Raw genomic sequence first — 108,638 nt, forward strand, 5'->3', positions numbered from 1 at the left:
CCGCTTGAGCAGATGCTTCCTTGGATCCCAGCTATCAGGTACGTCAGGCGTTATGGTATAGCGTTCCCATACGTGGTGACGTCACCGCAGCATCGAAGTGACCTATGAAAGGGAACATCTCAGTTACGTATGTAACCATGGTTCCCTGAATAGGGAACGAGATGCTGAGGTCCTGGCCGTGCCATACCTTGATAGCATTCTTCTTCTTCAGTCATGAAATCTGAGTTAAATGGCGCGCGGCACCAGGTATATATGCGTACGCATGCGTGGGGCGGTGCCAAGCATTATTTGGCCAATTGGCGGGATGGTATAGGGCTTCAGACATTAGTCACACCGAAGGTGTTCCCATACGTGGTGACATCACCACAGCATCTCGTTCCCTATTCAGGGAACCATGGTTACATACCTAACCGAGATGTTTTCTGTGGTGGATGAGTCACAGTGATTGAAGTCTGCACGCTCTGCTGCGAATTACTCAGTTCTGATAATTTCTTCTCCAAAGCAGGTTCCGAGAATGCAAAAAATAAGCAGAATAAATATTTTCTACATTGATAATGATAAACGTTTTTAGAAATAAACGTCAGCAGTAATGGCTGTTTCTACTTTATTTTTGATTAAATTAATCAAGTATTGGTATAAGACTTAAAAATCGTTTTTGTTTTTTTTTTTGCTCTGTTTAAATTGTTTATTGTCTATTCTTATGTAGTGTTTAAAATGTACACACTGGTCACTGTGGTTTAAAACTGATCATTCATCTAGTGCCAAAACCTCTTTAAAACTAACCAAAACCAGTCTAACTGGAACATCAACCATGTAACATAATAAAAATAATAATAAAGTAAATATATAAATAAATAAAGTTCAGTTCATTTTAAAAAAGTTACAAATGTGTATAACTTTTGTTGTTGTTATTAATATTATTATTTTAAATTTAAAGCAGGGTGAAATTTTTTAACAGGCCTGTTAGATTATTTGTTTAAATGTTTAATTTCTGTCCAGTCTGGCCTGTACCCTTCTAAATTATAATTGCTTTTAAAAAGTGATCAGTTTTTTATTATTATTATTATTATTATCATTATCTTTTAATTTTCAGGCACAGGAGAAGAGTTTGGGAAACTTGTTAGGAAACAGTCAGTATTTAATATGGAGCCACTAGTGTTGATGTATTTACTGCTTCTCTCCTGAGCTGCTCATTTAGTTCAGAATTCTCAGCTCACTGTTGTGACATCATAATGGAGATTCCGTTCTGGCAGCTCTAAACTGCTGTTCTGACTAACTGTCTTCTGTTGGTGTGTTAGGAGAGAAAAGATCGAGAGCTACTTTCGTGACTTTCTGCAGATATTGACGACAAATACTGAATTCACTTGCAGCATCTAGTGTCCACAATGGCACTGTTCAGCAGTGTATTTAGACCACTTTTTGAGTGTTTTGCTCACTTCTTTCGTAAAAGGGAGACACCTTTGAGGGCACAACAGTGTGCAGCACAAAAACGGGTGGCACTAGAGAAACTCCCAGAAGCATCAATGATGAAGGCAGATGAGAGTGAGGCCTTCGACTTCACTGCCAAAAACAAGAAGTGCAAAAAGAGACGCCGCCAGGTAACTTAACTGAGAAGTACAAGCTTGCACTGAAAATTGTTTAGAATCACTTTTCACTCAGTAATTGCTAGTAGATTTACATTGATTACAAAGAAACATCAACACATTCAATTAAATGTGACATTTTGGAAATAGAAAGACTGAAATATTATTGTCTTGTATCATTTACTACAATAATCTTTACTGACTAAAATTTACGATTTTACAGTATAGTGAGAAAGAGAAGAAAAGACAGGTGAAGAGAAAGGTGAAGAAGGAGAGAGAGATGAATGAGGGAGGAAGTCATAAAGACAAGGCTGAAAAAGAAAGAGATACATTTAGCCTTGAAAAGATAAAGGATAGAGGACATGTGCCACAGAAAAAAAGAGAGTCTGCCAAATTCAGAAAGACGCAGAGTCTAGAAAATGTGATGGAGGGAGGAAGTAAGCATAGAGAGGCTGGAGAAAAGAAAGAGAAGAGGAGAAACCAGAAGGAAAGAAGGACCACTGAGCCTACTCCACTTCTTGCGGAGGTCAAACCTCAGCGAACTCTACTCAGTCCTCCAGTGAGATCTTCCTTCTTGAAGCCAATAGAAGGAGAATTTCCAGTGCTTCCAAGTGTCTCTGAAGACCTTCCTTTACCAGCTGCTCGCTTCAAGCCCCTGCCGCCAGTGACCAGACCGCCCGTGCATCCTCAGAAGCCAGATACTGCACCAGAGGAAGTGTCCTTGCAATGTTCTCCTCTTCAAGTGGATCCTCCCAAACCGTTGGCAGCACCAGAGGAAGTGTCCTGGCCATGTTCTCCTCTTCAGGTGGATCCTCCCAAACCGTTGGCAGTCCCTCCACGTCCCACTCCAGCACCTGACAAACTGTTTTGCCTCCGACGCATCCAAGTCAGTCCTCCCAAACAACTGGTGGTTTCTCCGAGCTCCTCTCCTGTATCTGATGAAGTTGTTGATCTGCAGCGTTCTTCAACTCAAGTGTGTCCTCCCAGCCTGATGAAGGCTCAGCCGTCCACTTCTTCCCTGTTTGAGCCGCCTCCACAACTCATGCTCATCGACATAGAGGATGAGGAGACCGAGTATGTGGAGTACACGGGGAAGACCATTCGGGTCTGTGACTTACCCAAGTATGAACTCCCCCGACCTCTGGAGGCTGAAATGAAACCAAGACGGATGGTTGCTTGGTTGGAGAGTGACTGCGACATGCTGGAGGAAGTGTGGGCGAGTGAAGTGGTGGAGGTCCAGGGATTTGAAGATGTGAAAGATAACACTGATGAAATGGGAGACTCCAATGCCATAGAAGGGACTTTGGATGACTCCTCTCAGAAAAAGGAGTTGGATAAACACATGATGAAGCTGTTTGGTGTAGCCTCTCCTGAAGGTCCCAAGAATGAGACCCAGCACAATGTGAATGTCCAGCAAGAGCCAAAGAGCAAAAGAAAATTGCCACTTTTTCTCTTCAACTGGGCAGAAGAGAAGGCCAAGAAAAAGGAGAAGAAAATGCAGAAGGAGAAGGAGCGAAGAGAAAAGGAGTTGCTGCTTGAACGCTACAGGAACGATCCAAAACTGAAGCACTTGTTGATCAACAAGCACAACTGCAACTACTGCTCCTCTGAGTGAAGATCATTGTCCCTTCCCAAAACATCCTCTTCACCTTAACCTACAGCACAATTCTGTGTACAAATAAAAAAAACTTTGCAAACTTAAAGTTGAAAGATCCATGCAAATTTCCTCAATATTAACACATAAAACGTGTTTAAAGTTCAAATGTTTAATATGAAAACGTGATTTTCTACCATTTTGAACAACCATTTTTTTTTAACAAAGAACAGCCACAGGAAGTGAATGATTCATCTTAGATCACAACAAAAAAAATTACACTTGATTTGAGTAAAAGGTACATTTCATTGGTAAGTTACAATTAGGTTTATCATATTGTCTATGATTTGGATTCCAATATGAAAGCTGCCACTCTGTCTTTTTATGTTTCTTCCACTAAAGGCCTCCTTTGTGGATTTTTGAAGCCTTGCCTCCCTAAGAATACAAACCATATGCTATTGTTGTTTTTGACCAAAATTGCAGGTGTTTATCTTTTGCAGATGCAGGTTAACAGTCATATAATAACAGTATATGACAGTAAACAACTTCCAATTTTCTAAAAGTTTTGGTAGTAAGGACTGTTAAAATGGAAAAATCTCTGTTTTTTAATTACATAATAAATATGATTAGAACAACAATTGTAATGTTACTCTTCTTTCATGACACCTTAGTTCTTATCTTATTACTTTAGGTCATGATTGAACAACAAATACTAATAAATCACAAATATTAGTCAGCTTTACATATTTTTCCATACACAACACTCCTTTAATACACAACCTCTTCAAAAAGTACACTTTTGTGCCTAAAGAGTCCCTACATATATTAGTATCCAAAAGGTTTTGTGTAAACTTTTTTTTTTTTGGAGATTGAAGAATGGAATGAAACAAGCAGCTGTCTTTGAGTGATTTGCTCAAATGATCAAGATATTGATTCGTTTAAAATTGGTCTAATAACCATTTTCAACAATTCACATCATGATGCCTTTCATGTATGATTTGCAATCTACTCCAGTCACTAAAAGTACAACAAATAACCATTTCAAACAATGTTTTCCTCTAATTTTATTTTTGTAATGAAAAGCAAACAGGCTGCAGAGGAACTTCAGTTTAATGCAAATGTACAGTGCTAAGAGATCTACCAAGCCCAAACACACTCTACACACCTCAATCCACTAGAGCGTTACTAATACAGAAAGAAGTTAGTAATAAAGACAAACATTTGATCAAAATAAACAAAAGAAGGTTTATGCCATCCAAGTCATTATTTTCTTAACCCATGACTTTCACAGCCAGTTCAGTGTTCAATAGCTCCACATGCAAGGTATGAGATTTCAGCTGGGTACATGACATTTCAATGAATGTTACAAGTTAACCATTTAGCTGTGAAACCGTTGTACATTCACATCTGAAACCATCTGGATTGAATTTTCTTTAGTTTACAATGGTAATGAACAGCAACCTGTCTTTACATACTGCAATTAGCCCTAATATGCATAAATAAATCATTGCCAATGTTTGATGTTTTTAAATTATTACATTTCTAGGAAAATTTAAAAAGAACCATATTACCATGTTCATGACAATTTGGCCATTACCAAGCAGACTTCCTATGGCATTTTAATAAATAACTTATAAATAACCACTAAAACATCAAATGCAAGAATTGTCCTAGAAATATCCTGTTATTGTCCCGCAAATGGAACATTTTTGCAAGGTAACATGCAACTAGTGTTATTTCCAAAAGCATCAAATAATCCAATATTCCATTCACATTCATTAAAATAAGGGAATGACATCTCTTTCCCTCAATCACACACACATATACACAAACACATATACACAAACAAAACAACAAAATGATCTATTTAATGAAAAAAAGTAAAGTAATAAGCATGAAAGAGAAAAAAGAGTGATGTAATGTAGTGTTTGATCCTCAAATACTGACCTTTGGAATTATTTAATAGCCAGGACAACCTCACAAGCTCACCTTCCTCTCAAAAATAAAAAAGGACAAGTTATTATACACAGGCTTTACTTTACTTCTCACAGTTATACTGCAGATAATTCAGTCAAATGTTTGTCATCTTGGAGTGTATATATTGGTGGTATTATGTTGCAAAGCAGCAATGTTATGAACGCACACATTAGTGAGCAGCACAGCCAGATATTCAGATATTCATGCATAGAACTAGAGGGGTTTGAGCTTCATTGACTATGTACAGCTACTGTGTATATATGCAAATGTTTGGAGAAGTATCTATGTCTGTCTGACATTCTTCGCTGTGTTAGACTATCTTGCAGAGACTTTATACTGACTAGTGGAGCACATTAGCATCAGTAATTATCGCTACTCTGACAAACAAATCTCTGCTCATTTTATATCTGCTCTTTCTCTCTCCCTCCCTCTCAATCAATCAGACAGCAACAATGCAAAGGTTACTCAAGTGAAATTTCTGCCATGCTGTTTGGATGCAACTGTTGAGTCATATAACGTTATACATCTCCAGAACCACAGAGGCGATTTAAACAAGAAGGACAGATCGGGCAATGTAGAGGAACTGCATTCAAATGGGTTCTTGAATAATTTTTGGTTTTGCCCTGAAAAGGACAAAGAGCTTATGGCCTGATCAGCCTTTACATGTTGACATACAGGGAATTTGAAAGGCAAATAAATTCAGAATATGAGGAAAGGTGAAGAAATGTGAGGTGGTACATCATTCTGTGAAATGTGGTCTGCACTTTCCTCTTCTTACAGGAAGGGGGCACACTCAATCCCTGGTGCGACCCACAATGGCCAGGATGTAAAGGAAGATGTTGATGATGTCGGTATAGAGGTTAAGAGCTGCATAGACATACTCCTCTGGGCTAATGGCCAACTTCTTGTTGCCCAGGAGAAGCTGGGTGTCCACAGCCAGGAACTGTGAAAGAACAAACAAGCCCTGAGTGTCGCATTCATGTTGTGCTTGGGGAAATAAAGCGGAACGGCTACAGAAATTGAAAATTATATTAATCTTTTACTTTAATTCAATTTTTAAGATGTGTGCAATTATATAAAAAAAATTACCTTGTGGGTGATTACAAAAAATCTCATAGACTTACAGCGAAGATATAATATTTAAGGACTAGAATATCATAGAGACTTGGCGAGGGACTCTTTTAACATTTGAAGCTTGTAAGCAATCACCTAGCATAATGCACTAGGCCTAGCAGCACCGCTGATGTTTAATTCACAAATCATCAGCAAATACTACATGAAGTTCACTGGGTTTGTATCCTGCTTTACTGCAATGGTTACACTATTCTGTTTAAAAGTTTGCATATATATTCTGTTCTTTGGAGCTTTTTCTTGATAATAGAATCCTTAATTTTTTTTATTTATGTATGAAAAGCACCACAGCTGTTTTTAAGATTGATTAAAATAAGAAATCACCAAATCAGCATATTAGAATGTTTTCTAAAGGATCATGTGGCACTGAAAACTGCAGTAATAGCTGCTGAATTCAGCTTTGCCATCACAGCAATAAATAACATTTTAAAATAGATTAAAATAGAAAAAGGTTATTTACAATAATATTCCACAATATTACTGTCTTCATTTTTTTATAAAATAAATGCAGTCTTGGTGAGCATAAGAGATTTCTTTCAAGAACATAAAAAATTAATTCCAACCCAAATCTTGAATGGTACTGCACAACATAATTTCCAGAAGGATTTATTCAAGAACTCTATATTAATGTCCTGATGTTCCAACAATTTCAGTTCCAAATGCTTAATCTCACTGCTCCAAAAGACGTGATTTATACAGCCAGACTGGAAAATTGTGATTTCGAAAGGGCCCACATTTGGTGACCCAGTTTAAGACAGATGGTAAAACGTTTTACATGTACCTTACAACAAAGACATAACAATTCTTACACTGTTTTGACAAAGGACGATGACTTTAACAGCAAACAATCAAACTAGAATAGCAAAGTGCAAGTTTCCATTTGGAAAATAACATGTTCACCAATGCAGCATGCTATTGACCAAGCAAACCGTCCAATTTATCTATTTTAAAGCAAATCACCACTCCAGCCATTAGTCCAGACTTCTGTTTTATCATCTTGTTAAAAACAGCAGTGTAGTTTAATGAAGTGTGGACGTCCAAATACAATGCATTTTCTAAAGTCTAAGAAGTGTTTTGTTTCTAAAGTGAGTAAAGCTGAAATATCTGAAGAGATGAAAGATAAAAGTCAACTAAATCTAACCAGAGAGAGAAGCTCAGATGTACAACTGAACATTATTTTTTTCAATAAATTGACAGCTAGAATGCCAAAGGTTTTAAAGGTTATCAATAACACAGGTAAAGAATAGATTGAATAACAAAAGGTCTGACAAATTTAACAATCTTGGTAACACAGAAGTATACATTTACATGAAAAAAAAAAGATATTGATGGTGGTACTTACACAAGTGAACAGCAGGGCCCCAAGCGAGGCATAGACGATGTGGAGAATTTTGTTTTGGATGAAGATGCAGAGGAAAGAGGCCAGGAGAAGGACAATCAGACAGACAAAAAGAACACCCCAGCAGGAAGTGAAGTCGTATTTGCTCTATTTTTGAAAAAGAGAAGGATAATGACAATCAGTGGTGGTTACCGCATACAAAGGATGCATGGAAGACACTCAATAAAACCTCCTGGTTCAAACATTCGGAAAAGTAATTCTGCAATAGTTAAATGGGAAAGTCCACAACCTGTGAACTACACTATGAAATCTAGACATGCCGTCATTACAAACATGAGATGTTGTTTGGTAACAAAGTGTGAATACAATACAATGCAATACAATAATAATAATTAAAAAACCGGTGAGACTGCTACAGTGAGCAAACAAACCTGCAGTGAGAAAATCACAACTGTGAAGCAGACCACCGCAGTGATGCCCACTGCCATGATAACTGCATCTGTATCATAGTAGCTGGCGACCATTCCAACCATATAGGACAGACTCAGGGTCAGGATGGACTGAGAAAGAAGAAGCACAGTTAACTATATACTAAAACATTTAACATATTGTAAACAATAAATTTTTCCAGTTTGTGAATCATATTAAATCATATAAAAACCTTATTGCATATGTTTTTTGCACAGTGTAGATTAAAACACGTGTAAATTTAGGCAGTTGTACCAGTGCCACCAGGTTCCATGGGTGTTTGCGCCGAAACTCTCCACAGCAGCTGAGAACGATCAGTGAAACAAAGAAGACAGCATAGGACACATAGTATGTCCACTGATTTCTCCGTACAAACACTTTGACGTCATTTGCAAAGGTAAAAACGGCAACAAAAGAGAAGGTGACCATCAGCTGCACGGTCAAGACCATAAACACCTGAGAAGAGAGTACAGAAACAGTACTGTTTTTCTTTTACACACACACATTTGATAAGACCATTTGTATTAACTGTTTAATAAACTGATTACCTTTCTAATAAAGGCCTGTCGGATGCTCTTATCTTCCCAGCCAGAGTTCGCAAACTCATCATTGCCATAGTAAGAAGGGGGTCCATCTCCACCGTGGTATCCAGGGCTGTCCATAGAAGCTGTCAAAAACATGAAATGATGGGTGAAATCTAAAGTATGTTAGAGCCATCATCTAATGTATTTAAATCCATCTAGTATGCTCATTCAATAAAATGCCGACAGAAATGGAAAGCTGAAGTACGGAAAAGATTTAAACAGTTTTATAGCTTTGGAAAGGAAGGCAGATTTTATAGCATCCACACTAACAGCACTAGCAATACCTCATAATAACACAGCTGAAAGACCTCCTAATTGTTACAGCAGGGACTAGGGATGAGGTAAGAAAGGAACAAATTCTAAATTTTCAACCCTCACAGAGCTAGTAACCTTCTGTTGAATCGGCCCATGCAAAGCACTTTAATTTAAATAACCCTCACGAGGACAGAGTACACACAGACTAAACAAGCTTATTCAACCTGACAACACCTGAACTCAGCAGGGACACCACTCACTAAACTGACTAAACTAAACTGTGTATGAATAGTGAGTCCTGACAGAAACAATGAGTTCTGTTTCTGGAAATGGTTTACCATTAGGATCTACACCAAAGGCAGGCTGGCCAGGCCCCTGCTGGTATGGACTCTGAGGGTATGGCCCCTGAGCACAGGGCCCCTGTGGGTACGGCATCTGTGGATATGGCATCTGTGGGTACGGACCAGGGCCGAACCCTGGTGCTGGAGGTTGGCCGTAACCGGGCTGGCCATAGGGTACTGGTGCCGCATATGGAGGAGCTCCTGGACCCTGGCTATAGTTGGGCGGAGGCATTCCAAAGGCATCGGTTTTGGGAGGCCCATAGACACTGTTGTGAAGAGGATTGTTCTCCCCCATTATAGGGTAGGCTGGCTTGTCCTGGGACATGTCTCCTTCCCTCACTGGAATCCTGATATTGACAGAAAAACAGAATGGTTAAAGTGTACAGAAAAAGAAAGTTACAGTAAAGTAAATAACAACACCAGTGCAGTTTAACAAATGAACTAAAGCAGCATCCTACACATTATGAAAAATCATAAATAACCAATTTGGAACACAGTAATGCAGTAGTATTAAAATAGTTTATTTCAATAGAGTACGATGTTAGCAGCATGTTGCTAAGCTAACAGCCTGATACTCTAATAAGCATATAAAAGACACAAATTACACAAATAGTAGTAAGAATTATCTATTAAACTTATCTGATTTTAAATGGATTAATTAATCTGATATAAATTTGATATAAAATAATACCATAACTAATAAAATAATGTTTTTTATTATATTATAATGTATAATTTACTAGTTTCAATATGCAGTGAAACTGATTTTGTAATGTAACATGAAGTTACATTAAAATCGTGATGAATTATTTTTTTCCTATACTGTATCATACAGATTCATAAATAAGTGGTTTTATGCTGACTAAATGTTTAGAGAAGTCCACCATGCTGAACCAGAGAGAAGTTTGTTGTCTGAATTTTGATAAAAAATTTAAGTAAAAAATAAAACAGATGTATTGAAGATTCATTCATAATAAGATTAATACATTTAGAAGTTTTATAGGGTGAATTTTCATTTCTTACCAACCTTCAAATTTAAATACTTTATATTTTAAAGTAATGTAGGGGTTACACATCCTAAAACTAAAAATGGACAAACCAACAATGAGCTGTGATGATCTGATCAAAACAACTCTAACTGGACCAACCATACCATATGTAAGTGAACAATCCAGCTCTGTTTACTCAAAGATTCAGTTCAGTCAAATGAATAATGCTGCATTTTAACACAAAAGGGGCCGCCAGAAGGCAAAAGGGGCATGATTCAGTGGGAATTATGACTGAATGCGGAAAACAAACAACACCTTCAAAAACCTACTCCAAACCATACATTATCCAAATATTTATTCAACAGCAGAGGACATGATTACATGTTCTCAAACAGCTTCTCGGTTGTGCAACTGAAAGAGATCAAATGCTAAGGACACTGAATGCATATGTTGGTGGGGAAACCCCTTCATTGAAATGTGTGAAAAAGAGACTATAAAAAGAAGCTAAGATTCTGTCTGTGAATGACCTGCTTATAGTTTCCAAGGGGTCGTCCACACGCAATGTGTTTTTGTTAGTAAAAAGCTAAATGGAGCATAATGTAATGGAATAAAAAGTTTGGATCTCAAGAAGCTGGAAAAAAAAACTGCAACACAATTTAGAAAGGTTAAAGATGTCCATATAGTGTTTACCACTGATCTAATTAGACCAGTGATGTTTACATAAAAAAAATTTTATTAGAGAATTGTAGAATATTATAGAATTGTATTATATAAAATAAAACACTAAATAAGAAAAGCAATCATTTGAAATGTTACAAATGAATTTAGGCACCTAAACATTAAAATGTACAAACATGTACACATATATATATATATATATATATATAACAGACACATGAGTGACTACTACAAAAACTACTAATTGCAAAAAAATCTATTTATAAGTTTTAATTAGTAAAACTAAAAATTGTCATTTTTATAAATTGCAATCAACTGTAAAAATGGGGGGGGGGGGGGCACAAGAAGGCAAGTTAGTCAGCATAACATAATGACCCTCTAACACATATTAAAATATTGTAAAATAAAATGTCACTATGAATAATCTGTCACCTTTAAGGGACTTCACTGTTTAACAGCAGTTATGCAACACTGTCCCATTTACTGTGGATGCCAAATCCCATGTGATTTGATCTCAGCTCAGCGGTCTGCCCAGCGTTACAGACCAGGTTATATTCAGCAGCCTGTTTTCCACTGTCCCCATTCACAGCAGCAGGAATTAAATAAAGCAATTCCACATCATTTTTCCCTGACAGATACAGTGACCAAAGTCTTGATCCTTTTAACATATGCAAGATGTCCAAAATTATCTTTTTCTTGTTTAGTTCTCAAACACCAGCTTTCTGTTGAAACAGAAAATAATAGCCGGTGTTTGTTTTTGTTGTATTTGGAATGTCAGCTACTAAAAAACACAAGTTATTATTTTGTGTAATCTACAAATCACATCAGGGTGCTCTATTAAATCTTTGCAGTGCTGAAAGCTGTCCATTCATTAACATCCCTGTCGGTTTATCTCTCAAACTATACAAACCAAATTAAGCAGCTTAATATGTTCCTAAGATCTGTGCTGCTGGTTGTTATTAGATCACTGCACTTATCAAGAATCAGTCAAGATTGAGAGCTGTTTTTTTAGACATGTAACCCTGACTGATTCAGTGATTCCTGCATACTTTATTTTAGCTCAGCAGGAAGGGTTTCCAAAGGTTCATGTTTATGACTGGCCAAGGGAGTTACTGGAAATGAAAAATTATATTTAACTATTCAGTGAAAACCAAATTACTACAAAGAATATATTTAAATGTATGATTCATTAGATTAGCTATAGTCTCTAATCAATAACAACTCGTGTCTTTAAGAAGTGATCAAACTCATGTCATTATGCCCTTGGGACTTAATGACTCATTAAAAAATAAAATAACAAAATACCAACTCTTTCACAGTGATTAGTTTCAAGAGGACAAACTTTTTCCACTATAAAGAACCTTTTGTGGAATGGAAAAGTTTCATGGATGTTCATCAGGTTCTTCTGGCACATTCAGAATCAGAAGACAGCTTCAAATGTGCCAACGCAAACACTAAAATTAATGTATCTTCTTGAACATGGTAATATATATCTACAAATGAAGGAAGTTTGCTAAAAATAACAAATGAGCATTTTATTCTATTCCTGCTATTTAAACTTCTATTTATTTTAGTTTCTATTTATACTTCTTATTTTTAACGTGAGAGCAGGTGCAGGCATTTTTAACTTGAATGTGCGATGCTTCCGGTGTCAGTCACTTCCAGTTATTTAGCTTTACAAAAATAGTCTGTCATGTTGCATGATCTTGCAAACTGGTTTTTCTTTTAGATTATTTTAATTTATTACCATAACGATAAACACATTGATTTACAGTGCAAATGGTTTTATTGTTTACGACACTTTGTTATTCTTCTAGTTACAACCAATAGCAACTAATGAAGCCAAATTCTCAATTCACATTAAAAGAAACTGCTTAAAATTAGGCTTGCTGATACGCACATTTTAATCCTTAAGGTCGTGATCCTGGAACATAGGTGTGTGCTGAAGATGAGACATGGAGAAATATATAAGATTCATGATTTAGTAAAAGATCCAAATTTGAAGAAACCAAACCAACAGATGAAAAATCATTTTCAAAAATGGCTAAATTTGTAACAGCAATGGAATGGATGTGGATGTCAACACAATTCACAAAAATGTGTAAGAAAAATCTGATGTAAGGGTGCTTTTACACCTGCCTCATTTAGTTCGGTTGAATCGTACCAGAGTTCGTTTCCCCCTTTGGTGCAGTTCGTTTGGGCAGGTGTGAAAGCAGCAATCGCACTCGTTTTTTCTTATTTCACAACCTTCTACTGCATGTGGCTCTTAAAAATACAAAACTCATCATACACTACCTTCAAAGGTTTAGGGGAGTAAGATTATTACTTTTTTTAAAGAAATGAATGCTATTATTCAGAGCATTAAACTTAGCAAAAGTGACTGTAAATACTTTAACAATATTACTGAGAAATATATTTATTACAAATAAATAAATGCTGTTAATTTGAACTTTCGTGTCATTAAAGAATCCTGGAAAAACTACATAAAAGTTTCCACAAAAATATTACACAGTACATCTGTCTTTAACATTGGTAATAATAAGAAATGTTTTTGAGATCCAAATCAGCATATTATAATTCAACTTTGCCATCAAAGGAATATGAATATGAATTTAAAAATATATTCAAAAAATTTTTTAATTGTAACAGTGCATAATATTACTGTTTTTACTGTATCATGATAGAATATATGCAGCCTTAAGAAATGTAAGAGAACAGTAGTGTATATTTCATGATTATCTGAAAAATGTGTATGAAAAAAGTTGTAAATCGTCAGTTTAAAAAATGGTCAATTGACAAATTCCCTAAAAGCCTTAGTTACAAAGCAGATGTGTGTCTTGGTTATTTCCATTGAAATTTAGTCCATTCTGTAATCTATGGACCTATGTCAAATTCATTCAGGTTTCTCCAAAGCATTTTCCAAATGTGCATGGAAGATGCAGATTCCAGCTTTAAACCACCATGATCTCAGGATTTTATTTCCATGTGGACGAAGACCCGTGAGGGTAAACATCATCCTCTTCATCCTCCCATATAATATGGAGAATGTGCTTTTACACTACATTGAATGGTCTAGATTAAACAACATTATGTGAGATAAACTAAGGCAGTTCATGGCTACATAAACAAGAGCTTTATACGTGACTCTGTTTGCACTGGTTACAGGATGCATTTGCATGCATGCATGAGCGTATTATGAAAGCTAACCAATGCACAAGCACCAAGCTGAATCAGATAAGGTTGAAGTCTTTGAAAGTGGCTGAGCAGATATGTGCAATTGTCCATCAACTGAATGACAAACTTCAGAATTGTGTAAGATGAAAAGCATCAAGCACTGTGCCCAACAGAATTAAGCAACCTACTCCTCAGCATTTACTACACAGAGCCTTTGTTCACTGACAAGCTGTGCAAAACATGCGCAAAATATGATCATGGTTTCGCACAGCTTGTCAGTGAATAACGTGTAGTAGTAAATGCTGCTCTATGTGAAATCACGCATGTGTAGAGATTTACTGCTGATTACAGAACTGGCTTTACTGACAAGATGCGCATTAAATATTGCATGCAGTTTATCCTGCCGCCCTAATCGCCAACAAAAACCTATTGTTTGAAAAACTGTATAAAATTTGCATAACAACAATGCACAATGTACAATGTCAAGAAACAAATAATACGTTTAAACAAGCCTGGAGAAATGAATGTGGGTATTGAGCTGTTTAATTTGCTGAGAGGGATAGAAAGGGATGATGAGTAGGTCTGAATGTTATCCAGGAAAGTGAGTAGGTGGTGACTTGGCAAATAGTGAGAAGAGAGAACATCAATTTTAGAGAAAATAAAAATAAATAAAATATTATAAGGATTTCCTATGATAAAGCTTATTGGGCTTAAGGTCTAATATGCTCCAGTAAGCATAAGCACATGATCAATGTCACACTGAAAGGAAGAGGCTGCGGTTATCAAGGTCTTGCACATCATTAAGACACGTGATGTGGTTTTTCCAGTCTTTTTGTTTCGTTTGCATGTTACCTGGATTTAAATATGACTGACTGCACCTGTCCTTTTGCTTAGCAAAAAAAAAACATTACAGACTGTGTATGGCAAGCTCTTTGAGCAATTATTCCTTTGCAACAAATAGTATATATTTTTGTGTTACTAGCTCTTAACTTACTAAAAATGTATCCAATGGTGAAATTTTTCCCAATTTACCTATAATTATTTCACTATTTATTCGATATTAGTATTTGGTTATTAGACACTAACAAAATTGTCCGAGCTCAGAACAGCTTTACTTGGGAGCTAAAGTTGATTTGCGACACTGTTACGGCACAGATGCAACAGTGCTGGGAGATTCAGTGAGAAGCGTTTGAATTCGCAGTACAAAGATAAGTTTACTGCGAGATATAGTGAGAATCATTCAAATTCTGCACAGAAATCTCTGTTATAAACAGCGCTGACCATGGTGTTGTGGTAGAAATAGTCATATTCATTATATCATTCATTTCAGGGTTTGTACATCCTTTTGAGAGAGAAATTCAAGCACTTTTCAATGACTTTCAAGAATTTTGCACAACTATTTCCAGTACTTTAAAGCTCTAAAATGATCCAGTTTATTTTTTAATGGTGTTGAACAAAATATACTTTATGGTAAGCAAACACTTATGTAAAAATTTTAAAATACATCAAATAACAATTATAACCAGTAGACAGCAGAAGAGAAGCACTTATTGGCTGATAAGTCTTTCTACGTTTTCTCTATATTTTGAAATGATAAAATCATTATTATAAAATATAAAATCATCAAGAAATCAAATTTTGTCCAAATTTTACACTTTTTTTTTTGTGTATAAAGTAAGAAAAGTGACCGGGACACGCATCACAGTACGCACAACAATGGGTGTAAAATTTCCATCACACGCTTTAGGTATTCAGCCAATAACAAAGCACTGGATAGCTTGCCAATCAAAGCACACTTCGCTTTTAACACCAATGATCTTAGCAAAAACCACATGCTTCAGAAAGGCAGGGCATATAAGAGAAACAATAATGTACAGTATGTAGAAAATAATGTGTTTTTTGAACCTTAAACTGCATTAACATTTCATCACACCAAATAATGTTATTTTTAGCAACATCATATGACCCCTTTAAATTCCAGTTGCGCAGATGGGGCACGTTGTAACACTGCATTACAATACACTATTCTATGACATTAGCGATGTAAGTTACACTATTTATTATGAATTTTAATGAGAAACAACAAGAAACAGGTGAATAAAGACTGACAGTCAATGTTTAGAAATTATTTGTTATTATTATTATTATTTTACATGTAAAGCATTTTTGCTCATTTATGTGGGCCATCCCAAGCATGGTTGCAATGTGTCCATTGTCAAACTCTAAAATCAGATTATTTTTAATTCGTAAAAAAGACACCTATCTATATATATATATATATATATATATATTTTTTTTTTTACGAAATATTTTGATCAGATAACATTTTAAGTGGTCATATGGAAATGTTGCAAAGTGCCCCTCAGATGTTACAATGTACCACACCTATGGGGCATGTTGTCACATTTCACTTCCATTTTTTGAGGGTAGATAAAGAAAAAAGTACACATTGTAATTATGAAACAAAGCTACATATGTGTACTGGACAAGTTTAAAATTACTGTGGATAAACTAAAAACAAGTTACATTCTGAACCCCGTGTGGATGTACACAAACTGACAAAGTCATAAAGTTTTACTTTGTGCCTCGCTCTCCACTAGGTACTAGTATTATTACCAATTACTAGTAAATACTAGTATTATTACCAATAGCTATTAGTAGCCTATTCATTCCAGCTTCGCTAGTATGTATTTATTGGATAGTCTCAGCATCCTTTTTCGTTGTTACTAGTAACATTTCTAACGAAGCATGTACTAGTAGGTCTATCTAAATAATCAGTACTAGTATTTATCATAGACAGTAATAGTTCCGTATCTGTCACTATTGGATTTCCTACTAGTGATTCTAAATAAGTAACGTTAACCGTAACATAAAAATAGTCATAAAAATAGGCACAAGTTCGTTAGGGGAAAAGGTTAAAAAGGTTTGCCACAAATTATGCGAAGACCAATCCATTCAAACTGAACAACTGACACTGCTATTATATTAGGGGTAACTAGTGCCCATAACAAAGGCTTGTTTCTCCAATTACTAAAGACATAAACACATAACACATAAACTCGAAAGGTTTAAAGAAACCGTTTAATGGGCCATTAGGGATACTATTAATTACATTTTGAAATACCGTACTTTTCTCCTTTCATCAACAAATTTATGACAGGTAAACCATTCAAAAACCTCAAATTAAATCTACACACAAGTAACCCGTTTTATCAGCTCGATCAAAACTAGAGTAGGTTAACCTAACAATAAAGCTGTTAATCTGGCGCTGTTATAACAGGGTGGCCTGCTGCGCTCGTCGTTATTATAGGAACCAACCAGCCACATTTACTGTAATATATGATGTTAGTCGTAGAAGTTTACAGCACATAAACCGATTTCTCTAAACGACAGAAATGTGCGTTGCCAGAACTGACTTTAAACATTTATTCGCGTGAAAACATGAACCGTAATCTGGCGCACCAAACAACAACATGACAACACGAGCGCCATGTCAATCCACCTGCGTTATTCAACAATATTTGTTAGAAATTAGAAGAAACGGAAAATGAAGACAGGCTTACCCTTCAGTTTAGGAGACGCGCAGCAAAATGCAACGTATGTTTATTAAATAACAGCAGAAATAGAGTCCGTGTTCGTTGGTTTGTGTTGACGTTGGCTGCAGAAAAGCTCGTCCGATCTGAATCCGTTAACCACGCCCACCGCGACTAGCTCACAGCCTGACCGCGTGACGTTCACGAGAAGTCACATGACTCTAGACTAGCGAAACATCATCGCACTGTACAGATGGGACGTAAATGCAGAGAATTTCCCATTACGTAATTGCTAGAATGTTCTACAAATATCTACAATAGTCGAATATCTATTTAAAAGATAGAACATATATATGGACGAGAAAGAGAATACCAATTTCCAGTTTCCTCGGTGTTGAAAGTGAGAAACGGGCTTAAAATTACATAAATTTAAATGCTTTCTAGGCAACTAATTTAGTGTTAAACAATGTCCTCTAGTAACTCAATGGACTGAAGAAATATTTGTTTAATGGGGTTCTTCACTGTTTGCATCATTTAAATGATGCAACAAAACAGGCAAATGATGTATGGAAATTGGAGACATGATGCTCAGCATGTTGTCTTTTTAAATATTATGCAATTTGATTGATTTGGGAAAAAAAAAATATGTCCCCTAAATATAAATTACCTAAAGTAGTGGTTAACTAGGGAACATCAACAAACTTCTAAGAGGCCACAAGATGAAATAAATGGTTCAAATGAAGTTATATTAAAATAAAATAACACTTACATATAATTAAAATGCTTTAGAATAGCTTCCCTAAAGTCTTAATGATTGTTAAAGTTTCTTAAGCCGAGAACATGGACACATACAAATGGCAAAGATGTTCTCTACACATTTAATAAATGTTTTCACCACATATTTACAAACAAGATGTTGACACTTGAATTTAAACTAATCAGAAAAAAAGTTACTGGCAGCACTAATCTGGGATTTCCACAATGGCGATCATCTTCAGAGCATGTGATGATGATAATTATCTTGTCATGTGAAATCCAGTATTTCTATTTGATCTGGGAGATTCCAATGGCTGTCTGCCTCATATGATGATTTCTCCACTAATCTCACACTTTACACCTTAGTGGCAATTCCTAAGTAGATTGTCCAGTCCACTTTTGCTGATAGTCCCATACGCCTGGGAATAACTGCCTAGTCTGGCGCGAGGATCGCCGGCTGCAGAAACATTCGAATTGCTCTGGAAAACCTTCTTGCTGAACCTTGAAGGAAGCTTGGCATCACGTGAATTAGACCGCTGGTTCTGTACAGTAGGATATTAAGATATCATAATGAGGAAAAACATATCAGACATATAATTTATTAAAAACTAAGTAATGAGGGTGATCTAAGGTACAAAAAGACTCTAGCATAAAAAAGTAGAATGCAGACACTAGAACAGATGGCAGTAAGACCTCCTGATATGCGTCAAAACTGAGGGGGATTTTCAACATGGCATTGCTTTCTAGCTTGTGACATACACAGCCTCAACCAATAGATTGTGTTGGGTGACTGAATATTCCCAGGTCAGAGTAAACAAGAGACACACAGGTCACATGGGTTTTACGCAAACTGGAAACATTAATGGTTAAATATATGGTAGCTGTGATTTTCTGAAACCTTTTTGCCCCACCAAAAAACAAAAGGCCACTCACCAAGCGAGCAGAGGTGACACATAACACAGGGGAAACAATGGGTTCATCCTTGCGAATCAGGGGATTATTTTGGGGCTGTGATAGTGTGAGAGAGAACGAGTTTGTGCGTGCCACAGGGGCAGAACGACCTCGCTGGTCTACACCCTGATTGGAAGAAATGAACAGATGACACATTTTAAATGGACACTGCAAAAAACTGCACCATATAACCACATAAATTGACTTTAAATGTTGAATAGACAACAGCTCTTATATAAAATGAAACCGCAGGACGTACCACAGGCCCATTAGCACCATCTGCAGGCAGAATATCTCCAGTATCCTGATTCCTCCTCCCAATCTGCTGTAAGCGAGCTGGGTAGTGGTGCAGTTTGACTAAACCATCTGGAAAATAAATGGATAATACCTTTTATGGCTATCTAATGAGTAATATTCATTTCAAAATTTGTGGTTTTAAAATGTTTTTTTTAATTAGACTCGTGTTAACCAAGGCTGCATTTATTTAATCACAAATACAGTAAAACTATATAATATATATATAATTTAAAATAACTGTTTCTAAGTATTCAGTGCTACACAATCCTTCAGAAATAATTCTAATACGCTGATTTGGTGTAAAATAAAATGTAAAGAAAAAAATACATTTTATTTACAATGTTAAATGTCATTGTGCTGCTTATATTTTTAAATGAAAAAGCAAAAAAAAAAAAAAAATCCTCTAAATTCTTTGATAACCAGAAAGTTACAAAAGAACAGCATTTATTTGAAATAAAAATATTTTGCAACATTATAAATGTTTATTAAATGCACCTTGCTGAATAAAAATAATATTTTCTTTAAAAAAAAACATACTCCAATAGTGCATATGCTATATAGTATAGTTGCAGTCTATTCTATGGTAGTATATATTCTATCATAAAAGTTGAAACCTTCAGTTAGCAAAGCCTTATGTGCACTACATGTAATAGAATGTATAAGTGTGGTAATTGAATGGTCCTGTACAACCACTATTAAACAGAACTCACTAGGCATGTGTGTGATGGGGTTATAAGAGGTTTTGACCGCACTGGGGCTCACTGCTGGGCTGGTGATTTCAGGAGCCGAGTGTGTTTGCTCAGGCCTAGTGAGAGGTTTCGCAACAGCTGCTCCAGTTCCATTAGAGCTCTTCTTGTCATTAGGAGATTTCCTGTCATGATCTCCATCCACGCTACGCTTGCCTCCTCTTTGAGACCCAGCAACTGTTTCCTTGCTTTTGTCCATTCCACTGTCCCCATTCACTTCTGCAGTCTTCTCCTCTGATTTCTGTGCGAAATGAGGTTGTTTGTGCATCTGCCGACTGGCCCTTTTTTCCAGGATCATCTTTTACAGGAGAAATTGGAAAGTTGTTTTTAAGCATTTGCTCATATATTATTGATGTAAAAAGACAAAGGTCAAAATAAATCTGTGCAAAACGAGAAAATAATGAATGGCAAGTTTCCACTCACCTCATAGAGTTTGTTTCTGTACTGAGTAACAGAGAGTTGGATGTCATCGTCCACTGGCAAAATGACATCATAGACCAAACTAGGCTCTCTGGCTGGGTTGTGAAATCTTGCATGACAAATAGAAAGAAGAGGGATTATTATTAATTTATATATTAAGTAAATAATTTATTCATATAACAACAATGCAATAATTCCCAAAAACTTATAAAAGCATTCTAGTAGCTTCATAACGTTACAGTTGAACTACTTATGTCACATGGACTATTTTAATGATGTTGTTTAATGACTTAATTTCTAGGCCTGGGAACATTTCAGTTGAATTGCTGTCTATATGCAGGGTCAGAGAGCTCTCGGATTTCATAAAAATAATATCTTAATTTGTGTTCTTATGGGTTTGGAACGACATTACAGAATTTTCATTTCAGGGAGTACTATCCCTTTAATAGCCATTCATCAATTGTTATCATATTTTAATTTCTTCCAAATATAGTGCACTTAAGATCAAAAACACTGTGTCAAGTGCTGTGAATATGGAAATTAGACAGGGTCAATTTTAATTTCATGTTGACTTACATTATTTTTTTAAAACGTTAAATAACTAAAAGCAAAACTCACTTGGAAACATAAGGGTGCTGCAGAGCTTCCTCTGCACTGAGTCTCTTGTCTGGATTGAAAACCAGCAGGCGCTGCACTAAATCAAGGGCATCCGGTGGCACTGATGCCGGCAGAATTTCATCTAATGGCACCTGAGGTCTAAACACACATTCACATCAAACATGGTTATGATGTCAGCAGAGTCATCATTCAAGATCAACTAAACAACCACAGAGTGAACAATGAAGACAAACTGTTAAATATTAACATTACATACCTAAGCAGCATTCTCTGAATCATAGAAGCCCCATACTCTGATTTGATAGCCAACACATCTACGAAAAATATTACACAGTCCTATTAGCAAAGTTTGTTTTGTGATTTTAATAAATTAATAATTGACGAAACAACCCATAATTCTTTGCGGCTGGTTTATTTAGCTCTTGCCTGAGAGAACAAGTCTCATGTCAAATTCAAACTCACCCTCTGTAGAAGGATGTGGAATGACGCTCATGATTCTTTCGATTTGATTAATGGTAGACGTCCCAGGGAAGAGAGGCTTGCCCAGGAGCATCTCTCCCAGAATGCAACCTATGCTCCACATGTCCACACCTTTTGTGTACCTGCAGGAAATATAGGACATATTATCATAATCTACTATATATTATGATTAATAGATTATAAAATGTTAGAGAGCCACACACCTACTGGATCCCAAGAGAATTTCAGGGGCTCTGTACCATCGTGTTGCCACATACTCTGTCAAGGCAGGATTCACAGCATCCTCTTGGGTCTGGTACAAGGATCTTGCCAAGCCAAAGTCACACAGCTTCAGAAAGCAGTCTGAGTCTAATAAGATGTTGGATGGCTTTAGGAAATAAAAATAAAGGAATGATTTAAACAAGAAATGGTTTATATTAATCCTGTAGGCATGAATTAATGTTAAAAGATGTGACATACCTTTTGGTCCCTATGAATGACATTGCCTGAATGAAGGTATTTTGTAGCTTTAAGAAGTTGGTACATAACATAACGCTTATGAATGTCTTTTAATAGACTTTCTTTCTTTATTACCGCATGTAGGTCTGTGTCTGAAAAGAAAAGTCAGTGTGAATATTGTATAGACATTGTGAACAAAATCACATCACGTTAATAATAGTCACTTGGAATTATGTATAATCCCATAAAGTGCAATTAATTGGAATATAATGCTGTGAAGAGTACTGGCTAATAAGTGCAAAAGGCTCCAGGAAAGATCAGACAATGGTCTCTTACCCATGAATTCAAACACAAGGTAAATGTCTTTGTCGTTTTGGGCTCTGATGACATTCAGTAATTTAATTATGTTAGGATGATCCCCAAACTCCTGCAAAAGGGAAAACAAAAAGGAAGTTTGATACCTTAACAAACACAGAATTAAGATTTTAAGGTGATTTTTTTGTGGGGTCAGTAGATAAAATATATGAATACTTTTATTGAGCAAGGACGCATTAAATTGACCAAAAGTGACAGTAAAGGAACTGATGTTACAAAAGGTTTCTATTTCAAATAAGCAGAACAAAATAGGAGCACAACAACTTGAGAAATTTTTTTTTTTTTTTTTTTATTAAGCACCAAATTAGCATATTAGAATAATTTCTAAAGGACACAGGAATAAATTACATTTTAATATATATATTGAAAATAGAAAACAATTATTTTAAATTATAATAATATTGAATGACTACATTCATAGATGAATGAATGAATATATTACTGTTTTACTTTACAGTCGTGGCCAAAAGTTTTGAGAATTACATAAATATTAGTTTTCAAAAAGTTTGCTGCTAAACTGCTTTTAGATCTTTGTTTCAGTTGTTTCTGTGATGTACTGAAATATAATTACAAGCACTTCATACGTTTCAAAGACTTTTATCGACAATTACATGATATTTATGCAAAGAGTCAGTATTTGCAGTGTTGGCCCTTCTTTTTCAGGACCTCTGCAATTCGACTGGGCATGCTCTCAATCAACTTATGGGCCAAATCCTGACTGATAGCAACAAATTCTTTCATAATCACTTCTTGGAGTTTGTCAGAATTAGTGGGTTTTTGTTTGTCCACCCGCCTCTTGAGGATTGACCACAAATTCTCAATGGGATTAAGATCTGGGGAGTTTCCAGGCCATGGACCCAAAATTTCAACATTCTGGTCCCCGAGCCACTTAGTTATCACTTTTGCCTTATGGCACGGTGCTCCATCGTGCTGGAAAATGCATTGTTCTTCACCAAACTGTTGTTGGATTGTTAGAAGAAGTTGCTGTTGGAGGGTGTTTTGGTACCATTCTTTATTCATGGCTGTGTTTTTGGGCAGAATTGTGAGTGAGCCCACTCCCTTGGATGAGAAGCAACCCCACACATGAATGGTGTCAGGATGCTTTACTGTTGGCATGACACAGGACTGATGGTAGCGCTCACCTTTTCTTCTCTGGACAAGCCTTTTTCCAGATTCCCCAAACAATCGGAAATGGTCTTCATCGGAGAATATGACTTTGTCCCAGTCCTCAGCAGTCCATTCACTATACTTTCTGCAGAAGATCAAGCTGTCCCTGATGTTTTATTTGGAGAGAAGTGGCTTCTTTGCTGCCCTTCTTGACACCAGGCCATCTTCCAAAAGTCTTGGCCTCACTGTGTGTGCAGATGCGCTCACACCTGCCTGCTGCCATTCCTGAGCAAGCTCTGCACTGGTGGCACTCCGATCCCGCAGCTGAATCCTCTTTAGGAGATGATCCTGGCGCTTGCTGGACTTTCTTGGACGCCCTGAAGCCTTCTTTACAAGAATTGAACCTCTTTCCTTGAAGTTCTTGATGATCCTATAAATTGTTGATTTAGGTGCAATCTTAGTAGCCACAATATCCTTGCATGTGAAGCCATTTTTATGCAACGCAATGATGGCTGCACGCGTTTCTTTGCAGGTCACCATGGTTAACAATGGAAGAACAATGATTTCAAGCATCACCCTCCTTTTAACATGTCAAGTCTGCCATTCTAACCCAATCAGCCTGACATAATGATCTCCAGCCTTGTGCTCGTCAACATTCTCACCTGAGTTAACAAGACGATTACTGAAATGATCGCAGCAGGTCCTTTAATGACAGCAATGAAATGCAGTGGAAAGGTTTTTTTGGGATTAAGTTAATTTTCATGGCAAAGAAGGACTATGCAATTCATCTGATCACTCTTCATAACATTCTGGAGTATATGCAAATTGCTATTATAAAAACTTAAGCAGCAACTTTTCCAATTTCCAATATTTATGTTATTCTCAAAACTTTTGGCCACAACTGTATATTTGAGCAAATAAATTCAGCTTTGTGAGAATAAGAAAATTCTCTCCATTTTTTTTTTAATCTTACCAACAACATACTTTTGAGCAGTACTGTAAATGTGGTTAGAAACATGAATATTTGGATTCTAAGGTTTGGTCAAAGGGCAATAATCTTACCTGGAGGAACATAATTTCTCTGAATGTTCTCTATTGGAAAATACAGAAAAGCAGATAAAATGCATTTGATACAGTTAAAAAAAAATTAATAACTGATCTGAATAACTGATGTTTTGCTATTCATACATACAGTAGAAGTAGAATAGTATTGTATAATTTGTTGCTATTTTAGACCATTCCTTATTCTCCACCTCTCTATTTAACTTGTCTCTAACCTGAGCATCTGTTCGATTCCTAAAGGCATCAAAGATTTTCTTCACAGCAACAGTCTCTCCTGTTTTTCTGTCCACAGCCTTCCAAACAATTCCATATGCCTGTGATGCAGATAAGAAAGTACACCCTAATAAAATTATAGTTGATTGAAGGAAAACATACAGCGTATGACTTAATGGTCAGTCGTCAGGGAAGGGTTGCCATGAAACCCTCATTTAAGTCATTTGTGCTCACTGCAGTTTGCATTTATTTACTGAGGAGAGATCATGCAGTCCCCAGAACCTTTGTGTACTGACTGCAATTATTAGCAATTCAAGCAGTTTTCCTATGATGTTTACTGCCATTACTATTCCAAAGGGTGGCCTTTCTTTCCACATACATATTTTATGTTAGATTTACTATTTTGTATATTAGATTTACTCCAAAGTTTCAGTTCTAGGTTGGATTTAATACAAATTATTCCTAAAATGTTATTTAGGAAAGTCCAGCTGGTCTAATTCAAGACAATAAACATAACAGCAAATACATTACCCTGTCTGGTTGTTATATAACCATGTAAGATTTTATAAGGTTTGTCTTGGCACTTTTTAAACACATAATGACAGTAAATGAACATCTTACCCCTTTCCCAAGCCTTCTCTTTATTTCATATTTCAGAGTGATGTGTTCTTCCACCTCTGTGATGTTCATTCCGTCTATTTCCTGTTTTACCTCTTAAAATGATTCTTAAAGTTGGTTGATTTTGATCATGGCAGGAATAAAATCCTGGCTCCTTGAGGAATGCAGGATTGCAACAAAACAGATTTAATAAACTAAAACTAAAAACAAGATCCGTCAGGAGTGAACTTTTTCTAAGCTATATCCCGAATAATAATTCTAAACACGAATTTATCACGCGTTTAACTTAATCACTGTTGACCATCCAAACATTTAAACGGAGTTATATAAACTCTAATCTCTACCTGCTAAAAGCAAACGTTCGTGTCGTTTGTTTCACCGTTGATATATATATGTGGCTGCTCATGTAGCCTTGAACAAAGTTACGCATCGCCTGGGTTTGTAATTGTTTGTCGCCATGGAGACGACACATAGGACGCAATCTCTTAAAGGAGCCGCATGTTTGCTGAAAGTGCGGTTACATTAGAGAAATTTCGTATTTCTTATACTTATGTACAAAACATTACCTACACAGAAGTCGCTTTCAAAACAAGCAGCTTTTGTTTGGTCAGCACCACGAACGACCAGCTTAAACCTACTGTGTGGGGAAATCTTTCGCCAACAAAATCAAGTAAAATAAAATCCGATACAAATCACCCTTAGTAGTGTTTAAGAAACCTGTCCAATATGCTTCGGTTTGAATGTAATTAACATGGTGCAGATATGGATATATCATGCATTACTGTGTCCTGTCAGCTAGTAGACATTATATTGAGGTACTCAACCAAATGAAAGAGTTTAATATAATTATTTGTACATATAATCACAGAGTTGTCCATATAATCACAAATATTTTTTCAAAGTATTGTGTTTTATTTCAAAACTATTTTATTTACATAGGTCATTAATAAATATGCCTTATTACATAAAGTGAGCTAGACCAACACCATGCCAAGGAAAGAGTTATTAATCAATCTTATAAAGTTATAAAACCAATACATGTTTAAGTACTGTAAATGAATGAGCACATTTCACATTGTCATTTAAATACTGAGAAAACATCTATTTAAAAAAAAAGGAAAGTGCGTAGCTAGGGAAAATAAAATGCAGCACTGAGAATTCAGTATCAGACCTGTTTCTAGAAGATATTATGAGATCCATAGACTATCAAATCAATTCATATGTTAATTCAACATATGTATTTATAGAGGCAAGCTTATTTTTCCTATAAAAAAACTCCGTCCTATAATGCACTCTTTTCATCTCAGTTGGCTACTGAATTCGCTATTGCCATTCTAGAGAACACTTTCAGTCTACCATGTGATAGAAAACTCTCTTTACATTAAAAAAAATCTACTACTCTTAATTTTCAGATCTGTGAATATAATCCTGATTGTATTACTAAATAACATAAGCCATAGTAAGCAGTACTCTAATTAGATTTAAAGTTCCTACATTCCTACAAAAGACATGGGCGAAACAGAGAAAGTGAAACAGAGGTTTGGTTACATATAAAAAATAAAAAAAAGGATAGTGGAAAGGAGTTAAGCGAGCTCAGAGAGGGAAGGGACATTTAAGAAGAGTGTAAGAAACGATTAAAGGCGTTGTAGGCAGACTCCAAGTCAAACAGCATCTGGCGAACCTGGGAGTCATCCAGCTCATCAGATGCAGACATGCTGCTTAGTGTGGTCAACCTGTGAGGAAGAACAACACAGTGAGCATTGGTTTTACAGTGCAGGGAAACTGAAGTTGTTTCTCAGGCAGGCTGATTTAGTCGTGGCTTTAGATTTTGGCAGATGAGCAATTTTATGTAATGCATTCTTTATGTGATTTGCAAAAATTACTCCAGTTTTTGGTGTCACATAATTCTTCAGGAATCAATCGAATATGCTGATTTGGTCCTTAGCAAACATTTCTAATTATTATCAATGTTAAACATTTATTTTATCCCAGGATTTTTCTATGAATATTAATGAAAAAAATTAAATACAAAGATTTAGCAAAATTATAAATGTCTTTAGTCACTTTTTTTTTTTTTTTTAACTTTTTGAATGGTACTGTATTTCAACAGAAAAACTAGGCTTACCAGAGGCTGACTTTGTCTTTGGCCTCTGAATCTGGAGGCATGTTGCTCATTCTATTCATGGTCTCCATGAGCTCTCTCAGGTCAGGCTGGATCTATAAAACAATGTTCTCAGTTAATCAGACTTAAACTGTCTCTAAATAACATTATGTTAATCTAATTAAGCAGATGTATTCAGTGAAATGAATACCTCATCCATGGCACGAATCTCAAGTCGAAGTTTGTCCATCACTGTGATAAAGAGCTGCATAAGAGAAAACCAAGATTAAAAAGGGTAAACGAGCAGGTTTTGCCTGTTATTATGATTGCTAAATGGCCACACTCTTCTGTGGGGCCCTGGACAAATTGCATATGGCATTATTTCTTCTAGTCTGATGAAATAAATCTACTTAATGGAACTGTTGGAACAAGAAGGGATCCTCTGTGCTCAATCAGTAAACACTGGGGCGTTCTGGCATTAGCTCAATGAGCTATTCATTCTAGGCTGCATAAAATTACTTTATAAAGTGTTTAAGATACATACAGAAACTATGTCTGCAATGCAGCGATTCAGGTTGCCTTTGTCATCCTTAATGGTGATTGGTCGATCCTCTTTGATCCTTTCCATAGCCAGTGGACAATCCAGCTGTCAAAAACACACAGGGAAAAAAAAACTTAAGCATACTGATCTGCATGCAATTCACTGGACAAATTACTACCCAAAGATACATAAGTGCATTAAAATAGAATCATTTAGAGTTACATGCAAGCAAAATAAAATATACCCTGTATTTGCGACAAAAGTCATCAATGGATCCCACATCTGATCCCTGGACTTGTTTGAAAGCAGCCTTGTACTGGACAAGCAATCTTGAGCAAGCTCCTGTGTATCTGCAAAAACAAAGCAAATATTTATTAGGCTATATGAATAGATGTAAATAAGGGAGTGGTCACACTGACAACAGTTTATGGGCAAAAAAAAATCCCATTGTCTATTGTTATAGTTCACTGATGGATGAAGAACAGCTCACACAGAAGTCACTCATAAAGCTTCCAATTATGTGGACTCCTATTAAACTTTCTGGATTTAAATGTGACCACACCTTAATTCACAATGTTTTGCACAAACAAATTAAGTGACTAACTCGTTTGGAGTCACACAGTCCTTAATGTATGCTTTTTCCAGGGCCTGAAGTGTTTTGACCACAGCAAACAACTCTGCCATGTTGTCATACCTTTCAAAATAAAATAAAAAGTACATTAATTGCAACCCAATCACATAATCACCATTCTGAATAATCTTTATTGTGACATCAATCAATAAGACAAATAAATAAAGAGACTCAAATTAGCCATTCCTGAACAGTATGATGTTGGTTAACTTACTTTTCTCTTTCTCTGGCATTTTTGTACAATTTCACTTCCTGTAACAGACAAAAATGTAATTTAAACACAGAGGAATGATGACAGATGAGTCCATTATTATAACTTATGTGCACAATATAACATTATTACCTCATACAGTTCTGGCTTGTTGGCAGGTGCTGGTTAAGTTAAAGCAGAAAGGCAAAACATATAAAATCAGATATGAGACTAATGAAAATATGTGCAAGTGTAGAAGTAGTATGAGATGCTTTGGTTTTTTAGAGGCTCATGATAAAGCAGGTTCTCTCACTCACCTCCTCCCATCCCTCCAGAGGCAGGTATTCCATGAAACATGATGAACTAGAAAACAACTGAAGCGATAGTCAGATCATTATGTTTGGTTTAGCCACGGGTCAGCGCTATTCTCAGTGGAATAAATGATATACACAGTGGTTGCATGTCAAAATCGACTGATCGGATCTCAGTGTGTTTACATACACATTGTGGTCAAGAAAATCCAGTTTAAACTTATTGACAGGCAAACAATATGTTAGATTTAGCACATTTAACGAACTGGCTGATGCCAGGTATTGTGAATCCTAAGCGAAGTATATAATACAACCGCTCATTTTGTTCTGTTTATTTCCTGACAAATAAACAGCAATGTTAGCATAGCTAACGTTGGCTAGCTAAGATATTGCTTTCCGTCCGCTGCGAGAGTACAAAAGACGTTAATGTCTCTCGTTAATTCACATCGTATATGCGTCTTTAACGTTAATGTGGTTATGAGATGACATATTATTAAAACATTCAAGTCATTTTTAGCAAAAACTCACAAGGAAAAAGATCATTCGCTCACCCTTATATTGACGTCACCCACCGTTGAACGCTGACGTATCACGTGACGTGACGTGATGATTTCGTAACGTCTTGTTTTCGCTGATTTATTCTTTATTACAAAACGTGTTTATGCAAATAATATACTATTTAATCTCAAGTGATAGTAATCGTTATTTATTCAATTTAACATTCGAGGAAAACTGTAACATTTATGCACACGTTTCATGGTAACGGGTTGCCAAGTCCCTTTAATATTTTCACACTAATAAATATGTCTTTGAATATAAAATACATTATTCACTCTCTTATGTAATGCATAACTACATTATATGATAATAACTGTTTGATATAGTGTATTATACATAATCGTAAAACGATGACATTCATTATTATAACCAGTGCTATTAATCTAACAGAACTGATTTATCGGTCATTCACATGAATATTTGGCAACCCGAGAGTGTCTTTGAATACGCGCGCGGGAATTACAAGACAGCTACAGTGAACAGAGGAGTTCGAGAAACTGTATCTAAATAACTGAAACGTAACGTTGTAAATGTTGATATTGATTGTTAGCTTTGTTTGTATATGAGACTATAAGCGTTTCAGGCAATTGTTTGTCCCGTATATAAAGAGAGAGGCTGGTTATTTGAGTGTGTGGGATTTGTAAACAATGAAATCCACAAAGAACACTAAAGTGAAACCTGCAGCATCAGCTAAAGAAGAAGAATGTGGAATATGGCTCGACACAAAAGAGATAAAAGAAAAGAAACAACAGGTAACAAAACTGAATTCTAATGAAATATATTAAGACCAAATCTAACCTTTTAAGGGGATTGGAAATATTATTTTCATTTTGTCTACGTAAAAAAATTAATACTACATGAAAGATGAGGGTTTTTAAATAGCTTTATTTTATTTATTTTTTTTTCTCAGAAACAGCTGACCCGTCCAATATCCAAACTCCTGAACCCACTCGCGAGATCAGGGGGATACAGTGTGGCAGTCGCACTCAGCTTCACTCAGACCAAACTCAACATGCCTGTCACGAAACAAAGCACTATATCGACCTTCTTTTCACCCAAATCCAGAGGTAAGGCACTCCAGAGTTGTTTCATAGTGTAACTGTCTCAGATTACGTTTTATATATATATATATATATATATATATATATATATATATATTTAATGTGATGATAAACAGTTAAAGCTAAATAATAACTACAACCCGAATTCCGGAAAAGTTGGGACTTTTTTTAAATTTTAATAAAATGTAAACTAAAGGAATTTCAAATCACATGAGCCAATATTTTATTCACAATAGAACAAAGATAACGTAGCAAATGTTTAAACTGAGAAATTTTACACTTTTATCCACTTAATTAGCTCATTTAAAATTTAATGCCTGCTACAGGTCTCAAAAAAGTTGGCACCGGGGCAACAAATGGCTAAAAAAGCAAGCAGTTTTGAAAATATTCAGCTGGGAGAACATCTAGTTAATTGATATCAGGTCTGTAACATGATTAGCTATAAAAGCTTTGTCTTAGAGAAGCAGAGTCTCTCAGAAGTAAAGATGGGCAGAGGCTCTCCAATCTGTGAAAGACTGCGTAAAAAAATTGTGGAAAACTTTAAAAACAATGTTCCTCAACGTCAAATTGCAAAGGCTTTGCAAATCTCATCATCTACAGTGCATAACATCATCAAAAGATTCAGAGAAACTGGAGAAATCTCTGTGCGTAAGGGACAAGGCCGGAGACCTTTATTGGATGCCCGTGGTCTTCGGGCTCTCAGACGACACTGCATCACTCATCGGCATGATTGTGTCAATGACATTACTAAATGGGCCCAGGAATACTTTCAGAAACCACTGTCGGTAAACACAATCCGCCGTGCCATCAGCAGATGCCAACTAAAGCTCTATCATGCAAAAAGGAAGCCATATGTGAACATGGTCCAGAAGCGCCGTCGTGTCCTGTGGGCCAAGGCTCATTTAAAATGGACTATTTCAAAGTGGAATAGTGTTTTATGGTCAGACGAGTCCAAATTTGACATTCTTGTTGGAAATCACGGACGCCGTGTCCTCCGGGCTAGGGAGGAGGGAGACCTTCCAGCATGTTATCAGCGTTCAGTTCAAAAGCCAGCATCTCTGATGGTATGGGGGTGCATAAGTGCATACGGTATGGGCAGCTTGCATGTTTTGGAAGGCTCTGTGAATGCTGAAAGGTATATAAAGGTTTTAGAGCAACATATGCTTCCCTCCAAACAACGTCTATTTCAGGGAAGGCCTTGTTTATTTCAGCAGGACAATGCAAAACCACATACTGCAGCTATAACAACAGCATGGCTTCGTCGTAGAAGAGTCCGGGTGCTAACCTGGCCTGCCTGCAGTCCAGATCTTTCACCTATAGAGAACATTTGGCGCATCATTAAATGAAAAATACGTCAAAGACGACCACGAACTCTTCAGCAGCTGGAAATCTTTATAAGTCAAGAATGGGACCAAATTCCAACAGCAAAACTCCAGCAACTCATAGCCTCAATGCCCAGACGTCTTCAAACTGTTTTGAAAAGAAAAGGAGATGCTACACCATGGTAAACATGCCCCGTCCCAACTATTTTGAGACCTGTAGCAGAAATCAAAATTGAAATGAGCTCATTTTGTGCATAAAATTGTAAACTTTCTCAGTTTAAACATTTGCTATGTTATCTATGTTCTATTGTGAATAAAATATTGGCTCATGTGATTTGAAAGTCTTTTAGTTTTCATTTTATTAAAATTTAAAAAACGTCCCAACTTTTCCGGAATTCGGGTTGTAATAATAATTACCCTTTTTCTTTTTCTGACTGCTATTTGTTTGCCCAGACCCTAACCCAAGTGCGGCTCATTCTGGATTGTCCAGTTCCATGCACACAGAGGCACGCACCGGGTACAAACGGAAACATGATGTGACCTTGGAGCCATCTGCAGAGTCACCCAGTCAAATATCTGAGGTGTACTCTGATGAAGATTTTGAAAGATTGTCAGCCAAGGAGAAAAAAGAACAGTCTTTTCTCCATTTAATATGCGGAACTGAGCCAGAGGAAGAAGAACCGCCTGAAAAAAGGAGACATGTTCTCCATTATACAGAAAATGTGTTAGAGACACAAGAATATTGGAATAAAGAAGCTTCAAATGAATATCCAAATCAGACAATTCCTGAATCTGAGACTTTCTTTCATGAGGAGTCCCCGGAGCACTATGATCTGATGGTCTGGAAGCCTTCTGAGGATGCTCATAAGCATTTCCTTAAGTCTCCAGGTCCTAAACACACGGACAAATATGATTTAAGAGATCAGAAGGCCTCAGTTAAGGGGTCTATCTTAACCTCTAGGCCTGTCAATGAAATCCACAAAAGATGGAGTGCTTCTGTGAATACTAATAAAAATCAGGAGCAGACTTGGCACAAAAATAAGGCATCACCCATGAAACCGATGGGGAAAGAGAATAGCTGGCCTGCATCACCCATTAAAAATGCTCCAACATCCCCTTTTAAACGCCATCTAATTTCCAGTCCAGCTAAGTACAGGTTGAAGGAGAAAAACACCTTCCCCCTCAAAAAATCAGGTAAGGAACTTGCAAACGCAGAGATGGCTGGAGAAACCCTTGCTACATTGTTCACTCAGGACTCGGAGGGCTTCTGTGTGATTGCTCATCGTGACCAGCACTTAAGGAGCCCAGTAAGAGACCACAGCAATTTATCTGTGGGCAAAGATTACGGGAATAGTCGATCTGCCGCTTCTTTAGAAAAAGAGGACGAGGAATCAGATCTAGAGCCAGAGATGCTTTTCACCCAAGACTCGGAGGGAAACATGGTCATCAAGCATTAGCCAGTGCTGAATACCAAAAGATCAAAGAATTTTAAGTGTTTTCTATTGATTTTCTTTCTTACAGTTTTGAAGCTCTTGGTTTTTAAAAGTTGTAATTCAAATTGAAAATTAAAATTCAAAAATAAACATTTGTAGAAGTATAAAATAAACCCAAAAAATGTTTGTTGTGTAATATTTTATAAAGATTCACTGCTTGCCAGCAGATGGCACCAAGAAGCTTTTACGGTCAATGTTTGGTGCGTGTAGAATCTGTATATTTTAAAGTAGGACATGACATGTGTCACATTAAATATTTATACAAGCCGAGTACATTCGAGTTTAAAAGCACTATCATTTTAAATTAATTTATGTTTTGTATTGCTTTAAATTACCAGCATGGAGCTAGCTGAATACTTCACATTCTGTTCTCGTTTGCCAAGTTGATGATTCCCCATCGCTTCTCTGTTTAACTTTGCTGTCAGGGACAGAATCTATGAGTTTCAATAAAGAGCCATGTGCTGACAAATTCACTTATTTTTCATGCATTTATAATAAATGCCATGGACTCCCAAATGTAAGGATCCCCTTGTAAGGGACCCCTTCCTAAAATATAAAGGCAGTTTCATGTATAAAACCCATTTATATGTGTGTGAAAAATATTAAGTGAGATATTAGATGTACAACGAAATCATCAGATGGTAAAAAGGCAAAAAACGAAACAAATAAGTGTAGTGAGTTTACAATTATTTTATTTGATTAAATTGCTATGGTAATGTGAAAATACTTTGTAAATTACAATGTAAGGTGTGCGATTTAATACGGTGTACACATTCTACTTTGTTTAAGCATCATTTATAAATGTGCATTACACTGTTTAGTTAAATGTCAACTGTTTACTGATCAAGCAAATGTAACATGATTCCCTTTTATGGACTGAAGAATGCTACATATTAACACATGTTGGCGTTCATTCAAAATGAGCTGAAATGTTCAAGACCTTCCTGTTGAAGAAACATTTAAAGCATGTCAATTTACAAGCAGTGTAAATATGTGAGTGCAAAGTGAGAACATCTAGGAAACTATTTTGGACATGAAGTTTGATATTTAGTCGCCATGTTTACTTAATTTTATTATGCACAGCACATGTCATTACTATCCTGATGGTGTTGAATGTCATTGTGCAGGTAAATACAAACATGTAACTACCTGTCTGAGATTATAAATGAAATACAGAGTGACAAAATTGAGTAATATTTGAACTATAATAAAATAACATAAAATCTTATATAAAATTAAAAAAAAAAAAAAAACTCAAAAGCACTTATTTATTCTCAGAACAAAGACCATTTATCAGACTCGTAGAATGAAAAGATTTGATTGTAAAATATCCATAGATTTTTGTCCTCTGCTCATGATTGCACATAATCTGGGTCCAAAGTCTGATTACCTTGCCAAATAAAATTTTTTGTGTGTGTGTTTTTTGTTGGAGACAATATTATAAACTGAAACTGGGATTTGTAATCTGTTGGAAATATAAAATGTGACTGCACAAAACATAAATAACGAGTTTCTCCATAAAAACAAGTTACAGCTAAGTATAGTCATAATATTAAAAAAAAAAAATTTTTTATATTTTTTTATATTGCTACACAGAACCAAAATGTATTTAACATGAGAATTTATGAAATCAACACAAAGTACTTGGTTATGTCAAAGACAAAAACAATAAAAATCCATACTTTAATAAATTCATTAATTTTAAGTCAAATATATATAGTCATAGGAATAAGTAAACATTTTATTTCTTACTGATTCATTATTTTATCTTAGTACTTTAAGCTGCAGACTAAAAACATCCCATATTCACACATAATGGTGCCATCATGTGTTATTACTTTTAATGTATAATAATTAATACATGTATATTATGTATTTTTATTGCCGGTTAGTTAAGTCGAGACATCTCCATCTCAATTTGTTGAAATGTTTCCTAATTGGTTTGTGAAAATGGAACAAAATTAGAATTTTGGAGCCTAAATCTACACCTCTCACAACCACAATGTATGAATTCTTCCGTCTCTGCTAACGGAGTGATACAGTGAAAGTGCATGAAGAATTCTGGGTGGGAGGAAAGCGATGACAAGCTGGAAAAGGAATCAACCAGCAATCTTTGTGGGTTCTGTCACCAGGCTGGAGCCGTCCCACAGCGTTTTAAACTGCTCTGGGATTGGAAACTCCCTCTGTTGAATACACAAGAAGATATTAGTCAAATAATGTATGAACAATCAATGCTTTAACCTTTAAGGCTGATTTTCCCTCATATTTGAATGTAAAATAGGTCAAATCTCTGAAACAGAACATTGTTAATTTGATACATGACAGTAATGTATCAAAGTTATCTGTAAAAATGCTAGCTCTATTGTTAGATATTTCTATTGTAAATAAACATACATAATCATCTTCTCCCTCAGGAACGAGGACGTTCATCTCAGAGCTCTTGGCACTGACAATCTCACAGTCAAGTGAATCCTTGCTCAGGTAGACATGGCACCCCTCAGTCTTGTTAATGGAAATAGTAGGAACTTTTCCCATTACCTGAAAGGCCAAAAACAAGTTATGTGTTGTTCACAGGCAACAAAATCCATAAGTGTGAAAAACAAAGCTGCTCGGTCTGTAGTCCAAAAACTCCAATTAGCTTGAAAGGATTAGTATCTTTGAGCCACGAGTTCCTCCTTGATCCAAAACTTCTGAACAGCACTATATGTGGTTTATGAATTTGACAATATCATGTAGTAATTTATTAGTAATTCCTGCTATAAAGACATGTAGCAGCTACAAAACTGAGGTTTGATGTATGACTGTGTAATATTTTAACATTCGTAGTGGTGTTGATTATGATATTCTGGCAGTTATAACCATAATTCATGCACATACATTATGCCAACACATTCTCTTTCACAATAACAAGCCCGAGTACAGATCACTCACAGATCAAAACACTTCAGCCTGCAACTTATGCACAAACATTTCCATCTAACCTGAAGCTGAATGTCTCTGGAGTTGATGATCTCAGCGATGCCCACCACACTGTCAAACACCAGTCCGAGCTTCTTACAGTTATCTGTGAGGAGAGAGACAGACATTAGCCAGGCGTGGTGCGTGGAGCTGCGATAGAGGAGGAGATAACGTTACTGAATAAGAGCAGCTGCTGTTCTGAGGAGCTCCTCTTACCCACTATGATGGAGTTGACTTTGCCTTTGATCTGGAGTGTGGAGTTGCTACAGCTAAAGACATAAACCACCTGTCTGAGCTCGGTCTCCTCTATCACCAGGTCATGAGACTTCTCCTGGTGCTCCTACAGGACAAATCCATACAATAGATCCACTAAACACATGCATAGGCATGGTAAATCAAGTGCAGGGTAGCTCAGTTTACAAGTGTGTGACGAGTGTTATCGTTTTAAGACATCTCTACATTCATCCAACCCACTTTATGAGAGATGATGAATCTTTTTAGGTGAACCCTGCCTTAATAAATCTCTTCCACTTTTTTTGTTGTAAAGAATGCTATGCAACTGAGAATGATTATTTTATATAAAACATTTAGGCTCTGATGGTATAATATTAATAAAAAAAATGAATAATAAAAATAGCAACTATAAAATACAACAACAATAACCACTATGCAAAGAATTATTATTAGTATTAATTCGTATTTTACAAGTGAACTGAAAAAAAAATATACATTTTTATTTCCTAGATGATGATGACATTGATAATGTCAAGATAATGACACCGACTTAAAAAATATCAAGTTCCTTGAATTGTGGGATACGTGTGTTTTTTCTTTTTTTTTAATTTAGGCAAATGTAGCAGAACGATTACGAGTAGAATGAATTAACGTTGGACACATTGGCGTGGGCACCTACCACCCTCCACTTCTTTCCTTCCAGCTCCAGCACGGGGGAATGTTTTTTGGCAGACGAGCTGGGGTTCTGACTCTTGGCAGGAGATCCCTGGTGTGTCCTCCCTTCCTGAGAGCGCAGGTTGGGGTTCTTATGGGTTTTCTGCTCATCAGACACATGCTTCAAACCTGAAGGCAGAGCACATCACCTGATGTCAGTTTTGAAGGTGGAATAGTATTTTGTTGCGTGACGGTTTTCTCCTGCCCACCTTTAGTGATGGCCTCTCCCTGGTTGAGCTGTGCAAACAGAGCTGAGTGCTGGGCTGATGTGTCGTCGGGTTTGGGGCTGTCATCCATGAACATCGGAGGAGGACCTGGTGGTGGAGGAGGAGGAGGAGGGCAAGGACCATCACAAGAAGCACTGAACAGTGAGGGAGTGGCTACAGGACCCTGTGGAGAACATCAGAGTTAGTCCCTGAGAAGAAAAACATCAAAAACAAAACTAAAACAGTAACGCTGTGAATCCACAGCCTCAAACAACACCTTTATAAAATGGTTAAAAACACTGTAACCGTGATGTTGATGAATTCACAGCAATGGGCATCTATCCAGTGGGGGGCGTAAGAGGCAATGGATTGGGTCGTAGTGTTGCTGATTAAAAGTTCAAAAACCAAGGTGAACTCCGTAAAAAAAAAAAAACAGGTATATTTAAATTTCATATTTATAATCTATACAATTTATTAAAATATTTGTTTGTAGAGCATATATGTGTGTGTGTGTGTGTGTGTTTATTATATATTATAAAATATGATTTTATATAGATGAATATTACAATTATAAGAAAAATGGAAAACTGAGCAATAATGAATAGGTGTGTTCAAACCTTTATCCAGACAAATTCTACATTTATAACTTAATATTAAATTCAAAAAAAAAATGTATATATACAAATCAAAATATACAGTGAAAGGTTCATTAGTTAAGATGAACTAAGAATGAGCAATACATCTACAGCATTTATTAATCTAGCTAGTGTATTTCAGCATTTACAAATCCATTATTAAAATCACAAGTTGTGTTTGTTAACATTAGGTTAATGCCCTGTGAACTAACATGAACAAACAATGAACGACTGTATTTCTATTAACCAACATTAACATGAACAAATAACATTAACAAGAACAAATCAAAAGTGTAATAAATGTATTATTCATTGTTTGTTCATGTTAGTTAACCTTACTGTAAAGTGTTACCAAATGTCTCTTTGGGAAAGTATATTGCTTTATGGTCAATGCAATACTCTTTTGAAAGAAGTTCATATCAGTCCATGTGTTTCTGGCACAACTGGGATAATCTTGTTTAACAACATTTCAAGTAAAAGAACAGATCCGTGTGGCACAGTTGCCTATTGTGTGACCCTGACGGCACACTTACGCCTGTTTTACATTGTCAGCACAGCTGCCATTGACAGTTGCACATGGCTCCCCCTTCAACACTTAAACTGGCTTAAACAACTGTTGCACACTCATCTTTTCCTGTCTTGTACAAACACACACACTTCTAATCCCGATACGTGTGCTGATGTTCGGCATAGGTTACACAGTTGGGCAACCCAACCTCTGACCCCTAAAGGTCACTGCTTCATGAAGAGGTGAAAGGCAAAGCTACTTAAGCTGTTAGAGGAAGTGGAGAAGCACGGCAGAAAAATACATAGTGATGCGGGAGTTTGATTGTGTCTGATGTGTGAGGATATACAGAAGTAAATGAATTCAAAGGAGAGGAATACATGAGAAGCGAGGTTGAATTACGAGGAGTGTGTGTGTGAGAGCAGGTGTGTAAGCCAGAGACACACTAGGCTTTTGTTTGGGGCATTTCTATGGTAAACCCTCCATGCAAAAAGACCCAGATGACCACCTGTCTACACCATACAGTCCTCCACATACACTCAGATCCCTCACGGCAGGAGGGACAGCTGACACACAGTCACTCAGAGCTCTCAGGTTTCTTTTTGACACACACACACACACACACACACACACACACACACACACACACACACACACACACACACTATTTCAGCCCGTGACAGACAAGATTTAACATCTCCAAAAGTCCCAGGACTACTAAAAGGGATAACTGTGTATTCTTTCAAAGTCATATTAGTAGTATGAAGTTGTTTTATGATAGTAAAAAAAAAACCTTTCTAAACTCTTTGTAACCTGACATTGTTGGTCAAGTTAAAGCCAGTAAAAGAAACCGTAATATTGTGAAATATGATTGTCAAAATAACAGTTTTCTATTTTAATATATTTTAACATGAAAATTATTCCTGTAATGGCAAAGCTGATCAATGTAGAAAACAGCTGTGCTGCTTAATATTTTTGTGGAAAATCCTTATAAATTCTTCTTTGATGAATATGAAGTTCAAAATCACAGCATTTATTTGAAACATCTTTACTCTCACTATTGATCCTAGCTGAACAAATGTCTTAATTTCTTTCCAAACTTTTGAACAATAGTGTAAATAGATTCAATTCATAGAATAAACTTATAAATTAAACTCAAAATAATTGTTTTTAATTCAGTCATCACAACATTATAATGTACAATATTTGCTAAAGATTACATTTAACAGTGTTATTCAATTATTTGTGTTTAAGCGAGTGCTATATGACAGAAAATCTATAAAAATTACCTAAATATTAATACAAATTATCTTAATATAAAATTACAGGGGAAATTAGCATGAACAATTAAATATGCAATATCAACTGATACTGATAAATAAAAAATTCTCTAACTTCGGTATGGATATAAGTGGTATGCTACCAATACACTGGAAGAGATGAATTTCAAAGGCAGGCATGCATAAATATAACTGTACTAGATATCTAGATAGATGTACACAGTATATCTGTTGATCATCTGAAATGAATCTGCATTCAACCAGCCTCTGTATGACTAAAAATGGAAAATATGCTTTTCTGTATTGCAGTTTTTCCTCATTTGAAACAGAAACATGATATCTAGCATTGGAAATATTTATCTTTGAAAATGACATATTTCCATATTACTGTAGATTTTTGATCACCAACATCAGCTGTTCTAATTGTACAATCTGAATATTCAAGAATATTCATATCATACTTTCTGAATACAAATAAAAGTTGAGGTCAGCCTTCAAAGTAAAGTCAGTTTCCAATTGAGAGTCTCACTTACAGTCTTGTTCCAGATGATTCCAGTGGAGTGGTGCTCTTTAATGTAGGTCTGAAGTTCATTCCAGATGCTCAGATAGGAACGAACCCACTCAACATGACGGGGGTCACTGAGGTCAACAGAGACACACACACAAAAAAAAAACCTTCGATGGCATTGTTTAAGTGAACAAATAAATCATATTTTCCTAAATGTTCATGTACAACATTGCAGTGAGGGAAATTTACTGTGTGTAGGTACAGTAACATTAACAAAAAGTGCCAAACTGGTAATAAAGTAGCAGATAAATACCATTATACATGACTATGGTAATCATTATCACAATACCACGTAAGGGTAATTTCACATTAACATAAACTGATCTGATATGAACTAAAAAACAACAACTTATGCACTAACGTGTCTTTGTAATCTTTCAGGACTCTGTTTGTGTAGAACATTGCAGCATCATTCATCTCCTTCACATAAGGCCCTGGTTTCTGGTACTGTGACAGAGCAAGACAACAAAGGGTCAAAGGATGGTCAAAGAAGCTTATGTACTCATAAAAATAAATAATAAGCATAGAAAAAAGGATCAATTTCAAGGAACGCACTAAAACTGAGGCCTTGGACCTTTGTTGTAAACATCAGCGGTAGTTTAAAGCAGAAGATGACAGAGTCCAGATCTGTCTTAGTCCAAATTCTCATTGCAGTGATTAGATACAGCCATCCACAGCATGAAGACATCAGAAGAGTTTACATCATAGAAAATAAATACAAATTTCAAACATCCGTTTGGTGGTCTTCTCACCGATTACTCACATGGTTTGTGTGAGGTCATCCGGTTGTCACAACCAAAGAAAATTTGCCTGATGGATGGACGTGATATTGTTTGAACTTGTTTGGGTGGTTTTTCTTCACTAGCATTAAGCCACCACTGTTTCTGAATGTGCAGTCTTAACAGTAAGGGGCTCAAATGCATACGATGCATGGGCTAAAGCAAGTATTCATATAAAGAAGATGGTGACTAGACTGCACCACAGTGTGAGACAGAGAGAAGTGCTCACCACAGCCACCCAGCCCAGAGCGGGGATGCTCTCGCTCACGGCAGACAGGTGGTTGAACAGGCTGCTGCCGCGGTTCTTCTCCCGGAAATTCTGGACCTCCTGGATCAGGTCAGAGAGGGGTCGGAGGAGGTCAGCCATCGCTGTCTGATTGGGAATGAAAGCAGGAAAGCCATCAATCAAAAGTTAAGATTCATTTGTGGAACATCAAACAGTCTGAGTTTTGCATAAAACAGACTAAGTTCATAAAACTTTTTTTTTTTTTACTTCAGATTCACTCTTTATTCAGATTCATTCTTTATTGTCCTCAGAAGAGGAAATTTGTTTTCACAGACAAAAAACTGCAGTACACATAATACAAACATATTTTCCACCAATGCAAATATACACACATTTGCACCAACACAAACATTGCTGCACAGATCCTTCACCAGGTATACATAGCCTGAAGGGAGAAGGATGAAACATGAGTTAAGGGGATGACTAGAGTTTTGTATTATGTTATTTGCTCTATGATGGCAGGATCAATAAGAGCTAACAATTTAGGAGTAGAAAAGACCAATTATTTTTGAGGAGGTATTAAGGATTCTAAAAAGCTTACTTTTGTTGGTGCAAGAGAGCATCGTGAAATAGCAAGTAACAAAGTACAGAATAATGGATTCAGTGACACTGCAGTGATTTGGTTTCACTGAAAAGAATTTTCAGTTTATGGATGACCAGAAGTCTTTGTTGGCAGCATCTATGAATGTCTGTGACAAGATGGTCAAAACTTAGTTTAGTGTCCAAGATAATGCCCAGGTACCTAAGGTTGTCAACAATTTCTACTGGCTGTCCATTGATGGATATAGGACAGTGCAGAATAGAGAATTTGTGCCATGGGTCTAAAATTAGCTCCTGTCTTAGTAACATTGAGAAGATGATTGTCTGTACACCACTGGATGAAGTAAGCAACAGATTGATGATATACATTATATGATTCCTTCCCAGTAAGGAGGGTGAGTATGGCTGGGTCATCTGAGCATTAATTATGGTTAGATCTTCTGAAGATTTATGAGCAATACTAATATTGATAATTGTCTTGCAGGCTCTAAAAAAATAATCAAATACAGTAATTTGCCATTTTAGTAATTTCATTTTAAACTACGTCAACTGTGAGAAAACCTCCACTCAGAAAATATCCATCCCTTTTATAATTAAATCAAATTAGTCTAATAATTCAATTAACTCTGAGCCCAGCTTTCATAATACATTTCAAAGATTAACAAAAGGACATTGTGTTCTTTATATAACTGTAGAGTTTCAACTTCTTCTATTAAAGACCCTGAAGACCACATATAGAAGAGTTGTGGAATAACATGCTAGCATTTCTTCCATAACATTGCAGAAACAGTAAAAGTAGTACATGCTAGTCAGCTGTATGGGGTTTTGGAATAGGAACATTTTTCATTGTAGACAGCATCCGGTTTTAAAATCTGTATAGGCCAACCTGAATCATAAAAATTGACAGGATTTACAAAATTCACATTAGCAATATTTTGGCAAATTGCATAGGCACAATAGAGTAGCAATGTAACACTGTGAAATGTCCCTCTAGTCTAAAGCGAAAGAAGTGACAAATCAAACACCTTTCTGATTATCGTTTGCTGCATGGCCAACTCACTGCGAAACCCGTGTAGGGAAAGCTGGTGAAATTCCCAATCGTGTAGTTTCCTACTGAAATGACTAGATTTCGCACACAAAATTTGCCTAACGAGGGTCAATTTGACCGTACCTAAAGACTGTGTACATCTATTAGCATACAGAGTATCTTAAAATTTAACAAACCGAGAACCAGCCACTACACAGTAACTCAGATTTTGATTTCATTGGGCCTTTTCTGCATGCACAGAGAAAAACACAGATCCTGAGGCACGCAAGAAGACTTTTAATAGTGGGACTATTTTTTCCAATGAAACATCCAGCGAGCTTCATTTCCCTCCCACTCAGCATTCCAGTCCGTTATGGGGAGATCCCCCTCGCCTTGTAAGGCCCTGTCCTGTACTGATGTTTACAGTTTACCTCTGCACAAGGGGGAGAGGGAACACACTGTTTCCTTTGTTAAATGACCGTTTTTATATTTATGCTTGTGTTCAAGCAGTTGCCATGTCCACCATTTCAGTCCAATTCACAAGAACTGGACTGAGAATGAGGACAACTGACTTCTCTGGACTAAAAATACAGCTTCTTGTTTTCAGTCAGACTCATCAGCTCAGGCTGAAATCACAGTTGACCTGATTTCAACCTCATCAAATAAGTGAGAGATAAACAAACAAGACAGACAGGGTGTATTTAGACCGTATTTGTTGGCACACAGTGTATTTATTCAGTTATATTTACACGTTTTGTGGCTGAATGTGACTCATCATTGGTTTTTGGTGTCAACAAGGTCAAACTGTTGTTGTGGCTTGAGTTTGTGTATGTGTGAGTGTGGCACAAAGCGATAAAGAGCGAGGGAGAGAGAAAGAGACAGAGCAAAACCGTATTTACATAAATTCCTCCCATAACAACATGCACATGATTTTCATTTTTGTGAACAAAGGCTCCTCTTTCATCCATACTCGAACATTACAGCCCTTGTTAAATTGCTGTCCGAAGTGCAAGTACCTTTCCAGCATCCTTCTGAACTTACATTCCCATCATGCTTAGCCACGGAGAAGGACAGAAATAGCCTGCCTATCTCTGAGCTATGAATGGAGCCAGAGCTAAGAGCTTTCACAACCGATTATGAATTAAACAGCAAGAAAGCACTGCTACACATTGAAATGCATTATACGTGTGTGTGTGTGTGTGTGTGTATGTGTGTTTGTGTGTATATATATATATATATATATATGTGTGTGTGTGTGTGTGTGTGTGTATGTATGCATATATATATATATATATATATATATATATATATATACATATGTGTGTGTATGTATGTATATATATATATATATATATATATATATGTGTGTGTGTGTGTGTGTGTGTGTGTATAGATTTAATTTACTTTAAATAAATGTATTAAAGGATTTTACCAAATATATTTGAATGTATTTAAATATCAAATTCAATTTAATGCAATAAAATAAAATAATTCCAGAAATATAACAGGATGCATATTAGCTGCATAACTCTAATAGAAAAAAAGATATCTAAATATATTTAAACTACATAAAACACTTTAATTTAAATTAAATTAAATAAATAAAATACAATTCTGGATAAATAATCTGACACATATTTACTTTATGAACTATGGAAGTTACAATTCACTTAAAATGACCAGAATTTAAGATATGGATAAATATCCTCTGAACAGACATCTTGGTCAGTCACGGTGCGATGCATTTTGACTGTGAACAAATCTTTTATGAGAGGAATGAGAGAGAAACAGCTGTGGTCTACAGGCCACACAAACACTCCTCACCGAGCGACAGGCCCATCACGTGACCCGGGCCACAGACACACCGGCTCAAATATAGAACATGCCCATAAAAAGCCACAGAATGCAAGCACAGTCCCACATACACATACAGAGAGAGAGAGAAGCCAGAAATTTAGGGCAACGGTCCAGCATCCCTCCTGGGAGCTACACGCACTTCACACTACTGATGGAGAGGAACAATGGCTAAACATAGTGTGTGCGAATGAGAGAATGTTTGTAGGATATATTTATATATGCATGAACAGAAGAAATAAAAACGTATTTGAGAATTATTGTGAGGGTGAGCTGGTGCAAATGCATGCACAGTAGAGTACTACAGAGATAGTCACCAGTCTTTTCTTAGCATATCTAATTCAGGTTGAGTGATTTTCCATTCAGATTTGTGGGAATCCATTTGCAGAAATACCCTCCTGTGCTCACCAATGCATTTGACCGTTGCAGTTGTGGCTATTTGTTTTTATTTCATTGTTAGATATAACCACTACAATTCGAGATTGTCACTGCTAGGTTTTTATTCCTCAATGCAATATAGGACTTTTTAGGATAGGATCCTTTTAATAAGCATTAGGTCTGCTTAGAAAAGGAATAGTAAAATTCTCCATAACAAGTTGCAAGATTTAACGTATAATTTCTGTCTGTTACGCAAACGGTGCAAGACAAACATCTTATCTCATGGGATTTTCTGCCGATGGCCATTGGTTTACATACAGATCAGAGATTTGGCCCTCAGTTGTGTAAATCCCATTGAGTGCAGTAAATATTGAATTGGTGTTCAAATTAAACAGGAATCACTTTTAAAATCTAAATGCATTTAAAAAAAAAAAAAAAACTGAAGAAAACACTAAATTTCAAAAACAGTCCTGTTACAGATCTTTCCCTACGACTTGTGTGTTTATTATCTAGTGTTCGATTCTACATCCTACTTTCTTCCAATAGCCTTTGACCTGAGATCTTCTTCCTGTTTGGGCAACGTGAACCAAAGTCCGATGACATGACATCACACTGGCCCCCTGCACTTCCCCCTGGCTACTGTGTGAATGTTTTGGGAATGTGTCGCATTGGCATTTTTTAAAACGGGAGAGGTAATCCCTATGTGAACAAAAACCGTAGTCGCATGGCTGACCACATTGCTCAGAACAGAATGGAGGAGAGTAAGAGGTCGGCATTAAAGCACAACAGAGCTTTTAAGTTGAAAATCACTGAATTAATATCACCCTTAGAGAAGCAGTTCACCCCAAAATTTAAATATTTTGTAAATTTACTCACCCTCAGGACATTCAAGATGTAGATGAGTTTGTTTCTTCTTCGGAACAGATTTAGAATTTTTTTTGCAGTACATTAATTGCCCACCAGTGGATCCTCTACAGTGAATGGGTGCCATCAGAATGAGATTATAAACAGCTGATAAAAACATCACAATAACCTTGTGCAGTGAAAATCTCTTGGTTTGTAATAAACAAAATCATTAAGATGCTTTAACTTTAAACCATTGCTTCTGGCTAAAATAAGAGTCCTCTTTCCATAATACTGCTTTCTCCAGTGAAAAAAATGGTCTGATTCAGAAGTTGTTAACAACTGCAACACTTCAAAACAGTTTTAAATATGTCAGTGGATATTGATGATAGCGGACAACAGAGGACTGACTTTTTCTTTGGAGGAAGCATTATTATGGATTGTAGACTTTTGTATTTAGTCAGAAGTGACAAAATATTTAAATTAATTGATTTTTTTCAAACACTTTTTTGTCACAAGACATTTATTAATGAACTAGAGTCATGTGGATTACTGTGCCGTTCTATCAGTTGTTTGGACTCTTATTCTGACGGCACCCATTCACTGCAGTGGATCCAGTATTGTGATGTAATACTAAATTTCTCCAAATCTTTTCTGATGAAGAAACAAACTTATATACATCTTGGATGGCCTGAGGGTGAGTAAATGTACAGCAAATGTAATTTTTGGGGTGAATTATTAATTGATAGTGACAGTTCACCATAAATAAAAATTCTGTCATTATTTACTCAGTAAAGAAACAAGTTATTTAAAAAATGAAGTTTAGATCAGTATTCCATCTGATTGGAAAATCTCTACCTGGGAAAATAAGACTTGTTTTCATTTTCCTAATAAGAAAAATAACATTTAAATCTGAAACACGAGGGTGAGTAAATAATGACAGAAATCTCACTTTGGTGATCTTTCCAGTCGACATGAAATGAAAATGCAACTATTTTCTAAATACACTGATCTCATTGTGACACTTTTTTTTTGTTGACTTCTTAATCAAAATGCCATGACTGTATTATGTCACAATACAGAAGAATAGATCTGATCAGACATTCGTTTCATCGCAACTTTAAATTTCAGGTAGACATCTGTTGAGGCTGCACAGACTCAAGAGTCATATGGGTCACTTGCTGAAGAGACTCTCCCAGCAGGCACTTTCAGTCAAGCTAAACATTGTTATTATGGTGCTTTAAATATGACAAACTCTGTAGTGTGAGATGGGCTAACAGTGCTTCAATGCAAGTGGTTACTTCAGGGGTGTTCGGTCCTCGAGGGCCACAGTCCAGCAGAGTTCAGCTCTACCTTGCCTCAACACACCCCCCTGGACGTTTCTTGTATGCCTAGGAAGACCTTGATTAGCTGGTTCAGGTCTGTTTAATTGAGGTTGGAGCTAAACTCTACAAAGATCAGGACTGAACACCCCTGGATTACTTCATCAACATAAAACTGTGAAATGTTACATGTGGTAAGTTTACATCTAGTTTAAATGTATGAAATCATATACAGATATATTGGTTAGGTTATACCTTTGCTGGTTCCTTATGTGTCATGGTCATTTTGAGGAAAGCACGCTGGACCTGAAGGGCATTGCTCACCATCTCTGCCTGTTGGATAAAAAAGATACAAAAATCAAGCAACAACAACGTTATTTATTTTATATTTGTAATAGTATTATACTTAATAGCATTTTGTGGTGGAACTAACACTATGAATATTTTTGTAATAAAATGGTTTTGTCTTGCTAAGGCTAATTTTTACCTAGAATTTTATATATATGCACAATTAAATAGATTTTGCATGTTTTGCATAATTTTAGAAAGCAAACCTTTGAATTAAAAAGCTCACAATAAGTTTATGTAAATAATAAATATATAAAACATATTCTGTTCACAACTGATATTGACCTTTTTTTGCTTTCTTTAATATAATGTTCACAAAAACATTTTAACATTCAATTAAAGTCAATCTTTGTTTTCAAATTAACCATATTGTTAATCATATTATTTAGAATGTGAAAATATTTTTATGATGGATTTTAAGATTTAAAGTCTGGTTCTAGGACAATGATAAAACAACATCCATAAGCTAGCAGCAAAAATAAAGTTCTGTTATATAAAAAAATAACCTTGGGGAGAAACGCCTAAATGAATCAAAACCTAACTGGATAGAACTGAACCCTCTGCTGCACACACACATTCACACAAATTGAGGCAAATCCTACATTTAGGGAAAGACTTGCTCTTGCAGAACATGAGGAAACCCAGAGGTCTGTTTTACCTTAAAAGGAGCTGACTATAGGAGATAAAACCCTCTCCCAGCCCATCTCTTTAAGCACTGATGAGAAACTTAAGATTGGTAAATGTTGCCTTTCGAGGTAAAGACACTTCACGGGATTTATCATCAGTAATTCCCACACTTTTAGGTTCAAAAGGTCACCTCTGCATGACTCCCGGACGTGAAATCATGGCAATCAGGCTGAGGTTCAGACCAGCAGTGTGTGGCAGTGGACAAAGGGAATATTGTATGCAATCTCTTTCTAGAACTCTTCTAAGAAGTTTTATGCCAATCTTAACTACATCGAAACAATAACAGTGCAAACATGTAGTTTATTATGGTTTTACATTTCTACAGTTCTGGGTTTTTGTTTGCAGATTTCAATAGAAAGGTATAAATTAAACTGAAGATGTTCCTCTACGATTCTAATATTGGTGGGAAAATTATATTTATTTATTAAGTATTATATTATGTAGTATTGCGTACATCTGTCAAGGTTTGGGGTTTGAAAGATGTTTTTGAAAGAAATGATTTGACAGAAGTCTCTTATGCTCGCTACATTTATTTGACCAAAAATAAATAACAGTAATATAGTGAAATATTATTACAATTTAATTCTACTTGAATATATTTTAAAATGTAATTTATTCCTGTGATGTAAAGCTGAATTTTCAGCATCATTACTCCAGTCTTCAGTGTCACATGATCCTTCAGAAATCATTCTAATATGCTGATATGGTGCTCAAGACACATTTCTTATTATTATCATATAATATTTTTGTGGTAACCATTTATTTGACATTTCTTGGAATCTTGGAACATTGAAAACAAATCTTACTGACCCCTGACTTTTTTTATACTGCATATTATTTAAATAAATATTGTATTGCATAATATTATTTCAACAGATATAGAAAATATAATACTTTACATATTATATTTAAAACATTAAAAAACAAAAGCCAATCATTTGTTTTTGTATTTACACTAAACTTACTATTTTACACACTATAAATGGGTTTGTATACGTGAAAATATACAGCTGCTTTTATATTTTAGGAAGAGCGTCCCTTAGAGGATCATCATATCTGATCGTTGTTGGCATTAAAATGTTTGAAAACCCCCAAAAGACCACATCCACACAGACCTACAGAACATGGTAAGTTCCCACAAACATTTAGTGCAGACAGACTCTTTTTCACTGAGCAAAAGATCCCGCACACACACTCACACACATTCACACACTGTCAAAGAGCCATTTCTCATCTCTTATTAGACCAAAAGAGAAATGTTTCCTCTCGGAGTTGAGCTTGAGGAGGATTCCAGTGTTAACAAAAAGGACACATACATCCCTCTCCCACTTTGTTTCTGCTCTTTTCACCCGTGCTCTCTCCCTCTTCTCATAATATTACATTCCATCACTAGAATGAGCCACTGTGCCTCTGTGTACACTAAGTACATTGTCCAGCGCCTCATTTCTCAAGCAGCTCTTTAGTTACCAATTGCTAGCGACTGGACATGAAATGGAAGCAATACAGACCGTTATGTACTGTCAGTCAGAAAGAAGCCCCAACATTTCAGTTATTGTTTGCAGGCCGTTAACTTGAAAAGTACCTTGTGTTAGGACAGATGGGACAGAAACACTTGCTGACAAATGACTGATGGTAAGGGCTCTTATGGAGCAAATGCACATTAAAGGGTTAGTTCACCCAACAATCAAAATTATGTAATTAATAACTTACCCTCATGTCGTTCCAAATCGCTAAGACCTCCGTTCATCTTTGGAACACAGTTTAAGATATTTTAGATTTAGTCCGAGAGCTCTCAGTCCCTCCATTGAAACTGTTTGTACAGTATACTGTCCATGTCCAGAAAGGTAAGAAAAACAAATAAATTTATTATTTATAAATTTGGTGAACTGGTTCAAGAAGATCTGGTTACATCGAATGATTCGTTCACGAACCAGATATCACAAACTGCTTTGTTTTGAACTCTCTCACAACAGACATGAAAGAGAAGACAATGCTGAATAAAGTCGTAGTTTTTGCTATTTTTGGACCAAAATGTATTTTCGATGCTTCAAAATATTTTAACTGACCCTCTGATGTCACATGGATTACTTTGATGATGTTTTTCTTACCTTTCTGGACATGGACAGTATACTGTACACACAGTTTCAATGGAGGGACTGAGAGCTCTCGGACTAAATATAAAATATCTTAAACTGTGTTCCGAAGATAAAAAGAGGTCTTACTGGTTTGGAACGACATGAGGGTGAGTTATTAATGACATCATTTTGATTATTGGGTGAACTATCCCTTTAACTCTGATGAAGATAATGACCAGAACATTTTATTTAATGTATATATTATTATAAACTTATTGTCAATTGCCAATAGCGTGGTCTAGAGACTGATGAGAATTGTTTTAGTTCATATTCAAATCTTTGACTTGATTGCAGTTTTTTGTACTTAAAAGGAGTGACCTTTAAGATACACTACAGTTCAAATGTTGCGGTATTTGAAAGAAACTATTACCGTGAAAAAGAAAATGGATACTTTTATTTTACAGGGATGCATTAAATTAATGAAAAGTGACAATAAAGACGTATAATGGTACAAAAGATTATTTATAAATGCGGTTTAAAAAAGTATTACAGTTTCCACATTAATATTGAGCAGGAAAAAAAATTCAACATTGACAATAAGAAAAGACACGTTTCTTGAGCTCCAAAGCAGCATATTAGAATGAATCACAGGAATAAACATCATTTTAAAGAAAATATTACACTATTAAATGGTTACTTTAAATTGTAATATTATTTCACAATTTTATTTTTACTGTATTTTTGGTCAACACCCTTAATCAACAAATAAATATAACCAACCTAAACTTCTAAACAATACTGTATTTCATAAACATTTTTTGTTACTGTAAGACTTTTTTTTCTTAGGCTTTAGGCTTAATAAAATAACATAGCCAAACAGTAATTTTCCAGTCCAACAAGACATTAATACAGCAGCAAAAATAAGAAGCAGTTTAACCAAGCTGGGTTGCCTCTGTAAATACGCTTTAGACAAACAAAAGCTGTTCTTCCTGCACTTTTTCCATTTTTCAAACACCTTCGTTCAGATTATAATAAAATATTTTCAATTTTTCATGGTGTGAATGGATTTAACAAGGCTGCAGGCAAACAGAAGAGCACAAAGCCAATTGTCAAATATAGCAGAGTTATGTGAACCTGGAAAGCAACAGCTGTGAGCTCCTGAGCAGCTGTACTGTTGGGCTGACGGCTGGACGTCTACGAGTCTCTGCAGTCATTTGGTTCTATTAACTAAGAGCTCTTAGGAGAATGACTTCACTCTTATATTATCTACCTCTGCTCATTTTCTGTCAGAATCCCTGTCTCTCTGTGAAATCTGCATTGACAGTGAGATTCACAAATGTTTGCACTTACATGCTTAGCCACATCTCCACCAATAGCTGTGCTGGTCCTCAAATATTCAGACACTGAACCACTCAGCAAATTGTCGAATGCCTCCATGCTTTCGGTTTCACCTTAAAATAAAAAAAGAGATATCAACAAAACAGAATTTATTCAACGGAATCTAATAAACAACATATATTCGACAAAATAAACCGAACAAGCAATACATCCAATGGAATATGCTTTGAAATGTCATTCATTGATGGGGATTTTGAGATTTTTGACAAGACGATGTAATATAAAGTTCAACCAATAATCTTTTTTTTTTTAAGACAAGCAGATAATACTTGACATACAGATCCAATTGACAGACTCCAGCATATGTTGTGTCATTTATTTGTCGTTTTTAAGATATTTGACAAAATAAAATAACACAAATCGTATTGCTGAAAATAAGAATTAATATTACAATTATTATTGTTATTATGATTAGTATTAATGTTATTGTTATTATTAGGAATAATTCCACTATTTAAATCACTTATTACAGAACCAATAACTCAAGTAGAACAATTTGGAGAGAGAAAAATGGTCAAACTAAATATGTGAACTTGGACCATGAGGGTCAATTTTTCGAAATTGATATTTATACATCATCTGAAAGCTGAATAAATAAGCTTTCCATTGATGTATACATTTATGGGAATCTGAGGGTGCAAATAAATCAAAATATTGAGAAAATCGCCTTTAAAGTTGTCTGTTAAATTCTTAGCAATGCATATTACTCTTAAAAAATTATGTTTTGATTTATTTATGGTAGGAAATTTACAAAATATCTTCATGGAACATAATCTTTCTTAATATCCTCATGATTTTTGTGAATTTTGGCATAAAAGAAAAATCTATTATTCTGACCCATACAATGGATTTTTGGCTATGGCTACAAATATACCCCAGCGACTTAAGACTGCTTTTGTGGTCCAGGGTCACATATAATCTATCACTAAAAAAAGACACTGTGAAATCACTGAATTGCAAACACAAACTTGAGACTGGAGGAAGCAGAAGAGAGAGTTCAGAAAACCCATTCACTGACATCCATTCCATTACATATTTCAGATTTTGTCAATGTGCAATTTGCCCAAGCTAATGCCACTCTGTTCCTATGAGAATATGTTTCCCATGAAGAAAAAAATCCCCTAAAATCTTCTCCTTAAGATAATCTGTACAGACAATGCCCTGTGGACTCATCAAAACAGACCACGACAGCATTTTATGCTTTAGAAATAAAAACTATTAATATATTATAGAATTCAGGATCTGCTGTACTTATGATACCTCCATTGATAATGCTGCTGATGTCTCCGTTGACCAAACCCCCAGGACAGTTCTGCAGTTTGACCGCCACCGCCTCCAGACGAATTACTGCCTGCTCCAGACGCTCAACGATTGCTTCCATGTCAACGGTCCTGGAGAAACAGAGCAAACTCTTGTTCTTTGCTAACTGCCCCGTATGGCCTATGAAAGCTGTTTGATTTGTTGGGTCTTCATGACCTGAGTACCAGTCTGTTCAATAAAACACTGTCTGGTCACTGTAACGGTCAAACGACACATGTATCCCAGAGAAACATGACAACAATAATTATGAGGAATGTTTTATTGACTTTCTTGGAGTCTGCCAGTGATGCCAGTCACTGCCATCATAACATCCACTATCAGAAATATTATTTCAATAATATTAATATATTATAATAAATGATAAAGTAGCTAATATTGGCTTTCTGCAGATCTAGCGCACACACACTGTGAGTATATGACGGTGTGGAGAGTTGACTGGCAGCCGTCCACGTGACCACACCTCAATACTCATCTGCTGAATGGAAAAATTAAACAGTCAATTCAGTTATGACAGCGTCAAGAGGAGGTCACAAACTTCGCTGTCGGCAGTCCAAATTCAGCAGTTTATCAAACTATTTCATCACATAACATGTTTATTAGCCCCATATAACCATAAAACCCTTTAAAAAGAACTCAACCAGAATGCAGTAAAACATAAACCATAAATATTGCTGCTTTCTTGACATGTTTTAGCCTCCATCTGAGCACCAGATCAGCAAATACAAATTCTATTCTATATTTGAAATGTTTAAGTCATTATTAGTCATTTAGTCACTATTAATATATATACATATATATATATACATATATGCACACACACACATCAAATCAGTCATTAGACCTGCTTCATTCAACCTTCATTTCTGACCTTTAGTCATTAAAAATGCTCATTAAAAACGATTCATTAAATCTAACGGACTTAAAATGCATGTGTGTACACACACACACACACACACACACAGAGAGAGAGAGAGAGAGAGAGAGAGAGAGAGAGAGATACATATCATGTGTGTGTATACATATACACACATACACTTTAAGTCAAAAAAGCATTAATGTTTCACTATTTCAAATAGTTTTGGCTAACATTTGCATATGAAATCAAATAGATGAAATCAAATTTGGCAGAAATGAAATCTCATGCTGCTATTTGAAGTCTAATAAACAGCTTGTCATCATCATCATTCTTATTAGAGGAATTTAATCATCCAATCTGGTTTATATCACTGAACAATAATAATCACATCTGTCACTCTGTCAGTGCCTTCTTTGTGATCTCTGTTACCTATTAAGACAGCAAACTTGACATACTCAATACAATTTTCTATTATTTATTAAAGAATTCATTGTGAATGTATTGGTGGGTTTACAAGAAGTGAAATAGAGCAAATAAGAATCTCTAATGTGAATAATGTTAATGTAATATATTGTAGATTCTCTTTACACAATTATTCTGATCCAACTTGGAAGTTATATGTCCGTTACAAAAAACAGTGGAGTGGGAAAAAAGTCTGATATAACATAGAAATCAAACACGCAAATGAGCACAATCTGGCAAGCAATATTATCAACTTCTAACCTGACCACCATCACACAATCAATCATCACACAATAGCAATTAGGAGCTAACAGCACACCACACTGATTCATTCACCTGGACATTAAAGACAGAATAGACTACAAAAGAACCGTATTTGTGCATTTGACATGTAGCTTCTAAAAGAGCAACTCTCTCGGTGACACACGTCAGCAGTAATTAATAGTGACCCAGTGTGGAAACGCTCACGTCATCTTGTTATCTCTCTAGAGAATTCTCTAGGCCCTGCCAAATGCCTGACCTGGGCCTCAGCTGGGCTTTTCAGAGAGGAAGAATAAGGCCTGAGCTTGTGACACAGACAGAGTCATTTCTAAAAACACAGGCCACCAGACCTCCAGCTTATGTAGAGATCATCTAACCAGTGGCTACATGACTTGAGCTCAGTGCTCGGCATTCTAGGATAAAGAATGACTCTAAATATCTAGTAGGCCTTTGACAAATGAATTACGATTGTTTCAACCTGGTGGCCTATGTGTGGTTAGTCTGCCATTATTAAACATGATAAATGCAGAACTAATATTTCAGGAGTGATGCAGTTACTAGGCACTCTTATCTATTTCTGAATGTCTATTCTAAGACTCCAAATGCAGGGCAATGCTTTACCCAGAAACAGGGCAGAGAAAGTGACTGAGGGTCTGAGCTCATTTGCTAATAAACGTTTCAAAGCATATGCCCTGAATGCCAGACATCCTTTCAATTTCACCCTGATTGCATATTGAATTAAAAAAAATTAAATATAGTCATCTGTAGCTTAACTTCTCAAGACATTATATAGGGACAATATAGATAATCTTTTCATGAGCTGTCTGAAGGATATTCTGAAGAAATATGGTTTGTGCATCTACGTCATTTACATCACTTACCATGTTTGAATAACAAGGGGTATAGGAATGTTTTATAAAGAGGGGGGGCAAAATGTAATGACTATCTCCCAAAAAGGTGGGAGTTGCGACATCCTGGTGAAAACTACTACTGAATTTCACCTTTGTTATTAACATTCCCTTGCATAATTGTATCTGTATATAGATTGTTTTGTACATGCATATTTTGTCATGATCAAATCTTGTCTTTTGTGTCCATACACATTTATATTTATTTGTTTTGCATAAATATCCATAACTCCTTGTAGGTTTAAGTAAACATACATGGCAATAAATCTTATTCTGGTTCTGATACTAGTTTAAACAAAATCTTCACAACATGAACCCAATTCATCTACTGTATGTATGAAAAATAACTTATATACATATTTGATATAGAGCAAGTATTAAAATCATTGGTAGTGCTATTAAATTTTTATATATATTTAAATTGTTTTTTTATTTTAGAATTTGTTTTACATTTTTTACATAATTTATATTTTGTAATAAATAATACAATTGCATAAATGCTTTCTTGAAACAAATCTCTGAAATTTAGCAAATATAGTGATGGGACAACATTTGTGACCCTGGACAACAAAGAAAAGCTGAATAAATAAGTTTCCATTGATGTATTGTTTGTTAGGATAGGGTAATCTTTGGCTGAGATACAACTAACTGAAAATCTCTGAGGGTGCTAAAAAATCCAAATATTGAGAAAATCGCCTTTAAAGTTGTCCGAATGAAATTCTCTGCAATACATATTACTAATCAAAAAAGAAGTTTTGATATATTCACGGTAGGAAATTTACTTAATATCTTCATGGAACATGATCTTCATATCCTAATGATTTTTGGCATAAAAGAAAAATCTATCATTTTGACCCATGCAATGTATTGTTGGCTATTGCTACAAATAAAGCCTACCCAAGCTACTTATTACTGGATTTGTGGTCCAGGGTCACATATTATGTATATATAAAATACTATTCAAAATTACGAAATATATTTAATAAAGGAATACTATTAATTGTTCTGAAATCTAGCCAAAATACAAGCCAATAAAGGGATTAGGCTATGTCTTATGATAACATTAACCTATAAGAATCGCCACTAGACAGCATCACTTGAAATGTAGCGCATGTCTAATAACAGACTACAGAGCTAAAGTAACTAGCCCGTCTCGTCATCTCTATCCCACAGGCAGCAGACGCCTGCACGCGCTGATATGACAACTGACAGATCCTGCAATTAGTGAAAAGATAAGGCACCCTGCCCTCTGACACCAACACAACACTGCTGCAACCTAAAAATCGTGCTAGCTCAAACCAAATTCCTGCCAGCATAGCGAGTGCGCGTGTCTCCAAACACAAAAACGCGCACGTTTCAATGAGAACCTCCCACCCGCCCATAACGTCCCCCTAACGACCTGGAAACATAACATAACATGACAGAGACAGAATCATTCTTACCTAAATATTACCTCCGCCAAGGGATCCGGGTTTTACTGTCACGTTTTCTTTAGAAAAAGCGAGATGTGCTTCGGCTCTGGAGGACTGGTCCTGGCGTCCCCGGCGCTCTCCTGCTGTCACTCAACTGAGCCACGGGCAGCCGCTTCCGGTACTTCCGTATTTGGGAAGGATGAATCAGACCATCAGAAGATGCCTAGATAGAGCACTGAGACAGATACACTGAGAAGCTTTCTAAGGACATCTTGAATCTTGATGGTGCCACCTTGAATGGCAATTATATAAAGTGGAAGAATAGCAACCACCTATTGAGTAAATATGAATATGACACTGAATGCCACTAAATTCATTTCAGAAGGTGTTTTTCTATCTATTTGTGAATAGGATAAGCTATTGCAAGTGTCAAAAAATTCCTGGAAAAAAAGAAACTTGGCATACTATTTGAGCTATTTTAAATAATAAATTTTGACGCAAATTACAAAACACATATTATTTGCATAAATATTATGAATAAAATACTTTTGTGTGCCAAAAAGTCAGTATTCAAGCCACTTCTTTGTCATGTAAAAATAAAAAGCGTATGAAAAAAACATAAACCCTAAATATCATTATATTAAGTCAGATGGTAAAATATTAACTTTTCTGATAGTTTGTTTTTGTTTTTAATAGTGATTGTTTATGCTTGATGTTTCCAAGGTGCAAGGATAGGTAAATATTTTAGTGTTTTCACTGAGTCATTAAATAAAATTTTATAGAAAACATTAAATATCAAAAATATCATTGAATATAAAAATGCAAATACTACATATCAAAATATTAATGTAAATAATTATTAATACTATAGAACAAAATGTACAAATAAATAAATATGCATGCATAAACCGCACTGATGATCATTTTGTTTCTTTTGTTTATTAGTTTATTCAGTTTCCATTACCTTTTATGCAGCTAATTATCAACACTCCAATTCTGCTTCATTGCACCTTTGACACTACATCAGATTATGAAGTAACCTGCCTGTCAGCCAGTATCAGTGCCTTTTTCTGCATCAGTTCCCGTTGGGGTTTTCTTCCCGTGGTCCTGTGCTATCATTGCCGACGTTAGACAGGCATCCCTGGTGATGGTGTGGTGGAAAGTTTCACCCACTGCTGTGTCACAGTGGTACTGAAACGCGAGCTAGCATCAGGTTACACAGCAGGCAGAAATAGAGCATCCTCGAGAAGTACCAAGTGCACAGATGTGGTGGCCCTTTGGCATTTCTTATTGATAAGAAAGGCCCTAAATAATTCACTGTGCCATCGCGGGGCTCCAATATGCGAAACAGTGTTGAAAGGAATACAGGTGCTGGGTTGGTTTGGTTTTAAGTACAGATGCATGCATGAGGTTTATATTTAAATGTAGGGTTGAGTTACATGGGATGGCAGACTGGATTAGAATTTAAGGCTGGTTTATGGTCATTATCCAAAGTGCTTTCTCCTGAACATTAGAAGACTGGGTACAACTAGGTCAACATGGTGGATCTCAGATCCATGACACAGCGATTTGACTCAAACATTGCTCAATCTATCTATCCTTATGAGGTTTACAAACAACACAGATACACAAATTTGCTCATACCATCACCTGACTAGTCATATTAAATTATATTTAGTCATTCTGGTGATGTGCTTACACAAACACATTCATTATTTAACAGCCATCTGAAATCAACACTTAATCATGTACTGTATGTTTATTCAACATGTCTCCCTTCTCTCGTTTAAACATGCAGGGTTTGAATCGTTTTGCAATGGCGCAAAACACAATAAATTTCACAAACGAAGTAAACAGAACTATCTCTAAAGGAATATTTGCAGTTCAGTACAAATTAAGCTCAATCGACAGCACTTGTGGGGTTATGTTGATTACCACATTTATTCAGCCTTCTTTCTTTTAACTCGCCTCTCATTTTCTTTAGCAGAAACTGAGGTTACAGTTGTGCACTTACAATGGAAGTGAATGGGACTCACTGCTTCAGTGACAGCCACATGACGTAGAGAGATTTCAGGATAATATGCCTTTAGAGTAAAGAAAAAATTGCTTCATCTTTTCTGTGGGAAGTTCTAATGTAATTGTACAACCTCTAAAACACTTAATGTAATTGTACAACCTCTGTTTTGAAAATCTTTACAGATTGTATAATACACAAGTTTTAATAGAGGGATTTAAGTCCTTTTGTAAATTAAATATTATCCTATAAAAACGTCTCTGTTCAATTCATTTTTAAGTGTCTCACCATAACCTTGATGAGTCATATAATGATCGATTGATTGCTGTCAATTTTACGCCAGATGCTGTCAGTTTAACCAGAGGAAATAATGTATTTTCTTTTATTTTTAAATGGAATTTTTAAATTTCTCTGTTTAATTCCACTGTTAGAAGCTTTGTGTGTGTGTGTGTGTGTGTTAACAATGTGCAAAGTGTGGTAATCAACATTATGCCACAAATGCTGTCTGTTTTAACAGGAGAAATCATTGCATTATAAAATTATAAGCTTTACATTTCTGCTTTTAAATCCTCTAAAACATTGGCCCATTCACTTCCATTGCAAGTCCTTCACCACAACTTTTTTTTATTTTGTTGTGCTAATCAATATTAAGAGTCGTAAAAATTGTCAATTGAGCTTAACTTGTAATGAACTGAGAAAATTAAGCATTATCAAGCAATGTCTGGACAGGCAGAGAGGAGGTCAGTTAAATTTGTCACTTGACAAACCAGCATAAACAAGGTTATAAATAAGCATCTCGGTGTGTGGCGAGGACAAGTGACAGCCTGTGTGTTTATACTGTTGGCTTGCTGAGAATATCTGCTTCTTTTTCACGACACCTTTATCCACAAGAAACACATAACTACTTGTTCTTCGTCACTGCAGTGGGAAAGCTACCGCCTGTCTAAACAAAGACCATAAGAAACAAAACATGAGCACTTTAAGCCATTGAAATATTTAGCAATTCACCATTTAACAACAAAAAGTTTGAATCGGGAAGACTCAATGATGTAGCAATGGTCTAGAATGCGTGTTTTTGAAATGCAATGAATAAGTTACACAATACAACAATCCCCAACCACGAGCACACCATCCAACAGATGCAAAAGCTGTTTCCCAATGGAAACAGTGACAAAAATCAGGCATGTGCAATGAACAAAGCATTTGAGGTTTAAATATAGAACCTTTTATTTCCATTTAGAGTAAATAATGTTGAAAATCTGAAATAAGGCTTACCTACAGAACATTTGTATTTAAATAGTCATAAACACTTTACATGCCCAAATCCAGTGACAATGAAAAAAGTCCTTGGTTTTTGTGTGTTGTTATTCTTTTTTCATATTTTCCCTTGTAAGAAAGAGTTCAAGTATAAAAATTCTCAACAGTGTAAAATAGCCCATCTGATGCATATTTAAAGCAAAAGAAGCACAGCATCCATCCTCGACATTGACAATACATTCTAGTGTATGAAGCAGCATGTCCCTTAGGTTTCGCCAGGTCTTTTTTTTTGTCCTTTTTTTTTAGTAATTTAAACAGTTCTGTATATGACAAATGGAAATAGCATGCCCGAAACAACAGGCCTGCAATAAAATAAATGTCATATGATAGGCATTACACTAGCCGATGTTTAATGTCATGTTCTAAAATTCCAAATTTATCAAGAAAAAAAAAAAAAAAGATTTGTACAGTGCACATACAGAATTGTATCTTAAGTCCTACACCAACATTTTTGGTTGAGTATGTTAATAATACTACAACTGAGCCTACTCAATAACTTATAATAATAATAATAATAATATGCCATGAGATGAATACATTATATCCATACAGTACCGCTTCTAAGTCAGTGTTCTTAGAGCGCAACATAAGTCAACTCAAAATAAATATCTTAAATAGCAGATGTCTTTAAATAGCATTACAAATGTAAGGCACACAAAGAACCCTCGTACTCACGGATTCGGATCCTTTCGCTATAGTGCTGTTCTGTAAAGAGTTGCTCATTGAAATACATAGACCTTATTACGTGTGCTGGTGTTCAGACATATTTCTTAGTGAACATATAAAGACCAGGCCAATAGCGGTTCATTGTATAGGGTAAAAAGCTTGCAGGGAACCCCCCCTCCCTTATCGTGGATCCTTGTCGTGATCCAGATAATGATCCGTCGCTGATATCAGGAGGATGCACAGGTCTGTCCTCAAGCTTCTGGACCCTCTCTAGGAGGATAAGAAAAGTTGACAGACCCAGAGCAGGACAGGGGTCCAGGGATGAAACTGTGACAGCTCAATAAACGAGCACCAGTGATCTTTCCAGAGCAATCTGACTGTGTGTGTGTGTGTGTGTGAGTGAGTGAGTGAGTGAGTGTGTGTCTCAGTGCCTGTTCCTTCCAACACAGCAATTGCTGCCAGATTCTAGTACTAATACTGAGCAATGCCCCGTGCTTTTTTTCCCTATGTAGTCATCTTTGTGTGTGTGTGTTTATGCGTCCTCCCTTGCCCACAGACAGACATTAACACTTAAATTTGTGTGTAACGGTGTACATGTTAGTGTTTTGTAAGCATATAATACAATACATCTCAGTCTTTTTGGGTTTTTTCGAGAATGCCTTCGAATTGTTCGATGCCCATTGTGGGGAGCAAAAGAAAATCTCTCCTGTTCCTGCACTTTGTTTTGTCCCCTGGCGGTCTGTTTGCTTTGCATAGGTCAGGAGTCAGAGAAAGGGGGGACATTCAGCATCAGATAGATAAAAAGGTAGTTCACAACACATAAAACATGCTAACACTGGATCTCGCTCCATTTCACCACAGTTAGGTCTACTATCCCTGATTGGCAGAGTGTGACGTTTCTAATTCGCTGAAAAATGCTCCATTTCCCTGATGAAAAAAAAAAGAAATGCACTTGAGAAGACAGAAAAAAATGAGCCCTCAAAAATGAGCATAAATATAAAGATAAGGGGCCCTAGAATCAAAACAATGTGGGACATTTCCAATTGTCTTTCGGAAAAAGTCGCCTACATTAAATGACAGCATCGGGACTTCAGGTTTCGTCTACAACGCAACTATACCACAGTGATTAGTCGCTGCATACCTCCTTTAGCAATAAATATCCTACTCTAATATTAATTATAGTAATAAAGATAACATGATAATAATGATAATAGTAAAAAGCTAGATTCTGTCCTTTTCTGCGATCTTTTTTTGTTTGTCTGCTTTTGTTTTGTTTTTCTTCAATCACAGCAAGTTGGAAAGCAATGGAGTTCCCATCTCACTAATAATCTCTCTATCAATTACTATCCTCCTCCTGTATGCTCCTCGTCTTCCTCCTCTTGCAATCAACCCACAACCAGCAACTATTTTCGTCACCATCCTCTTCATTATCTAGTAGCAGTTGTTGGGCGTCGATTCCCTGCGCTTCTTCCATCCGTCTCTTTGGTTGCTATTGCATCCGTTCGGCTTGCAGCTGCTGGGGCTGGTATTGACCGAAGGCGGCAGCTGCGGCTGCAGACCCCGGTGCGGCGGTGGCCAGTGGCTGCTGCATGGCATAGCCGTAGCCGGCGGTAGCTACGTAGCCGGCTGCAGCAGGAGAGGCAGCGTATGGGTACTGCTCGTAGGCTGCAGCGGCTGCAGCGGTTGCGGCACTGGCGTACTGTGCGTAGGCTGCACCAGTGTAGTCGATGTAAGGTGAGGACGCGGTGGCAGAGGCCGCCCCTGGCTGGATGTGAGGGATGACCACACTGGGCTGCATGAAGGCCTGCGGGTACACGTAGTGAGTGGGGATCCTGTGAGAGACAAGCATGACAGCATGTTAGCAATGCATTACGGACACATCAAATACAGAACCACAACCACAGCGCGGCCAAGCACCCCATTTCCACAATTCAGTAACACCAAGGAAATGCCTGCTAGTGATTATTAGATATATAAGGTTGCCAAAATAGACATTTCTCTGTACAATTGTAATTTCCGTGCCATTAGTGGTACCAAATAATTACTGTCATCAGACAGGTTTTTCCCAAATTTATCCACGAGTCATTGGTTAAGCAAGTGGATCTACCTATACACATCTATGGCTGCTAAATTGAGTTCGTCAAGACACTTCAGAGCAATGCTTTGATAGCCATGCTTACATTTTTGTGATACAAAAAAAAAAAAACTTAAATTAATTTAAAACCACACAAAAATATTTGATAGTTAGAAAGCCAAGTTCAATCCAACTGAACATTATTCCCATCAGCTATTGGTCAGATACCCCTCCCACAAGCTCATGCCACTAGTTGAGCCACTGTTGCTAGGTCAGGCTGGTCGGGATTCTCGAACAAAGAGAGCAATGTTTTGATAGCCCCTCATTGTTTACACTTTACAACATACAATTGTCTTTAAGTTTCTGTACTCTAACTTGGGACTGGAGAAAATAGTTTAACATCCTTTTAAAACTTAAAATGCCAAGTAAACGGATCATCTGTGTGAATCATCGGTGTTAAAAGTCACATGCGTTCAACACTCCTGTGTCCATCCTATGAAATAGGGGAAGGCAGGACCCAGGAGAGGCAAAGAGGAGATGAGGGGAGCATTGTGAATATGTCAGGGATACTTTGACAGCTGGACAGTTTTCAAAAAGGGACGTTGCTGGCTGTTTCCCCCTCCGCACTTAGACAATGAGCCTCAGGCTGGACAGCACACACACAGAGGGGAGTTTTGATTAAATAAGCAATCAGGAACAATGAGCCCATTCTGCCTTTCATTACGTACCCCGTTGTACTTTCAGAGCGCTTCTCACATTTACGGGCGAGAACTTTTAAAATTAGTTCAGGGATGACAGAATGCACTGAAATGCCTGATGCACCAAATATGATTTAATAAGGCATTACAACTATATTGTAAAAGACAGTGACATCTGTGAGAATTTAAGGCTGGAGATTCTCATGAAAAACTGAACTGAGTTAAAGAAACAGGGATCTGTGGCTGTTGGGAAGCAACATCTACTCTGACCTGCACAAATAGAATAGGAATTTCCACAATGAGGCTTATTAGATAAGATGGTGTTTATGACTAGAATTTGAGTTTGTTAAGATGGTTTGAAAAAGTGAGAGAATGGTTCTATCATGGCAACCCTATTTGTAGCACACCATTAAAACAATCAAAACTCAACCCCTGACCACCCCCAAAATCAAACTCCAAAACCTCTGCCCCAAAATCAAAGAAAATAAGCATACCACAGGCGTCAAGAAAAAAAAGGGGGGCAACAGTATGTATTACCAACATCAACTCAAAACACACAACCACTCACATAATGCCATAAATGATAGGAATGAAACAAAACCTTCCTTTTTCTCACTCAGGTCAAAGGGCAAAGATGCTCCTAAATCTTTCATAGATGCCTTGCCAGCCTGAGGTGACAGCAGGGATTGTGTTAATATAGACTACCATAAGATTCAAACACAGTGAAAATACACTCAGCTTTTAAACATTGAGAAGATCACATTCAACCTGCACAGGCACCACAACAAAAACATCACCAGACACAGGTGACTATTCATTCATTTAAATAAAATGCTTCACTCATTTAAAACAAGGTTCACATTGTGAACAGACATCTCACAGACATTCATTCTGTGATTTACATATGGATCAGTGTGAAAATTATTGGTAAGCAACTTAAAAATGATCAATTAAGGGACAATATTTGCCCTGGATCTTATGAGCATTTATTTTTACTTTTATGGGGGCACAGTTTCAATGTAATATATTAATGAATTAATATTTAACATTAGTAATTAAAGTCATTAGATATAAGAGAATGTTACCAATCAAATAAATTTTAAGAATGCACCAAAATATGTCTACAAAATATAGTTTACCCACACAAAAGTCACAATGGGTAGTTGTTAGGCAATTGCTATGCGGTTTTGCTAAAGTACTGTGGCTGGTCACGAAGATGTTTTTGACTTGAATAAAGAATAGCTTAAGCAGTAAAGTTAGAGCAAACAAATAAATGCAATAAACCTTCTAGTACTTAATAGATATAGCCAAGAACATCTTTAAAAAAAATATTAAGTTAAATGTAATACTCTTGCTCAGGGCATGTCTATCACAACATGGTCTAATTTTAGGTTGGTCTGTTAGTTGTTAGTACACTGGGGTCCATACTACCGAACATGCTGTCTAAAAGCAGTACCAAGTTACAGATAAATGACAGAAACCTTGCACAACCATTTTGAGTGAAATAAAATGCAGCTGACTCAAGACCACAGTCAATGCAGCTCTTTATGTGTGAGTGACTGCTTCCTAGGTCATTCCAAACTAGTGTCGTTTTCTAAATGCAAGAAGATTTTGCCTTCTACATCTTTATCTGTTTGTCTTGTGAGCCCTTATGAAAATTAAAAACGCATCTAATGTCTATGAGCCCAAATAATCAATGATTTATACAAATAACCTACTCCCATTGAAAACTACCTATCAGTTTCTTTCAAATAGAGATTAAAATAACTTGTTACTGTGCCATTCAACAGTGCACATAAATTTACCCATCTAGATCCCTGCAGGCCAGGAACCTTGAGGTTTGTGTCTAAATAAAGGTCAACTTCAGACAAGAGTTTCACAGATCTAGAAGACACCTGTTGTCATCTGTGAAGATCTCAACTGTGCAGCTAAGATCGGGGAGAAGAGAATTATAATTAAATTTAATTTAATTAAATGTACGTATTTAGCAGACGCTTTTATCCAAAGCGACTTACAGTGCATTCAGGCAATACATTTTTACATATCATGCGTTCCCGGAGAATCGAACCCCCAACATTGCGCTTGATAACGCAGTGCTCTACCAATTGAGCTACAGGAACACTAAAGTTACATATTCTACTCAATTTGGACCAATTTGCCTGCATTATCTGGTTAGGCTGTTTTTACACACTATGTGTGATAATGGCCTATTTACCGCTGAGCTCATGAGAACCTCTACAAAAAAAGTTGCAGAACAGGCATGACTTAGCAAATTTTAAACCTGTCCCGTATATTACACAGTTCCAATTTGACTACCAACACTGTTTGGCACCTGAGCAACCTTTTCCAACCACTTCTAGGTCAAAGAATGATGCCACTGTTCATTTGACACACAGCTTCCTGAAACTATCAAAAAATGCACTGGTGCTAGACAGGAGGTGCCATCTCAGCGGCAATGTGGCACATGTTGGGCCTTGTTGAGTTTATCTTGAAGCTAAATGTCAGGAGCGGCCCAACCCCCCAAGCCGAGAACAAGTTTGTGACAGTGACCGGAGCCAGAGAGATAGATAGAGGGAGAAAGAGAAAGACAGAGTGTTAAAGAGCGAGAGAAAGCTTCATGCGACTGCAGTGTCAGCACTATAGCCTTTGTGCAGGACAATGGTGAAGCTTGTTTTCCTTAACGCCGTACGGGGACATGTGACGAAGGCTCGCTCAGGGGGCTGTGGCATCCAGACATTTGTTTGTCACAGCAGAGGGCTCACAACACTGCAAACACATGCATGCATGTCACAAACAGACACACGCTCACCCACACACATACGCACACAATGTGGATTCCTCCACAGATTAAACTATGAGACTGAACACCTGCCAGTTTTTTAATATGCCTGCTGATCTAACAGTAAATTGTCAAGTTGCCTCTAAACTGTTATTTCTTTGTCTTTCTGTCTTTGGCATGATAATGTTCAAAAGTTGAGGGTTGGTAAAATTAATAAGAAAGTAATACCTTTTTCAGCAGGGATGCATTAAATCAAAAAAAGTACTTTTATAATGTCGCAAAAGATTTTGATTTCAAATATATGTTTTTTTTTGTTCGTTTTTTTGGTACTTTCAACTTAAAGAATGCTAAAAACATATATATTATTGTTTTTACAAAAATACTAAGCAGCACAACTATTTTCAACATTAATAATAATAAGAAATGTTTCCTAAGCGGCTAATCAGCATATTACAATGATTTCTGAAGGATCGTGTGACTCTGAAGAGTGGAGTAATAGATGCTGAAAATTCAAATAATTAAATAAATATAATAAAAAGAAAACAGTTAGTTAAAATAATAAATACAGTAACATTTTTAGCACTATAAAAACATGACAAAACTGACTTGTACTCTATACTTCAAATCTTCAGAACCTATTCAATAATTCTGTGTGAGAAACAGACCAGAATTTAAGTTATACACCAAAAAGACACAAAAGATCCCATTTGAAGACATGCTGTTTTCAATCTCTTTTTGCATTTTGCTGAATAAAAAAAATACACAGGAACAATAAGAGGCTGAGTAAATTAGTATATTTTAAATTTCTTGTTTGGGTAAACTACCCCTTTATACTTTTTGGTTGGTTTCGTTTTAATACAGAAATGGTCAACAAGGGATTTACAAGGAGATCATCACTGAAAGAGAAACGGCAGGACTCTAGAGACTCTGGATCCACTGCAGGATGCCTTATAGGGCTAGAGTAAAGAGACGACAGAGGAGAGATAGAGAGAGAGAGCTGGAGAGGGAGGAGAAATGAACAGACACAATGGAGATGGGAGAGGACGGTAAATGGTGAGCATGTGTCAGTCTCTGTGTTGTGAGTGTGACAGGACTCCCAATCAGTGAGCAAAATAAAACCGCAACGTGCATGTTTGCAGACGGGCTGTTGGTTGGCGTGAAGAGGGATCAACAACGGCACACAAAACAAAATGGCACTCACTCCAATAACAAGACACCAGAAAACACAAAAAAAGTGAATAGAAATAAAAATAAATGAGCAAAAACACAAGCTCCAGCAATAAAAATGTGAAGAAAAAATAAAAAATATTCACACTTTGCTCCGTGGCAAAGTTATCACTCCTCCACAAAACGGAAATTCAGCAGCCCAAAACCAGCCTTTTTTCCATTAAATTAAAAAAAGCACACAGTTAAGCTATCAACACCACTTCATAACGGTAAAAAGACACACACATAGCTCTATGTACTATTAAAAGTGAAAGTCCAAACCAAAATAAAACCAACATACATGCATCGGTAATCACCATTTTCAAGCTTGTTTGTGTGTGTTTGAGTCTACAGGTACTGTAGCTACAGATCTGCACAAAGCTCTCAGAGCTATTCCTCAAACCACCAGTTATCTTAACCCAAATCGAGCCTGTCGGACCAGAGAAAGATAGACAACATTGAGTCAGGCTATAGTTTCCAGTGTAAAATATCTTCTTACTCACTTACACACACACATATGCACACTCTCAACATCAATCTAATCATATCAAAGTATTAAATAAGCTTCAGCAATTATGAATAAGCATTGAACATCATGTCTTCCCTATTATCAATGTATAAAAATACATTTGTTCATGATGCCTCTGTGAGTTCATAATCTGGTCCTAAAACTGGTTTGATGTTTAAAACTACCACTGAAAATATACTTTATATATTTTTGCTCTTACTCACCCATATGGTCTTTGGATGAAAGCAGGGTGAATCTGAGGGACACCGAAGGTAAAACCTGCACACAATAATTAAATAGCAAATTAACCATTTTTGCATATTACTAATGTTACAGTCCCAACCTAAGCTGCTAAAGATGTCTGTAGATGAAGTTAAACATTGGTGGAACTACTGTTTTGTCGAGGTTTGCCAAGTTAGTGGGACTGTATACATGAAGTACAATAGCTTACAGTTAATCACATCATTACATCTCTAATCTCCTTTACAGTGACTGTTTACCATTAATTAAGACCTGAAATCCTTAGGTAAACATCAGCGCATGTACAAACAAAAACTACAGAACTCAAAAATGCCAATGCTTTTGTTGGAACATAAATGTATCTTCGCTTTGTCAGTCAAAGCTTCTAGGGTTTATTGGGAGTCATTGTGTCAATAAAAGAGCGATGCAGTTGGTAACCAATGGCATCTTCTCATGAATATTATCTTTATGTCTTTGCTCTTTATAACAACGCATAGTAGCCTCACCTGGCTGCATCACCCGTGGCTTGGCTCCGAGATAAGCCAGGTTAACGTTGGCTTTCCTGCCGTCGATGATGGGGTTGGGGTCCTTACAGGCTCTGTCTGCAGCAGAACGGTCTGCCATAGTCACCTAGTTTGAGACAGAACAAACAGAGAAGAGTGGTGCATGAGAGATACACATTAAACCAACAAATGATCTAACAACTAAAGGGGTATGCTAATTACGGTAACATAAATACAAAAATAAGCTTCCATGGCCGTATTTGGAACTGAATAGCCAGAGATAGCCATTGCAGACTTCACTTAATTCGTTTAAATAAACACCTTGTGACCTCTGCCCCAAATGAGGCTTTAAACACAAGATGGTTTGTGTTATTTGGTGTTTATTTATTTTTTAAGATGTCTGGCTAACAAAATCATTAAAGACAGAGGTCACTCAAGTCTTTCTATGCCTTATTTTGGATATCCTTGTGAAGCAGGCAACAGGTTTATTGTGAAATCCACTAGGGTCCCTTAACTTCTGCTGTGTGGATTGTCAAAACATTACAAGTTGGCTTGTTTACTCAGTCGCTGAGGAACTCTTATCAGGGTGCTTCTAGTCAAACTCGACAGCTGAGCCAACAAGGGCCTGTTTTAGACTTGTGCAATTTGTTCAGTCAGGAATTATTAATATTCTGACTATTAACAAGCAGCTTGAATATATACTTTGTATAGTTTAGATTTAAAGAGGCTGCCGCCGTTTACTCAAAAATGATGGCGCTCCAAACTTATATGACTTTCTCAGGATGTAAAGGAGATTTTAGGGGAAATTACAGGTTGGGTCACAATTAACATTCATTATACCTTTTTCGGTTTCGTTTATTTATTTATTTATTTTTTAAATAAAATGAACGTGAATGGGGTCTGGGTTATTCAAGTTTCGTGTTCGCCACAACACGAGGGTAAGTAAACGAGTGGGATGAACTGTCCCTTTTACAACACAGGTTTCAATATAAGTCTGTAAAATAAATGCATGCAGGTAGAATAAAACATTTTTAAAAGTTTACCATTTTTAGCAGCCTTTTACTAAAGAAATACAAGTATTTGAGAAAGCACGCGCGTTCCGCAAAAACTTAGTGTGTTTGATTATAAAACACTGAGTTGTCATTTAAATGTGTTGTCACGCAAAGTTAACGTTTGACAGTCATGGTGGGAATACTTACAAATCCATAACCCCTGGACTTTCCAGTCTGTCTGTCGGTAATCACCACTGCTTCTTCTATTTCGCCAAACACTTCAAAATACTTCCTTAGACTGGAATCCGTCGTATGATACGGAAGACCACCGACAAATATCTTGGTATAAGTGGTGTCCTTTTGGGTGGTATGCATCCTCACAAAAATGCTCGTAAAAATGCTCGTGCAAAAATAAAAAAGGGGAAAGACGGTAGTGCAATTTAGGACTGATAATGACCGTACCAATCCTTTAATATTCCGTTAAAATATTCACTAGAAGTTACAAAAAGCGATTGCTGAGAAATTATAAAACGCACGCACGCAGATGGGTTTGATGTCAGAGGTAGATTAATGTGGTAAGTAATGTGGAGCGGATTGAGCCAAGGATCATCAGGTGGGTCGAACTCCTCTTCCAAACTGACGTGACTTCTTAAAAGTGCGTGTTACCCATTCCTAAAAGCACCCGGTTAAACCACACCCAGATCACTTTGAGGGAGGTACGAGCACGCTTGACCCCACGCCCACTACACGCGCTTGGACAACAGCTGGACGTCGCACAACGGGCATCTGTGTGCCTTTGTTCAAGAACTGTAGACATTTCATACAGTTGTTGTTTCAGTAAATGCATGTAAATGTTTGTGCGACAGGAAAATACACCAAACGTCATGCTTTTCTAACAGTAACCTTGCTTTAAAAACTAAATTAAATCAACCATATGGTTTTAGGTTTAAATGGGTCACCCAGCCTTGCCAAGCTTTGACAGCAAGTTGTTCTCCCAACCAAACCAGCTGAAAAATGCCCTAAAACTCTATAAGACCACCTGAATACTGTCTGTAAACCCCATGAAACCAGCCTACAGACCAGATTGGAAGACAAGCAAACGTGCTCGGTTAAACCAGACTATGCTTGTTTGAGCTGTTTTTCCCCAACAGGAAACATCGGCAGGAAACATTGGCAGTTTCGAGATCTAACAAAAATATGGCTTCAGGCAAAAGCTAAGCATGACAGTGCCAGATCTGTTACAAATAGCCTATACTTAATTGCTAAATTCAAAAAGGCAATGGCTATAATGGCTGACACAAATTGGGTTAACACTGCACTCCATATGACCCAGTGCATAAGAAAATAACAAAAGAATGACTTACAAAAAATTGTAAACAATGAAACCACTCATAATTATATATATATATATATATATATATATATATATATATATATATATATATATAGTACAGACCAAAAGTTTGGACACACCTTCTCATTCAAGAAGTTTTCTTTATTTTCATGACTATGAAAATTGTAGTCACACTGAAGGCATCAAGGGCTATTTGACCAAGAAGGAGAGTGATGGAGTGCTGCGCCAGATGACCTGGCCTCCACAGTCACCGGACCTGAACCCAATCGAGATGGTTTAGGGGTGAGCTGGACCGCAGACTGAAGGCAAAAGGGCCAACAAGTGCTAAGCATCTCTCTGGGAACTCCTTCAAGACTGTTGGAAGACCATTTCAGGTGACTACCTCTTGAAGCTCATCAAGAGAATGCCAAGAGTGTGCAAAGCAGTAATCAAAGCAAAAGGTGGCTACTTTGAAGAACCTAGAATATGACATATTTTCAGTTGTTTCACACTTTTTTGTTATGTATATAATTCCATATATAATTCCACATGTGTTAATTCATAGTTTTGATGCCTTCAATGTGAATCTACAATTTTCATAGTCATGAAAATAAAGAAAACTCTTTGAATGAGAAGGTGTGTCCAAACCTTTGGTCTGTACTGTGTGTATATTAAATGTTGTATGTATGTAAAATATATGAATGTACTTAGGATTTAAAATTTATTTTGTAAAAATGTATTTTGACTCCTTCAGGGCATAGTGTTGCTGACACTCACCCAGTGCCAGCATGATATGAATATAGCATTTTAACTTGCTAACATATAGCTTTTTATGTCAAAATGGCAAATAGAATATATGGCTAAATCGAAAAAAATCAGTACGGCCTATAGAATTTAATGAGATTTCATCAATTTAGAGCAAAGTATTTAAAATGTTGCAAAATGTTGCTAACAAAAACAAAATGTTTCCAACACACACCTTTCACACTTGGTCTATAATAATAGACATGGCTATCTGTAGATAAGCACAGAAGCAAACCCAGCATATCTTATCAGGCTGATCTTGTCCGTTAGGACAACTTGGCAGGTGGTGGGTAAGAGAGGTAAAAGAATTCTTCATGTGAGGAACATACACAGATATGCTGGAGAATGGACGCGTTTCAAATGCTGTTTCATTGAAACTCAAAACTGAGCGAGCGTCTGGGCATGTTTCCTGCATCCCTCAATGAGTATTTTCAGCATTGTGTTGTCAACACCTTTCATTTCTCTTCACACTTTTTTGTGCATTTTTATATGTATAAAAATGTAATATTGTATTTTGTTATATTTTTCTATTTTGTGTTCAGTCACCATATGATTAAACATTTCACTATCTAACTTTTTAGCTTATTTGTAATATGAATTGGTAGAAATATGCATAAGTCTCTACCTCATACTTCAGGACACCACTGCTATTTATTGCAACATCAAATTATAATCAGTTAATAATTCATTAAAAGTATAGTATTGCATTCTAATGTTTCTTTGATATAGCCTATGTGAAAAGCTCATCTTTACAACAATTACAACTGCTAATGTCAGACCATCCCAATCTCCTTTAGGACAAAAAGAACAGACGATTTTCCAGGTCTCCATATAATTGGGAGGAACGTGATATATCACCAGGTAAATTATTAAACAGCCTTCTCATTTAGACCATACAACTTCCAAAGCACTCGGGTGATGGAGTTTTTGTGGAAGCTTGCAACCCGAGAACGAGCCTATGTGGTGTGACCTGCCAAGCCATGTGGAGATCCTGACGCCCGTGGATGGATAATTGAGGCTTTATATAAAATAATGTCAGGTAGGAACTCAATCGAGATCATCCATGAATCAACTAATTTATTTATGCCGGGCCACACACTCATTAAGCTGCGAGTGGAGGCACAGTGAGGGAGATGGCTTTGTGTTTCAGCACAGTTACAAAAGGAGGCCTATCTTCTTTCAGGAGCTGTCTACATTTACCTACAAGACATTGACTCAATGTTTTTTTTTATATATGTTATGGGCGCCCATTGCATAACTTAATTGGCAATCAGTTTCATAAACTTTCCAATGAAATAAATAGTCTTGAGTTCAATTGACAAAGCTCAACTGACAGCCTTTGTGAGATAATGAAGATTACCACCAGAAAATGTTTGACTAATCCCTTTTTTTGTCTTTGAAATAAAAATCAATAATCAAATGTATTTACAATAGAAGTCAATAGACTAGATTTGAAGGATTTGAAAGCAGAAATGTGAAGCTCATAATTTAATAAAACAACTTACATTAATTTTTATGTTAAAACTTTGAACTGTAAAGTAGGGATTGTCAATTTTACAGTAGTTTTTATTAGTTTTCCATTATTTTAATAGTTTTTGTTCTTTTCAAATATGTCTAAAGTAAATAGGCTATTATTAATATTTATTTCAGTTTTCGTTTAGTCACTTTAGTACATTAATATTGCCTTGGAAACTAGCTGAAATAAAACAAGTTTAAGTTTTTCAATTTTATTTCAGTTAACATTTATTTTAAGTAATCAAAAGGTTTTTAATAGTTCAGGTTACTATAATAACCCTGATTAACACACACATTATTTACGTCTTGTGGTTATACAATTGAAACATTAACATTTATGGATTCACTTCCTTTTTTTATTTTTATTTTTTACACCAAAAGTATTGTTGATTGAGTTGAACTATAACCCAAAATATTCAATAAAGTTAATGGATATAACCAGTCTTGTTAGTTCTTCTCCCTTTTAAAGTCGGGCTTACTGCAAGAGAATGGTTTATAATAGACCTAATGATCTTTTTGTAGAGCAAACTCAAAGAATGAGAGATTTTGGAGAGCCCTCAACACAATCCACCCGTCAAACACAGTCACTCACTCATACAAACACACGTTTACAGCCTTCAGAGGTCACTGGTTCTAGCGAACAGCTGATCAGCTTTGAAATACAAGTCATTAAAGGTTAGGGTTGAAAACACTTTAACTGTATGCTTTGTTTATTTGGATAAAGTCAGGTGAAATATAGTTGTGCGGTACATATGTTTTAATGTTTGAGTCTAATTTCATATGGTATCATAAAAGCCTGCATGACAAGAGCCAACTTGAATGGTGAGGCAGTACTGCTTTGATAGAGGGGCATTTTCAAATGTAACAGGTGGGACCTGTCAGAATGTCAGTGCAGACAGACAAATCACTGGCAGCTGTAACAGCTCGCTCACACACACACACACACACACACACACACACACACACACACACACACACACACACACACACACACACTTGATGACAACACGTTTTTTAAAGCTATCTACTTTTATATAATTAGCTAATTGCAAGAGGGCTATTTACTTAGTATAGTCAGATCATCATAATTACAAAGAGACATTCTAACATTCAGGAAAAACACCAGAGAGCCATCTCGGATTTCCACCGTCCCCAAGACAAAACAATTCTCGGTTTCAGCCTAACTTCATTAAGTAGCTCCACCTTGTGGACAGCCACTTCCCTTTAGTTGAAGGTAGTGGTTACACAGATTATTGTAATAATTGATTGCATATAAAGTAGTTTATATGATAAACTGTACATAAAAGTTTGGGATTAATAAGAAATTAATACTTCTATTTTGCATGGATGCATTAAATTGATTAAAAATTACACTGTATAGATATTTCAGTCTATTTCAAGTAAACGATGTTCTCTTGAAATCTATTTGTCTTAAAATCCTAGTGAAAATGTATCATGACTACTACAAATAGATTAAGCAGAACAACTGTTCTTTTTAGAAGTCAACCTGGATAAGAAAAGGAAATGTTACTTCAGCAAATAACAGTAATAATAATTCAGCATATTAGAATGGCTTTTGAAGGGTTATGTGACACTGAAGATTTGAGTAATGGCTGCCAAAAATTCAGTTTTGTCATCACAGAAATAAATTACACTTTAAAATATGAAAGGATAAGACAGAAAACAGTTCTTTAAAATGATTATTTCTAATGATTTGTTTACAATATTTTACTGTATTTTTGAATATATTTGAAATCTTGGAACTTTTGAGAAAGAATAATGTTCTTAAAATTCAAGACTTATGAGCCGTATTGAAAGAAATATCTTATTGGCAACTTGCATATATTAAATATCATGCTGAATTGTTAACCCTTCTAGTTATTGCACTGCTACCTACATAATTACTGCAACAAACTGTTTACACTTATTAGGCACATATTTCCATGATAATGTAAAACCCAAAGTCAGAATTTGATCTCAGCCATACCATATAATAAAGTGAATAATGTGTAAAGTGCATGTGCAACTCTAAGCATACACATTTGGAAATATTGCTTCTGTATTTAGTTTCATTCTGAAACACACACAAGCAGCAGGTCTAAAATCCCTCATCTGGGTCTTCAGTCTGCTGGAAGGTGGAGTCATTTTCCAGTTCTGGGGAATCATTAAGTCTTTGGTCCTCAGAGTCTCCATTGACTGGCTCCATTGACTGTAGCAGTTTGGTTCTGGTTGGGACAGGAAGCTGTTCGGAATGGAGCAGTTCCAAGGGGTCGAGTTCCCCATCTGCAGTCACTGGGGCAGCGACACTTGGCCGTGCTGATTTAATCCTCAACCTGCGCTTCAGGTCTTCCTCCTTCTCCTAAAACAGATGTTTTAACCATATTTCATAATGTTGCAACACATACTAATGCTAATACAATCTAACTGCACAAAAAAGTGCAAAAAAAACCCCTCCAAGATCAAATACATAACTGAATTTTAGCTAAGAGATTTTAAATACATTAAAACTGAATGAATGATAAATGTCATTTGGTTCTGCTTCACCTTTCTCCTCTCCTCCACTTGTCTCATCTTCATCTCAATGTCTTCCTTTCTGGTGACTTCTTGTTCTTTGCGAATTTTCAGTGATTCTAGCCGAGCAGGAGGTCTTCTCTTTGGCTTTTCAGCATCATCCATCTAACAGACATTATAAATGTTTGTCCCGGAGGAACAGAAATGATTTACTGGCTGAGGCTGTGAGGAATAGACCTGCAGTCTATACAAAGGATACACGGCATGAATATCCTAGATCATGTAATTTTCTTTTTCTTTTTCAGAAAGACAGTTTAACAGCTGAACAATCAGTATGTTGATAAATGACAGCACAATCCATTGAAAGCACTGTACGGCCTCATTTTCATTCCTGTCAAAAATTAAATATGGTGCTTTTTTATTAAGTTATTTTTATTGAGTTGAACATATAGAAAAAAACAATAAATTCTCAATTTTTGATGCATTGTGAACTATATCTGTTTTTTTTTTTTATTATTATTATTTTTTTTTAGGTTGAATTGAAATCAAATACTGCCCTTAATAATTCTGATCGTGATGTCTACTTCATAAATATTGAGAAAAGTATGGAAAAACATGTTTCTGATCACTCAAACCATATATAGAAATGAAGGCGCCCTTTACTGGTTATTAATGGGGTTTGATGGTCATCTAGTGGAAAAGCTTGGTACTAAAACCAAAATAAATCTCACTGAAAGTTAATTTTTTGAGATATCAACCTCAAATTTGGAACATAACTTTTTGATTTTCTAGCAGCTTTAGAGTAAAACATGTTTTGTAAAATATATATTTTCTAAAAAATATAAATATTTAAATTACTACATTTTATATTTTCACAAACTTCAACTTCCATAACTTTTTTTGTAATATAATATATTGTTATTTGTTCACTTTTAAAACTTAAGTCTGTGGTCCAAAGCATTCCAAATTTATAACAGTTTAAGTTGGAATTGTCATTTTCATGTCATTTATGCTCAAAAAGTGGAACCGACAGTTAACAGGTTAACATTGACAACAGCCCTCACCATGATGTTGTAGGCTTCCCCACTTCCTCCATGTCTTGGTTGAGCTGGAATGATTCCCTGAACAAGCAGCTGCTCCAGGATCTCACTGGACTCGGGCCTCTCTTCACTTTGCTGGGCCAGTCCAGGGCTCTGGGCTAGATTTCACATGATGTGTAGGTCAAAATAATGAATATATTAAGATCATTTCCTACATTTTAAATTCTCATTCCATTCCAGCTTTCCTACGTCACTAAAAGGCCTCAAGGTTAGCCAGCAGTTTTAGCTCCTTTAAAATGAAATAACATCAAGTTGTCTTACCTTGTAAAGGTGGCAGCATTCTAGGTACAGATCCAGGCAGAACTGTAGGCTCTGCTGCATCCAGACTGACCCCGCTATCTGTGGTCATCTTGGAAACGGCAGAGTCACCGCGAGAGCCTCCCTGCACAACAAACTCCAAAATAAAGCAAAGGAAGTCATATATAAATCTGCATATAACAAAACACTGACAGCCTAAATTGTTTGCTAGTCTTGTAAGGTCTGTTGGCTGGTTTTGAGGGATTTGAGACCAGTTAACATCTGCTACGACCAGCCACGCAGCTTTGGTTGGTTTAAGCATTTCATTTTTCTTAATTATTAATCTAATATAGACTATTAAATATCACAGTTGTGAGAACAACAGATCTCTTCATCGGTTTCCTCATATGTTTCAACATAGCCTACTATAACCACTAACGTTACCAAGTTGCTAATAATCCGATTTTATTCATTAATATTTGAAATCATCATTAATCGAATAACACAAAGATTACATCTTACCTCATCTCCGTTCGGACTTCTCGGTTTTACGGGTTCGACCACCGTGATTTTGGAGCTCCCACATCCCATGTTTATCGCTCAGGACAGCGCGAGCTTTCAATGCGGCTCCGAAACTATTTGATCTGTGTGAAGTTCTTAAACACTGTCGCATTCCAACACATGATCCACGATCTCGCGACCATCGTCGTCATGGACTCTCCGCGTTGCTATGATTCGTTGCTACAATAAATCTGACCCCGTTCCAGGGGTCACGTAACCTGTTATGTTGCCTTGGCTCTGCTTATCAAAAAAAAACTCGGGTTTATACGGGTAATTGATTATTAGTACAAAAGTGGCATCAACAGTTAATTTTTCAGATAATTATTAGTCACTAGATTATTTTATTAGAATAAAAAAATAGCACAGATAAATATCTTAAACCAAATATAGATTTTTCTTACTATTGGCAAACCAACTTTTTATTTTATTTATTTATTATTAGTTTTACTTTATTATTGACAAAATTGTTATGAATGGGACAAACGTGAAACAATCAAAATCTGTCTGTATAAAAGTAGCAAAATGTATGGTTTCTGTGTGGTTAAATGTTTCCAACACAGCGATTTATATATATATATATATATATTATTATTATTATTATTATTATTTATTTATTTTGTTTACATATGAAGCCTAATAATTTTCCCTGTGGTCAGTTTTTTAGGCAGCCTGGGAATCAGTTATTCCACTATTACACAGATATTTTCTCATTATATTGCTAGGCCTTCACATGGTCTTGGACTGTAAAGTTGCAACTGTAAAGCTACTATAAAGATGGTAACCACCAAATCACACTTGTAGAGCCTCATCCTGAGTGCTTGTAGCTATTCTTTAAGCGTGCAATAAATTAAATCAACAAAATCATGCTAATTTTGGTGTTCTTTTTTTAATCTACTCTTATTTATGTCTTTCTTCCAAATGATGATGTCACCTACATTTACTGGAAATGGCCTGTGTTCTACAATTGGCCAAGGCTTGACAGATCTAGAACACATTATATGTCACCTAGACACCTTCCTCAACTACAACCGAAAGAAACTTACCCCACCAAGTGGCACAATTATAGGTCTGACTCCCTCATAACTTCTTTTGTTGGTTAACTACTCATATTAAGTAGATAACTGCCAGCACTCATATAAGATATAATATATGAATATATAATAATAAATTATATGTAGGCCTATTTAAACCCAATAGCATATACATATAACAGTACCAAAGAAAACTGTGCATATATATATATATATATATATAGCCTATAATAAATGATATGCAAAAAACATAATCATCAATTTAAAATAAAATATATTAACCCATATATTCAAATAAATATAAATAACATGCACTTGAAAACCCCCAATATTTTCTAAACAAAAAAGTAGCCTACTAGAGGATCTTTTAGTTTGTATATTCATCACGTTGAGTAAAATCTGACAGTAGGCCTATCCATTACATGAAAGAAAGAGAGAAAGAAAGAAAGAGAGAAAGAAAGAGAGAGAGAAAGAAAGAGAGAGAGAGAAGGAAAGAGAGAAAGAAAGAGAGAGAAAGAAAGAAAGAGGCATATAATCATGCCAGTACAGCTTCTTGAGTCCTAAAGCTTAAATTAGATTTGGTTTTACATTCAGATTAGATTAAACTGATTTTAGATGGGGCTGAATTAGACGAAGAACGACGGAGAACATTTCCAACGATTTCCCCATGTAGATGTCCGTTACATCATGAATCCGTCAGAGGAGATCCGCTTTTCGGTCAGGCCAGAAGATGGTAGTCTCGCCCATCTTTCCTCCAGTCAACACCCACGAACCATGAACGACCCCGCTTGAAACAAAGCCCTGCAAATGGGAGAAGCTCTTATAGCCTCCTGCCTTTACCCAGCCAATGAAGTCGTCTGAAATAGTGCTGTGAGAACATCTCGACCCACTAAACTCCAGTGAAGTTCTGTCAGAGAAACTCGGCGCTGGCGGAGACGGAGTGGAGTCTCTTCTGGACCCGTTGTGAGTTTGAATGAGACCAACCATGGCGTCCAGTCAGGGTTCCAGGATGCTCAGTAAAGATGATGCCAATTATAAACTTCACTTTCGGATGATAAACGAGCAACAGGTGGAGGATATCACCATTGATTTCTTCTACAAACCGCACACCATTACTTTACTGACGGTCACCGTCTTCAGCATAATGTACTTTGCGTTTACGAGGTAAGTAAACAGGAGGTTTACGACAGAACACACCTGTCTGTCAGCATGGCAACAACAACTCAACTTATTTACGTCAAGATGACTACTATATTCAATTTCAGCAACAGTTTACATGGTATAAAGATGATTGGTTACAACGTTACCAACTCACATGAGGTTAACAACTGTTTAAAATTATTTGAAAAACTAAGTTCAAATTAAAAAGCAAACAAGTTTTTCAAGGCCACTTGGAATTATAATAACAACAGTGTTTACACAAAACCTGGGGCCATGACTTAATTTTTTTTAGCTTGGATTGAACATAGCCTAATGTTTCAAAACTACTTGTTTATTTAAATATTTAAACATTGCATTTTCAATGTATTTTTGAATGACACAATGACTGTTTATGTGACCTATTCACTTATAGTTAACTAAAACTAAAACCATAAAAAGTCTTTCCTTGAGAATAAAAAAACACCTTAACTCAAATGAAATTAAAAACAGCTAATTGACAAGGCCACATTTCTCATTTTTATTTTATTCAACTTAATCAATAGATGTTTTTTTTTTAATTAACTAAATTACAAAAAAATACAAAATTACTAAAACTTCAACTAAAATAAAAATGAGAAATATAAAAAGAATAACCAATTTAAAATATTAATAAATCGGCAATAGTATCTCGGTGATACTAAACAGTGGTCTGTCTTATTTTCCATTGATTTGCCACACCCACACCAAAAAGTCTGGTGACACTGTGAAAGGTTATATTCTACGACGTAATCATGTTTCTGATATGTTATCTGTATTTCATGTTTTTATTATGGCAGGGATGATGGTGATTCTGATAATAACCTTCGTGTGGGTCTGCTGCTGGTCAGCTCTTTCTTTCTTGTTATCAGTGTTCTTGCCTTCCCCAATGGTACAGTCATTGTTCATTTGCTTCTCAGTAGAAACAATTTTAACTGGATGCAAATTGACTTTTCCTAATTGCGTTCATTGCAGGAATATTCTGTCATTATTTACCCATACTCCTGTCTTTTCTTCCATGGAACATAAATGCAAATTTGTATAGCAGGATTTCCAAGCTGCTCTTTTCCATACAATAAAAGCTCAGGCATTTTGGCAAACCTCTCCAAGTAAATCACACAAATAGGAACGACATGAAAACGAACTAATGTTTTTTTCTCATTGGATTAAAAAAAAACATGTTTAGGTCCTTTCACAAGACCGCATCCTGCTATATGGCGCATGGTTTTTGGTGAGTGACTTAACAGTGTTTTCTTGTGTGTTTACGTATCAGTGGCTATGTTGACTCAACCTCCAGTGCCTTGATCTGTTGGCACTTTGCAGGTCTCAGTGTCCTTTACTTCCTCTTCCTGGTGTTCCTCATCTTCCTGACCTGGGATCAGGTGAAGGCGCTGTTGTATTGGCTGGACCCCAATCTACGTTATGCTACACGAGAAGCAGATGTCATGGTGAGCGATGTGATATCCCAGGACAAAAACTGAATTCATTCTTGCATGAGAAGCTAGAAGCTAGCCATCATGTCTTAGGCTGATGATACACAGGGATACTTTTTGAGCAAAATTGCTGGGTAATTTTGGGAAATGTTGAGACAGAGGGATATAAAATATCCAGAAAGAAATGTGTTACCCATTCTCAGTGGGAAAGTGCCCAAGCAACGTTAATCAAAAAAAGTTAAATTCCCTTGTATAATCAACCTTATACTCTTTGTTGCCGTAGCCCATCATATTGTGCTTCTATAAATAATAACAAACCTGTACTGGTGACTCCAGTCAATATTTAATCACATGGTCACAACAGACTAGTGCAGTCTGAGCTGTGGAGGTTGAAGCCCTCCTTTTAGTGTGTGTGTTTCTAATCCAGTGAATTATGTTTAATTACTATAAGGAGATAATGCCAGCTTTCTGTAAGAGGTTTCCATGTAGTTCAGACGACGGCCTTACTGCGGACGTTCAGCCAATAGGATTATTTGAATCTCTGTCCATTGACATCAGGCTGTAATTATCTTCTTTCATCTAATGTATTGAATTTGCACTGAGCCCTATTTTTTTTATTTTATTTTATTTCACTAAATGAATTTACGATATTTATTTATGAACTTTATTTTTTGCCGTTTTTATTATTTATTTTATCCCAATGTTTGCAGGAGTATGCAGTAAACTGTCACGTGATCACATGGGAACGCATCCTGAGCCATTTTGACATTTTTGCCTTTGGTCATTTTTGGGGCTGGGCAATGAAAGCTCTTCTCATCCGCAGCTACGGCCTTTGCTGGTCTATCAGCATCACATGGGAGCTCACAGAGGTAATGCATTTGATATATTTATACTATTTAAATGTCAAACGTCATACGTTCAACGTCAAACGTTCTTTCTTTCTTTCTCTCTTTTTTTAATGTTTTTGAAATAAGTCTCTTATGCTTACCAAGGCTGTTGATTTGATAAAAAAACAGCAATATTGAAACGTTGTTACAGTTATTACAAATTTGACACCATGAATGGGTGGGTGTCTTCCCCAATCAAATACCTTTGAAAGTAAGTAGTTGCTTATGCAATAGTACTGATGCAATGGTATGCAACGTCCTCATAACCCAATACTTAATAATCTGTAAAAATTGAAGTGTTCTTTGATTAAGCAAATAAAACACACAATCTCAGTTTGAGGTAAACCCTGATCATATCTCATGGACTATAATTTTTTTATGTTTGATTGAGGCATGCTTGCTATAATTACTTTTAATATAATACCAGATACACACGAGTTGATACTAGATTTACAGACTCACTAATTCACAATACTGTCTTGGAGTTGAGCAGTGAAAACCATCTGCTGGCTTGTTATATAGGGCATACTACAATGTTGATTTATATGTCTCTTATCTCTTTCTTCCTCATTCAGTTGTTCTTCATGCACCTCCTGCCAAACTTTGCAGAATGCTGGTGGGATCAAGTCATTCTTGACATCCTGTTGTGCAACGGAGGGGGCATTTGTCTTGGGATGACTGTGTGTCGCTTTTTAGAGATGCGTACCTACCACTGGGCCAGTATTAAGTAAGCTCTTTTTATGATTAATCTGTGGCTGTTCCCTACGAAACCAGCATTTGTAATTGAAATATGCAGTTTATAGTCATAATTTTGCTGAAATTATCAAGCAGTAGTAACAGTAGTTAAACTCCCCACCATCCATACTCTCTGTGACTGTTTTGTTTTTGGGAGATATGTATGCAGAGATTAGTTATCTGTGTTAACTCCAAACAGTCCTGTTTTGCACTACATTGTTGTTGGATCATCTGATCCAGTTTTTAGGTCACCTGGGGGGGGGGGGTAGTGTACAATGATGTTCATGTGGTTGGTATTATTGTAAACAGGTCGTTTGTGTTTTGCATATGTTCAGGGATATCCACACAACCACAGGCAAGCTGAAACGGGCTGTTTTGCAGTTCACTCCGGCCAGCTGGACGTATGTGCGCTGGTTTGACCCCAAATCCTCTTTTCAGAGGGTGGCTGGAATCTACCTCTTCATGATAGTATGGCAGGTGTGTGATCTGAACCATAAGTAGTATGGAAAGCCTTTCAGTTTATGCTACATTCAAGCTTGTCGCTTATAAACATAACCTCTGTCCCACAAACTTTACTTTAGTCATGACTTTCCAAGTTGGGGGGAATTTCAATTATAGTTTCACAGTGAAAAAAATAAGTATTAATTCACCCTTGCTGAATAAAACTATTAATAAAACGAAAAATTCTTACTGACCCAGAACGTTTTAACACTGGTATAGATTACGCTTCAGTTACACACCTAATGTACCCTTTGACCTAAAAAAAAATCTTCTGTTTAACTGAAAAATAGAGCAAGAAATCTAAACTAGCTCAATGCATTCAGAAGAGCTTAACCAAACAGTAGTAGACCACAGATTTAGACTGTTTCTTTGTGGTTCTTTGGGTTTTCACTCACTTTTGTCCTGTTTCTTTGCTCTCCAACAGCTCACGGAATTGAACACCTTTTTCCTGAAGCATATCTTCGTATTCCAGGCCTTTCATCCTCTCAGCTGGTGCCGGATCCTCTTCATTGGGATCATCACTGCCCCCACTGTGAGGTAATGTCCAATTACCTTCTTCTGTGATTGAGCGTAATCCTTTGAAATGAACCTTTCTTTGAATTGGCACTACTCACCCAACAAAACAACATTAAGACATTGCACTTTATTTCATCAGCATTTTTGCTCAGGCCTCGTTTTGTTCTCTAGTGATTAGGATCATTATCTCTCTTTTTGAAATCTGATGTACTAAAACAAAAGCTTTTCCTGGCAGGATGTGAGATCCAGAAGAACTGAGAAACATAAGACTGCCATGTCTTCAAAAGCTAGTTATTTTATTTATTGAAATTATTTATTTATTTCTTTATTGTGGAGCGTGATCCGATGATCCATAAGGATCAACACAGTAATGCTATTATTCCATTCTTTCAGCCATATAATCATTCTAAATAAATAGATTTTTTTTGAATGATGACGTTTGGTAGGTGTGTATACACTCATTGTACTGTTTGAATGACTCGTATTACTTATCATTTGCATTTAGGCAATACTACGCATATTTAACAGACACCCAGTGCAAAAGAGTTGGAACACAGTGTTGGGTGTTTGGGTAAGTACATGTTTATATATCTAATGCTATATTTTTGTGTAATGCCGGTCAAAAATAAGTTTGAAAAACAAATCATATTCACAGTTCAGCCAGTAGTTTTTCCAGTTTGAATGTTTTGGGTCTTACAATCAGCAACAGATGATGACTTCTAGGGATAGTTAATCAAAAAGGAAACTTCTGTCATCATTTACTCACATTTTTCAACCTGTATGACTTGTGTGGAACATTAAAGAACACATCTCTGGAACACATTTTGAGCAGTTTACATTGACAATGAAAGTCAATAGGGTTCCAAGTTGTTTTGAGTTTATAAAAAAAAAAAAAAGTTGTTCCATGGCATAAATAAAGTCACACAGTTTTTAAGCGACATGATCGAGTTTTCATTTTTGGGTAAACTATCCCTTCTATAAAGACCCACTGTGTCATGATTCTGTCCAGTTTATTTGGAACTTATTTTGGAAATCTAGAAAAACCCTGTTCTTACAGTGGTATATAGAGAGATCTAATACATATGTTTAGTTCCGTCTCAGCACAGCTGTTTTTGTCAGAATCAGGTGATTTGTGTCCTGTTTACCATTCGATTCTAAACACAGAGGCTTTTTCTCTTGGCTTTGTAAAGCTCCAGCTCTGCCAGATTACTCCTACATAGTCCGGAGACTTAACAAACCACACTTTTGTATTTGTAAGTCCTACAAGTCTGAAATGCTCATAGAGATCTGCTATTATGCATTAAACACAAAAAGATATTTGGATACTGTTTAACACTTAAAGAAATAGTTTAACTAAAAATCACAGTCCTGTCCTTTACTTACCCTCATTTTGAACAAGAAAATTTAATATTTTGAGTTGTGTTTTTATGCTACACAATAGAAGTTAATGCGGTCTACAATTTTTGAACCCCATTGGCTCTTCATCCGTTCTGCTCAGATATTCGTCTTGTCATCTAATTTTTTTTATCAGAATTTCCAACAGTATATATGTTGAAATTGGCATTTAAATATTTATTTAAAATAAACGGTGCTGGAAAGGTTGTTTGCATATTCATATAAACAAACATGAGTGTGTGTGTTGTTCTGTAGGGCCATTGCTTTCCTGGAGGCCCTGGCTTGTATCAAATTTGGACAAGACTTGTTCTCTAAAACACAGGTTCTTTATGTTGTCCTTTGGCTTTTGTGTTTGGTGAGTGTTTTGGTTGAAATTTATTTTATTTATACATTTTCTAATTTAAAAAATGTATTTATATACTTGTACATAAATATTTAGTATCATGTATCTATATTTTTACATTATTACCTTGTAATGTCTGTGTTCTAGAGATCTGTTTATTGTTTTCTATAACAGATACTGAAACCTTAACAAATATTGCCTATGTTGTTGTACTGTGACTTTGATATGTTGCAACAGTTTATTCTGACCAGTTACACATTTGTAGTTTACACTGAATGTTTACAGATGTGTGTTTCTATAAACTATATCCAGTGGGTTTGAGTCTGAGACCACACTGAAAAATCTCATTTAAAATATTCAAAAGTACAGAAATGTTGTATGGCACTGATTCTCAAAGTGTGGTACGCAGAGGAATCACTAAATTAAATATAATTCAATGTTAAAACTCTTTTAAACAGTTTGCAAAGTTTGCCTGTTTTAATTTCTTTTGATCTAGCACTGTACATTTTACATTTAATTACAGTGTAGTTTTTAATTGAACTTTTAGGTACAGTACATTTTAATTGAATCATTTAGGTTTTTTATTTACCTGTGTTAATGTTCAAACTGTGCATTTACAATCTTTAAAGTGGCAGACAATAATCAGTATTCTACTATTGCCTACTATGCTACTGTATTTTAATGTTGGTGGTACTTAGAGAGCCAAATATTTTCTGAAGTAGTACTTGGTGTAAAAAGTTTGAGAGCCACTTCTGTATGGCATTTAAAAGTTCTTCACTATAAAAAGGCAAGTTATTTGATCATGTGCAAGTGGAACAGAATGGACATTCCCAAATGCATGTTATTTTTTTCACTTTGGTTTTTTGCTGAAATTATTATGCTAATAATATAAGATAGTAATGTAGTAATACATTTTCTCGGAATTTTGAATCCCACTGTAGTGGCGAAGTCTCATATATATATACACTTTTTTTTTTTCTTGCCACCTTCCAGGCTTTCATTACTTTTCTCTGTCTATACGGTATGGTTTGGTATGAGCAGAATTATGGGAAGAAGCTGAAGGTAAATGACTGTATTTATTCATCTGTTGCCATAACATGATTTACTGCCAGATACTAATTAAAACCTGTGAATTCTTCAAGAATATAATCTGGTGCTGTCTGCTGGTCATTCACAGTTGACAATATTTACACTAGAAACATCTCCAGCAGAGAGCACACAAATTCTCAATGATATGTCAATGCTCTGGGTCTTGTTTTATTTTCTTTCTTTGTGCTTGCATATCAAATGTTGATAAACCGATAAATCTCTTTAACAGTACATTGCAGATTGTGATGACAGCATCCTTACTGACCCATACGACTGCTTTCCTGAAACTGCCAAAGGTATCATACAGTCTGATTTGTTTTAGAGGGTTTCTCAAATGACACCAAATACCTAGAAACTGACCATTTTAATAAGAATTTTTACAGCAAGCTCACCTTTGTGACATGGAATTTCCTTTCATTATTTCATTTTCTACCTTGTAGATTAAAATTTAATTGTATTATGGTATGAAGAACATTTTTAAGGAACATTTGAGATTTATTTACCCTTTGAATATCTGTTTTACTTAACAGTTATATGTATTTAAATTTATTATTACTATTAGCAGAGAGAAACTCCAGTAGTAATTCCACTTCATCACGGAGAAGAAAAGGAGGCTCTGGAAAAAACAAAACAATCAATGGAACAAGCAGCAAAAAGTGACCACAGCTACAGACCACAAGGTCTTTAAGGGGCCACAAGGGGTGAAAGAAAGAACCTGTGGTAAACGGTTGAAGAGAGGTAAAGCAGTTATCTGGGTAATAGTGTACAGACACAAGAAGAGGTTCTATAAACAGAGGACACATTCCAAACCACAAAGCCTCTGTCTTTGCAATGCACTGTTGTACACTAGTTCTCCTTTTCATAGCACTTGGAAGGAAACAATGATTTGGAGTATGCACACTTTCCAGTGGCACTGATGTGGCTTTTATACGTCGGAAGCGTCTGAACCAGTGAATGTTTTGTGATGGCCCTCCTAATGAAAGGAGCTTAATAATGCTGCCAGGCTTTCTGTTAAAGGTAATGGGAGCATTATTCAACTTATTTCTTATTACCAGTGTTGTTAATGCAGACCAAGCCCTCTCTTAAATTTTGCACATGGTTCTCCACTTGACCTGTAATCAGTGATTGTTTTGCTGACATACCTATGCATTGATCAGGGTAAGAAATTGTATGCAACATTTCATTGTGAGTGTAAAAACAAGCTCTACATTTGTGAAAAACCTTTAAGCACTTGTTTTAATGCACTATGATCTTGGCACAAATGTTCTATACTCAATCGTTTTTCAGTCTTTTTATATTTGCACTTTTAAAGTGAAACTGCAGAGTGGTTGAAGTAGAGGCAGGTCATGACCTTTTGCATTAGGAGCTGTTGATTAACTTAAATGTAATATGATTCAGCTTTTTTTTTGCGACATTAAGATGATTATTAAGTTTAGAAATGATGACAATCTGTATGTTGTCTTTTTTTCTGTACTTTTATTGTTTTGCTTTGCATGTTAACTTTTGTGGTAAGATTTATTCCTCTGTTAATATGTGTGGGCATGTGCATACATGGTTTTAGACCAATAATATTTTCTGTGTGAGGCCTTTAAATTATTATGCATTTCTACATGACATTTTTGAAATAGTAATTTTTGTAAAACCTACATTTAGGATTTTGTGCAGTTTTTTTTCTGAGGGTTAATACTAAATGGTAGCATATTCTTACATTAAGGTACTATCACATTTTGTCTTATTTCATAGTTTTTTACATTTAATTTGTAATGGACCAAATTGTTGTGCAATACCCAAGCTGTTAGTTATACAGAATTTAATATTTTACCCTGGAAAAATATCAAAGCCTAAAATAACTGTTAAGATTTCGAGTGATGAATATTGTATGGATCTGCAATTCTGAAGGTGACCAAAGAGAATGCAAAAAATGTGATGTCACAGCAGTGATTCTGCTACAACAGTGTTGTCATTTCAAATTATTTCAGACCTTTAATGTGATAATAGGAGAAATGAGGCGTGACCATTTTGTTTGAATTTTTTTTCAATGTATGAATAAATGGTTAAACTTGTTACAGATGTGAACCCCCTCAGGGGGATGTTCTTTTCACTTTCTTAACACACTTATACTGTATTGTTAAGTAAAAATTTCTAATAAAATCCTGAATTGAAGTCTCTAAGTAATTGTAGTACAATTGTTTGAGTTCCTGAGAAAAGAATATCGTGTATGTGTGTGTCTGTGCTCTTGTTTGGGGAAGTTGTGGCCAGCGTGGCCTAATGCTTAGAGAGTCGAACTCGCAATCGAAGGGTTGTGAGTTCGAGTCTCGGGCCGGCAGGAATTGTGGGTGGGGGGAGTGCATGTACAGTGCTCTCAATACCACGACTTAGGTGCCCTTGAGCAAGGCACCGAACCCCCAACTGCTCCCCGGGTGCTGCAGCATAAATGGCTGCCCACTGCTCCGGGTGTGTGTTCACAGTGTGTGTGTGTTCACTGCTCTGTGTGTGTGTGCACTTTGGATATATATATATATATATATATATATATATATATATATATTAGTATACAGTTTCACTCTCGTTGGTTGTTCCAGGATCAAAAAAGGATATTAAACCAGGAGAGGGAAATCAGGTTCACCAAAACTTGTTGGTTGCAATCATGATTCTGATACAGTATAAACTTTTGATATATACATTAGAATTTTTTCGACATGTTATAAAAGAAATATGTGTAATTAAAGTAACTTTTATTGTTGTTATTATTACTATTTAAGAGAATATAAGGTCTGTTAAATTCTCAATTCATGTTTGAGTTGATGGCTGTGTAGTTTATCTTCTAAAACACAAAAGTAAATTATTTTCAAGTTTATGGTTTAATCCCATGAAAACCCCAGAAATTCCCGAGGGAATTCACGCACGGCCGGTTGGCCTACAAACTGACGTCAAGACCGAAAGCATGTGTCCATCCAAACTCCATTTCCCATAAACCCCAGCGCCGAAGTGGTTGATGGTATATTGGAGAGCTGCGCTGTGACAGCGGAGCTCTATCCGGCGAAGCGCTACTGAGCAAACTCAATCTAGTTAGCCATGGCGGCGACAGGAGGAGGGAAAATCAGATCAAGAAGATACCACATCGCTTCAAAACCTTATGCCAAAGGCAAACAGGTAAATAAAACGAAACCCTAGTCGCCATGGCAATGATTTTTATCGGTTGTTAACTTGAGCCGCACCGGTGTTTTGTCGGCGGGTTTTGTATTTGTAAAGCGGGAGACATTTTGAGGCCTGTTTCAGGCCTGTGTTCACGTTTCTCCGGCACACGGTCTCAACATTGTCACCGCAATACCACTAACTCATTTGACTGAAGAGGCATAGCCGTTCAGTGAAGAAAATGCTCAAAATATGGTTTTAGAGAGGTGAAATTTGAATTTCAATATTTTTAGAAAGCCGCGTGAACGCGTTTCAAAACAATCCGTTAGCCGTTGGCTGCGGCTCGCACCGGCGTCAAACAAGAATATTTAAATGTTAATAAATCTAACGGCATTTAAACAGTATTTTAATTTTCTTGCCCTTTAAATAAAATGCTGTTTATAGACCGAAACTCACGTGTCCCCTCTTTTGTGCCGTTCCGAGGGTCTACATGTGGGTAACCTGAGCTTCACTGCACTTTTGTTCAAGCTTTCTTTACTTGTGTTTCATGAGCAAGTTTTGAACGTGGGTAGAGATCAGTTTGATATGACTAGCGAGTCTGGTATATGTTTTGGCGTAAATACGCAAAGCACAGGTAACACTTGTTATTTAGGGTTTTCATCTGGAAGAAAGGCGGGATGAGTGCGTGTCGTGGCGTGTTTCCAGAGGGATCTGTAATCAGTGGAAATACTCACTTGCTGCTTTATGAAAAGAGAAATAGTTAAGGCCAGTCTAACGCTTGTTAATAGATTAATGTGGTTTTATGAACAGACATTTTAATTAACGTTAGTCTTTTAGTAGTTTTAAACAAATCGTAAAGTATAGCTTATTTTGCTCATAACTTTTAGCAATATGAACATTGCATTTATTTATATTACTCTGCATTTTGCGTGATAGAAGTACAAGACTTGTGTAATAGGGAAATGAAGTATAAGAGGTAGTAACTGGATCTATGTGATTTTGAATTGGAAAGAAAAGTTTTTACTGGCATGTTTAATGGCATGCTAAAGGGTTAATCATAATTTGCTGCAATGTACACTTATGCATATATTTTTATTGTATTTCTTCATGTTGGTTATTAAATAAAAATAAATCGTATTGACGTGTAAAACACATTGGTTGATCTCTAATCTAAACCATTGTTTTTGAGTTGTCTATGTGGCAAAAATGTATTTGTCTATTCTGATCTCATGTAGTGATTTATTCTGGCATAATAATTAGAACTAAGAAAGAACAGGATATCTCTCTGTTGCATTTACATTTTAAATCTAATTCTTTTACGCACGGAAATTTAAATCATGGAAATACTCCCCATAAAATTTGACACTGTACATCATTGCACCTTGTTTTTCTGTCCACCAGTAATGCATAAACTGCACACACTTGACCTCCAAAAATTAGTTAAATTGTTTAAGGGAAAGTGTATATTTTAAATGCTGTATTTGATTGTTTATTTCTCAATTTAACTTGTCCTCTGATGTGGTATTTTTAAATGTGCAAATCTATGCTGCACCTCACTTAATAGGTAATAAAACAGCATGTATATTATAGGTTAAAAAGTGCTGTTTAAGGGCACAACTCCCTGCAGAACATCTTTCCCAAAGTGTGTCATGTCAGCTACAAGTGCATTTTAACACTGTAGGGAGAGTTGAGCTGGCAGGTGTTTTTATTGGATTAGATTAGATGACGTCCCATAATGGGAGTATAAATTACAATTTAACTCCAGTGTTTTTCCTCTGCACTTCATGAAAGTCTGCTCATCCACACATTTTTGGTAGATTAGGCAGTGTAGGGAATAACGCATTACAAAAATAATGCCATTATAGTAATCATTACTTTTCACTGTAATGCAGTAATACACTGCTACTAAAACATTTTGGTAATTATACTCATTACAATCCTAATGTTTTTTTTTTTTGTTAATTTTTTTTTTACAAATTAACTTTTACCACAAGATGTTCCAGCAGGACCAGACGAAAATTTCAGTGGGTAAAATAGTCTATTTTCTGTTGCTGCAATACGTGTGACACAGAGAAGTGGATGAGAGCGTAGGCAAGATTAAGCAACGGAAATTAAGTTTATCTGTGTCTGCCATGCCGCTTGAACCCAGAGAACTATATTGGGGAAGATATATAGCTTCTGTTAACATTAGACTTGCCAGCAAAATCCATGTCAACAATGGCAATGACAAGGTAAGCTAACGTAATTCACCACTAGCTTGTTGAAAATCAATAAAATTCTGATTCAAGTTGGTTGTGATGTAAAAACAAATTGCTATACATTTGAGGATGGGGGTTTATATGAATCTGTCTTTAAGGGGAAAAGACTGTCTTCAGCATAATTTATGGTATTTTATTTTTGTCTTGCCGCTGTATAATGCATATTAGTAGCGCTGGTTTGTTTACTGGGGTAACCCAGGAAACACCATATTGCTGCTGTTCCATAAGCACCAAGTCATACTTCCCTGGTTATTTTGGTGAAAGTAACTTAATAATAAAACAAAAGTGGTGTAAAGCATTACATTTCAAAGACAATATTATTGTAATTTAACTAATTACTTTCAAATGAGAGTAACTAGTAATATAAAATGAATTCTGAGTATGGGTCACCATACCTGGCTGAATGTCACTTTCACTCAATTCACTTAAAATAACATTTTGGAAGTAACTTGCCTAGCATTGCATTGATTGGCCATGCTGACCTTGGATGCTGCCATGTGCGCACTGTTGACAGGAAGTGACTTATCTAGCAACCCTGAGCTCATGCGTGAGGCCCCAGCCATGCATACAGCTGCTTTTGTATGCTGAGTGCATGCAGCACGTTCATGTTGTTCATCCTTTCTTATGTAGTCTTTTTGTTCTCAGAGTGAGGCAGGAAGATGAATTATGCTCTTGCTCTGGCCTATATGTAAATCACAGGTATCTATAAGCTTTAAAAACCTTCCATTTTGATTGTGTAATCTCTCCCGTCTCTTCTGCTGAGGCTAAATGGACTATTTAGCTTTCCCACCTGCCTGTGGGTCACATGCTTACAGCGTTCAGCCAAAGAACTGGTCTGTGGCGTTGCTGTGTCCAAACCTTAGAGCTCTGTTCAAGAACAATAAGCCTGTAGTGCTTGCACAGTGATTTGGTCCCCAGGGCCCCTTTTAGATGACAACTGAAGCTCTCAAATCCAGGCTCTCTCCAGCCTTGGAGGCCACACTGCTTCTGCAGTATGATAAATGGAGGAAACATGTACTTCTGTTAACTCATGAATCAAATTTTAGTATGATGTCTTTTCTTACAGCATGGCTTCATGTGTAGTAGATAAGTTGAAGGCCACATGAAAATGGAAAACTTGGGCAGAAGTACTTAAACTCTTACATTTTATCAGCTGTTCAATGCTAACCTAAATCCAAAAGGTTTAGGATTACTAAGACTAAAGGCTGTTTCACACTGAGTGCAAGGAGAATTGCTGACGAACGTTGCTTTCGAAAGCAAAAGGATTGATCGCCTTCTGCTAATTCATGCCTGCACGCTAGCTGGCGCCGACCAACAATGCATTTTTCCTAGGCCTGGGCAATATATTTAATAGTGCTGTCACTTTTGTGAAAAAATCATTTTCGATTTTTAAGACAATAAGTGTTCAAAGTGTTGAATAGATTGTAAAATTGATTTTCCAAATCTAAAAAAAAAAGACGTTTCCTTTTTCAACGTCAAATAACGGACGAACGTAAAGAGAGCGCTGGAAACGCACAAGTCAGCAATATTTCTTATTTATTGGCATGAAGTTTCGTGCAGAATAACAAACCGCAAACAGCAAAAAATATATGTGCAGAGGAGACGGCTGCCATAACAAAAGAAAAACATCAGTGCGTCTTCAACCCGGCTGCATTTATGATGTAGGCAATTCAAAAATCTCCAAGATTATTTTAAATAATGATTCAATCCATTTTAAACAACTGTTCAAAAAATGAAACTTTAAATGTACTTGAGAACAGGCCATGTGTGTTTTTTTATTTAACCGACACCATTACAAATTTATTGGACAGGAAAACAGGCCGATCAACATTTTCGGGGTCCAGAGCTTCCAACGGTCCTTTTCATAACTCAGAATCAACTGTAACTAGACGCGCAAATGAGGCGAATTCACGTCTACCGCGCCGCGAGACCTCCAGACGCGCGTAAACATGTCTTTACATTGACCTAACATTGAAATCATTCGTACCAGACGCTCTATTCGCGTTTGGTGTGAACGCAACACAGCATAATAGGTCTTATAGATGTGTAAAATTGCTGGTATTTTCTGTCTAGCTTTTGCAACGCATACTGCACTTTTGTAATTCTTTATTTTCTTTTTCTGCTTGTTTGTGAGTTTTGTTACATGTATATTTTTTAATTGTTTAATTCTTTTAAAATTAATAGTGTACATATTTGGTTAAAATCGATTCCCTATTTTAAATTAAATTAATGCATTTAGCAGATTTTCATTTTCGAAACTTTTTTTGGTTGGTCAGATCGATTGTGCAATCGATTTTCGAACTAAAATTGACAGCCCTAATATCTAACGATATGATCATGCGCGCATCTAGTCAGTAAATATAGTTCTGTGATTACCGCTAAATCGCCATTTCGTTCATTATTGAAGGCGATTCATCTGGGATAACGAACGTGATATTGCGTAGATTGTCAGTGATCTACAGCTCTGTCTATTAAATGCCGCTTCATTTGAAAGCTGGTGATGGCGATTTAGCGATAATCATGAAACCAGATTTACAGACTAGATGCGCGTGATCATGTCGTTAGATATCACCCAGCCCTAATTTTTCCTTAGATATGTCTCTCGTATATGGATTTAACATTGTCTTCTGCTCAAAATACAGCATTAAATTAAGACAAATAAAGTTTGGTTCTATGCCAGAAACACAAACGATCTATAATGCTTACAAGAAAACATCTTAAAATACAAACAGAAATAGCATCAAGCCACATTTAAAAATATAAGTACATTAATTTGTATGTTAGTTTTTTGCTTAACCATCATCGAAGGCTTGTAATAACTTCCGATTGTGATCTATAGTTGATTTTGATTCTATAACAGGCAGACAAGCACTCAATACATTTTTTTTTCTGTCTAGCTGTTCTGATCACGCCGGAGCCTGGCGTATATTCTAGCGATTCAAACTTACATCGCAGTCTGATCATTATCAAAATAAAATAGTCAACTAAACATTTAAAAGTTTACACTGGTCAGTTTAAATAGGTAGTATACCGGTCCACTCTGCTGTTATGCCAATGACGATTTTGCTCAAATGAAGAGGATCGTCTTTTCTGTCTATGTGCGAATGTGTAAGTAGTTTACAATATAAATAATAGTTTAACATTCTAATACATTGCGAATATGGATTTGATCGTTAATTTAACCCTTAAGGCGCCAGGCTTTTTTGGGAAAAAAATTTGTATTTTGACATCAAGATTTCAAAAGCTTGTGGCTTGAAAGGGCTTAAAGATCGAGATCTACTGTCAATTAGAAAAATGTTTGGCATGATCGAAAGTTTATGTGGGGTGTAAATTAGGGCTGCAACTAACGATTATTTTGATAATCGATTAATCTGTCGATTATTTTTACGATTAATCGATTAATCGGTTTATGTACTTATATTTTAGTTTTTTCCATTTTTCCCCAAGTAAATTATTAATAAATGGTCTTTATCCTTCAGCATAGATTTTTAAGAGATTTTAACCATTTTGCATTGTCATATCCTCATCAAAAATATACCTGGAGTTGTTTTATTGTGTTAGTAATCCTTTGTCGAACTCTTCTGCAATCAGAACACTGACCCATACTCTAGCAAATTTCACAAGGAGATTTCAAATAATGTTTTCACCATGGCAGTCCATAGAGCTCTAGTAGTTTAACATCCCGAACGAAGCTTATTAAGGAATCTTTCAGAACATATTTTCACAAAGAATAAGGATAAAACAGAATAAAATTGCAGTGCATTGTATTTTATTATTTACTGGGAAACAGCTTTACAGCTTTTGCTGTGAAATTGTAAACAATCCTTCGAATAAAGTGCCAATGGCATGAAACCTGAATGGAACTCACAGTTTAAAGTAAAATCCATCAGAAGGTTGTCCAGAAAAAAAAATTGGACAGTCACACACAAAAAACCTGCTGTGTGAAAAAGAGCAGTGAATACTTAGAAAAAAAGTGCATTTCAAATATATTTAAACATTTACCTCTCTCATTCAGTCATAATTAGGCTGCACGACTGAATTTTGAACTGGTAAACGACAAACTGATCACAGAACATGTTTGTAAAGCTTTAAATGTTAACTGTTAAAAAGCAATGTTATCAGCTTTTACGACTAAACATTTGCAAACAACATTGTACTGGAGAATCTGCACAAATAAAAGTCTTAGGGGCCGTTCACATATCGCACCTAAAAACGCGTGGCGCTTTCTCCTTCTTTCCAAAGCGCTCGTGCAGAAGCGCCCCTGAGGCGTCTGCCTTTGATAAGCAACCATGACGTGCTCTCTCCTTGAAGACGCGGAAATTTCAGCAAAGGATAAATGGATTTGCAGCTCAAAACATCACTTGCAGTAGCTCTGCTACTAAATTTATTTCAAAATGGAAATCCATATACAACTATGATCAGCTGTTCCTTTCATCTTGACTGAGCTTTTAACGTTGTTACGGGAAAGGATGAAGCTGATTGGTTAGTTCTTGTCACATGACCCGCGATGCGCTTGCAGCATTCTGAAAAGTTGAGGTTTTTAACTCGATGCGGTGCGGTGTTGGAAATAACGAACTTGAGCGCGCAAAAGACGCGATATGTGAACGTCCCCTTAAACAGTTCAGTAGTGCAGAGTTTACAGGTTTCTGTTCTTTTTTGAAGGCTCAAAGTAAAGTACTCCCAGTCCCCCACATCCCGCTAAATGCTGCAGAGACGCTGTTCGGGAAGCACGTGACATAAAACGAGGCCAGCTATTGGCTATTCGCTACTTCTCCGTCTGTACTGGCTGAGTAAAACCTCCGATGGCTCATTACTGCCACACTTTGGTCACCGCAGATTTGAAATATGCACGAAATGAGCCGCTTACGGCAAATAAAAGTTTTTTAGCAACGAATCGATGACTAAATTAGTTGACAACTATTTTAATAATCGATTTTTATCGATTAAATCGATTCGTTGTTTCAGCTCTAGTGTAAATATACTAATCTAATTAGCATATTATGATGTCACCAGGGGCGGCTATATCGAATTTCATAATATTCAGGAAATATTAGATATTGAATTGATGTTTGAACATATTTGCATGTTTTTGTGTGTGTGTGTCTTATCCTCATTCCAAATTATCAGAAAAGAGGAAGCCAACAATAAAACAGGAGAAAGTACTAATTTATTAATATATTACTACACTATATAGTAGTAAAACACATGTGAACAGTAGCCTACTTTTTGATCAGTTCATCAGTAATATTCAGGAAATAATAGATATTGAATGGATGTTTGAACTTATTTGTAGGGGTGCTCCGATCGGCCGATCGTTATGCGCATCTTGTCAGTAAAGCCGGTTCTCTAATCAGCGGTAAATTCCATCAGGTGCGTGATTTCACATAGAGCAGCTGTTACTACACAGACTATTACTATATTACTGTGCCATAGTAAAATACATGTGCCTATTTTTTGATCAGTTGACCAGCTATCTGCCCAAACAGGTATCTATGTGACACAGTTCGTAGTTCTTGAGAGGATGGTTCCTCTCATTGATTGCATGGCACAGCGCAGAGCGCACCTTCTCCACACAGACTGCACCTGTACTGTCTGCCGGCCGCGCATTAGAGCATGCGCGATCAGCAACAGCTCTCCTGTGGACACTATGACCACATTCATCTCTGCCACCCGCATCCCCGTCGAGCAAAGGGTCGAAATGATCACTTGTTTGTGCTTCGTGAACACTCTCGCCTTGCACGGCGGCACCATTGCGCTGCAAAGATGTACCGCAAGACGCGCGATCATTAGACGGCCGATCGTCATTTCTAAAAGGCAAATATTCCCCTTCAGAGTCAGAATCGGCGAACAACATTTGCAACACATCCTCGCTGTACAACTTTGTATTAGCCATCTGGCGATTTTCTCTCATAAATCTCACCATTTACACTCATGCTATGAAATGAATTGCTTCTGCATCAATGACATGAGAGGTCACTTGCTCTGCTATTTCCTCGAACACTTTGAACGGAAACAATGCCTAATGTTGGTCTAGAATCAAAGTGCTACATGTCTGGCATCTAGTGGAAGGGAATACAAATGAGATATTACATCATATAAGGAACTACAGTCTATTTTATTAAGGATGACGTCTTGTCGCAATTTTGCGACTTTGTCGCTTAGAGGGTTAAACGACAATCAATCATTGAATTAATCGATATTTTACATCACTAGAGGCAACCACTACATTTTAATCACTATCCAAACACTTCATTTGTTACTTAATAAAGCTACAAAAAGTCCTTTAGTCTAGAGCAGTAAGTGAATTTGTGTTTGTCTGTTGTTGTTTGATTGATATTAAACACCCTGTCGACAGCAGAAATATAACCCCCGTCACTTTAAGAGCTGCACTGATCCAATTTACTGTTACACAAGTATTTTCATTTCAATGGTTTACATTCAATTATTATTATTAAACAATGTGGGCTTATGTGAATAATCACTAAGCACTACATTTTACACTCTTTTTGCATGTATTTGACATTTAGGCGTGCACCTTAGCTAAAAGTTGACTTCATGTCCATGTTCTGTTCCGTCTCTGAGAGCATACACGGTAATCCTCCCAAGGAATATCACCAGTTCATGCTTTTAAAAACATGAATAAATCGAATGAACATTAATAAATCAAGCACGTCCAATTTTGCAAAAATCGTTACTACTAGAAAGGAGGCGGAATGGGGTGTAATAATAGTTTCATCTCGGTTATTGTATTTTCATAATCGCTGGAGGCCTGAATTTTTCGATTAATTGCACAGCCCTAGTTTCAAGGTATTGCTCTTAGTCTTTTATTTCTGGATTTGCTAATTTTGTTTTATTGGCTCCTGCAGCAGCCTGGCCTGATCAGTCGAGTGACTGATACAGTGAAGAGCATAGTCCCCTCCTGGCTGCAGAAATATTTCAAAAATGGAGAAGTTCAAGAGGGTGATACCGGCACAGTCGGGGTGGACCGGAATAATGTGGCTCCTCCCCCCAACGGCAATGAGGAAGTCACCCCACTCCCAGATGGACGAGATTCTCCAGAGCCGAGCACAAGTAACACGGGTATGAGTTTGTGCTGTTCGGTAGATACACACAGCTATTCCAAAACCTAGAGAGCTATGTTCCCTGCATTCTTGAGATTAAATGCTTAATTCCTTTTTCAGAACCATCTACAAGCAAAGCGTCGCTGAACTTCCCGGAAGCTCTGTCGAGACCCCCGCTCAATCGGACCCACCTGCACGTCCCCTCCCTGGATGGTTCCCCTGCGTTAGGCGGCACAAGCTCCCACTTCTGTCAGCCCTCCACGTCCACAGCACCCTTCTCAGGGAGTCCTTTTGCTGTAACCTCCAACTTCTCCCTGGTAAAAGAGATTAAGGACTCCAGCTCTCAGCATGAGGATGACAACATCTCGACTACCAGTGGCTTTTCATCACGTGCATCTGATAAAGGTGAGCAACCACATTTCTAAACAGAAACCAGTAAATAAGTGTTAATGCTAGGCATTTGATTTGTTAAGTTGTTTAGAACAATCTAAACTAGATATAGCCACAACTAAGAGCAGGGCTTAATCTTCTTCCAGATGTTCCCATGTCAAAGACTGTGCCGCTCCTCTGGTCCCCAGAGACAGAACGCACACATTCTGGATCGCAGACAACCCACTCTGGGCTCAAGAAACCAGCCTTCAACCTGTCAGTCTTTGGCACTTCTTCATCAGTAAGTAATTCCTATTTTTCTGGGACCTTAAGTCAAGGTTGATGGGTCAGTAAGATTTAAGTTAATATCACAAAAATACAAGCATGCATTGAATTGTCATTGAAGTTTTGTTGCATTAAATTACAGATATATTAAGCAGCACAGCTCTTTGCAGCTTTGATTAGCAATGCACCTATAAATGTAAGATTAGAATGATTTATGAGGAGGATTATTATTTTTAATTATTTAACAATATTACTGGTTTTACTTTGTTTTATTAAAATTAATACAGGCTTGGTGAGCATAAGACATTAAGACGTAGTTCAAAAATTAAAAAATATATCTTACATTCTCATAATAGTGCATAATTAAAAAAACGAACGAGCAGTTGAATGTCCTAGTTGTCTTGTCACAGTATGACTTGTGAATATGCGTTTTACTGAGATGAGATTAATGTTAGGCATGTTTGTTCTCTTACAGTCAGTGTTGAACAGTTCAGTATTGAACTCTAGTCAGTTGGGGGATTCACCCTTCTACCCGGGGAAGACCACGTATGGAGGAGCTGCTGCGATGAGATCGGCTCGTTCACGCCCGGCTACACCTTACCAGGTCTGAACAATCATGCCAATGATTGACTCTTGTTTCATAGGCCAGTACTATTATTTAATATAAAATCTTAAACTGAAACGCCTTTGCTTTTTGTTCCTTTTTGACTCGTCCGGAATTCTGGTCCGTTGTTCCACAGCCTCCTGTTAGAAGACAGATAAAGGCAAAGCCAGCTGGAGCTCAGCCCTGTGGAGTTACCAGTGCCACAGCGAGACGCATCCTACAGTCCCTGGAGCGCATGTCCAGTCCTCTTGCTGTGCGTTTACTGAGCTTTGATATATGGATTAAAAATAAAACGCACAATGACTAGAATAAGCCTCCAGAATAAAGTGTTTAAAATTGACTGAATGTTTCTGTAAATTAAGCAGATGTTAAACATTAATTCCATAAAATTTGGGGAAAACAACAAAAGTAAGCATTTCATAAAACATGTTTTTGGTAACCTTGTAGGATGCAAAAAGAATTCCGTCGACGGTTTCATCACCTCTGTCCGCTGTAAGTATTGCAATACTTTGAATTTCACTTCAGTTGAGTGTTCAGTTTACACAGTCTTTAAACTTGTCTTCCTTTTTTTGTTTTTCTTTTTTTTTTAGTCACTGAATCACACAGACCTTGACATTTCAAATTTCCAGGCAAAGAGGAAACGGGTAAGTTTTGTGCCTTAATACACAGCGGTTTAAGATTTTAAAGTCGAATGTGGCTGTCGAGAAAGAAATTCATACATGGTTTTCGTGTATAGAAGCCATTTACTACTGTACCTTAATGCGTTTTGTAAAGTTGCCAAGTTTTACTTTGCTTCTGCTGCCTGTCTTTAACTGTTAACAACTGTGGCAGCTGGCTACTAATCCCAAACAATGTGCCTATTCACCCAACACCAGAAACCTAAAGCCTGTAATAACCATTTGTGGTGGATGAACATGGTCCAAAATATCCAGGGCTGTGAGTGTGTAGTTTTGCAGTTAAAGTGAGCACACTTGATAAATCATAGAAGAGGTGTTCATGCATGTGATGTCCATGAGCTTGCAATGTTTAACACCACTTGTATTCAGGTCTTGAAATTATGGACTGAGAATTGTAAAATCTCTGTACTGTATCCCTGTATAGTAGTAACCATTATTTTTTTTTTATATTGCTCAGAAAATGGATAGCCTAATATCCTTTGCGCAGTGGTGTAGGGAACTGTTGAACTGTCTGTTGTATTTGTAATGTTGTTACATTGACACACAGTTGGAGCCATCAGTCCCTCCTGTGCAGAAGCTGGTGGTCCCTGCAGCTGCTGCAGTGTCTGGTAACCGCTCAATGTCCTTCAGACCATCACTTACTCCAGGTGGAGTGAACAGAGGAGTGGAGAAAAGCAACAAGGAGACTGTGAGTTCAATATTTATCACAATGCGTCCTACATTAGAATTCAATATATGACTATGAAACAACTGAAAGGAGGGGCATATTTGGCAGGGGACTTCTGGATTTCAAATTGGATGACAAAATAATCAATATTATAAACCTATCACAAATATTACTAAATATGGCATTAAAAGTATAAGTCACTCATTTATATGAAGTAACACTGTCCAGCAGCGACACCCACAGGTAAAGTTACAGCGGAGGCTTGCCCCCCTTCAGTCAACTGACTTACAACAGGGATCCTAAAGTGTGCCGTGACTTTACTGGGTTGTAATTGAGAATGAATGGGGGGAAGTCACATGAGAGGATGAAATGTCTACATCGCGTTATAATTATGATCAGTTATGAATGTGATTTGTTCATGCGTTAGATCCTGCCTCTTGTTTTCGTGCGAGCTCTTGATCTGCATTATTAAATGGCATTATTGACTAATTATAAAGTAAACAACTCATCCGCTTGGATATCACTTCTTTGTGTCACGTCAAGATAAAACTTGAAATGGTCTGAAAGTGTGATGACTGCATCAGTTTTTAGTGAGTATTCAGTGTGATAGAATGAAAGATATATCTTTGTGTCTTTGGCAGTGTTCACAGAGCTTTTATGACGATTACCCGAAATAAGTTGACTATTAAAAAGAACAGCTGAACATCAGTTCACAAATGAAAAATATTGGTAACATTTTACAATAAAGTGTCATTTAATGAGTTAGCTAACATGAACTAACAATGAACATTTATAACAGCTTTTATTAATCTGTTTACATTAGTTATGACAATAACATACTGTTCATTTTTAGTTCATGTTAGTTCACAGTGCATAAATTAATGTTAAAGGAGCATTTCACCCGTGGGAACATTGATCTTCATTGAAAGTGGGTCATATATGTAGTCGAAATCTATTAAAACTTTCGAATTTGGTGCCTTTTTGACCGAGTTATTACAGAAAGTAACTTTAGGGCTCATTTGTATGTAAAACCACAACTCCCACAATGCAACACATTTGCACAGCTCCACAAGCCACTCCCACTAATCCAGAACACCGCTGTTAGGCGATATTGTCTACAAGACATTGAGGACACAGTTAGCGGAGTATGGTATTTACGTGCCACAGTAGTAAACAATGCCACAGTAAGCTTTTTGTGCATTAAAAAAGGTACTGCACAAACCGTTTACAGTTGACGTTACGTAACTTATTAACCGGGAATCATTTCGTGATAATAATGCTTGAAGAAATTGTGTACATTTCACAAAATGAATAATAAATAAAATTGAAACACTTATTTTACAGTTAGACGTCCATTTGTGCAGGCTTCGGCTGGCGTTTCCAGTTTACCTTCGGAATTCTGAAGTATGTCTCCAGGACGCCTCTGTCCATATGCGGGGCGAAACTAGGATGGTTCACAACGCAAATAATAATAAGCTAGTCTCTGTAGTCTCTACACTTTTCAATGCATTTTGACTTCCTGCTTATTATGACGCAAAATGACGATTTTTACGTCATAAGGAGGAAGTAAAACACTTAAATCCTTATTTCTCCCATCTCAGGGAAAAACAAAGGAAAAATCCATGATCATTATAATATATGACTGGGTTTCTAACAATACAAAGCTAAATGCAAATGGGTGAAGTGATCCTTTAATAAACACAACTTTTTTAAATAGTGCATTGGTAAATGTTGAAATTAATATTACGATAACTAAGATCAATAAATGCTGTAGAAGTAGGCTATTGTTTATTAATTATTTTATATTATTATCTTCGTTAACTAATGGAACATTATTGTAAATTGTTTCCAAAATATTGTTCAATTTGTTACTGCCTTTTAGTTATTATTTTTGAATAAATATAAAAATGCTCAAATACACTATGAAATGTATAATAAGTATTAAAAAATAATATTAATAAATACAAAATAGAACTGTATTTGTTCTCTTTTTATGTAATTTAACCAGGAAAATGTGACCACATTATACATTTATTTAACCTATATTTAAATTTCTTAAGAAAAATCTTATTCAACAAAAAAGCTTGATTTTGATCAAACGTGACCGTAAAGACCTTTATATACTATTCTATCTATTTTTCAAAGTGATACAGAGTTTCCACAAATATTTAGCATCATGTTTCTTGAGCGCCAACGCTGAAGTAATGGTTGCTGAAAATTTAGCTGTATTGTTACTGGATTAAATGACAATTCTGGATGTATTAAAATAGAAAAGTTATTTTAATTTATAATTTCACAAAACTGCTATTTTAAGTGTTTAAGATAAATTCAGCCTTGCTGAGCATAAAGACACTATGAAAAACAGAACATTGAAAAATCTAATTGATAATATGCATTGTTTATCTGAAGCTGAAACTGTGGAAAAAATGGCAAGCCTTACACTGTAATTAAGTGGATTATAGCATTGGTGTCTGTGTTTTTTGATCTTATAGAGAACTAACTTTTTTTTTTTTCTTCTGCCTTTTGAAGCCGGTCAGACAATCCCCTCCAATTTCAGATCGTGCCCAGGCTCCCTCTCCCAGGTAAGAGTGACCAACCAGTTTGTTGTGGTAGTTTTAAAATGTTCTTTTTGTTTTGGATCGGACAGGGAACTGTTAGTGACATCACTTGCATATTTACTTAGTCCATCAATTTCTTTGTCTCCAGCACAAGCAGTTTGTCCTACCCCCTGTCCAGCACCCCAGTGACCAACAGTGCTGTTTCAGGAGGGGGCAAAATGAAGAGGGAAAGGGCCATTAGACCTTCATCCAAAAGACCTGACGATGAGGTCAGAGAACCTTCTGGGTTATATGCTTTTGAATAGAACTTGATTTGAAGCTGTCTAAAGGAATGGTTTGAGGCTCATATAAGCTGTTCTCCTTCCAGGTTGCCGAGGAACCAGATCTGCCTCCTGCCTCTCTTCCCAGCAATTTCACTTTGCCAACATTTAATTTCTCCTCTCCTCCCCCACCCTCTTCACTCACCCCAAGCACAACACCACTTATAATTGTCTCAGAGGAACTGGCAGCAAATAAGGTATTTCCACCCCTCTGACCCCTTCAGAATTGTGCGTTCTGTCTGATGTAGTCTTGACCTATCAAACCGATAGTTACATAGCAGTTATGGTGGATGAGTATTTGTAATGCACCGTTTTTATTTGTTTAATAAGGAGTCAGCAGCACCATCCACACCACCATCGGTTCCCTTCACGTTCTCTTCGCCTATCGTCAAGGCAACAGCTGCTAGTCCTCCATCTTTCTCTCCATCAGTAGGTCTCCTTCATTCTCTTACCCTTTGTTTCATACGGAGCAAGCATCTGTAATAATTAAGATTCTTCCTTTCAGTCTGGATTCACCTTCAGTGCGCCTACTATGAAAACAGGCCCCTCTTACTCCAGTGGGAAAATTGTTCCAACAGTAGCACCAGGTAAGTTTTGATTTGCAAAGTAGACATTTTCATTCAAAGTTATGTTATTGTTTATTTCTTTTCTGCATGTTTTGTAGTCAAATCAGTGGCCAGTGAAGAAAAGGAGTTTGAAGGACCCTTCAAACCAGCGAAAGTCTTAAAACAGGGCAGTGTATTGGACATACTTAAAGGACCTGGTAAGATTTGCTTCTGATTTTTCCATGTTAAGTTTTATATAGTTAAGTTGCATATTTATATCCTTTTCTTGTTTTCAGGATTTGCGTCTCCTGCTCAGAACTCCATTGATAAGCCTTTACTGTCTGCATCAACATCCTCTGCTCCTCTTGGTTTTGGTGATAAGTTTAGGCCACCTGCAGGGTCATGGACCTGTGGCACTTGCCTATTGCAAAACAAGTCCTCAGACAAAAAGTGTGTGGCTTGTCTTGCTCCACAACCCAACACAGACTCTTCCTCTAAACCGGACAGTAAATCCACAGGAGCTCCTGCAAGCATCAGTTCCCTCTTTGCTCCTCCAGCTGGTAGCTGGGACTGTGACACATGTTTAGTAAGGAACAAATCAGATGTAGTTAAATGTGTAGCTTGTGACACGGCCAAACCTGGGACTGGAGTAAAATCCAGCCTGACTCTACCAGCTCTTTCTGAGTCCTCATCCACCCTCTCTTCCACCTCTTCTACAACCACCACAACTGGACTGTTAGGATTTGGGGACAAATTTAAAAAGCCAGAAGGGTCTTGGGATTGTGATGTGTGCATGGTTCAAAACAAGGCACAGGATGTGAAATGTGTAGCTTGTCAGAGCTCTAAACCAGGTAAAGTTTCAGTTGTGCAGTTTTTAAGAGTTAAAACATTTGAATGCCCCGTAAAATCCATGGAATAGAATAGAAGGATTTACCTTAATTCAAAAATATTTGCGTACCTGATGTTTTTCTCCTTGGTGTATTATAGGAGCTGTAGCCACGGCTGTCTTGACTCCAGCCTCTGCACCTGCAAGCACTGCAGGATTTGGGGACAAGTTCAAGAAACCTGAGGGGAGCTGGGAGTGTGAGGTGTGCTCTGTTCAGAATAAGGCAGAGGACCAGCAGTGTGTGGCCTGCACGTCAGCAAAACCGGGAGCTAAAATAGAGTCCAAAGGTAAAGTGCCTTGCAATGATATTTCCAGAAGTCAGGAGACTTCGAAGAAGCTGCTTTCCGTTAGTAGAAACAATCTGATGACCAGAAATCTAATTTCTTTTTCAGGTTTCAGTTCATCATTTGGCGTTCAGTCCAACAGTACAGACTCAAGTTCATCCGGTTTTAAGTTTGGTACAGGCTCTACGGATTTGACCTCTGCTGGCCTGAAGTTTGGAGGCACTTTCTCAGATACTACTTCCACCACGGGAGGGTTTACATTTGGATTTGGGTCCTCCAACTCAACCTCCAAATCAGAGGGCTTCAAATTTGGAGGCTTCTCCTCGGATGCAGCTTCTAGTGGGGTAAAACTTGGTAGTTCCTCATCAGATTCCACAGCAACAAAAGAGAGCGTGTCAAAGCCCTTTACATTTGGTTCATCCATGGATGACTCGCTTGAAAAAAAGACTAAATCTCAGGATTCTAGTGCAGGATTTAAATTTGGTGGCAGTAATGGAATCAATTTCAGCTCTCAAGCTTCTGGCGCAGAAAACTCATTTTTATTTGGAGCTAAACCCAGTGAGAAAGGAAGCTCAAATTCATCTTTTAGTTTCTCTGTGCCGCAGTCCAAAGCTGAGAAAGATGATGCTCCTGCTCCCTCAGAAACTGTTTCAATCACCACCACAACAACGGCAGCAAACGTCATTCCTATTTTTGGCAAGTCTTTAGTAGCTGAATCTTCTGCAACAAAGTTTGGGGAAGAATCGACGAAAGAGCAAACGCTGGTGACGTCCACCTTTACCTTTGGAAAAACAGAAGAGAAAAAGGACACCTCTGCACCCTCCACTGGGTTCTTATTTGGTGCTTCCAAGAAAACTGACAAACCGGCAACAACCTTGGGCTTCTCTTTCGGTGAGCCGGACCCTACAAAGGATTTTCCCAAGCCTACGCTCACATTTGGGAAACCTGCTGAGTCAGCAGAACCTCCAAAACCATCGTTTAGTTTTGGACAAAGTATGACAGGTGAGTGATGGCGTCTTTTCTAATTTCCTAAT

General features: G+C 36.6%; 10 protein-coding genes across 16 annotated transcripts in view; 4 read left to right on the forward strand and 6 right to left on the reverse strand.

The window, feature by feature from the left end:
- Positions 1–1,252: 1,252 nt before the first annotated feature.
- LOC132144869 (uncharacterized) lies at positions 1,253–3,198 on the forward strand. The gene is made up of 2 exons (XM_059555425.1): positions 1,253–1,598; positions 1,807–3,198. The coding sequence occupies exons 1-2, from the start codon at positions 1,386–1,388 to the stop codon at positions 3,196–3,198; spliced, it is 1,605 nt and encodes a 534-aa protein (XP_059411408.1). The 5' UTR covers positions 1,253–1,385.
- A 2,603-nt stretch (positions 3,199–5,801) lies between these two features.
- grinaa (glutamate receptor, ionotropic, N-methyl D-aspartate-associated protein 1a (glutamate binding)) lies at positions 5,802–17,834 on the reverse strand. Its single transcript, XM_059556224.1, has 7 exons — positions 17,677–17,834; positions 9,270–9,619; positions 8,641–8,759; positions 8,348–8,548; positions 8,056–8,184; positions 7,628–7,771; positions 5,802–6,097 (listed from the first exon to the last, which is right to left on the reverse strand). Exons 2-7 carry the CDS (start codon positions 9,595–9,597, stop codon positions 5,948–5,950), a joined length of 1,071 nt encoding a protein of 356 aa, XP_059412207.1. The 5' UTR covers positions 9,598–9,619; positions 17,677–17,834; the 3' UTR covers positions 5,802–5,947.
- Positions 17,835–18,510: 676 nt separating this feature from the next.
- On the reverse strand, positions 18,511–26,485 carry mapk15 (mitogen-activated protein kinase 15). The gene is made up of 15 exons (XM_059556223.1): positions 26,072–26,485; positions 25,731–25,881; positions 25,112–25,210; positions 24,897–24,926; positions 22,689–22,779; positions 22,374–22,504; positions 22,118–22,281; positions 21,897–22,036; positions 21,691–21,748; positions 21,435–21,572; positions 20,820–20,925; positions 20,361–20,694; positions 19,613–19,719; positions 19,336–19,479; positions 18,511–18,944 (listed from the first exon to the last, which is right to left on the reverse strand). Exons 2-15 carry the CDS (start codon positions 25,797–25,799, stop codon positions 18,765–18,767), a joined length of 1,791 nt encoding a protein of 596 aa, XP_059412206.1. The 5' UTR covers positions 25,800–25,881; positions 26,072–26,485; the 3' UTR covers positions 18,511–18,764.
- A 133-nt stretch (positions 26,486–26,618) lies between these two features.
- vps28 (VPS28 subunit of ESCRT-I) lies at positions 26,619–30,111 on the reverse strand. Of its 2 annotated transcripts, none has more exons than XM_059556227.1 (10): positions 30,053–30,111; positions 29,508–29,612; positions 29,344–29,372; positions 29,215–29,252; positions 28,974–29,063; positions 28,614–28,719; positions 28,373–28,474; positions 28,040–28,093; positions 27,853–27,944; positions 26,619–27,460 (listed from the first exon to the last, which is right to left on the reverse strand). In XM_059556227.1, exons 2-10 carry the CDS (start codon positions 29,545–29,547, stop codon positions 27,340–27,342), a joined length of 672 nt encoding a protein of 223 aa, XP_059412210.1. In that variant the 5' UTR covers positions 29,548–29,612; positions 30,053–30,111; the 3' UTR covers positions 26,619–27,339. The 2 variants fall into 2 exon arrangements, with proteins under 2 accessions (XP_059412210.1, XP_059412208.1); XM_059556225.1 differs by having other exon boundaries at positions 29,508–29,553; positions 30,053–30,083.
- Positions 30,112–30,473: 362 nt separating this feature from the next.
- On the forward strand, positions 30,474–33,977 carry LOC132144714 (uncharacterized). Its single transcript, XM_059555273.1, has 3 exons — positions 30,474–30,811; positions 30,970–31,126; positions 32,896–33,977. The coding sequence occupies exons 1-3, from the start codon at positions 30,707–30,709 to the stop codon at positions 33,897–33,899; spliced, it is 1,266 nt and encodes a 421-aa protein (XP_059411256.1). The 5' UTR covers positions 30,474–30,706; the 3' UTR covers positions 33,900–33,977.
- A 1,714-nt stretch (positions 33,978–35,691) lies between these two features.
- cap2 (cyclase associated actin cytoskeleton regulatory protein 2) lies at positions 35,692–57,987 on the reverse strand. Of its 3 annotated transcripts, none has more exons than XM_059556229.1 (13): positions 57,833–57,987; positions 53,833–53,963; positions 52,525–52,625; positions 48,320–48,397; positions 42,044–42,187; positions 41,397–41,482; positions 41,001–41,106; positions 38,051–38,231; positions 37,807–37,970; positions 37,110–37,233; positions 36,917–36,999; positions 36,330–36,473; positions 35,692–36,118 (listed from the first exon to the last, which is right to left on the reverse strand). In XM_059556229.1, exons 2-13 carry the CDS (start codon positions 53,951–53,953, stop codon positions 36,035–36,037), a joined length of 1,416 nt encoding a protein of 471 aa, XP_059412212.1. In that variant the 5' UTR covers positions 53,954–53,963; positions 57,833–57,987; the 3' UTR covers positions 35,692–36,034. The 3 variants fall into 3 exon arrangements, with proteins under 3 accessions (XP_059412212.1, XP_059412211.1, XP_059412213.1); XM_059556228.1 differs by having other exon boundaries at positions 57,822–57,981; XM_059556230.1 differs by lacking the exon at positions 53,833–53,963 and having other exon boundaries at positions 57,822–57,981.
- Positions 57,988–61,007: 3,020 nt separating this feature from the next.
- rbm24a (RNA binding motif protein 24a) lies at positions 61,008–71,444 on the reverse strand. The gene is made up of 4 exons (XM_059556231.1): positions 70,996–71,444; positions 69,800–69,923; positions 69,278–69,332; positions 61,008–63,620 (listed from the first exon to the last, which is right to left on the reverse strand). Exons 1-4 carry the CDS (start codon positions 71,161–71,163, stop codon positions 63,278–63,280), a joined length of 690 nt encoding a protein of 229 aa, XP_059412214.1. The 5' UTR covers positions 71,164–71,444; the 3' UTR covers positions 61,008–63,277.
- Positions 71,445–75,442: 3,998 nt separating this feature from the next.
- On the reverse strand, positions 75,443–79,048 carry stmnd1 (stathmin domain containing 1). 2 transcript variants are annotated; one of them, XM_059555275.1, is made up of 6 exons: positions 78,811–79,048; positions 78,313–78,433; positions 78,016–78,149; positions 76,985–77,116; positions 75,904–76,799; positions 75,443–75,870 (listed from the first exon to the last, which is right to left on the reverse strand). In XM_059555275.1, the coding sequence occupies exons 1-5, from the start codon at positions 78,877–78,879 to the stop codon at positions 76,539–76,541; spliced, it is 717 nt and encodes a 238-aa protein (XP_059411258.1). In that variant the 5' UTR covers positions 78,880–79,048; the 3' UTR covers positions 75,443–75,870; positions 75,904–76,538. The 2 variants fall into 2 exon arrangements, with proteins under 2 accessions (XP_059411258.1, XP_059411257.1); XM_059555274.1 differs by having other exon boundaries at positions 75,446–75,870; positions 78,313–78,445; positions 78,811–79,045.
- Positions 79,049–80,761: 1,713 nt separating this feature from the next.
- Positions 80,762–90,126, forward strand: ptdss1b (phosphatidylserine synthase 1b). Of its 2 annotated transcripts, none has more exons than XM_059556233.1 (13): positions 80,762–81,044; positions 81,857–81,948; positions 82,243–82,287; positions 82,380–82,504; positions 83,200–83,358; positions 83,952–84,103; positions 84,447–84,588; positions 85,037–85,149; positions 85,634–85,699; positions 86,779–86,878; positions 87,860–87,928; positions 88,185–88,251; positions 88,521–90,126. In XM_059556233.1, exons 1-13 carry the CDS (start codon positions 80,854–80,856, stop codon positions 88,613–88,615), a joined length of 1,416 nt encoding a protein of 471 aa, XP_059412216.1. In that variant the 5' UTR covers positions 80,762–80,853; the 3' UTR covers positions 88,616–90,126. The 2 variants fall into 2 exon arrangements, with proteins under 2 accessions (XP_059412216.1, XP_059412215.1); XM_059556232.1 differs by having other exon boundaries at positions 80,763–81,044; positions 88,518–90,126.
- An 822-nt stretch (positions 90,127–90,948) lies between these two features.
- nup153 (nucleoporin 153) overlaps positions 90,949–108,638 on the forward strand; it is a 20,331-nt gene continuing 2,641 nt past the window's right edge. Inside the window, exons 1-18 of one of the 2 annotated variants that reach the window (XM_059556235.1) lie at positions 90,949–91,108; positions 100,215–100,428; positions 100,530–100,814; positions 100,946–101,079; positions 101,539–101,667; positions 101,804–101,920; positions 102,115–102,159; positions 102,258–102,311; positions 102,892–103,032; positions 105,541–105,593; positions 105,718–105,838; positions 105,937–106,086; positions 106,220–106,318; positions 106,395–106,476; positions 106,554–106,652; positions 106,731–107,285; positions 107,422–107,607; positions 107,713–108,606. In XM_059556235.1, coding sequence (XP_059412218.1) covers positions 91,031–91,108; positions 100,215–100,428; positions 100,530–100,814; positions 100,946–101,079; positions 101,539–101,667; positions 101,804–101,920; positions 102,115–102,159; positions 102,258–102,311; positions 102,892–103,032; positions 105,541–105,593; positions 105,718–105,838; positions 105,937–106,086; positions 106,220–106,318; positions 106,395–106,476; positions 106,554–106,652; positions 106,731–107,285; positions 107,422–107,607; positions 107,713–108,606 — 3,436 coding nt within the window. In that variant the 5' untranslated portion in view covers positions 90,949–91,030. The remainder of the gene's footprint in view (positions 91,109–100,214; positions 100,429–100,529; positions 100,815–100,945; positions 101,080–101,538; positions 101,668–101,803; positions 101,921–102,114; positions 102,160–102,257; positions 102,312–102,891; positions 103,033–105,540; positions 105,594–105,717; positions 105,839–105,936; positions 106,087–106,219; positions 106,319–106,394; positions 106,477–106,553; positions 106,653–106,730; positions 107,286–107,421; positions 107,608–107,712; positions 108,607–108,638) is intronic. The other variant, XM_059556234.1, reaches the window with a different exon arrangement.

This window comes from Carassius carassius, chromosome 8 (assembly GCF_963082965.1).
Source record: "Carassius carassius chromosome 8, fCarCar2.1, whole genome shotgun sequence".
NCBI classification, from domain to species: Eukaryota; Metazoa; Chordata; class Actinopteri; order Cypriniformes; family Cyprinidae; genus Carassius; species Carassius carassius.

What these genes read in the sequence shown, in the direction of transcription:
- LOC132144869 (XM_059555425.1), top strand. Translation starts at nt 1,386, where the DNA reads ATGGCACTGTTCAGCAGTGTATTTAGACCACTTTTTGAGTGTTTTGCT. An exon ending in GCAAAAAGAGACGCCGCCAG is followed by an intron (nt 1,599 to 1,806) that starts GTAACTTAACTG and finishes ACGATTTTACAG; the next exon opens with TATAGTGAGAAAGAGAAGAA.
- grinaa (XM_059556224.1), bottom strand. Translation starts at nt 9,597, where the DNA reads ATGTCCCAGGACAAGCCAGCCTACCCTATAATGGGGGAGAACAATCCT. An exon ending in CTTTGGTGTAGATCCTAATG is followed by an intron (nt 8,760 to 9,269) that starts GTAAACCATTTC and finishes TGTTTTTGACAG; the next exon opens with CTTCTATGGACAGCCCTGGA. An exon ending in TTGTGATTTTCTCACTGCAG is followed by an intron (nt 7,772 to 8,055) that starts GTTTGTTTGCTC and finishes TTTCAAAAATAG; the next exon opens with AGCAAATACGACTTCACTTC.
- mapk15 (XM_059556223.1), bottom strand. Translation starts at nt 25,799, where the DNA reads ATGAACATCACAGAGGTGGAAGAACACATCACTCTGAAATATGAAATA. An exon ending in GAGAAATTATGTTCCTCCAG is followed by an intron (nt 22,780 to 24,896) that starts GTAAGATTATTG and finishes TCCCTTTTGCAG; the next exon opens with GAGTTTGGGGATCATCCTAA. An exon ending in TCATTCATAGGGACCAAAAG is followed by an intron (nt 22,282 to 22,373) that starts GTATGTCACATC and finishes TATTTCCTAAAG; the next exon opens with CCATCCAACATCTTATTAGA.
- vps28 (XM_059556227.1), bottom strand. Translation starts at nt 29,547, where the DNA reads ATGTTTCATGGAATACCTGCCTCTGGAGGGATGGGAGGAG. An exon ending in AATGCCAGAGAAAGAGAAAA is followed by an intron (nt 29,064 to 29,214) that starts GTAAGTTAACCA and finishes TTATTTTGAAAG; the next exon opens with GTATGACAACATGGCAGAGT. An exon ending in GCATTGCAGACATAGTTTCT is followed by an intron (nt 28,094 to 28,372) that starts GTATGTATCTTA and finishes TCTCTTATGCAG; the next exon opens with CTCTTTATCACAGTGATGGA.
- LOC132144714 (XM_059555273.1), top strand. Translation starts at nt 30,707, where the DNA reads ATGAAATCCACAAAGAACACTAAAGTGAAACCTGCAGCATCAGCTAAA. An exon ending in TAAAAGAAAAGAAACAACAG is followed by an intron (nt 30,812 to 30,969) that starts GTAACAAAACTG and finishes TTTTTTTCTCAG; the next exon opens with AAACAGCTGACCCGTCCAAT. An exon ending in CTTTTCACCCAAATCCAGAG is followed by an intron (nt 31,127 to 32,895) that starts GTAAGGCACTCC and finishes TTGTTTGCCCAG; the next exon opens with ACCCTAACCCAAGTGCGGCT.
- cap2 (XM_059556229.1), bottom strand. Translation starts at nt 53,953, where the DNA reads ATGGAAGCAATCGTTGAGCGTCTGGAGCAGGCAGTAATTCGTCTGGAG. An exon ending in CTCTGGGCTGGGTGGCTGTG is followed by an intron (nt 41,483 to 42,043) that starts GTGAGCACTTCT and finishes GCTCTGTCACAG; the next exon opens with TACCAGAAACCAGGGCCTTA. An exon ending in CCAGAGACATTCAGCTTCAG is followed by an intron (nt 36,474 to 36,916) that starts GTTAGATGGAAA and finishes TTGGCCTTTCAG; the next exon opens with GTAATGGGAAAAGTTCCTAC.
- rbm24a (XM_059556231.1), bottom strand. Translation starts at nt 71,163, where the DNA reads ATGCATACCACCCAAAAGGACACCACTTATACCAAGATATTTGTCGGT. An exon ending in AGTCCAGGGGTTATGGATTT is followed by an intron (nt 69,924 to 70,995) that starts GTAAGTATTCCC and finishes GTCTCAAACTAG; the next exon opens with GTGACTATGGCAGACCGTTC. An exon ending in GCCACGGGTGATGCAGCCAG is followed by an intron (nt 69,333 to 69,799) that starts GTGAGGCTACTA and finishes TATTGTGTGCAG; the next exon opens with GTTTTACCTTCGGTGTCCCT.
- stmnd1 (XM_059555274.1), bottom strand. Translation starts at nt 78,879, where the DNA reads ATGGGATGTGGGAGCTCCAAAATCACGGTGGTCGAACCCGTAAAACCG. An exon ending in GAAGTCCGAACGGAGATGAG is followed by an intron (nt 78,446 to 78,810) that starts GTAAGATGTAAT and finishes TTTATTTTGGAG; the next exon opens with TTTGTTGTGCAGGGAGGCTC. An exon ending in AAGTGGAGGAGAGGAGAAAG is followed by an intron (nt 76,800 to 76,984) that starts GTGAAGCAGAAC and finishes CATCTGTTTTAG; the next exon opens with GAGAAGGAGGAAGACCTGAA.
- ptdss1b (XM_059556232.1), top strand. Translation starts at nt 80,854, where the DNA reads ATGAGACCAACCATGGCGTCCAGTCAGGGTTCCAGGATGCTCAGTAAA. An exon ending in CACGAGAAGCAGATGTCATG is followed by an intron (nt 82,505 to 83,199) that starts GTGAGCGATGTG and finishes CAATGTTTGCAG; the next exon opens with GAGTATGCAGTAAACTGTCA. An exon ending in ATTATGGGAAGAAGCTGAAG is followed by an intron (nt 87,929 to 88,184) that starts GTAAATGACTGT and finishes TCTCTTTAACAG; the next exon opens with TACATTGCAGATTGTGATGA.